General features: G+C 51.1%; 8 protein-coding genes and 1 long non-coding RNA gene across 16 annotated transcripts; 5 read left to right on the top strand and 4 right to left on the bottom strand.

The window, feature by feature from the left end:
• Window positions 1–9,556: 9,556 nt before the first annotated feature.
• LOC149302241 (ras GTPase-activating-like protein IQGAP3) lies at window positions 9,557–26,191 on the bottom strand. Of its 3 annotated transcripts, none has more exons than XM_089483780.1 (35): window positions 26,114–26,191; window positions 25,923–25,999; window positions 25,581–25,648; window positions 25,043–25,156; window positions 24,362–24,544; window positions 24,112–24,192; window positions 23,572–23,735; window positions 23,122–23,206; window positions 22,664–22,827; window positions 22,332–22,492; window positions 21,733–21,857; window positions 21,156–21,319; window positions 20,637–20,727; window positions 20,303–20,470; window positions 20,056–20,198; window positions 19,745–19,915; window positions 19,472–19,555; window positions 19,263–19,334; window positions 18,934–19,003; window positions 18,107–18,315; window positions 17,718–17,870; window positions 16,983–17,146; window positions 16,117–16,341; window positions 15,730–15,870; window positions 15,399–15,483; window positions 14,744–14,976; window positions 14,290–14,422; window positions 13,605–13,707; window positions 13,282–13,432; window positions 13,068–13,155; window positions 12,358–12,570; window positions 11,868–12,068; window positions 11,503–11,585; window positions 11,007–11,115; window positions 9,557–10,884 (listed from the first exon to the last, which is right to left on the bottom strand). In XM_089483780.1, the coding sequence occupies exons 1-35, from the start codon at window positions 26,135–26,137 to the stop codon at window positions 10,771–10,773; spliced, it is 4,614 nt and encodes a 1,537-aa protein (XP_089339906.1). In that variant the 5' UTR covers window positions 26,138–26,191; the 3' UTR covers window positions 9,557–10,770. The 3 variants fall into 3 exon arrangements, with proteins under 3 accessions (XP_089339906.1, XP_089339907.1, XP_089339905.1); XM_089483781.1 differs by having other exon boundaries at window positions 11,503–11,589; window positions 11,887–12,068; window positions 22,332–22,486; window positions 23,122–23,209; window positions 24,112–24,186; XM_089483779.1 differs by having other exon boundaries at window positions 11,503–11,595; window positions 11,902–12,068; window positions 23,122–23,209; window positions 24,112–24,202; window positions 24,366–24,544.
• An 8,425-nt stretch (window positions 26,192–34,616) lies between these two features.
• LOC149302240 (uncharacterized) lies at window positions 34,617–35,374 on the top strand. The gene is made up of 3 exons (XR_016272179.1): window positions 34,617–34,715; window positions 34,981–35,113; window positions 35,326–35,374. It is a non-coding gene; the product is annotated as an uncharacterized LOC149302240 (long non-coding RNA).
• Window positions 35,375–36,663: 1,289 nt separating this feature from the next.
• Window positions 36,664–39,856, top strand: LOC149302239 (NAD(P)H-hydrate epimerase-like). The gene is made up of 6 exons (XM_089482998.1): window positions 36,664–36,922; window positions 37,523–37,631; window positions 38,139–38,249; window positions 38,452–38,565; window positions 38,798–38,945; window positions 39,207–39,856. The coding sequence occupies exons 1-6, from the start codon at window positions 36,711–36,713 to the stop codon at window positions 39,407–39,409; spliced, it is 897 nt and encodes a 298-aa protein (XP_089339124.1). The 5' UTR covers window positions 36,664–36,710; the 3' UTR covers window positions 39,410–39,856.
• A 235-nt stretch (window positions 39,857–40,091) lies between these two features.
• On the bottom strand, window positions 40,092–43,210 carry LOC149302238 (G patch domain-containing protein 4-like). The gene is made up of 8 exons (XM_089482999.1): window positions 43,092–43,210; window positions 42,549–42,656; window positions 42,281–42,354; window positions 42,075–42,167; window positions 41,810–41,917; window positions 41,353–41,453; window positions 41,201–41,251; window positions 40,092–40,652 (listed from the first exon to the last, which is right to left on the bottom strand). Exons 2-8 carry the CDS (start codon window positions 42,628–42,630, stop codon window positions 40,301–40,303), a joined length of 861 nt encoding a protein of 286 aa, XP_089339125.1. The 5' UTR covers window positions 42,631–42,656; window positions 43,092–43,210; the 3' UTR covers window positions 40,092–40,300.
• A 931-nt stretch (window positions 43,211–44,141) lies between these two features.
• Window positions 44,142–51,013, bottom strand: LOC149302237 (ubiquilin-4-like). Its single transcript, XM_089483151.1, has 11 exons — window positions 50,704–51,013; window positions 50,024–50,175; window positions 49,618–49,862; window positions 49,064–49,326; window positions 48,534–48,692; window positions 47,847–48,069; window positions 47,349–47,488; window positions 46,667–46,750; window positions 46,221–46,336; window positions 45,861–46,032; window positions 44,142–45,534 (listed from the first exon to the last, which is right to left on the bottom strand). The coding sequence occupies exons 1-11, from the start codon at window positions 50,926–50,928 to the stop codon at window positions 45,382–45,384; spliced, it is 1,932 nt and encodes a 643-aa protein (XP_089339277.1). The 5' UTR covers window positions 50,929–51,013; the 3' UTR covers window positions 44,142–45,381.
• A 199-nt stretch (window positions 51,014–51,212) lies between these two features.
• On the top strand, window positions 51,213–52,609 carry LOC149302236 (ragulator complex protein LAMTOR2). The gene is made up of 4 exons (XM_089483156.1): window positions 51,213–51,398; window positions 51,735–51,897; window positions 52,223–52,312; window positions 52,410–52,609. The coding sequence occupies exons 1-4, from the start codon at window positions 51,331–51,333 to the stop codon at window positions 52,464–52,466; spliced, it is 378 nt and encodes a 125-aa protein (XP_089339282.1). The 5' UTR covers window positions 51,213–51,330; the 3' UTR covers window positions 52,467–52,609.
• A 43-nt stretch (window positions 52,610–52,652) lies between these two features.
• Window positions 52,653–61,706, top strand: LOC149302235 (ras-related protein Rab-25-like). 3 transcript variants are annotated; one of them, XM_089483153.1, is made up of 7 exons: window positions 52,653–52,740; window positions 54,164–54,248; window positions 55,100–55,222; window positions 58,093–58,288; window positions 58,724–58,917; window positions 59,620–59,700; window positions 59,952–61,706. In XM_089483153.1, the coding sequence occupies exons 2-7, from the start codon at window positions 54,215–54,217 to the stop codon at window positions 60,086–60,088; spliced, it is 765 nt and encodes a 254-aa protein (XP_089339279.1). In that variant the 5' UTR covers window positions 52,653–52,740; window positions 54,164–54,214; the 3' UTR covers window positions 60,089–61,706. The 3 variants fall into 3 exon arrangements, with proteins under 3 accessions (XP_089339279.1, XP_089339278.1, XP_089339281.1); XM_089483152.1 differs by lacking the exon at window positions 52,653–52,740 and adding an exon at window positions 53,281–53,411; XM_089483155.1 differs by lacking the exon at window positions 52,653–52,740 and having other exon boundaries at window positions 53,281–54,248; window positions 55,093–55,222.
• Window positions 61,707–62,462: 756 nt separating this feature from the next.
• Window positions 62,463–103,083, top strand: LOC149302233 (ras-related protein Rab-11A-like). Of its 3 annotated transcripts, XR_016272110.1 has the most exons (10): window positions 63,166–63,510; window positions 65,889–66,084; window positions 66,604–66,797; window positions 67,954–68,034; window positions 82,725–82,824; window positions 83,335–83,468; window positions 88,769–88,834; window positions 94,655–94,793; window positions 101,856–101,920; window positions 102,812–103,083. XR_016272110.1 is itself a non-coding variant. In XM_089482937.1 (5 exons), exons 1-5 carry the CDS (start codon window positions 62,834–62,836, stop codon window positions 68,639–68,641), a joined length of 705 nt encoding a protein of 234 aa, XP_089339063.1. In that variant the 5' UTR covers window positions 62,463–62,833; the 3' UTR covers window positions 68,642–69,327. The 3 variants fall into 3 exon arrangements, 2 of the variants coding, with proteins under 2 accessions (XP_089339063.1, XP_089339062.1); XM_089482937.1 differs by lacking the exons at window positions 63,166–63,510; window positions 82,725–82,824; window positions 83,335–83,468; ... (2 more) ...; window positions 101,856–101,920; window positions 102,812–103,083 and adding exons at window positions 62,463–62,918; window positions 68,493–69,327; XM_089482936.1 differs by lacking the exons at window positions 82,725–82,824; window positions 83,335–83,468; window positions 88,769–88,834; ... (1 more) ...; window positions 101,856–101,920; window positions 102,812–103,083 and adding an exon at window positions 68,493–69,327.
• MEX3A (mex-3 RNA binding family member A) lies at window positions 86,795–99,013 on the bottom strand. 2 transcript variants are annotated; one of them, XM_089482935.1, is made up of 4 exons: window positions 98,936–99,013; window positions 98,774–98,863; window positions 98,350–98,614; window positions 86,795–88,039 (listed from the first exon to the last, which is right to left on the bottom strand). In XM_089482935.1, the coding sequence occupies exons 1-4, from the start codon at window positions 99,011–99,013 to the stop codon at window positions 86,934–86,936; spliced, it is 1,539 nt and encodes a 512-aa protein (XP_089339061.1). In that variant the 3' UTR covers window positions 86,795–86,933. The 2 variants fall into 2 exon arrangements, with proteins under 2 accessions (XP_089339061.1, XP_089339060.1); XM_089482934.1 differs by having other exon boundaries at window positions 98,699–99,013.
• Window positions 103,084–114,767: the final 11,684 nt, after the last annotated feature.

The raw sequence follows: 114,767 nt of genomic DNA, 5'->3' as shown, positions 1-114,767 counted from the left end.
CATCCGCCCCTAGTCAGTGTGGGATGCTGGGAGTTGCAATCCCTCCACTTTGCCCCATTCCCACACAAAAGCCCCCCCCACTGTCTGGTCCTGGGGAGGAGCTCCTCCGTGTCAGGACCCCCCGGTTCCTTCCCATGGCTGGCCCCATGGAGGGACCCCCAGTGGCTGCCTTGAACCCAGGCCAGGGTCTCCCTTTGGTGCCCTTTGGCCTCTCCTCCACCTCCCTGGCTTCTTCGCTCCCTCGTTCCCACACTTTTCCTCCGGAGAGGATGGTCCCAGAAGGGCCTCAGCTTATCAGAGGCTGCAAAGGAATGGCTTTATTTATTAATTTCTAAGAAGTCCTCTCTCACGGAGAAAGAATGCTCCTTCCCTCCGTCTCTCTCCCTCCGCCTCTGCAAGCTCTCCTTTTTTGGTGAGCATCACTCTCCTTCCTTCCCTCCTTTTTCTCATTCATTCTTCCACTTTTCCTGCATTGTCTTTGGAGAAATCCCAAGCTCTCTGAAAACTGAACCTCTCTTCAGATGAATAATAAAAATCATTTTTAAAAGGATAAAGAAAGAATCAAGAATTGCTTTTGGGTTTAAAATGATGGCCGGAGGGATCGGACCAATGTCCATCCTTCTCTGGACCTTCAAATTGTATGTTTTCAGTGGCCTTTGTTTCTTTTTCATCTGCAGATGGCATCTCAAATCCTAGTTTTTTCAGGGAGAAAGAGAGAAAGGAGGAGGAAGCTGTGAAAATGGAGGAAATGGAGACAACGCAGAGGTCCAGAGCTTGGCCTTTTCCAAAATGTAACTTTTTCTTAAAAGGAAGTTACTTTTTAGGAAGCTAACACATTCTCCATGAGTCGCTACAGGGTTCAGAAAAGCAGACTGTTGCCATTATTATTTTCTGCACTGTTAGGAAAGTAACACACTCCACTGTTTGATCATTACTTTTCAGTTGCTTTCCTTTTCTGGGAGGAAGTTCTTTGGGGCTAGAAAGACCGAGGCATGGCACTAGGAAACAGCCCCTGAAAACAGCCTTAAAATGTAACTTTGGAGCAGAACCCAAAAGAAAACTGTTGCAACTTTGCTCCTTTTGGAAATGAATTTCCTTGCAACCGGATGGAGTTTCCAAAGAGGACTCATCCGACCTTTGGGGCCTCATTGGTTTCATCCCAATCCACAAATGCAGCTTTGGCTTTCTGTGGCCTGAAATGGTTTTCGCTGGTTTGTGTTACCTTAGCAAATTGTTTAATCCTGGTTAAAATTTGTTCTAAATTGACTAAATGGAGAGAGCGCATAGAGCATAGTATCAATATTGTGTTTGACATTTGCATGGAGCAAGGAAGAGGTCGCTGTTGCCGTGCCTCGCACCCAGGTTCCCTCTCAGTGCACTTGCAGAATCCGCTTCCTCCTCTGAGCCCTTCCTTGTCCAGGCGCCCAGCCCCACCTTCAGACCAGCTGCCTCCCTTTTGCCAATGTGTGAGCATTGCACACTCACAATCCTTTGCACTCGGTTAATGCCAAAGGCTGGCTGGGAGCCATGCTTTCCTGGCCTGATTAACATCTCCCTGGTTATGTAATGTGGCCTCTAAGGGCTTTGCCTCAGGGGCTGCAGGGGGCAAGGGCAGGACCCCCAGATCCAGAAGTGGCAGAGGGGTCCCAGGCAGCAGGAAGGGGCTCCAAGGGCATCTGGGCAAACCAGGGCAGAGATCCAAGCAAATAGCAACTGAAAGAGGGCACCCGGGGGTCTAAGCACAGCCTACTGCAAGCATGGACAATGACAATAACGGTGACAACAAGTCTGGCTCCAGTGCTGAAAGGTGCTCTGGGACCATAGGTAGGACCACAAGAGCATTGTGTTAAAAAAGACACTGCTTGGAACAGACCATATTGTCACTACTCATGGTTTGGTGATGATCACAGGTTGAGGATCTATCCTCCTTCCAAAACCCAAAATCATCTTCATGGGTGGCTGAGATAGTGACACCTTTGCTTCAGCACACGCAAACTGTGTTTCATGCGCACCAGTCTGCAAAATGTTATCTATAAAATCACCTTCAATGCACATAGCTTGAAGGTGAATATTAAACCGATGAATTTTATGTATAGACTTGTGTTCCACCTCTGAGACATCTCCTTACAAATATATATATTACAAATGTGTGTGTGCGCGCGTGCAAATATTCCAAAATCTGAAACAATCCCAAATCCAAAACCCTTTTGATCCCAAGCATTTTGGATAATAAGTGGGACTCAGCCTGTGCTTTTGCAAATGTGTTACCAATTTACTTTTATATGGCCTCTCAGTCACCCATCTGCCAAACAATGTGCTGCCAACCTCAGAGGAGCCCAAGCTCCATGAGGAATTGGGTGGCAGAGGAGCAACTCATTGGAGGGGAGGCCACTTAGGGCCAGATGCTTGGGCCAGATGTGGGCCAGAGTGGCAGGGAGGGGTTGCCCATGTGGGCTGGGTATTTTAGGAAGCTGCCGCTGGCTGTGGTCTCCTTGCCCTGTAATATAGTGGGGAGGTTGGCATCCTTCTCTATGGGAGAGCCTGTTTTGAATGCAGATTGGAAAACAGGCGAAGACGCTGCCCTCCCCAGCCATAGAGAAAGAGGGAAGGAGGGCATCTTCTTCCCCTGAAATTTTCTCTCCGCATCCAGTGGCTCTCTGGGCTATTTTTGGGTCTCGGCCACCTAAATTATAGGGATGGACCTGGCCATCAGACTTTGCAAACTTTTATGTCCACCGCCAAAGAACGAGGCAACAAGAGCGGAAACCAAAGCTGGCCAGAGAAGCCAGAAGCAAGTGCCATTGGTGGAGCCGCCGTGACGCCATGGAAGCCCAACGGCAGCATTACGGTTATCGGCCATAAGCTCAGTTTAGGAAAAGCTGGGGACGCCTGGACTTGGCAAAGCGAGGCCTGGGAAACATTGGCTGAAAGTCAGTTATGGGAGCCAGGGTCTTTCTAAATGACATCATCTTGCAATGTCCAGGTTCACCCAGGGCTTTCTGGGATGTCACTCTTTATGGACACCTGTTTCACAATGGCGGAGCAACTGATGCTCCATGGGCACCAAAGTGCATTGAGGTGCTCCTCTGCCCACCTCCGGACACTGACCAGGAACACAACAGGAGTGCCTGGCATGCCTCAAAAATGCACAATGCACATCCGAAGAGTATAATGTCCATTGGAAGTGTCTGAGGTGCACCAGACGTTCCTGACACAGTCTTCCTCTTTTCTTCCACCTTAGCAAGCATTTTCGTGTTTTCTAATGGGTCTTGTTGTTTCATGGCACTGCCTGCCTTGCTCAGGCCTTGCAAAGTCAGGGCCGCTGCCCTCTCACAAGGGTTTCCTCTCTTTTTCCTCCTGCCTTCTTCCCTTTGCCCCCTTTGCATCATCCTCTTTCCCCATTGATCTCCAGCCCTAAATAGCACAGGAGCAGAGCCATTTGGAAGTCTTTGGCCATTTGGCGAAACTTTTGCTTGGAAGCATCTGGCGTTTTCCAGATTTCTCAGACAGACACCAGAAGCCGGTCACATCCCAAGTGCATGGCAAGGGCGCAGTTCTCTGGGTTGAAATATGGCTGCTTGGCCTCCCCCAGAGGAGTCAGGCTTGGCCAGCCAGGCTCAGCGGATGAGTCATCTTTTGGAGAGACGATGGCGACGACGACGACGACGGAGGAGCCCTGGGCACCGGAGCCAAGGCTGCGCTGGAGCTGACAAAATAAAACCCAATGCAAGGAGGAGGCAAAGAGAGGCCTCTGCACGCTTTCCACTTTGCCATTCCTCCAACAGACCCACTTTGGCAGAGAAGGCCTGGGTTAATCCTGGGCCATTCCACATCCCCAGCTGCTTTCAAAATGCCCAGGCTTCTCTTGGCAGTTTCCCCCTTTGTCCTCAGTTCCAAGTGCAAAAGTAACTTGTCCTCGGAAACCTCATTGAGGTGGGAGGCTGTTCCTTGGCCAGATGTGTCCCGGTTTTCATCTGGGAAATATCAGATGCAGATGGCGGGTTGAGTATTGGATTATGCCTCTGAAGACCAGGATTCAAATCCCTGCCAGACCATGAGTCGCACACTCTCAGCCCCAGAAGACCATGCAATAGGGACACTTTAGGGTCACCATGAGTTGGAAATGACTTGAAGGCACCCAATGCAACCATGGGCCTTAGCAGAGATGCCAGAGGAGAAGCAAACTCCCTGGCATCCCCATCCTCTTCCTCCACGTGGCACAGGAGGGTTGGGGAGGCCGCCGGGTGCCACTGAGGCTGCCATTTGCCCGTGGGCGGCATCGGCATCATCTCCACCATCATCCGCCATGTGCCTTCTCCCACCTTGGCTTTCTCTGCCGTGGGAGGGAGCATGTTCTCACTTCTCCCCTGTTTGCTTTAGCATGACCCTTCATTAAACTCTGCTGTCTCTGCATCCCTGCAGTTGCCAGGGCGACGCGTGGTCTCCGTGGCAACCATGGCCACCTTATGTTCATTAATTTTAAGAAGGTTTTGCCGCCTAACGAATGGCATTGTTGGCAGCACCGGGCATCAGGGCCCCAAAGGCAAAGGTGCCACCTCCATCCACAGAGGAAGAGTCTTGGATGGGCAAATCCCCCGCAAGCCCCTCTGAGAGCGGGGCGCCCCAGTCCTCCATCTCTGGACCAAGTTCAAAATCCAGGTTTCCTAAAACTTAGGAGGTTGCTTTTTATCCTCTGTTCCCTTCCACTTTTGTAGCGTTTGCCCCTCTGTGTGAGAAGTAACTCTGGCCAAAACATGCTCCTGTGTGGGGAACATCTTATTGCAACCTATGCTCCAGAAACATGCATCAATGGTAACATAAGGAAACAAAGCCAGAGCATTTCATATGTACATATATGCCCCCCCCCCCCCAGGAAGGGAATGGCTGCTCTCGGCAATGGAGTCAAACCTGCCCTGCAAAGGCCAGGGATGGCCAGGTCCCACCTGCAACTGGAGCGACTGGTCTTTCGGCTGCAAGGAACACCTGCGCATCGGCATCACATTGTCATTGAGGAGGCTGAGCAAAGCTCTTGAGAGAGCGGTCCTCAGGACCTCAGCTTCTCTCTTGAGCTGATTCCTCCTCTTCGCATGATTCCTCCTCTTCTTCCTTGCTGATGCTCAGTGGCCCATCACACCTGGTCTCCCTCCGCAAGTGGCTCCGGCATTCTCCCGGCTGCGCACCAGCGAGGAGGAGGAGGAGAGATGTGGCATGGATGCTCATGAGCAAAGAGCAGGAAGGTGCGCCAACTTAATCCCTATGGTAGTGCCAGAGAAGACAAGAATGGGGCTGAGGCTCAGGGTGCAAACCATCTCCCCTGAGAGCCATGCATCCCACTTGCTGCACCAAGGTGTCTTCAAGGGCAGCCCCACCCAGAATGCACTGCAGGGGTCTAATCAAGAAGTTACCAATCAATGACCCAGTCAGTCAATCACTCAGTTTCTCTCCCACTTCATGCTCTCAGCGCATGAAAAGCCACAGATGGTGGACCAGCAGAAGCCAGCTCCAAGTGCTGAGCCTTTGGAGCCACCCGCCCCTGGAATGTGGGCCCCAGGAAGGCCTCAGAAGTTAAACCCAGCCCCAGGGAGGTTGGAAGAGGGTCCCACCCTCGTGTCCAAGGCTTTGGCAGCTGGTGATTATGCTTGCAACAGGCTGGGAACAGCATTTTGGGGTGTGGGCTTTGGCTTTTGGTTCCCCTGCAAACGTTAATTATTTCTCCTTTGGGTTTTTGACTAGCCTTGGTTTGCTGGGAGGCCTTTTGGCAGCAAAGAAGACCCTCAGCCCCCAAGTCCATGACTGAAGGGCTTTCGACCCTTTCCCCCCAAACCGCTCTGTTGAAGCTGCCCAGTTTAACGTTAGTCTGGCTTCCGAGCTGCAAGGAGTGTGCTTCGAATCAGCTCATGCCCCAGTTGCAGAAGCCAAGGAAGGAGAGGCTGGAAGGAGGGGGAAACTAGGCCAAGCTTAGCTGTGCGGCTGCTGGAGGTTGAGGAAGGAGGGGAGGCAGCTGGGAATCTGCAGCCCAGGCTCCGGATGATCAAAGGACGCATCTCCTAGGACCGTGAAGGAGAAATGAAGGGCGGCCAGGAAAGAGGGAGGAAGGAAGGCAGGGAAAGGGAGCAGAGGGTGGGCAGACACCCCAGTCCCCTCCCCATTCAATCCCCTTGGAAAGAAATATACCCAGAATGTAGAGGGACCTCTAGAGATGCCCTCGTCCAGCCCTAGGTTGGTATAGGTTGGACTCTGTGCCCGCCAACACGTCTCTCCAAAACGCATGTGGCCACGCAAGGCCAGAATGTGTTCAAGAGTCCCACAGAGCCACAAAAGAGGGTTTGCTCTCTCTCCTGGGAGAAACAATTCCCTTTTAGAATAGGTTGAAGGCAGCCCCAGCGGTCTTCAACATCCCAAAACACCTTGTTTTAGAAACCAGAAGCGGACTTTGGGGGGGGAGGTATTGGGGGCCATCTGTGGCATCTTATGGTAGAAAATGGGGTCCCCAGACCCACAGAAGTTGCTCAGCTTCCCAACCAGCTAGACGGCTTTGATTTGCGATTTCGTACAGGCGAAGGAGGAGGACTCTAGTCTGGGCTGCTTAGACTGAACCAAACAAGCCCCAAAACTGGAAGGTAAGGCAAGCCAACCGGGTCTGTTTCCAGCGTTTCTCTCCCTTTCTAGCCATCACACCCCGGTCTCCCGTCTCCGTCAGGATTTCTATAGCAACAGCAGAAAACACTCACACGCAAGAGCAACAACACACAGCAGACAGTTGGCGAAACATTTGCTTCCCTTGCTCCGTGTGTCTTTGTGTGTGTGTGTGTGTGTGTGTGTATATATGTGAGTGTGAGAGAGAGACTATTCCCACTTTTCTCACCAGCTTCCAATGCTCTTCAGTCTGCCTCCATGGACAGCGCTGGGTTTTGCAAAAGCCTGCAAAGCGTTTCGCAAAAAGATGGAAAAGGGGGCCATTTCTAATCCTGGGACAACTTTAAAAAACCACCCCCTTGCTTCCTTCGCCTCCGGCACATTTCACCGTCGCCCTGTCCTTTCCGTACCCTACTTTTCCCACTTCCATCCCACCCCAATCTGTCAGCATGCTTAAAATGCTTTATGCGCACGCAGAAAGAACTGGGATGCATAAAAGGGGAGGGGAAAAGGCAAAGTGGAAGAGGAGCTATGTTGCTAAAGGGTGGCTGTTGTGTGGCAACTGGGGATGCTGCTCCCTTTTGCTTGGCATCAACACGCCGCCCCACGCGGCTGGCATGCACCCTCCAAGGGCCCACAAGGAGGAAGTGGGGCCCACCTGGCCAAGCGACACCAGAGCGTGCCCAAAATGGCCGCCCTGCTTACCTCTCCGGAGGACAGCCCCGCAGGGCAGTATACCAAGGAATAGTCCAAAGGTCACACAATTCCAGGCAGTCAGTCTGGACAGAGGCAAGAGCATAGTCACAAGGCAAGTCCAGGGGTCAGAGAACCAGAGTCAAGGAACCACAAGGCTGCTGCAACATTTCTTGTTGGCTGCAAAGCACCTCTGCAGCTGGAGGTCTTGGAAAAGGCCTCTGCTCCTCTCAGCCAAAATCTGTTAGCTCTCCTAACAGCAGACTCCTTGGCCTGCCTTTGCTCCAAAGGTCCTAGCACCTGCAGCCTAGAGTTGTCCACAGAGGTTGTTTCTCCCTCTGCAGCAGCTTCCTGCTCAGCCTCCTCTGGGACCCCAGATCCAAGCAGCCCCAGATTTGCCCCTGTCTCAGCCTCCTCCTCCTCCTCCTCCTCCTCCAGGCCTTCAGGCCTCTAAGTCAGGCCCAGGGCAGTCCAGGGCAGCGGCAAAAGGCATGAGCCAGGAAGGACAGACCAGCAGTTTGCCTTTGCCTGTGCTGGCTGGCTGGCAAGGACAGGACTCTGCCTCTTCTCCTCCTCCGTGGCAGAGAGACATGGACGTCTCCTGGGGCAGAGTTCGGGCTGTGTAGTGGGGCTGACCCCCACAACTTGGCTTCCCAGGGAACAAGGGCCTTGCTTCCCTCTTGGCTTCTATTTTGGCCAGGACAGGCAAAGTGGGAATCAGTGGGTCACCTGTGGCCCCGGACCCTCTCCAGATTCCCTCCTTCTCCCCCACATTGGAGAGAAATCTTGGTGGCCACTGCTCTGTTAAATTTCATGGCTGCTCCTTTCTACTCAATGGCCATCGGTTGCATTTAGGAATCCATCTCAGTTCATTCCCAATGAGAACTCAATGGCTCCTGGACCCTCAGGTGGCTCCCAACAACGTGATGCTTCTCAGATGGGTGCAAGGACCATCCTCCCTGTTTCTGCCTCCAAAATAAAGAGTTCTGTCCCCCCTCCCCAAAATGAATTTTTCCTCCAGCCCCCCAATTCCTGCCCTTGCCTGGTCTTTGCAAATCCACAGCAAATCCCTGTTTAGATGTAATTTGGTGAACCCACCAGACCCTCCTCCAACTGCCCTGATTCGCCATCTTGGCCACACTCAGATGCGGCTTGCGCACATGCGCCCTGGTTTCTGTGGGTGCAATATTAAGGTGCCAGTTATTTCCCTTCTTTCCCCAAAGAGTTGCTTACAGAGTAAATGGAAAGACAAGTAAAAGTACATATTATCATTATTATCTTGTAAACCGCCGTGATCGAAGGAATGGCGGTATATAAATAAAATCTCATTCATTCATTCATATAGCTAAAAAAAACATGCAAAAAGTTAGACTGAAATAATATTAAGCTCTCGGTTGAATTTAAAAGAGTCCCGAACATGGATTCAAAGGCATAGGTTTTGCAAGGTGATTGCCCTGCTGGGACTGGGATTTCTGTCCCTCTCTGTGGGCTCAGAGGGCACAGATGGGGCAGCCCCATTACCCCCTTTGAGGGGCAGAGGTGCCCCTTTGACCTCCAAAACCATCCCAGGAGGAAGGGAAAGAGGGCGGCTGAGAGACGCAGGAGCCTCTCGCTTCTGGTTCCTGGCCAGAGGATGCCACCTAATGGTCATCCAAGGCCTCCTCCGCCGGAGCATCTCTGCTCCATTTCTGACTGCACAGCCCTGTGGTGGGAAAACAGTTTCCAATCTTGTAGCTGCTTTTAATGTATTTTGGGGTGCTGAATTCAAAAACCACAATAAAAGTGCTGCATCATACCCACTTCTTTCTCCAATTCAATTGTTTTATCCATTCGGTCATTGCTCAGCTGTGATTCAGTGCAGACACTGATGTTCCAGCATGATTTCTTTTTGTCCTTTTGGATGGATGTTTTTGTGTTTCATATCAATGAATTGCAAGCATTCCCATATATATATATATATATATATGAGATACAGTTGGTATGCAGACCTGGTTATACTTCAAGGTTGTAGGACTGGGAGAAGTGCTTTGGTTGCCTATTCTTGCATGGCATTAGCGGGTTGGACATTGGACTGAGTGACCCCTGGAATGAAACCCAGCATAGATTCACCACATCTCTGGCAAGCAAAGCACCAGCTGACTTCGCTTCCTCTGTCTTTGGGGTCAAGTGAATTAAATCCTGACACAAACTGAATAAAATGACATTTTTATTTCTTAAATACCTTGAATACAATGAAAAAGAAAACCCGGAAGCCCTTCTCTCACCAGGCAAAGCAAGACTTTTGCTAGCCAAGCGATTCTAGTTATGGAAGCGAGGCTTTAAGAGAGCAGTAATAATAAGAACCAAGCATCCTTTGTGGCATCTCCCACCGGAGCATCGCCAGCCCCAAATATCTCCCCAAATATCCCCAGAGACCAAGAAAGCATCCTGAATTTTCAGCATTTTACAGCCATCTCTCCTCACCCAAACGAACGCATTTCACCAGCGAAAGAACAAGAGAGGGTTGGTTATTGGTGTCTCTACCTCTTATTGCTGACATTTAGGAAATGGGGTCCAGCTAGAATTTGGGAAACAGGGGAAGAAGGTGATAGGAATATATTCAGCTCTCCTTAAAATGAACAACCTCAGGTTTGGGAACGGCTTATATTTTTAAAAGCAACACACACAGAGAGTGATGAATACCAAATGAAAACCAAACGAAAGGGGAAAGGAATATTCTCCATGCATTAAAAACCTTTTAGCAAGCTCTGCATAAGGGAAATCCAGCATTATTGGGGAGCTTTGCAATCTCCTCCATTCCCTCAAGGTCCAAATCACTTGGAAAAGGCTCCAGAGTATACTAAGAGAAATCTGGGAGATCAGGGGAACCTAATCCTGACATTGGACCCTTTGTGTAACTCTCCATGCCCCACTTTGTGTAGCAAGGTTTCCTGGGAAAGGCCTGCATGGCTGGGCTTCTCAGAAACTGGCTGCTAGGACTGGGGTGAACGTAATGCTGCAATCTGGCAAAGGATGCAAACTGTTGTATACCTTAAAAGTTATTTTTCCTCCAACAGCTGGTCTGGGGGCTGTTGGAACCGGAGCGTAAGGGGGAAACCAGGCCCTCTTGCCCCCCAAGATGGCTGCAGATGGAGAACTGCTTCTCCGTACAATTCCTCCTTGTGCAGAAATCTAGTCTATGCAGCTCAGCCTCTGACAGGATAGTGTTTTGCATGCAAGGACAACATAATTTTAACACACACACACACAGACACGCACGCGCATCCTGCTCTGCCATCATTCAATATGGTACCTGAGGCATAAACCAGAGCCGTGTTGTGGGTTTCTCTGGAGTGTCAAGTGCGGCTGCTCCCTCTTTGGCCTCAACGCTCTGTGTCCATGTACTGGCAAAGCCCTTCCCTTCAGTCTCTCTCTGTCTCTCTCAAACACATGCCAGTCCCTCTACTTCTTGAAAAACTTCTTATTGAGGAGGAAGATGAGGAGGTTGACGTTGATCCTGGCCCTGTCGAACATCTTCATGACGGCAACGCCTTCGTACTGAGTCTGGAGCAGGTCCTGCAGGAGAAATAGAGATGGAGGCATGATGCCCCTGTCTCTCAAAAGCATCTCCCTGTCTTCTGACCCATCCATCGCAATGGACCGCAATGCGCTGCAACGTCTCCTGCCAGCCTCCTCACCTGGTAATGGAGCTCAAACTTCTCCATATCGACTCCCATAAACTTTGCTTTCACCTGGAATTTGCCGACTTCGCCAGAAGGAACGATCTCAAAAATGACGTTTCTGAGTCTGGAGGAGAAGCAAAAAAGGGGGGAAATTCTATGAGCAGAAAGAGGGAAATTTAATTAGATGGCAGAATAGTGTTTTGAGCAGGCAGATGGGTTTTAGAGTCCTTGCTGGCATTGTGACCAAGTGTTAACAGTTGTCTGGGGTTCAGTTATGTTACTAAACCTGTTGGAGGCTTTTTACCTTTGCTTTGCAGTTTGAGGATGGGAAAAGATAGGAAGGCTGGGAACCATCCAAGGGAGGAATGAAACTGCTTGGAACCATCCAAGGGAGGAATGAAACTGCTTGCACCATTCCCATATCTATGGGGGGACATGGCCCCCAGCCGCAGCGTCATCCCAATGGGCTCCGGAATATTTGGGGGTCCCAGGAGGGGTCCTTTCCACTCACTGGCTGTTCGGGAGGCCCTCGATCTCCAGCAAAACCCCCTTCTCAAGGAGCCGAGTCCCTGTGTAGTGCAGCGATGCCTGTTTCTTGCTGGACCTGAGAAGAAAAAGAGAAGGAAGGAAGGAGGGCAGAGAAGAAGAAGAGGAAAAAGAAGGGAAAGAAAGGAGGAAAGGCAAAAGAAGGAAAGGGAGAAGCAAGCAAGCAGCAAGAAAATGGAAATGTGCTAACTTTTACACAGTGGCTTTCCAAGTTCTGACCTGGAGGCCACTGTGGCTCCGGTGACATCCGCCATGACCAGCCAAAGGAGGCCCAACCATGAACCCAGGGCCGCCTAGGGCCTCCCCTTGTTGCTGCCTCCCAGGAACCACCGTTTGGCGCCCACCTGGCGTCCTGCCCACGCACCTGTTCTTGGCGGCCAGGTTGCCCAGACAGGTCCGGATGTACTGGTGGTAGTAGTCCACCTGCTCCTCATGGAACATCCTCTTGGCGTTCAGGCCGTGCAAAGTCTGCTGCAGCTTCACCAGCTCCGTCTTCCGACGCTGACGGTGTTGCCTCTGGTTGCAGATGTCCTGGGAAGGAAAAGCAAATCCAGAAAAGCCCTGGAAATCTCTGGATTGCATCCAGCTCAGGGCCAGGGGCTCTGAAGGACCCCTAAGGAGGCCCTGCTACTGCCGTTTGCATTGGGTTTAATGCTATTTTTTGTGGTTGTGTTTTCAATCACGGCAGTGGAAGAAAACGTCCCACTCAGGAACAGAAAGACAAGAGTTGCAATCGATTGCAAGGCGTTTTCTCTCTCTTCTGCCTCTGGGATTCTCCCATCACTGGGGCACTGAGAATAAAGTCCGGCTGCCCGAGTACCTTGGCCATTTCGTTGACGATGCCCTGGTAGCAGTTGGCAGAGTCTACCAGCCCCAGACCCTCCAGACGCCGAAGGTCCTTGAGGACGATCCTCTTCTTCTCCTCGAGGGAAAGGTAGACATTCCCAGCGGGACCCTGGGGACGCCTCAGCTTCTCTGGCTCTTGGGCGCTGAAAAGGGCCCTTCTCCTCATGAGTTGCTGGTGGAAAGCCTCCTGGAGAAATGGAGAAAGACAGGTCAAACACTGGGTACTAACATGCACCCTCCTGTGCCAGGGTCTCTGTAAAAACAAGCTGCAAGCAAGTGAGCTGTAGGGTATTTTTGGATCCTCATTGAGAACTCCAATGCATTAGTATTTAAGGCCAAGATTTCCAGGAGTCTTTTTACATCTTCCCGAACCCACACTTTTCTTCCTTGTTCTCTGTCTAGCTGGAAGGTTTCCAATGGGCAAAAGGAGGGACAAACACAGACTTTTAGTTTTGCAACAGGTGCCAAACTGCAATAAAGGCTGAGCTGGGAAAGGATGGGATTCTCCTCTGGACGATCCCACTGAAGCCATGTTTGCTTATGGACAACAGGCAAGAGAGACAGCAGCTGCCACCAGAATCCCTTTCTCCAGATGCATCGGGAGCAAAACAGGGAGGAAAGGGGAAAGCAGAGGCGCCCGCCTCACCAGCAAAAAGCTTCCCAAAGTGCTATGGTCTTACTGACCTGATCTGCTGTTGCTTTCCTCTGGAGGATTTCCACAAGGGAATCTCCCGGCTGGGACTGGATCACATCCACCAGCAACTGCTTTGTACTGCAAAAGCAACACAAGAAAGTGATCCAGAGACTGCACTCTTGTGATATAAATGCATTCAGAAGAAAACTTATGCCCAATGGCACCTTGCCCATTTGGGGTGCAATGGCACAGTCACCCACTCACCTCAGCAACAGGCTTTTGGCGTCATTCCCACCCTCGGTGCCTGCCTCTGCTACGTCAAATTTGCTGCCCAGCGTGAGAGAGATTTCCATTTTGGCAAGCTGAGCTGGGCTTTGCTCCGAACTCCCACCAGATCCGTGGCTCCCAGTTTCGCCTGCAGAAAAGGCGGGATGGATAAGCGAGCTGAATGTACATGTCACCCAGCATTTCACAGGTTAAAACCAGGACCAATGGCCAAGCAACATGCGAGTGTAGCCAAGATGGCAAAAGTTGTGACTAAGGAAGCACAACCTTGAATAAGAAAGAATAAGGAAGAAGAAGAGTACCGATTAAGGAGTGGATGGTGGGCAGCTCCCCAAGGTCCTCCAGAAGTTCATGCAGAGGGTCTTGCGCATCAGGAGCCACAATGCGCCGGTGCTCCAGGAGCAGCTAATAAGAATTAGGAAAGTGCGGTCAAAGAACACACTCACACAGATCAAAATATACAGTTATAGGTTTGGGTTGGCAGGATTATCTCTTTTCACAAAACTGGGAGATGTTGCTATGCTTTGTGAATCACCAAAAAGAAAATCCAAAGGTTGGTCCCTAAGACTCATGGGAAAAGTGTAGGCCATCCCTAAGAAATGACTGTGGACCCAACAGCCATTTAAATGAAAGCTTGCCATCCAATTATTTGAAATGCAAGCTACACCACAAGAAGGCGGCAACATACCCATTTTCCATGGAGATTTATGGAAAGGTTTGGGTAACTGGAAAATGTAATTTCCCCTGCAAACTGTTGCGGATAGAATCAAGGTTTGTTGGCTGCTAAAAAGATGTCTGGCATTTTGCTTTGGATGGGGATTGTTTCATACTCCGTGTGTGTGGGTCTTTCCAACTGTTGTGGTATTTTTCTAAAATGAATTGTTTTTAAAAGTACACTGAATGCAAAGCCATCTGACTGATAGCAAGGACTCTTTCATGTATGCATTTGGTGCATGGGAATGTGTGGCTAGCGCCCAGTGCTTTCACCTTGTGCGTGTTCACCAGCTCTTCCACCGTGATGTAGATCACCGGTTTGGCGATGGCCACCATCTCGGAGTATTGGTCCACGTGGAATCTCTCCTCTGGTTCAGGAACGGAACAGGCTTCGCTGAGGAACCGTCTACACAGGTCCAGGAAGAAAAGGGGATACTATCATGGCACCTAAGAGTTGGAAGGGACCCCAAGGCCCACCTAGTCCAACCCTGGTCTGCCATGCAGGAACATAAAACATCCTTGGGGCCACATATGGCCTTGTTTTAGGATAACTTCACACTTACAAAACCTTGCTTTTTGACTAATAAATACCACAAAGTCCCACAAAATGAGGGTGTGTGGAGGGGGGACCATTTCCTTGTGACCCCCTTCCTCTCACACTGCATATGCCATCATCCACTATAAAGGAAAACCAAAATCCAGATCCTCTCTCTGCTTCCCAGCTCACTTGAACCTCCAGTGGGTTTCCTCCAGGTACCGGTTGACCACCCGCAAGTGACCATTCTCCCCGTCAAAGAGCTGGTTGGCAGCCGCATGCTGCAGGATCTTGGCCACGGAGCCCAGGTTGCGCCGGTGGTCCGGGTGCAAGGCGACTCCGGCCGAGAGGTCGACGATGTCGAAGCCATCGGGGGCCACCACTGCCGGGTTCATGAAGCGGTAGTAGAGGAGGTTGCCCACAATCTAGGAGAAAGCCAGAGAATGGTCAGCACTGGACGGGAGCTCAAGGGTCATCTTGTCCAAACCCTGCCAGGGAATCCACCACAACCAAAGCAAAGAGACTTATTTTTGACAACTGTTCATGACCAGCACTAATAATGCAATTGCTTTTTTCTGCATCCAGTTTTGCAGTCTTCTCCTCTTTTCCCCAACTATGTACTCTCTCTGTGTGTTTATCTGCCAGGACACAAAATGGCTGCCAAGTGGAAGCCATTTTCCATTGCTTCTTGAAGTACCTGCTGCTAATGGTTGACCTCCCAGGACACAAATGGCTGCCAAGTGGAGGCCATTTTCCATTGCACCTGTGGCTAAGGGCTGGCCTCACAGAACACAAAATGGATGCCAGGCGGAAGCCATTTTAGGTTGCTCTCCCAGGCCATACGCACCTTGTAGATGTCATCCTCAGCCGCCTGCGGAAATCTCTCAGTTAAGGATGTCTTCAAGACTTTGGCGATGTATCGCATCCCATAACTAGCGGGGAAGTCAGGGGAGCATTACCAAAATTGGCAAAAAACCACTGTCATTTATTACCATTTTTAAATCTACGTATTGGGTGTCCCCACCAGCCGACAAGGGCTGCCAAGGCAAAGTACTGTGCAGTAAATCAAATTTTAAAAGCTAATTTAGAAACCAAAGGGCCATAGGGAATAATAGAAATGTCGACTAGGATTTCAGAAAGGGAGATTGGTTAAAGGAAAGGGAGCCACCGGTCCGTACGGGATTTGGTCCACGGAGGACGTAATGGCCAAGACGAACTTGTCCGTCACCGAGAGGAGATTGCGGATGGAGATGTCCAGTCTTCGCTGGACCTCAGGGTGGCCGAGGGCTTGTTCGGGGGTCACTTCGTATGGAAGATGGCTGTGGAGGGAAGAGAAGTGTGTTGGACAAAAGACAAAGAAAAGTGGAGCCCAAAGAGGTCCTTCTTTCCCCACCACCCATTTCCCCACTGCTTTGCTAGATATTTGAGGACTGCGGCTTCCATCACTCCTCAAGCACAAAGGCGGTCCGTGACCACACTTTCCCCACTCCTGCTCTAACCCCTCCACCACACTGCCTCTCTCTGTTTAAAGAAGGTGGTTGGAATAAAGCATTCCCATTTCTGACCTCTTCTGCCCACTCTGTGACTCCATTTGGTTGATCCATCCCCGGTAGATCTCCGCAGGGTCGGTGCGGATGCTCAGCGTCTTGTTCTGGAGCACCTCCCGGACGGGACCCCCCAGGATCTGGCGCAAGGCGTTCTGCCCACGGCCGTTGCGGTAGAAGCTGACCACCAGCCGGATGACCGTGGGGTTCCCCGTCAGGACGTCACGCGGCTGAGACACTCTGGACCTGGAAGGCAAAACCAAGAAGTCCATCCATGAGGTCAAGACAAGATCCTCATGCACTTCAGGACTGAGTCGCGTGGATTGGGAGCATCAAAGGCCACCTTTGTTGCTCCTTTTCCAAGAAAGAGCACAAAAGCCCTGCAAAACTGAGGAGCATAAATACTCTCTCTCTATATATATATATGCTGGCTTGATAGGGATTTGGCATTCTAAATCCAAAAATGACCTCAAATTTACTCCACTGCGTACAGGCTTTTCTCTCTGCAACTTGCTTTGGCGTTCCTGTGTTGTACTATCTGACCAAATAAAATGAATTGTTGTGCAAAGAGTAAGAAAGTGGTTAAAGTCTTCTAATAGACTTTCAGTTTAATTTGCTGACATGAAACACAAAAATCTGTTCAGCGAAAAGAAATTGCCCTGGGACATCAGGGCCCACATTTAATCAAAGCTGAATAACAACTGAATGGATAAAGAAATATTGAATTCGTAAGAACTCATCCCCAGAGCAATTGCAGGTGGGTTGACCATTGGACTACTTTGTGGTCTGGCCATCTCCCCAAACCCTCCAGCCCAAGCTCTGGGTTCGACCTGGAAATAAGGCGGATCCCAAAACCAGAAGGTGTGGATGATGGGGACAATACTCACCGGATCTCCTCTTGGAGGGCCTTCTGGAAGAGCTGGAGGAGGAGGTAGGCCTCCCGGGAGTTGGAGGCATAATTGTAGAGGGCAAAGACCATCGACTCCATGAACCGGGTGGATTTGTTTTGGGGCATCTGTAGGATCAGCCGGGCCAAGTAGATGGGGTGGGTCTGGGGGGCAGAGACAGAGAAGTATTGGGGTCAGGTTATTCCAGATCAAAGAACACTTTATTCCCATTTTCTCCCTTTGTGTAAGATGAGTTGAGTACCAATCGGGGAGAAAGGCGGGATACAAATAATGGGATTGATGGATGGGTATGGTCACCCTCACCTCCTTCTTTGTTAATACCCCACCTTTTACCCAAAACTGGGAGACTCATGGGGAGAAAAAAGTATGGAGAATCATGGCAGCTGGCGGTTTGCAAGTCGGGGTAGTAGTGAATTTGCTCTGAGTTTTAGTCCAAATTCTGAAGATGCAATCCAAGATGCTGAACCTTTTCTTTGGAAGGATGGGGTTATCATGACTTGCATGGATGTCACTGGCATCAGAGAAGCTTCTCTGAACTAGGTACTATCCAAAGGGAAGGGAATGGATTACAAACCACTTCCAGGGTTTATGTTCTTTGTAGCCTTTTTTTGCTTAGCGTTTATTTGGCAGCTCCCCCCCCCCCGAGGGTCCCAGGTCAGACAACTGGACCCTCCAAGCCCCTCTGGTTGCCCCCCCTGACCCCAGTCGTCTGACCTGGAGCTGGTAGAAGAGATGCTGGTAGGACTCCAGTGCCTGCCGCTTCTCCTTGCTGAGGGCCTTGAGCCCCTTCTCCTTGCTCTGACCCATCAGCTCCGAGAGATGCTCCTTGTTCTTCTTGGTCAGCTTCTTGCAGTGAGAGACCACCTCCTGCCATGGAAACATCAAGAAAGACCACACAATTCCCAATCAAAGGAGCCCAGCAAATGTATTCCTATCTGACTTTGGCTGAGAGGTGGCTTGCAGAGCATTTGCATGATGCTGACAAAGACTCTAGAACCCATCTGCCTAGTGACAGGGAGCCAGACTCATGAGCAGCCATGGTCAGCAGCCCATCACACGTTGGCTTCCATTCTCTATGGAGGAATCTGCCCTCCCGCTCTGACCTGGAGCGTTATCCGGTTCTTGACCAGCAGTCCGATTTTGATGTCCATGAGGTCGAGGTCGCTCTCCAGCTGTCGGTTGGAGCGGATCCCTCTCACCATGCTCTCCTGGAGATCCAGTAGCTCCCGTTCCTCCCAGTAGTCGCGCTGGCTCCGTTCCAGCAGGTGGGCAAAACGCCGGACGACGGTCAAAGGAGGGTTCCTGCTACGCACTAGCAATGGGCAGAGAACAGAAGAACATTTATGCATCTCCAAGGCAGGTCCCAGGATGGGCCAAGAACTCATCCTATGGAGGTTCAGCGCTTACCTCCATTGGCTTGAGCATTGACAATGGCTTTTTATCCCATTACATGTGCAATTACACGATGCAACATCTCTGTCCCTCCTCAACTCCCGTCCCAAAAACTGCCCCTGTTTTAGGTACAGGATGAGTGTCTCTCATCCAGAAATCCAAATCCGAACTACTCCAAAATCAAAAAATTTCCACATGGAGGGCTAAAATAGTGACATCTTTGCATTCTGACAATTCAACGTATATAAAGTTTGTTCCATGCATGGAATGATTAAACACTGTGTACAAAATTATTGTCAGGTGATGGATATAAGATGCACATGAAACATAAATGAATGTTGTGTTTCTGTTTGGGACCCATCTCCAAGGTATCTCATTACTTATATGCATGTATTCTGAAATCCAAAACATTTCTACTCCCAAGCATTTCGGGATAAGAGACACTCAACCTGTCTTTTACCACTCTTTGTACCCTTGCGTTTCTGCCCACTGACCACAACTGGACGTCGGAGCAGGTGAGGCCCATGGATCTGCTTACCCAGCGTCCGGTAGTCGCCCCGCGCCTTGTTAGCTCTCACAAAGGCCTGGATTTTAATTATGGCCCAAACCTGCAAAGACAAGGAAAAATGTCTGAACAAGCAGACATGGCAGTGGTAAACCAAGATACAAGGAAGGAATACTAATTCTTACAACACAACAACCAATTTGCGTTGGGGCCACATTTGGCACATGGATGTGCTTCTGTCTCATTTATCTCTTTCTTGGAAGTCTACCTCTTGGTGCCATTTTGGCAGCCAAAGGAGCCATTTTGCAATACTAGAAACAAAGCAAGCTAATTTTATCGTGTCTGGATGCAAAGACACTCACGTTTCTCCGGAAGTAACGCAGTCGCTGGAGGTAGCGCTTGCGAGCGAGACACATCCGCACCCAGGCTTGGATCTGAACGCAACGGGAGAAGGACAGATTAACAGCAAGGTTTCTGGATAAAGCAGCACAGAAACCCCCAAACTGAATGAATTCCTCTACCCACCCCCAAAAAACATCCACACCCCCCCAAGTGTCCGAGAGGCTCCCACCTTGATCACGGCATCCATGTTCCTCTTCAAATACCTCAGCCTTCGCAGGTAACGTCTCCGTTGCCGGTGTCCACGCCAGCAGGCCTGTGTGAACACAGCAGTCGTCGGGGCAAAATGGGTTAAACGTCCTGGGTTCAAATCCTGCCTCAACTTTGCTCGGGGTGCCCTTCTCTCAGCCTCTGAAAGACTGCACCCTGTTTACTTTGGACGTCTCCATTAAAGAGCAGAATAAAACCCATTGTGGAGTTGATGGATGTGTGGCTTCAGACCTACCTGGATTTTAATAGCAGCCGGAACCTGTGTTGACCACACATGTCTCCGTGCGGCAAAGGCCTGCCGGACAAGGAAGCCCCTCATCTGGGCTTGGAGCTGGGTGACCAAATGGGCATTCGATGCCCAGAGGCGCCTTCGATCGTGGGCAGCAGTTACTTTGCAAATGGTGGCCTGAAGGACAAGAGATGCCCAATGGTCAATGAAGGAGGAAAGTTGGGGAATAGGAAAAATCTAGAGAGGTAAAGGTCCCCCCTGTACATGGAAGCATATGGAAACACCACATTCCCACACTCAGAGAGACAGACGCTGACCTGGATCTCCTCCCGGCTGAGGTGGGCTGCATTGAAGGCGCATGGCCGTGGCTGCTCCCAGGACCCTTCAAAGGTCTGCAGGCTGAAATAATACACCGTTCCATCCTTCAGCTTGTGCTGCACCCAGGATGCTTTTGGGTTCCCTGCAGGTCAAGGAAAAGTTTGGGTTTTGGATATGGCTTTCAAAACCTTGAGTTTTAAGAGAGCAGCCCCTCCAAGTGGGGTGGCAATACCCCGCATCATTTACCTGGGTTTTTCCTAGCGGCCATGAGGGTCCCCAGCTGGGCCTGGTAAGCCCCTGCGCACTCCGCCAGGATGCCACAGAGATGCACATCTGGGTTGCACAGGACCCTGACTGTTTGCGCCGCATTCCCTTCCTTGATGGCTTGGTTGATGGCAGCCATGCCCAGAGCCACTGCGGGGAAGGAAAAGCAAAGGAAAGCCTCAAGCCAAGAACAATCTGATCCCTGCACTGGTAATTTCCTTAAACTCAGGGGTCTTGCAAGCAGGCAAACAACAGCAGCGAACACTTTGCACCCTCCAGTTACACAACCCCTTAGCTAGGGACAAAGTGGCCATACTTTTCCTTGCAGCTTTGGTGTCCTGGTTGGCCATGGAGACCCCTTCCAAGATCTCCTCCCACCACAGCATGGCTCCAGGGTCCTCGGTCGCCTGAAATAAGAGAGAAGACCAAGAAGGCAGTTTGGGGTGACGCCTTGCACCCCATCCCTGAAGGATCCCCTTTCTCCTTGGCTGCCTACGTTGCCCTATAGCAAAGCCTCATGCCTTGCTTCCGGTTATTATAACTGGCTTAGATTTTGGATCCAACCCTTGCTTCTCTCGTTTTAAGTTAATGAAAGAATTGAGAAGGGAAACCCTTGTGGTACCATTTGTTCTACAACACCCAAATATGAGGAATGGGCCAGGAAAAGAGCAAAGCTTGGACCAGTTGCTTTTGGGGGCTATAGCTCCAGGGCTCTGCAGTGCAGAAAAGGCAACTTCTCCCAAGCTCTGGAAGAGGACAGAGCCCATTCTCCAGACTCGGTTGTGTGAATTCCCACAACGCGCCCCTTGTCTCCAGCCTCCTCCCAGCCCCTGACCTGGGCTTTTTGCCTCAACATCCGGATCAAGACTTCGTGGTAACGCTTGGCCACAGAGAGGGTCACGTCGCGGAGGCCGGCAGAAGGCAGCAAGAGCGCCGTGAGGGTTTTCTCCGGATTGCTTTGCCCCAGCGCCTCATTGATCAGTCGGACGGCAACCACTTCTAGAAACAGACATGTAAAAAGGAGGAGGGAATTGGAGATATGGCCAAAACAGAGTAGCCAAAACCCTGGAGAACTTGTAGATCCAACATTCACTGACATTTGCTGAAATTTTATGCACTTAGTTCCAAAGTAGGTTTTAATCTGAAGAAGAGGAGTGTCAGTCTTTGATAATCTGCACAAAAGCACCATGTGCAAATAAGTCCTGTACTGTCAAATTCACAGATATCCAAGGTTCGTCTTGGTGGCGTTTCTTGGCACTCAAGAAACACATTTTGTCACCATTGGTTGAGTCTTTCCAAATACCCTGTCCATGCCTGCTGTTTTTAATTTTCCAGCCCACCTGAAAACTGAGGCTGTGGTTAACCCCAATGACGGGAGACCCTTGAATCTAGGAGCAGACGAAGGGACTCACTCTCATTTTCTTCTTGGACCAAGAGGTTGGTGCTGCTGACGGAGGCCTGGATCTCGTTCCAGCTCAGGAAGCCTCTCTTCCCACCTTCAGTCTGTAGCTTCTCTTTCGACAATTCATCAAAGTAACTGAAAAACCAAAAGGACAAACTAGGATGTTGGCTGGAAGTCCAGGTTTTGGGGGAAAGGCCCACTTGAGCCATGAGTCTGCTCCAAGGAGGGCTAAGTCTGGATCCAGCCCATCGTTCTGCAGTTGCTATTGCTGGGGGATTGTTACTGTTGTTATTTGGAAACATGCAGCTGTATTGGCCATTTAGCAAATTCAAACAAAAATCCACCAAACAGGGATACCTTTAATGACTAACCAAAATGCACAATATACTTGTTGCAAGCTTTCCAAGCTCCACATCCTTCTTCATCATGTTACAAACCAAACAGCAAAAAAATTGCAGATGTTAGTAAGATGCCTGCTTAATGTTTTGATTTTTGTTTGAATTTACTGTTGTTATTTGCACTTGTCTTGAAGCCTTTCCAAGGGAATCTGCATGGGCTCCATTCTGGACACCCTAAAATCGTGTCAATTGGAGGACAAGGCAAACTAACCACTGGGCATTGCTCTCCTCCAGGCCAGAGAGGCCCAAGGCAGGGCTGGCCAGGCTCCTCCAGAAGCTGCGGGCGTCTCCGTCCTCCAGGGCTTGGTTGACCAGGGCCACTGCGGACAACATCTCCACGGCCACAAAGAGGTCCTCTTGCGTGAGCTCTCCCTGCCGGAGGAGGAAGAAGAAGACGCCCAGTTTATCTATTTCCTTTGCTTCCAAACTCTGCACCCAAAGGACCTCAAAGGATGGCATTTGGGAGCAGCCAAGGAGGGACGAGACGCCAGGAGAGGAGAGGCCGCAGTCCGGCTGAAAGAAGGAGCCCTGCCTGCCCCTCACCTGCGGCTGCTGCCTCTGGAGGGAGGACAGCTCCTGTTGGTAGAGTCCAGCGGCAAAAGGGAAGACGTCCGGCAGCTGCGCCTCGGGGGCGGCCAGGGTCTGCAACGTCTCTTCTGCCAAACCTCTCCGCAGGGCAGCATTGATGCGCCTCACGGCCTCCGCCGCTGCAAAAATGGGCCATTTTACCAAAAGCCAGATTTTAACTTGGTGCTAATGCCAACCATGCCTATACCGGTAGGGCATTCCACAACAGTGGTGCTACAGCAGAAAAGGCCCTGCTGCCATGTCCTGCTCCCTTGACGTGCAGCTTCCCCAGGAGAGCTGTGAAAGTCTGTGGCAAACCAGGAGCCCTGTGTGAGCAAGAAAACCCCACTCGCTGCATTGATCAGCCTTTGCGCATGCCAGCGTGGATCTTTTGAGGGCAGAATAGAGTCCCCCCAGGACGCGTCTCCACTCACCGTCCCGTTCCCAATCGCCCCTTTCGTTGGCCGCATAGAGACCAGCTTGGATCTCCTCTTGCTCAAGCAAATCAACGTAGCCCAGCTCCTGAAAGAACGGATAGAGAGAGAAGGAAGACAAGTGGGGAGGTTGCTTTTCATAGAGGAACCAAAGACTGGCCAGCAGAACTCAATGAGACTGGAATGCGAAGTGTTTCAGCTGACACATGCAGAACCTGTCATCTAGCCCGTGTTTTATCAGCTTGCCTTGAAAAACTTTTGGGGGGATTTACTGAAATCGAGATATTCTCCATCAGAACCATTGCCCTGGCCTACCAAGCTTATAACCCTATCCTAAAAAGGAGATCAGGTTGGTGCAGCATGAGTTCTTTTGGAGACACTGCATGCTTCCTTCTCGTTTCTCCTTGTGTTTTAATGGGTTCCAGCTGCCCTGGTTTCCTTATGGCTCACCAGCGCTTTCTGCTCCCGGTCTGAGCTCAGTTGATCCAAATACCAATCCGCATTCTCTCTGCGCAGGTTCCTCAAGGCCAGGGCTGGATCCTGCAAAGCGCCATACAAGCCCTGCGGATCCTGCTCTTCGAGGGCATCGTCCACCATTTCCAGAGCACTTTTCGCTGTATTAAAAGGAAGAAAAGGCGCGCATGCAACCGTGAAAAAGGTCTACAAAAGACACTCTCTCTGGCTGCTTGGTCCCTCTTTCTCAAAATGGACAATGCGCAGAGTCAGAACATGGGCTCAACGCAGCCCAGATCAACACTATGGAATCCTGGGATCTGTCGTTCCGTGAGATATTTAGCCTTCTCTGCCAGAGAGCTCTGGTGTCGCAACAAATCCCAGGATTCCACATGGCAGTTAAAGCAATGCCAAACTACATTAATTCCACAGTGCAGATGCAGCCCATTGCTGTAAATGTATTTCAGTTTGACTTGTATTGTGGGTCACACATTGGAAGGGGAGATTGTTTTTCCCCAAGACGTCCGTCCTCCTTACCGTTCACACGGTTGATGCTGGCTTGGATCTCAGCCTGGGTCAGGCATCGGTCGTAAATATCTTCTCCTCCGTCAGCTGCTTCTTGCAGACACTGAAGGGAGGATATAATTGCAGAGAGACAACCAGAAAGGCACCTTTGGGCTTCCAAAATGCCCCATTTCTCACTGCAGGAAAAATGGCTTAAAGCAAGGATGCAGCTCATGAGGCCATGGGGTTGCAACGCCCAGCATCCATCCCAGCAAATCCCCGCTTACCCGGTTCTTGGCGTTCTGGGCTTTCTGCTCCTTGGCCCGGAAGAGGACCTCCTGGTAGACGGCAGGCAGGTTCTCCCGCAGGTTGCCCAGCATGGCGTTGGGGTTGCGCAGGGCGGCCATGGTTTGGGCCACGACCCTGGCCTCCACCGCTTTGTTGATGGCAAGGACGGCCGCATGGACTGTGGGAAAGAGAGTGCGCAAAGAGAAGGCTCAGGAAGGGCTGGAGAGGCGCAAGGCTTTGCAATCCACCTCCACCTCCTGGATCATATGTTAATAATAATAATAATAATAATAATAATAATAATAATAATAATAAGTGGTCCAGGGGCCACGTTCAGCCCTGGGAGCCACTTCCATGGCCCACCGAGCTCTTCCCAAAGCATTTCAGGGTTTTATTTTGCACCTGGATTCCTCAAAGGAGTGTTGGGAAAGCAATCCCACCGTGGCATTTTGTTTTGCTTTTGCAGAGAGAGACTGTTTTTGGCCTCAGAGGTCTAAAGTGGCATGAAAGTGAGATAAATGCAACACTAAATGTTGGTCAGGAGGAAAGACCTCTCTGGGGCCTTAAACACAGTGAAACTGTGCAGTTTGGGAAGTCTAGTGCTAATTATATTCATTGAGAGGAGAGGTTGGCCTAGGTAGGTCCAATGGCTCCCTGCAACTGACTCAATGCCTACCTGCCGCTTCGTCAACTGAGAGTTCATTCGCCAGGATCCCCCCAATCTTGCTGAACGATGGGAGCTGCAGTCCATATTTCTCCAGCTCGCATCTCATGTGGTTTATTTCCTCATCTAGGATCATAAGAAGGAAAAGGCTCCAGAGGTCACTCCAGCAAGAATCATAAAGCTGGAAAAGACCTCAAGGAAGAGCCTCAAGTCCAACCCCATTCTGACATGCAGAAATACACAATCAAAGCACCCCTGAAAGATGGCCACCAGCCTCTGCCAATGGCTGCATTGACCTCTGGATGGGGATCCATTCTGCATTCTAGTCTGAACTTTAAGAGGCTTCATCCAAGGTTCTGAACCTACTTTGTGGATACGGTTTGGATCACGATGGCCAACACCTTTTAAAATCCTTCTGATTTAAAGCCCTAAAGAACTCAGGATCTTGATGCTTAAGAGAGTAACTCTCATATAGATCTGCCTGAAGATGGAAGCCAGCTGAATCTCTTAATGAAGCAAAGACGCAACGCTCCTTTGGGGTAGGCCTTACCTGTGAAGTTGACTTTCCCATACAAATCTTGGATCGGAGGAGCCAGCCCAAGTCTGAACAAGTATAAGCTACAAGGAAAGGCATTCATTTTAAAAAGTGTGTTGGGTTTGTTTGCATGCACACTTGCACACACTTTATATACACACATAAACACACACAGACAGCTCTGCCTGCAAAGAGCTACTCATTCACAGCAAAGGAGGTCTAGCTTGTGGGAGAGCAAGCAGCAAAACTTGGGTGGTGGGTTCCTTCTTTCCCTGCCCCAAAACAAGAGCCAATGTGCCCAAAATGAGCCACACTGGTATTGTGCACCCCACCATTCCAGGGGACTGTTCCTCTCACCTGAGCGCATGGATGCAATACACAACACGGGGCATGTTCTTCTTGTCATAGATGTCTGTTGTCTCGGGATGAAAGATCTGTCCAGAAACAGGGGAATAATTGTCAAAAGCATTTAAACAAAGTGGGGGGGGGGGAAGCTTTTCTGGATAAACAGGTACAAAGCTGGATGGTGGGATGCGGAGGCGCGTTACCGTCGGCAATCCAACGCGGCTCATGGCATCCCTCCAGCGGTTGATGTTGTCTGTGTGTCGGAAGTGGAGCCCACAGGCCTGAAAATAAGAGAGAGGTGTAAGAGAAAGGCTTCAGCAAAGTCAGAATTCGAATCCAAGCCAGGGTTCCACATTGGAGAGAAAGTGGATCAGATCTAGAGACCCCAAATCTGAAGCCTGGAAGGGGGATTCAGGAAGGGGGAAAGGATCCCCCTCCATCCTTCTCCCAACCTCAGTCTTAGGAGATGATGCAAAGAATTGCCCCCTTCAAGAAAAGGCAGATCTCCACTGGGGCATCTTTCCCAACTCTGCTTCTGGAGATCCTAATAACCAAATCTCAGGGTACCCAAACCAACCAACCCAGAAGCCACAAGATGTGGACCTTTCCTGCCCCAGAGCAGAAACACCAGGACGGCCAAGGGGACCCTCCAACCCAACATCTGCCCCCTCCTTGCAGCCCTTGCCTTGAAACGGGACTCATCGCGGTCGTAGATCTTCCCCAGCGGACACACATCCGGCGCAAAGAAGTGCCCCAGCTTGGCCAGGACGACGCCATTGCGCAGACTCTCCTCCAGCTCCGTTGGTGGCGCCAGGCTCTCCTTCAGGCAGGTCTCCATCCAGCTGGGACCCCCAGAGAGAGAAAGACCCCACACTCATTCCCATTACATAGAGATTAAAAATATCCTTCAAAGGGTGATGTTTTCTTTTGCAAAATCTCCTTACCCCGGCACAGTCACCCTCTGCCCATCTGGACTTCGTGGGCACTAATTCTGATCTGTTGGCATGAGCCTGGGACAAAGTGCCCCCCAACTCAGGAGCTCCCCATATACTCTGAGTAGGAATCATTTGGGGGCCTATGAAGGGATGATGGAGCCCAAGAGCCAGAGGATGAGGGTGCTTTCCTCTGCTGCAGATCCCCTTTTCTGGACGTCTCCAAAGCTGCTGGGGATACTTTGGCTGGAAGTCCTGCATGGAGCAGGGGACTCAATTTGATGTCTTCTGGAGGACCTTCTGAGTCTATGACTCTGTGGCCTGTGGCATCATTGACCACCAATAAAGCCCACCTTGTAGCTGTAAACTGTGTCCTTACTATCCAGCACCCAAAGGACCCTTGGGAAGGCCCAGGAGGACACTTCGTTCCAGAAATGAATGAGGATTTGACAGGGCAGGTAAGTGCCGTTCCTCACTTATGACTACAACCATCAGCCATGGCAGCAAAGCATCCCTCCAGCCAGAACTTAACTGCATGTCCCAGCATCTGGCATGATAGGGATTCTGGGAACTGCCATCTTTCCAAAATCACCTTTCCAAAGCTCTGGCTACAAGGACCTGAGAGTAAATCACAAAGCAAAAAGTGATGGATTTTGAAAAGGCGGTTGAGGAATAGCTGGCCTCAGTTTCTGCCAACACAGAGAGCAGATGCATGTGGCCATTTGGGCCTTATCGGACTAGAACTCCCATGATCCCTGACCGGGGCTGTGGTCTCCAGGCCCTCCATCCCTCACCGTTTGGCTTCCTCAAGATGGCAGAGGTATTGGTAGGCGACATTCTGCCTCCGCTTCTCATCCATTTCGTCCGCCGTGAGACGCTCATCTGGGAAAGGAATCAACAATGTGCTGTTTAGACAAAAGAGTTTTGCTAAATTCTACAGACCATATATATATATGCATGCATGCACTGCATAGTTATTATATATAGTAATATAGGGTGCACTTCTTCACTAAGTTTCTTCCTGAAGGAAACAATGAGTCATTTTAACCATTTTCTTCCTGCTGGACGTATTCTGCGCAAAATTCACATAATGTTGTTTTGCACCGAAAGCAGTGTTTTCTGCACAGAAACCATTTCTTCTCATACATTCAGACCTGGCCCCACGTTGCAACCGCAGACATTAGCATTGCCAGCACACAGAGCTCGGGTCCAGCATGCCAGGGCTCTGGGAGGCCAGGGTTCGAATCCTGCTCTGCCATGGCTGCTTGGGCAAGTCAGAAGTAACTTGAAGACCCACAACAACAACAACAACACCGAAGGAAGCAGAGTCTTGGAGCAAAGGCAGGACTGAGGGAGCAGCCACAACAAGAGGCCCTTGGCGGAAAAGGGCGCTTGCTGCCCAGAAGTGGATGGTGACTCACTGATGCCAGGCGCACTCAGTCTCTGTGCAAAGGAGGCCAGATCTGGCCCGGCGCCTCCTTTGCCTCCGCCTTTCCAACGTCTTTCTTAAGGGAGGTACACAGATCTCTCTCTTTCTCTCTCCTTCCCTACTTTTCTCAAACAGGAAAAAGGAAAGGTTCACAAAAAGCCCATTCATGGCCAACTGGGAAAGAGAGGAGTCCGGCTGCGGCAGAAGCATGGCAGTTTTAACAGACTTCAAACTGTCCCTTTGTCCTTGTCAGTGTCTATTCCAGTTCCCAAGTGTTAACAAAAACAGGAATTGACTTTGTCCAGAGCCAAGATATTGACCCGTCATGGTGAGCACCCGGTCATTGAGCCTCGGCTAAGGAAAAGCCATGCTTCAAGCAACACTGAAGCCAACCCTGGGGGCTGAAGGGGCCTCCTCCAATGGGGCACTCCTTTAGAGAGGGAGCTGGTGCCTCTGCAAAGGAGAGCTAAGGCAGAGGAATGGCCCTCCAGGTGAGAAAGGGAGGCTCAACACCTGTGCAAAGCCCTCTGGCTCCAGGGCCATCCTCTGGCTGGGGCCAGACAAAAGGAAAGGAAGCAAGGAAGGGACTTGTTGGACCCCTTCCCCAGAGACTCACAGGTGGGCCGGGACCCTCCGCCGCTGGGAGGCTCCATTGCTTCTCCTTGCTTGCCTGCCCCAAACCCTCTTTTGCAGCTGCAGCCTGGGATTTTTGAATCTCCCGCCTCCTCCTCCTGCCCCTCCTTCCTCTGACAGCTGGGCAGCGCAGAGGCTCCTGGGAATTGTAGTTTCCTCAGGGAGCTCAGCCAAGACAAGTTTGCACGCTTTGTGTTTTGGGTGCATGCAAGGCAAAGGCAAAAGCAAAGACAGCAGAAGGGAAGGAGACTCTCTGGAGTGAAGGAAGAAATGAGGGTCTCTGTGTGGGGGGCATAGACACACATACACTTTTGGGGCTGTTGGTGTTGTGTGCCTTCACAAGGAAAACCTTTCCTGGGGTTTTCTTGGCAAGATTTGATCAAAGGTTTTGCCATTGCCAACTTCTGAGGCTGAGAAAGTGTGGGTTTCATGGCTGAGCTGGGATTCGAACCCAGATCTCCGAAGTCATAGTCCAATGTCGAAACCACAGCGCCACTGACAACACTCCCCAGATCCACTAAGTGGCTGTTTGTAGTTCTTCATCCCTTTCTTTCTTTCTTTCTTATACAGGTTGATTCTCCCTTATTATCCAAAATGCTTGGGGCCAGAAGTGTTTTGGATTTTGGACCTTTCCCTGCCCAGATTTTGGAATATTTGCAACTCCACCATGAAAGATCTTGGAGATGCTTTCTTTGCTTTCCGAAGGCGCATTGTACGCAAGCTTTCTTCCGTGCACCAAATTATGGGGCACATAAATTGACCTTCAGGCTTTGCATAGAAAGTGCATGTGAAGCATAAATGAATCCTGAAGGTGATAATAGGAATAAGCAAGGCTAGGAGAGTAAAGCATCTTTGGTTCTCACTGGGTATTCTGTTTCCCCTCGCATGCCATGCGCAGACGTCTGCCTTTGAGAAAGCAACCTGAGCCCACCTGGGCCTGAAATCCATCACAGGTAAAGCCAGCCGAGGGAGGGAGGCCGGCGGATCCATTGTTAGACCCAGTTGCCAGGAGAGATCCAGCCGGTCTCAAAGCAGGTTGTGAGGAAACTGGATCCCTCCAAGACATCCTGCTTCCGAAGGCCAGGCGGAGGCACCAGCCTTCCAAAAGAGTGGACCTTTGGGCAGGATCTCTTCCGCTTCCTTCCAAAGGCCTCCATCGGAGCCCACATTTTGCAAGCAGACGTCACCTGTATGCCACTATCTTGAAATAAAAGGGGAACGAAGGCATGGAGGACGAGGCACTCTGCCCTTCCCAGAAGCACAGCGAGGGTTAAAAGGAGGTTTTACGGAGCCCTGGGAAACCTCAGACTGTTTGGGCCATGCAAGCATTACCTGCAAAAGGAAAGGTGCAAACTTTGGATATTACCTGCAAAACGTCTTGCAATTTCTCTAGTCCAACTTGAGAGCTTTGGGGGTCATTAGAGAAATATTGTAGAATCTTGTCTTGGTGAGTCTTCTGTTGTTATGGATTTACTGTTGTTGTTGTTGTTGTTGTTGACATGCATCTAAACTAGATGCTGCTTCATTATAATGCTAGGCCTGCCTTTAACTGACTTACCGCTTGCCAACTTTGCTTCTGAGTGGATGAAGCCAATCCTATTATGGGGTTTTCTTGGCAAGTTTTGTTCAGAGGGGGCTTGCATGTGCTTTCCTCCGACGGAACCGATGGTGGCTTTTAAATGCACCGTGTGTCGCATTTTAGGAATATAGCGCCACAATGGTTTCCCTAACCCTCTGCTGGTTTCCTCTCAGGCACATGGACTCCCTTCTCTCCAATGGCGCTGGAAGAGTCGTCCGTCCTGGAAGCGGAGCTGGCCAGACAGAGTGACCCAGGAAGGCCTGAGGCCTCAGGCGGCCAGAAAAGGAAGCAGCGGAAAGCCCCCAGAGACCCTCCTTCTGAGAGGAGACCAGTGGAGGAAGCCCAGGAGGACCCCTTGAGAAGGCAAGCGGAGATCGAAGGCCTGACAGCGGCTGGGCACCAAGCCTTGGTGCATGGGCATAAGAAGGAGGCCCTTTCCAGCTTCAGGAAAGCCTTTGCCCTCTCCTCAGAGACCCCCAGGCATGGCGCCCGGAGGGTCTGCGCCTTCAACCTGGGGGCTGCCTATGTGGAAGCTGGGAGGCCAGAGAAAGGCCTAGCGCTGCTCCTCAAAGCCCAGCCGGAGGAGGAAGGCGAAGCCGCCGGGGAATGTCTGGGGGACCTTTTCTTCAACATTGGGGTTGCCCACGAGGGTCTGGGGGATTTCGGCCAGGCTTTGGAGGCCTTCCGGAAAGCCCAGGGCCACTACTGCACCGTCCGGACGGAGAGCGAGGCTGGCACGCGGATGAGGATGGGCGACTGCTACCTGGGCATGGGAGACCCTTGGCGGGCTTCCCGGTGCTTCTTGGAGGCCGGCCGGTCGTACGCGGGAGCAGGACGCCTGGAGTCAGCTGCCGCGGCCCTCAGTGAAGCCGCCCGCCTGATGCTGCACAGCCAGGAGCATGAGGACGGCGAAGTGGTCAAGGTGCTGAACGAATGCCGGGAGTTGTGCGAACAGATCCCAGACAGAGCCCTGCTGGGTAGGTGGCAACGAATAAGGGAGGATGGGAGTTGCAGTCCAGCAATGCTTGGAGGGCCATACTTTGCTTAGATGTATAAGAAGCCCAGTCGCTGGTCCCATTTGGTGACATCCGTTTCTGGAAATGATGAATCTGCTCTGAGTTTTAGTCTGATCTCTGGAGGAGATATCCCAGTTGTGGAGCCTCTCCTGGGCAGTTAAGGTTCAGCACCATGGGCAATGCAGTCGAGTTCAGGCTAGAACTGGGACATGATTTGTCCAAATGGCTTGGAATTATTTTGCTCCAAGCAAATTCGGGGGGATCCTTTTTCCACATGATGCCCAACATTGTGTTGTTCTCTCTGTGTTCACAGGGAAACTCTACAACGACATCGGGCTCAGCTTCTCTGAACTCAAAATCTTCTCCTTGGCGGCTGAGAGCTTCGCAAAAGCACTGTCCTTCTGCAAAATGGAGGACGGTGAGGAGGACCGGCCCACGGACGAAGACGCTGCCGCCGCCGCCGCCATCCTCCAGAACCTGGGAGCCGCGCACAATGCTCTTGGGAGCTTTAGCACCGCTGTGGGCTTCCACCAGAGAGCGGCTTCCTTGCACAGTTAGTGTCTCCTGGATGTCTAACATCAACGCAGAAATTTGGAAGCTGTCCTTCTGTTTTTGGACTACAGCTCCCAGCATGTCTGGCCATCATGGCAGAGATCCTGGGAGTTGTAGTCCAAAAACAAAATAAAAGAAATAAAAGAAAGAAACCTATCCAAGCTCTGGACAGGAAAAAAATGCTTAAAATTCATATTGAAGTCTCTCCAAGGCTTTGCTGTTTTGTGGCATTAAGGCTGAATCTTTAGATGCATGAAAAGTTATCCTCAGTAGCTCTGTTTCTTTGCAAGGCTGGGAAAGATAAGACCATCTGGAAGCTGTTGGACTGCACTTCCCAGCATTCATTACTGTCCTTGCTTGGGAGATGCTGGGTGTTGCAGTCCAAGAACAACAGAAGACCTGCCTGGCTCCTGTTCTTTAGACACTGGCTCTAGCCCTCTGTGTTGGTATAAATGAACACAGTAGGATAGAAATGGGAAATAACCATCAGCAAAACAGAGTTTAAAAACAGTCAGAGCCAAGTGTCTAGGCTTGAATTTAGAACTCAAAGCACCAAAGCAGAGCCGCTGGTGCAACGGTTTGTGTGTCTTTTATGTGCAGGCAGCCTGGGCAACCGGAGGGCCCAGGGGCAATGCTTTGGGAATCTGGCCTATGCGCTCAGCCAGATGGGCGACCATGAAGCCGCTGTGGAAAACTACCTCCATGCCCTGCAGGCCTTCAAGGACTCTGGTAAGGCAAAGGAAAAGGGGGAACAACGGGGATGTGTGTCGTCCACACAAGTTAATGGGACTTCCACCTCCGCTGCGTGCTTGACCCCAACCTTCTCCTCTTTTTGGCCTCTGCAGGTGACCTTCGGGGCCAATGGCAATCCTGCGAAGGACTCGCAGGGTCGCGCTTCCATCTTGGGGACCCCGAAAAGGCCGTCGCGTCTTACAAGGAGGCGCTGACGCTGATCTCGAAATGCCAGGTGAGGATCATGGTAAAAATATCATAAAATATCCCTATATTGAGATTATTATTCTGTTCCCAAACTTATTAATTATTAAGAAGAACTATTTTGTGGGTTTTGGGGGCTCTGTGGCCATGTTCTAGAAGAGTTTATTCCTGATGTTTCAGATTCTATGATTCTATGATCTCTTCAGAGAAATTATTATTATTGTTATTATTATTATTATTATTTCAAGGATGTGGATGGTCTGCCCTACTGGATGTTTTTGGACTTCAGCTCCTAGCATTCACCATCAGCTATGCTGGATGGGGTTGCTGGGAGTTGCAGTCCAGTGGCTTTTAGAAGGTTGCCTATTTTGCACCCTTGGTCCAGTTCAATGGACTGGCACGGTTGTAACTCACACCGCCTGAGGAAACGTCCAGTGTTTCTGCAACTAGGAGTCTAGGAATTGAGACTAATCTGGAATTTGGAGTAACCAAATCCAACCGGAAAGTCTGCCATTGCAGGATGCGCCAGAGACGGCGGCGCAGGAGCGGATCGTGAACAAACTGGCGGAGGCCTTGCAGTCCAAGCTCTCGGTCTCCAGCCGCGTTCTCCAGGGAAGTGGGATCCTGACTTCTGGACCTGCAGTGAGTTCCCAGTCTGTTGCATCAGACCCTCCTCTTCCTAAGCCAGCAAGAAGTATGCCACATTGTACAGTTACAGTGCTTCGATCCCACTTTAACTTCCATCTTGCAGAATCCTGGGATTTGTATTTTGGGGACCCTCCAGAATTCTGTGCCTGGGGTTTGGTCCTCCAGGTGTTTTGGACCTCAACCCCCAGATGTCTCACACCTAACCATTGCCCAATGGTTGGGTATTTGGGGAGCTGAAGTCCAAAACCCCTGAAGGAGGAAAGGCTGGGAACCATGGGTTTTAGGAGAGGATTCTAAGTCACAAACGAAAGATCCCCTGATTCTATGGGATGGAACCAAGGAAGTTAAAGTGGCACCCGACTGTTATAATTCTGCAGTGCAGATACACACTGCAAGTTGTGAGGGCCACAGATAACATCTGGCAGGAAAGGCAGTGTAACCCTAAACACCAGTTGCTGGAAAAGCAAGAGGATGGGGCTGGTGGGCTTCCCAGTGTGGGCAATGGGTTGGCCAGTTTGGGAACAGAAATCCGTACTGGTTTGATCTAGCTTGAGGTCCTTTCTTGCCTCCCGCTGATTCTTTGGGTTGGATTCCCTTGCGCAATTCAGGGGTCCTAATGTGGCCCCTCCGCCTCTGTGCCTTTCTCCTCTTCCACAGCGCCATTTCCCAACGTCCCAAACCTTTGCTGCGTCTTCGCTCCATCGCAAGAAGGAGACCTTCCCTCCGGCGGCGTGCAACGCAAGTGAGTTGTAAGTACTGCTGCAGAGGGCTTTTCGAACCCTGCTCTCCCAGTTCAACATCCAAACTAGCTGGCTCTAAGTGAATAAAACAGATAAATACAGTTCTGCGTCAGCGTCCAAGATAAGGAGTTCAGTGCGGTCCAGATGTCGTACCTCCCAAGCCCTGACTCCCGTGTCGCTCTTTCTAGGTCTGCCGGACAACGGTGCCACCGGACGCAGGCCATGGAGAAGCAGCCTCATGCGCTGGCCACATGGAGCCATGGGCCACTTCAATGGGGGAGAGCTGTGGTTGCTCAGACCACTGGCTTGAAACCAAAAGAAGGTGGATGTGGAGAGTTAGGTGAGACAAGATTGGGGAACCCATGCACCCCCCCCCCCAAAAAAAAAAAGACGGATTAAAATTCAGAGATGTTCTTGAGGAGGAAACCTTATGGGGCCTTTGGGGATGGGCATGATTCAGGGGCAAGGGAAATAGGAATGTACTGGAGGTCCCATGGTGCTCCCTATCACAGAATGACAGAGTTGGAAGAGACTCCAAGGGCCACGCAGTCTGACCCCATTCTGCCATGCAGGAACTCTCAATCAAAGCACCTCTCTCCCTTCAGCTTATGGGGCGCCCTGTGCAAATGCGACCTCCGCTCTTGGCGTTCCCAACGGACATGCCATCCTGGCCAGCGATGGCACCGAGGGAGACACAAACCGGGCCACCAGGTTCCCTGACCAGATCCAGGGGGACAGGTAAGCGCAGACATTGTGGGAGCACCTCTTGGCAATATTCCGGCAAAGCCCATTATTTACTTATTTTAGTTAATTTTTTTTAAATTAAGCACTAGAAGACTTTTCACTTATAGTTGAAAATAACGGTTTTAGAGAAGCCGCTGCAAATCCATCCGAAGCTTGGAGCCCCTTGTCTTCCAGATCCTTCCACTCCTTCCCTCCCTTTTCTGCAGGGCTGCCCTTTCCTCCGTGGGACGCTTCTCCCGCCGCCGTCCGGACGCCTCCCAGCAAAGATGGAGGGACAGGTTCAAGTCCATCCTTTGCTCCCTGATGTGACTGTTACTCCGGGTGCGGCTGAAGAGGTGCAGATTTTGTGCCAGATCCCATAGGGCTCCTGGGATCTGTTGGTAGGATCTGTGCAGACCTTTTGGTGGAATCTACAGATGCCAAGGAGCAGCTCATTGATCAGGAGAGACATAAAGGCCCCATCGGTGGCCCTGATGCTGTCCGATGGCCACAAATTCCCTCCCAATGGAGACCTTGCGCTCAGATCAGGCGCAATAAAGGCGACACTGAGTGCTGCAAGACCGTTGTCTGGAAACAAAAGGGACAAAGTGAATGTTAGCAATTCCTTCCTGACCCCAAACCTGGATGCATTTCACCTGCAGGGCTGGCGGCACAGACATGTTGGCATTTCCTGTTGCGCCTGCAATGGCAAAATGCTCCAAAACCTGGCGCCACAAATGGGACGTTCCAGCTCTGACCGCATGCGACGGAAGGATGCGCCAAACAGCAAGATATTGTTTTTAAAATGCTGCATAAAATTATGTATTTCTTATATTAATTTGTCCCAAAATTGGGGCCCAAAGCAGCTTCAGGCTATGTGCATAAAATTAGCTTTGGGCTAGGATAAGAAAGATGCACATGAAACATCACTTTGGTCCTAGACTTGGGTCCCATCTCCAACAGGAGGCAGCGTGGCACAGTGGTCTGAGCAATGGACTGTGACTCTGCAGGGCAGGGTTCAAATCTCAGCTCAGCCACAGAAGTCAGAAATGACTTGAAGGCACACAACAACAACAACAACAACACACAAAAATAAACATCATTTCCCACCAGACTGCGGGCGTGGGTTCCTTTGTAAAAATAAAACGTGATGATGGTATGGTTTAGTATTTTATTATCATTATCATTATTCATATCCTGCCTTCCTCCATATCTTTTTAATTTCTCTCATTAAAGGAAGGGAGAGAGAGAGAGAGAGAGAGAGAGAGGGAATGGGATGAAAGAAGGAGAGAGATAGAAATCTGGAATTCCTTCTGGGCAGAAGGTTGAAAAGCAGGAAATATAAACAAACCATTATTGTTATTGTTATTTCCTGGAAAAGGAGGACCTGGGCTCCTCCTTCTGGGCTGATGGAGGGAAAGGAAGGGAGGGAGGGAAGAGGAGAAGAGAAGGAAGAAGGAAGGAAGGGAAGAGAGGAGGAGAGCAAGAGAGGAGGAGGCTGTCTCTGCAGCCTGTGCTCCGCCTCTTTCTCTCTCTCTCTCTCTCTCTTCCAGAGAAAAGAAGGAAGGAAGGGAGGAGGGAGGGAGGTGGAGCTGCCTGGTGTGGTGTCCCTATGCAGAGGGCCTGTTCTTCTGCCTTGCTGGGCCTGGGGCTGCTCCTGGGCCAAAGGAGCTGGGCCTCCTGCAGCTGGGGCTGGGGCTGGGGCTGGAGCAGGCAGTGTCCCCTGGAAGGAGGCAGGCACCGCTGGGCAAGAGGACCCTCTGCTGCTGCCATTGCTGCCGCTGGCATGGCCACCCAGCCGGGAAAAGGGATCAAGCTCCTCGGGTGAGTGACGAGGAAGGAGGACTGCTCCTGACGCTGGAGGCTCCACCAGGGAAGCAAGGAAGGAGGGAGGGAAAGTGGAGGAGGGCTCTTCCTTTCTCAGGAAGGAGGGGCAGACTGCAGGGCACCCCTCCCCAAAATGGCACACACACACACATTGGACCAAGCCTGGCACAAATGCCCATGAAGGCTGTAGCAACCTGAAAGTTTGGAGAGAGGGGGAGAGGAAGCACCCACACTGCAGGATCAATGCACTTTGGGCCCCCTTTAACTGCCCATGGCTCCCTGCTGTGGAGTTCTGGGATTCGTAGTCCGGCAGGGCCTCCAGAGCAGCCCTCTGAGAGAGAGAGAGAAGGCTCAGCATCTCACCAAACCACAGATCCCAGAGTTCCACAGCAAGCAGCAAAGCAATGTCCGAACCGCATTAATTCCGGAGTGTAGACGCAGCCTTAGTGATAAGGGCAAGATAAGAACCTTGCGGAACTTAAAACGTGGCTGTGTTTTTGGACCACTGAATGAGGCCTGCCCTCAGGTGGGCCGATGCCTTTAAAAGTGACCACTGTCCTAAGAGACTTTGGCCATTTCTCTCCTCTCTCCTTGCAGCCAGAAGGAAGCCCAGGCCATTGACCAGGAGCTCTTTGAGGAATACAAGTTCAGCGTTGACCAGTTGATGGAGCTGGCCGGACTCAGCTGCGCCACGGCCATCGCCAAGGTAAGGGCCGATGGCAAGGCCACCGCTGGCGCCGGACGGCAGGACTCTGCCAACGGAGGGAAAGAGGGTCAGGCAGGGCTCAGCACTGAAGAACAGACTGAACTGCACCACAACAGTCCTTGGCACCAAAGAGGGTCCACTTCTCCCCAAACTGAAGCAGAATTGCTTTTTCCAAATGCACCAGGAAAGGCAGGACTGCAGTGCCTCGGACTCTACCTCCCATCTTCCCCTGTGCTCCACTTGGCATTTGGGTTAGCATTTCTGTTTGCCAGTAGTTTGTGTTTTGCGATTTTGTGCTTTTACTTGTAGACGGTCAGCCGGCCTAACCTCCTTTGCAAAAGGGCAGCTGACCATCCAAAAGTAAAAGCACAGAATTGCAAAACAATTTTGTAACAAATAAATACGAATCAGCAAATAACCCAGAGCTGCAAAGTATGAAATAAATAATTGCTAAACATGAAATAAATAGCCCTGGTTGCAATGTGCGATGTGGTCTTTCTCCGCCAGGCCTATCCAGTCAGCTCCTTCACGGTCAGCCCTCCGGCCGTTCTGGTCATCTGTGGCCCCGGGAACAACGGTGGGGACGGCCTGGTGTGCGCCCGGCACCTGAAGATGTTTGTGAGTCTTCCCTTCCTTTGCTGTCTGCAAATTCACCGCAAGAGGCAGCTTGGTGCAATGGTTTGGGTAATGGAATGCAACTCTAGAGATCAGGGTTCGAATCCTCATTTGCCCATGGAAACCCTTGAGTCACATTCTCAGCCCTAGAAAACCCCACGAAAGGCAAAAAGCCGATCTAGAAACCCAATTCTTCTCTCTGCAGGGCTATGAACCGACGCTGCATTACCCCAAACGCCCCAGCAAGCCCCTCTTTGAAGGCTTAACCACCCAATGCAAGAAGATGGACATCCCTTTTCTCTCGGAGTTCCCTTCAGAGGTAAGACTTGCCCCCTTTCCAGAAATAGGTTGCATTTGGTATTTAGACCAACCGCACACCCAGATCTGTGCAAGATCATTTTTTTACCCGTTTGGATGGAGTCAGAGATTTTTGGTGGTCTCTGAGAGACTCTGTCCTTCAGAAATGCAATCCTTTCTGGATAAAAAGGAATGGGATTGAATTGCTAAGTAAGGTCACCCAGTTACTAGAAAACCCTTGGTTCATTTGCCAGGCTGCGCTGATAGACGAAATCTATGGCCTGGTGGTGGACGCCATTTTCGGGTTCAGCTTCCAGGGCGCCGTGCGGGAGCCATTTGGGGCGATCCTCAGCACTTTGGAGAAGGTCACCGTCCCCATCGCCAGCATCGACATCCCGTCAGGTAACGCTTGCCTCAGGATGGCAGGCCTGGATCGTGGTGTGAATGTGTGCCTAGCCAAATCAAACATGGGACATAGCTTGCTCATGGGCCTCCAAAGCCTCCGTAACCCAGATTTATGATCAAAGGAGGCAGGACTGTACTGGATTGCAGTCAGCTTCATCTCTATTTAATATAACTATTTTAAAGTGGGGAGTCACTCCATCAACTAAGTCATTATTTTCTTCTCCCTCGGTGGCACCTCTTTTGCTCTTTAAATCCCAGGTTGGGACGTGGAGAAAGGAAACCCGGACGGTCTGCAGCCAGACATGCTCATCTCCCTCACAGCGCCCAAGATGGCGGCAAAGCAGTTCAGCGGCCGATACCATTTCCTCGGCGGCCGGTTCGTGCCGGAGGCCTTGCAGAAGAAATATGCGCTCAACCTGCCCCCGTATCCGGAGACAGATTGCGTCCTGCGCCTCTCGTAACGGCCAGCCGGTCTCTTGGCTTACTTCAGAAAGAGTTTAACTGGGGCTGAAGGGTTTGGTATTCAGAGCCTTTTGGGAATCATGCCGGTCCCCAAAGGCTCCATGAAGCCGGTGGGAAAAGAGCATTCGACTCTCCTTCCTTCTGCAAAAAGCAAAATAAATAGAATTGTGGAAGTGGACTGTGGGCCTTCCAAGTGTTTTGGACTTCATCTCCCAGAATCCCATGCCAGCTTGGGCTTTTGGAAACTGTAGTCCAAAACATCGCAGAGCCCAAGTTGGAGAACAGTTGCTCTTAACAAGGGAAGGCAGAGAACATTTTCTTCCTAGTTTGTTCTTTGAAACCTGTGGAAGGGATTGGGGACGGGATAAAGAGCTAAAGCCGGCTTCTGAGATCACTACAGGTCTTCTGTGTCCCCCAATAAAACAGGTGTTGCAGTTGTTGTAAAAGGGTATTTCTTTTTAACATTGTGTAAGAGAGAGCATCCCTGTATGTGTTATCATAGAGGCATGCACCTTGTTAGAGAATTGCAATGTTGCACAACTGAACACACACTGGAATTCCCCGGCGGTCCCCCACCCAAAGACTGACAAAGGTTAGTCCTGCTTAGTTTCCAAGGCCAGGCAAGATCAAGTCCGTTTTGGGTGCAGAACCTTGGAAGAAAATCTGCCCTCAGACCCAGCCTTTGGTTTCACGATCCGTTTATTATTTGAGAGCCCCTTCCATCTTGCTGCTCCTGCCTTCCCTGACCCAAACCCTGTGAGCCATTTGTCCAAAGACAAACACCAGCCAGTCCTTAAGTCCCAGAGTGGCCAAAACCTTGGACAGCCATGAAGACAGGCTCCGGACGGACCTGGATTCCTCCCCAAGGAAACTGACCACAGGCCCAGATTTCATTTCTTCTTCCGCTTGGCCTTCTTCTGAGCCTTCAGCTCCACGGTTTGCATCCAGGGTTCCTCACCCACGTTTTCATCCTCTTCCCTCTTCCTTTTCTTTCCCTTCTTCTTTTTCTTGGGTCTTTCCTCTTCTCCCATTGCTTCCAGGCCCTCGCTGGACACAGCTTCCTCAGTGTCTCCATCTTCGGCTCTCCTGGACTTTTTCTTCTTCTTCCGTTTCGAACCCTCCAACGCTGACTCCGTTTCCTTCTGGGCCGCCTTTCGCTGGAGATGGCTGGCCAAGAATGCCTTCTCTTGCTCTTCCAGCCGGGCCAGTTTGGCACTCATGGTCAAGCCATGCCTGGCTCCCCTGGAAGGGAAAAGAGGGTACAAGAGAGGCATTTGAGCCACAGCGGTCAAGGGAGCAGCCCAAAGGCCATCTCTTTCAACCGGCAGGACTTCTTGCACAGTGACTTACCAGAATTTGTTATTCTAAACAACGACATTCAAGTCACCAAACACTCTGGTCTTTAAAAAGGTCAGCAGTTGCAGAGTTTTATCCATGCTTCACTTTGACCTCACCTTTCAGTGGCTCCATCCCATGGATACCTGAGATTCGTAGTTTGGTGCTGAACTGCAGCACTATAAAGCTTTAGAAGATGCTGTGCACCTCACAAAATGACAAATCCAGGGTTTCTGTAAGCTGCAGCCCAATATTGGGTTGGGGGCCAATACTGTCTGGAAATCATACTGAAAAATTTGGAGAGGAAGGGCATTGTGGGATGCGAAGCCACAAAAGTGCATCCCAGGAGCCATACCCCTCGCAGGACAATTCAAATGGATGCTAGTTCTCCAGCACCCATCATCCCCAGAACAAGGGGAGGGGGAAGGATGTGCCAGTCCGAATCCCAGACTCACTTGTGCGCCGTCCGTCCTCCGCACGCCTGGACCAGTTCTTCGTCCGTCAGCCTGGTGGAAGGAAAGCAGCAAAGACTCAAAGAAGAGTAAAAAACATCCAAAGAGAAACAGAAAAGGAAGAGAGAAAGCCATTGTTATGAGGCCAAACTTACCTCCGAGCCGTGGACAAGTCCAGCTTCTCGTCCTCGTCGCTGCTGTCGGAGGAAGGCACTGGGTTCGAGGGCTCCTCTCCGCCGGACGTCAATGTGGCTGCCTGGGAAGGAGCCACAGAGGAGCCCAAGAAAAGAGGAAACTCAGAATGCAAAGAGCTAGCTTTGTAATTGATCATTTATAACTAGATTTTCTTCCACTGAGCAAAAGGCAGCCAGTGTGGCTCTCTCCTCTCAAAACAACCCTGCGAAGGAGGCCAGGTTTGGGGAGGGAAATTGCCACTGGCCCAAAAGCAACCCCACAAGTTTCATATCCGACTCCAGCCTCACAACCTCCCTGCCAGGCAGGCCAGGGACAGTTAGATGTAGTTTAAATCAGCCTCTGCTGCTCCAGAGTCAGCCCAAGGCTTCTGGTTCTCCACCATTTCCACACATTTGGACCGTTTCGTGGCATCCTCACCTTGACAAAGCGGCCATAGAGCATGTCCCTCTCCCCATGCGCTTTGCGGGGCTTTTTGTTTGTGACGGATCCGTTGCGCTCTGAGACCTTTTGCACTTTGACTCCATCCTAGAGGAACAAGCAACAGATAGTAACTGGATTTTCAACAACCACACAAGTCTCAAAATCTGACATGTTCCAAACTCTGCAGCCTTTTGGGCGCAGGGGCGTTTCAGGGACCCCTCTCCAGCCCCAGGGTCCCCATCTGGCCAGGAGCGGCCTTTACCTGCCCAGCCTCGACGGAGATGTTGGCGGCCGAGGAGTTGAAGAGGTGGTCCCACCAGTGGAAGGAGAACTGCTCGGCCGAGTTGTGGCCCACCTGCAGGGAAGGAAGGGGATGGGGAACGTCACACATTCTGGGCCACAAAAGCCCAAATCAGGGGGACCAAGGTGACCTCCCCGTCCCCCAAAATCCAAGGCAGAGTGGCTCACCCCGGCCGTGTCGCATTTCACTTTGACCCTGATGGCTTCCGAAATCCCGTTTTCTCGTTTCCCGAGTCCTTTACCTGAAAGAAAGAGTGAAAGAAAGGAAGGAAAAAAAAGAAGGAAAGGAAGGAAGGAAGGAAGGAAGGAAGGAAGGAAGGAAGGAAGGAATCTCTGCTCAGCGTGCCATGCTCTCTCAGACTCGAAGGAGTAAAAACAACACTGACAGGATTCTGGGAGCTGTAGTCCAAACCCTCCCGCTGCAACCCACGCACACCTTTTTTCCAGCCGTGCCGCCTGAGCTGCTTCTCTGCAAAGGCCAAGGCGCCGCTCCTCTCCTCCGTCTCTTCCTCCTCCATGGCAGAACTCGCACTCAGATCCAATCCTGAGTGCAAAGAGAGAGAGAGAGAGAGAGGAGAGAAAAATTACAGAGAGGGTTCAACAATGCAACCTGACATCGCTTTAGCTGCCCTGGCCCAATGCTGGGGGATGCTGGGATCTGTAGTTTTCTGATATAAAGGGTATGCTTTGCAATATAACAGGAGCACAGCAGCCATTTGCAGCAGCAGCAGCATAATCAATCGTCATAACAACAGTATTATTTATACACACACACACACACATATATATATATATAGTAGCAGAATAACCATTAATTCAGCCCCCAAATGTTCGCAAACTCTACAAAACAATCCAGCCAAAAAGGGAAAGGGATGAAAACTGGGAAGGGGGTCCTAGACTACAACTCCCAGAATCCCCCACAAGGATGGCTACAGGAGGGATTCTGGGACCTGTAGTCCCCCCCCCCAACTTGACTCACTGGTCCTGAAGCAAAAGAGAGACGCAAAGTGGTGCTAATGAGTGTCTTCTCCTGCCGTCCGCACTGGATGCCACGCGATTGGACAGGAAGCGGCCATTTTGGTTTTGGGGGCGGGGAAAGGAAAGCCCCGCCCCTTTCCAGGGAAGGAGGGGGCGAGGAGGAGTGTCTCATTCTGCATTAATTCACCACTCCACCTCCCATCATCCCCTGGTAGTGACTGCAAGGCCCAGCAGCTCAGGCCTTGGCTCCCTCTGCCTTGCCAAAGGCTTTGATGGAGGCAGCGCAGGCCTTGCAAAGCCACCGAAGGTCCCCGAAAGCAAAGCAGCAGCAGCACTGCATCCCCTTAAAACAAAGCAGCCAATATCCTCTGGATGCTGGGGGCCTTGAAGGGAACTCCTTCCAGCCCTCCAAGGGGTCTCTTGGGTTTAATGTTGGCCTTGCCTTCTTCCTCTGAGGCCGAGAGCCTGCCACTCGCCCAGGGCTGAACGGAAAGGATTCGAACCAGTGTCTCGGAGTCTGCCAAAGGAAGGCCACAGTGCAACGGAGAAATTGGGATCCTTCCTGGGATGCTGCACTGCAGGTCCCAGCAGCCCCAAGGAAACCTGGCTGATGGCGAGGAAGGCTTGGAGAGCTGCAGTCCAACATCCGGAAGACAGCAGGACCCTGCATCTGGATTTAGGCCCTACAGATAGTGTGTGACTACAACTCCTAGCAGTCTGCAGAGCCAACACCGAACCAGTGAGGAATGCTGGGAGCTGCAGTCCAACAAGATCCACAGACACCCCCCCCCCCCGGACTGAACTAGTCTGAGATAGCAGAGAACTTCACAAAACACAACTGTACGCTTTCCCCTATTTATAAGGGTCACGGAGGCAAAAGATCCTGGGCCCTGGGAGCCTATTTAGGGCAAAAACTAGGCAACTGAGACCCTGTGATACCCCCCTCCCAAAAGGAGCCCTTGCTATATTCGCTCCCCCCCTCAAACCCCCCACAAAGCCAGAGGTTGTGAGTCAGAGACGGAGCAGAACAAAACAGCCAGAGAGAGGGAAAAGAGATGATTTGTGCCTTTTATTCCTGGGAAAGAGCAAAAGGGAAAGGAAACCCACTTGTGGCTTCGCTTGCAAATTTTGCTGCCGGAGGTTCTTGGGGGCCGCCTTCGGACAGCCGGCTGATTTCGGACATCCTGAACTGAACGCCAGGGAGGACAAGCCAAAAGAGGGAGGACAAGCCATCAACAGCATCCCCCCAAAACATGAAAAGGGATCCCCCCCCCAATTCTTCAATTATTTTGCATTCTTCCGTTTTCTAAAAGCCTGGTGCATCAAAGAGGCAGCCATGCCATGGACTGGATGCTGGGGAGGAATTAGGGGGATACAGTAAGGGATGAAGTTACATTCAAAAGGCGGCTTTGGAGGCAAGGGGGAAACCTTAGTTTTCAGCCACCCCTTTGCCCCTCTGGACAACACCGCAGGGGTGGTTGGTGTCTAACCTGGTGGCAAGCCATCTTGTGGCTATTCACCAGGAAGCCAAGCAGAAAAAACCCTGGAGAATGATTTCAGGGATGGGGAGTCATGATAATCTGTGCCACGCCTTGAAGACCACCCTTTTTTATTCAGCATTTCACAGAGCAAAAGCTCAGTCGGCTGGCATTTTTACACATGTTAATTCAAATACCTGCTCATTGTGGTTATGCCCACCCAGAAAAGATGCCAAATAAAAATACTGGTGGCCTTTCAAAGACTCTTCCTGGGCTTTGTATGAAACAAGATGGTCCTCCACATCCTCCAGGATTTTGAGACCTTGTTCCATCTGAGCAAAACCTTCAGTGGTGAAGTGGGGAGATGCTATTAGGTTTTTGGCTGCAGATGGGATGATGCTATTAGGCAAGGAAAGGAAGAGAGACTTCTTCTCATTTTTCAAAAATAGCAAGCTAATCCAAGACAGTGGCTTGGGTTCCCTAGAAGTTACCCTTCTACGAACTAGAGCCTAATTGGGGGGAAAGGAGGGGAGAGGAGGGGGGGAAGGCATGTGTCCAAAAGAGCCACAGGAACCAGAATCCATGAACAATGCTGTCTGTAAAGACTCAGGGAAGAAAAACAGAGAACAGGCTGCACTTCATTCCAGGCCTTTCCTCTTCCAGTTTTTCAGTTCCAAATCTGAACCACCTGTCCAGGTGAGGGTTGTGGGCATGAGGTGGCACAGTCTTCTTGGTGGCGGCCCCCTCCCCTTGCTTCTGTGCGCATGCGGACCCCGCAATGCAGACTGGAGGGCGCCTGTGGCAACTGCGGCGTTAGGACGGCTGAGAGCCCAACAGTCTCTCGATGGCGGCGTTGACGTCCCCACCAGTGGCAATGAGGGCCTGGAGGTTGGCCTCGCGGTTGATGAAGCCCATGGCGTTGAGCTGCTCCAGTTGCTGCTGGAACCGGACCTCCGGGCTCTGCACCTGGCAGAAATGGGGAAAAGAGAGACAGATTGAGGGAGGGAGGATAGAGAGAGAGCAGGCAAGGACTCTAGGGCACTACTCCAAATGTACAGTGATAGTTTGCCAAGGTCAGTCCTTCGACAGGAGACTACCAATGAATCCCAGGGTGCTGGAGGAGGCTCTGAGGAACCACCTCTGAGGAAAACCCTGTGACATTCATGGGGTCAACATAAATCAACAGGTGACAACTTGAAGGCACAGACACACACCACAAGAATGAAATTTACCCTGAAATCCTGCAGGAAAGTGGAGAGAAGGCAGAAGTGGGATTCAGAGAAAGAACTTACTTGTGAGTTTGCGCCAGCCAGGATCTGCATCATGTGCTGCATGAGCTGCTGCTGAGGATGGGCATCCCTGGTGGGAGAGGCACTGGCGGGTGTCGAGGCGGAGGGCGTTTCGGGGACTGTGCTGCCTCCAGAAGAGGCCGGGGGGACTCGGGGGGCACCAAAGGACCCCAGGCTGTATTGAGGGGCAGGGGGAGGAAGAGGAGAAACAAGAGTGAAACAATGCAAAGGCAAGAATGCAAAGGTTACCGGGGACGGGGGGAGCTCAATTTGAGACATTTCCACACTACATGGCACACTGCAGTTCCGCGTTCCCAACCCTGTGCCAATCCCCACTCCAACTGCATCTCCACCTCCCACTACCTGGGCACCAGCCCCGGGGCCTCTGTCTGCAGCGTCTGAAGCCCCTGCTGGATCTGGAGGAGGGCCTGCAGGGCGCGTGGGTTGGTCAGGACTGAGAAAGAGTCAGGATTCTGCATCTGAGGGTAACCAAAAAGGCAAGGAGTGAAGCACGAAGCAACACGAGAACTAGGTATATACATAAACTGTACACAAAGAAAGGAAGTGAATGGTTCCAAGTAGATCACAAGCCCGAGACAACAGTATGATACAGCAGCCAAAAAACCCAATGCAATTCTAGAGCGCATTAGCAGGAGCATAGTGTCCAGATCGTGGACAGCAGTACAGTCCTTTGGTCAAACCTCCCCTGGAGAAATCCAGTTCAACTGTGACCCTGACCCTGGGGGTGTCGGTTCTACTCAGCCAGGGCAACCCCCTCCAGCCTCCCTTCCAGGGGCACTGAGCCTCACCTGTTGCAGGAAGGCAGGGAGCTGAAGCCGCATCTGCTCCTGAAGCGAAGGGTTGCCGGCAAAGAGGGGAACATTCACCATCATCTGAAAGGGAAGCAAGAGGAAAGCTGGTGATGGGAAAACTGTCCTCCCTAGTACATCCCTGACACAGCAAAGCAATATCAACTGATGGGCTGGAATCTTTTAAACTGCTTTTAACTTACTACTGCAGTTTAATATTTTTTTAAGTTTATTTCATTCATTGTTTCAAATTCTGTAACTTGTTATAACATTTTTTGTAAACTGCCACGAGATGTTTGATACAAGATCAAGTGTAAATATTTTGCTCAAAACAAAACAAATAAACTTAGTAATAACAGGGTGATACACTTTTGCAGCCAGTGACCAAGGTTCTATTAGCGCTCTCCCCAATTAGCAACCGAGGAGAGGGAACATCACTCAACGTAACTCCTTACTGGGTGCTTCCATTCCTAGTTTCAACACTGGAAGCGTCAAAAAAGGACTGTGGCCCATAGGTACTGCCACTTGCCAAAACGTGCAAGTGTAAAGAGATTGAACTGTAGCTTTGTCAGGGATGTGAGAGCATTTTGCTACCCGTGAAACTAAAGGGGTGACTCCCCAGTCTCAGTTGGCCTGTCGCTCTCCCGCTGCACCCTCTGAGCCAGGAGTGGGCCATACTTACTTGGGCTGCCAGGTCAGGGTTTTCGGAAAGCACCTGCAACATAGTGCGCATGTAAGGGGCTGAGACGACAGTGTGCATGAGCTGTGGGTTCTCAGAGATCTGCTGCAGAAGGCCTTGCATCTCACTGCTGCTGAACACCCCTAGAAGGAAGGGAGACAAGAGGCAAAGGAAGAAACAGGCAGCGGTGAACACACACATGCACACAGCTCTTTTGTCACAGCAAGCTAAGACTCCTCAACTGCAAAAATATCCTGCCAGTAAAAAGGGGCAAACCTCCTTAACGCTCAACCTTTTCTTTGCCAGAACCATCTGAGATGGCTCCATCTTCTCCAGGACATATATATAAAGATGGGTACCATGTTGTCTTCTCTTCTCCATGTTCCCATGGCAGTTAAAGCAGGACCAAAGTGCTCCCACTGTGAAGCATGAAAGGCACCCTGGGAAAGCCCCAAACAACCATCATGGAGACCCCGCTAGTTACCCAGCTGCACCACATACCTGTACCCAGATTGGCCGCATTGATCCCCAGTGGGTTGGAGACTGTGGGCGTGCTTTGGCTCGGGGTGGAACCCGTGCTTCCATCACCACTAGATGTCTGGCCCTGAGAAGCGGGAGAGGGACTCCAAGGGTTGGGCAAGGGCTCTCGGTTTTCCGTCCGCAGTGGCTGAGAGTTCGGAGCCTCCGCATTCCCGCCCAGGGCTGAGAAGGGGTTATTGCCAAACTGGGCAGAAGAGAAGATGTTGACTCAGACACATTCTCGGCAACAGGCTTATTGGGTCAGTAAAAACAGGATATGCAAGGACAGGGAATGTGGCCCTTCCACTGAGCGTGGGGAAAGCGTGGCCCTTGGGCCACCTGGGCCTTCAACCTCTCCATATTCCCTGGGCCATCCCTCCTGTGGCCAAGAATAAAGGGCACACTGCCTCTTCCAGAAGCCTCCAGGAGCGGCGATTTACCTTTCAAAGAGGCTGCAGGGCTCCAGACAATGGCTGGGGTTTTTTTAAATAGAAGGGCAGTTCCAGCCATTGGTTTAAGTGTTTCTGGTGTTTTCTGGCACTCCCAGAAGACTGAACCCTTGACTGCCCACAGTTGCATATGGTGATTGGTGGCTGCTCTTAAGAAGCAATCTTCATCCATCTGTCCAGCAGTGTGAAGAAACAGCTGGCCAAATCCCGCCTGACATACCTGTTCCCGGGCTGCACTGAACATGGGCTCCTGGATGTCTGTGTACATCCGGCGCAAGGCATTGTACCCTCCTGGAATGCTCTCCAAGTTGCTCAGTGCCCGGTCTTGGTTGCGCATCATCTCCTGCATCATGGCGGGGTTCCGGGCCAGCTCCATTGTCTGGAGGAGGAGAGAAGCAAGAGGACACTCTGAGCGACTGCAAAGCTCTGAGTCCGAGAGAAGAAAAACCCTCAGTTCTGCCACTGGAAGGGAAGTCATAAGCATGGCTGATTTCACTTCACGTCAGGCCTCCCACCCACTTATATTCATTCCAAATACAGAGCTTTTCCCCCTAAAAGACTGCAAGAAATCTATAAAATTATCAGGGTCAACCTGAAGGGACAGAACAATGGAGAGTTTTGAGGCCTCAAATAGGACTCTGTTCACATCTTGGCTCAAGATCCATGGAAACCTTGAGAGGTCTCAGCCCGAGGAAGGCAAAGTCAACCCCCCCCCAATAAAGCTGTGGGGCAGGGGGCTGGCTGCCCCACCTGGCGCATGAGCTCTGGGTTGTTCAACATGTGGCTGATCTCTGGGTTGCGCTCCATCAGCTGCTGCATCTGGGGGTTGGCCATGATCATCTGCCGCATGAAGTCTGGGTTGGACATCATGTTCTGCACCAGTGGGTTCTCCATGATCTGGGAAAGCATCTCTGGGTTGGACATCAGCTGCCGCTGCATCTGCTGCTGGAGCTCCATGAAGTTGGCCGAGCCCATCCCCAGCTGGCCAAGCCCTGGGATGCCACCGAAGCCCGCTGGGAAAGGAAGGGAGACAGAGAGAGATCTGGAGAAGGCTGAAAGAGGCAAGGCCTGGCCTGGGCCCTAAACTAGCTGCCATGACCTCTTCTGCAAAGATTTTTGTTTTTAAAGAATCCCTGGTGTGTTACGTCTTTGTAAGAGACAGAGCAGATTTCCCTCGGCTAAACCTACCTGCTTCTAGGGGGAGCCAAAGGGCAGCACACCCACCCCACACCAAAGAGAGCATCTGGACTGTGAAGAGGAGGACCGTCCCTGGAAAGCCACTCGCCAAGCTAAGGCTTACTCACACAAGATGGAGGTGGCCCCACTGGGCGTCCCTTCCGCCGCTGGGCCCGGAGTGGGCCCTAACCCGCTGCTTCTCCGGCTGCTGTTTGCAGCGTCTGAGAGCGTGTTGCTGGAGGTGGACGGCTGAGAGGGGGCCGCGGGAGACGCAGGGGCTGCGGAGGGGGCAGCCGGTGTGGCAGCAGGAGCAGCGCTGGCAGCAGGAGAGGCAGCGGCGGCAGCAGCCATCAGGGAGGAAGGATCCTGGGACCTGGGAGGGAAGGCAGGCAGGCAAAGAGCTGAAGGAACCCTGGCCCTACTGGCACAGCCCTGCGGGCCCAGCACTGGCTTAAAAACGCCAAGGCAGCTGCAGATGGCTGGACCTGGAGGACATGCGCATGGCCCTGAGGGCGTCCCAGCGAGGGCTCTTACTTCTGGGGCGTCTTGATGACCAGGTGGACGGTCAGCCCGTCTTTGATGCCGTGCTGGTGGAGCGTGTCCCCGTCCTTCAGGATCTTCCCGGCAAAGATCAGAACCAGCTGATCCTGCTTGGCCTTGAAGCGCCTGGAGATCTCCTCTTTGAACTGCAGGGAGAGGAGGCAGGGTTGGGGGCTTTGGCGGGAGAGCCCCCGCCTGGCTTGCCTCTCCCCCATCCCTTACCCCCCTCCAGCCCCAGGAGCCCCTTCCTCCTGCCCCAAGTGGCTTTTGTCTCCCAGGCTGCTCCATCCGCCCCCAGTCTAAGCCTTTCTTCTTAAGAGGCCTGTCTGCTGGGCCACCATTTCCCTGCCCCCCCTGCCTTAGGGTCCCCTCCCCAGAACTAGCCCTCAGCCCTTCCTCCCTCCTCCTCCTGGCTCCGAAGTGGACGGAGGGAGGGAGGGAGGGAGAGCCTCCCTTCTTCTGGACCCCAGCTCCCCCTCCTTGCCCCAAATGCCAAGTGGCTTTTTAAAGGCGTTACCAATTGGGGGGGGGGGAAGGGGCGGGGACTACAACTCCCAGAATGCCTTGTCCACTTCCCTCTCCCGCCAAAAGCAAAGCCTCCTCTTCCTCCAAAGACAGACAGAGCCCCAAAAGGCGCGGCTCCGGAGAGGAAGGAAGGGAGAAGAGGGGCAGACCTCCCTGACGGAGGCTCTTTCCGCGGTCAGGATCTCCTCCTTGTCTTTGGGGGTCTTGACGGTGACGCGGATCAGGAGCGGGTCTCCCCCGGAGGAGGAGGAGGAGGAGCAGGAGGAGGAAGGGGCCGCCGCCGCCGCGGGCCCCGGGTCCCTCTCCTTCTCCTTCTCCCCCTCAGCGCCGCCGCCGCCGCCGCCTGCGCCGCCTCCCGCCTCGGGCTCCGTCATCCCTCCCTCTTCCTCCGCTCAGAGGCCGAGGGGCCGCCAAAGCGCCTCCGACCCGAAAGAGAGCACTTCCGGTCAGCGGCACTTCCGGCGGAGGAGAGGCCTCCTCCCCCTCCCTCCCTCCCTGGACCCGGCGGGGAGCCTCCCTCCCCGGCGAAAGGGAAGCGGGGGGACAAACAGCCTCGTTTACCCGGCGGCGGCGGCGGCGGCGCGGAGGGAGGGAGGGAGGGAGGGAGGGAGAGGCAGGCGGCGGAGGCGGAGGCGCTCTAGGCCTCGGCGTCTCCATGGCGACGGCGAGTGGCCGCTCTAGCCTTCCGCCTTGTCTGCTCCGGCAGCGAGGCGGGCCTTCCTTCCTAGAGCGGCCCCTTCGCTTCCGGAGCGGCTGCAGGCCGAGTCTCCTCCGCGATGCTGCGCCCCAAGGCCCTCACCCAGGTCCTGAGCCAGGCCAACACCGGCGGCGTCCAGAGCACCCTGTGAGTCCGGCAGAACGGAAGCCAGCCCTCCCTCCCTCCCTCCCTCCCTCCCTCCCTTCGGGGGAACCTTTGGGTGGTGTGTTCAAGGCTGGGAGCCGGGGTTAAGAGAGGCGACGTCTCTGAGTCCCAAGGCTAGACGAAGCCTAGCTGCAGGACCCGCTCATTCGACGCCGTCGGAAGAGCGGGACAGGCGCCCAGGAGCCAGGTATTGGCTGCCAGGCCCACTCTTCCGACGGGCGCCGAAGGGAGCGGCTGCTGGGTCCCTTGCCTCCCCTCTTTGGGGGATGCGCAGCCGTCTCACCCTCCTCCTCCTCCCTCTTTGCTGCTCCCGCAAAGGCTGCTGAACAACGAGGGCTCCCTGCTGGCCTACTCCGGCTACGGAGACACCGACGCCAGGGTCACGGCTGCCATCGCCAGCAACATCTGGGTGGCCTACGACAAGAACGGGCACCAGGCCTTCAACGAGGACAACCTCAAGTTCATCCTCATGGACTGCATGGTAGGCGGCAGCCCTGGTGGGCTCAGCCCTCCGGAGGAAGGAGGCCTTTGGGGGATGCTGCAGGAGGGCCCTCCCCAGGAGGAGCCAGGGTCAAAGACCTCTGGAGCAGAGCTTCTCATTGGCAATGGTGCTGGCTAGGCTGGCCATTGATGGTGATGATTCACTGACTCCAGTGGCCAAGGCATCTCCTCCCCTTATGCTTCCCTGAAAGGACATGGAGGTCCATCCCGGCTGAGGAAGGCATTCTGTGGGGTATGTCGAGGGGCTGCTGTTTTGTACATCGCTTGTCACAATCTTCTCGCTTCTCTCTTCTCCTCAACCCAAGGAGGGCCGTGTCGCCATCACCAGGGTGGCCAACCTGCTGCTCTGTATGTACGCCAAGGAGACGGTGGGCTTCGGCATGTTGAAAGCAAAGGTGAGGCCCCTCTTGGCTTCTTTGGGTCCCTTTTGGGGAGGAGTGTTGGCTTCTGGTCAACTGTCCTGCTCCCTATGCACCCTTTCCCCCTTTCCAGGCTCAAGCCTTGGTCCAGTACCTGGAAGAACCGCTGACCCAGGTGGCTGCATCCTGAGCGACTCCCGGAACCTGCCTCCTTTCCTCCAGACCTGCTTTGGTTACCTATGGACTCTGCCACTCGGCAAGCCATGCTGTTGGGATTGTGTGTGTGTTGAAAATGAAAACGGTGCTGTGAAGAGAATAAAGAGATGCTCTTAATGGCTTGAGTTTGGTCTCAGGATGGTTGGAGGGGTTTATGGGAGGGAAATGGGGTCCAAAACCTGCGCAGGATGAGTCCTGGTCTGTGGCAATTCTTGTCAGTCCAGCGTTATTCTCACCAGGGTTTCTAGGTACTCAAAACAAAACACGTTTTCTGTGTTCCAATATTCCTTCCATCACTAGCTGTTAACCGTTTCTGTTGCTAACCTGGAGATCAGGATCCGTGGCCGCATGAGGGCAGCAAAGAACCACAGAAGGGTCTCCATCATAAGTGTTGAATCCTCACCCTCCAAAGCTCTGCAAAACCTAGATAGGTTAGCCATGGTTTGTTGCTGATTGTAGGTGGCAAACTGCAGGTTGGGTGGCCGCCTCTCAGGAATGCTTGAGCTTCTGCAATGTCAGGGGGCTGGAGTAGATGACCCTTGTCCACTTCTGTGACTCCAAGACATTGGTGGGAGAACAAGCCGGAAGAACCCAACACGTTTCTGACATCGGACAATCCATGGGTGTGAAGGGAGGCTTGGTAGACGCCTAGGGATCTCTGACGATTAGAACCAGTTTGGCTCTGGTGTACATTTACAATACAAACACACCCAAAGTCTGTGTGCCCAGCAGTTGGTTTTTAAGTGTGTTTATTTTCTCCATGGCTCACGCCTCAAGTACTTCACAACAGGCCACTTCAGGGAAACCATTGCGGAGGATAAGAAAGCCCTTTGAAAACAGGGTTGGGTTTCTCACTCCAAGCAAAACCGTGTGGGACTCCTTGAGCTTTGAAAGTATCTGGAGAAGAGAAGGTTAAAAGGTGATACGATAGCCTGGTTTAAAGATTAGAAAGGATCTCGTCTTGAGGTTGGAGCAAGCGGAGCTCCTTGAGCTTTGAAAGTACCTTTAGAAGAAGCATAGCCTCCAAGGTTTCAGAGAGAAAGTCCATGGATGGCTGGGCAACTTCAGAGGATGGTCAAGATGGCAAAATTGCTAAGGAGGGAGGACACACAAACCAGGAAAGGCTGCAGCAGTTTGCTTTGGCCTGAGCGGACTGGGAAGGGCACGATTCTGCCCTGCTTCTGAATTAATTGAGCATGAACTCCTTTAAAGCCAGTTTGCAGCAACGGAAATAAACCCAGTTTGTAGCAACTGAGATATGCTGAGGACAAAGGGGAGAAGTAGAGAGAAATGCATCTTCAATGCAGCTGAGAAAGTGGGATGGCAGAGGATTGCTCCCTTCCTGTAGTGAATACTATTGCTGCTATAAATGCAGTTGACTTTTGAGCTGCAAGACATGCAGCCTGAAACATTAGGACCGTCCAAACCGTTTTCTAAGAAGTTTCCTAAAGTTCCCTGCCGTGTTTTGCCTTTTCTGTTGCTCAGCCACCCCTGCTCCCCGGGGTTTGCATTTCCAACCCCCCCCCCCCCCCCGGTCTTCCTCCTCCTCTTTCCACATCCCACCCTTCCGGTCTAACTGGATTAGTAATTCAGGTTTATGACAAGGAGGCAAGGCACTAAAACACCTCTGTGACTGCAAAGCTGAGAGTCTACTGTTACCTGCCTTTTCAGTTTAGAAGCCAGTGGCGGCAGGATCCATCCGAACAATTGCAGTTTCCAGTGATGAAAGAGAAGGAAGCAAGTTTGGAGCTCTCAGGTTGGTCAGGAAGAAAGGCCTGGGATAGGGCTGCCTTGCTGTTGCTGTTGTTGTGTGCCTTCAAACCATTTCTGACTTATGGCAACCCTAAGGTGAACCTATTGTGGGGTTTTCTTGGAAAGGTTTGTTCAGAGGAGGCTTGCCCCTGAGGCTGAGAGAATGTGACTTGCCAGTGGCTTTTATCACCAAGCTTGAAATCGGACCCTGGTCTCCAGAGTTGTAGTCCAACTCTTAAACCACTGCACCACACTGGCTCTCCTTAGGGTCCCCATAAGTCAGAAAGGACTTGAAGGCACACAACAAACACACAACATGGATGCCTTCTTGCACACAAACCCCTCCCGGTCCCAAAGGTCTAAATCAACGAAAAGCCCAAGGGTAGGGAGAGGCAGTGGCAACCCACCCACCTGGCAAAGCACCTCCAGGTGTGTGTTCTCCACAACGGGTGCCCTTTCCTCCCCTGGCCCACTTCCCTGACCTGAAGGGGCCACCTGGCCAGCCAGAGGGAGCCCAGTGGCCCCCATCCCTCCCCGCCACCAGCCTCTCCAGCTCCCACGCCCAGGTGAGGTGCCCAGGTGAGGCTCAGGGAGGGGCTGAGCCTTACCTGTTCAACCGGCACAACAGCAGCCAGTTCCGCCCCATTGACTCAGGCAGGAGAAGTCCACCTTTCACCCAGGGTGGGTCCTCTCCGTCCACCATCCCTCCTTCTCCCCCTCTGAGCCTCTGCTCCAAAGGCCTCCTTCCAGGAGTTGCCTCCCTTTGGCCAGGTAAACCCAGGTGTGTTTTCTTTGTCACTCCTTCCTCCTCTCTCTCTCTCTCTCTCTCTCTCTCTCTCTCTGCCAAGGAAACAGCTGATCCTCTTTGCACCTTCCTGGGTCACTGGCTCGGAGGATTGGCCCCAGGAGGAGCCACCGAATCGGGGCAGCAAGGGGCCATGGGCGCCTCCGAGGAGGATTACAACTTTGTCTTCAAAGGTGAGTCCAGGCTTCAGCTCTTTGGAAAGGGGGGAATGAAGGACATAACAGAATTCCTTGATCCTCTGTTCCTTCTTGGCAAATGGAGTTGCCAAGCTCAGCTTTGGAGACCGTTTCTTCCCCATCGCGGGGGTCTTTGGAGCCAGGATCTTGGAGGGACCACAGCTCAGGGTGGGATGGGCGCCCAAACACACCAACATATATATCCCACACCTTGTTTGCAAACACCGTTTGGGACAGTTAGCAGCAAAGATTTATGCCATGCACAACGAAACCAGTTCTAAAAGATGTCCACTCAACCTCTGCCTCCAAAAAGGTTGAGTCCACCACCCTCCAAGCTTTTGTATGTTTTTAACTGCATTCTCTGCTTTTTTGTAAACTGCCCTGAGTCCCAACCTGGGAGAAAGGCAGGATAGAAAGTGATCAGTGGAAATAGATCCCGACTGACTTTGGCACCTTGGGCAGCTATTGAGGCCACCGGCGGCAGGCAAAATGTCTTCCAGAGGCCAGATGTGGCCCACCTGAGCTTGCTTCGGAGATCTCCCACCTGCCCAGGCTTTTTCTTTCTCCGGCTAAAACAGCAAATGACATTCTTTGGGAGCTGGCAGCAGGTGGCAAATTCTTTTTTTTAGAAATGCATTGAACAGCCTATTTTTTTACAAACGAAAAGCAGACTCCCATCTGCTTCTGTTTTATTACTGTTGTTAACCTTGCAAGATATTCCACCTGCGCATTAGGAAGGACTTCCTGGGGTCAGAGCTGTGGAACAGTGAAAGTGCAGCATTGGAGATTGTGGCGGAGTCTCCCTCTTTGGAGGCTGTTTTCAAACAGAGGCTGGAGGGACATCTTTTGCAAATGCTTTGACTGTCTATTCCCTATATAGCAGGGGGTTGAGCTGGATGGCCCAGTATGTGTCTCCCGAAGGCCTCTGTGGCCCCCAGGCCCCCTGCAATTGCTTCCCGCTGGGCTAGGATGTCAACAGGGCTATTGGCCTGGAAGGAGGCAGCTCCTCACCTCAAAAACAGGTTTCGCCATGGCTGGGTTTTCCCCTTGTGCTCCACCTAAGAGCTCTTGCCTTGCAACTGAGTTGATTGATCTCATCCGGTAGATCAGAGGAGCCCTCTGCAATGCTCACGTTGGCAACCCAGGAAGGGCAGGACCTTTCTTTGGCCAGCAGGGAGGAACCGGGAAAGGCAAACAAAGCAGAAGGTGGTGAGGGAGAGTTCTTTAGCAAGGGAACCCGTTGGGTTTGTCTTTGTGAGCATTGACCGTGGGCAGAGCCTGAACTCAAGAAGCCAAGGGCAAGGGTTGCAAAGGCCTCATCCAAGAAGGAGAATTTTCTGCAGCAGGAATTTGAGCAGAATCCCTGCATGTCATAAATAAATGGACATTCAGGACAGTTTCACGACCCAAACCAAAGGTGGACTATGTCTCCCGCTGGACTTTAGAAGGGGGCAACGGTGGGGGTTCATCTTTTTGAGAGGTTGCACCCCATTCACACTGTTTAATATCAATTTCGTCAAAGCCAGAAATGAAGTTTTGGTTCTGGTTGTGTGCCTCCAAGTCATTTTTGGTTGACAGTGATGACCCTATCCTGGGGTTTTCTTGGCAAGTTACTTCAGAGAGGGTTAGCCATGGCCATCCTCTGAGGCTGAGAGACTTGCCCAAATTTCACGGCTCAGCATGCATTTAAACCCTGGTCTCCAGAGTCATAGTCCAGTACTCAGACCACTACACCATACTGGCTTTGAAAGTTTTGGCTCCTTCAGGGCTTTTGGCTGTTATATTTTGGTGTTCTTGGACCCCACATGGGCAAGGATTCAAGGCACAGGGAGACTGGCCCCTGGACCTGGCATGGTTGCCCATCTTCGGCCCTTTGCCAGCCTCATGGCCTCCCTGGCCAGGTATTTCTTGGGCTTTGCACCTTCAGGTGCGTGAATTGCAGTGTGCCATGTTAATTGTGGCAAAGTCTTCTGGGCATGAAATGACAGCCATAAATAAAGGGAGGGAGCAGGACTTGGCTCCTGGAGGGAGAACAGGCTGCTTTTTTGGGTTGCCTGCCAAAGATTGCAAAGGGAAGGGGGATAATATAATGCGGCCAGAGTCCAAAACGAAATAGAGCTTGGGAATTTTACTTTTGGGAACTGCAGCTCCAGCATCCGATTCCCAGTTTGTGGCTGGGAGGCTTTGGGAGAAGTATTATCCAGAGGTAACTTTCCTGAAAGTATCCTTTGCAAATATACTTTTGTGGGTGGAAGGGGATTGTCAGAGAGAAGAGAAAGAGGACCAACCTGCTCTCCTGTCTATTTGCCAAGTGACAAAAGAGCCAGGGTTGGGGTGTGGATGAGACTGCAGTGCTGTTTAGGGCGTGTGGTTAAACTTAGCACTGTTTCTCATTTCTCTTATGGAAATCAACCAAAGATATACTGTTTCCTGGTCCTATTTCCCTATTGATGATAATAGTAACAGTAGGACAGGGAACATTCGTTGCCGGTTGAGCCCTGAGAGCTCCCTTGTTTTCTTCTCACAATTGTTCTCACCAAAACTCACAAGGGCCATGCCATGGATTTCAGAGGGTTTTCTTTGCAAGGGATCCTCAGAGGTAGTTTTGCCAGTTCCTTCCTCTCAAACAGAACCTCCAGCACCTGGGATTCGCTGACAGTCTCCCATCCATATCCTAACCAGGACTGACCCTACTTGACTTCCAAGACAGGGATCTGGTGCCTTTGGGGTTTGGTTTAGGCCCTGGGCGTGTGTTTATACCCACCCATCCCTGCCCCACTTCATTGCTTTGTGGCTTATTTATGCATGGGCCTTGTATCCTGGATGGGAAAGGCACAGCCCTCTCTTCTCCTTCCTTTCCACTTCAGTGGTCTTGATCGGGGAGTCCGGCGTCGGGAAGACCAACCTTCTCTCCCGCTTCACCCGCAACGAGTTCAGCCACGACAGCCGGACCACCATCGGGGTGGAGTTCTCCACCAGGACCATCCTGGTGGGAGATGCCCTGGTCAAGGCCCAGATCTGGGACACGGCGGGGCTGGAGCGCTACCGGGCCATCACCTCCGCGTGAGTAGAGGGAGGCGCCAAGGACGGCCGCTGACCAGGGAGTGGACAACCCCTCGGCAGTTAGGGGACCCTGGGGGTCTCAGAAATGGCCCTAAAGGGGAGACATACAGCCATGGTCCATTGTTTGTTGGAAGGGATGCTTCCTATGATGGTATGCCCAGTTTGGGTCAGTTTTGGTTAGTCTCCAGGGAGGGCAAGAGAGGATCCTGCTATGAATCCCAGAGACAACTACGTCTCAGCCAACAACACTGGTCTAGATGGACAGTTGTTGTTGTTGTTGTTTGTATCCTGCTCTTTCCCAGAACTAGGACTCAGAGCAGCTCAACAATATTAAAAGTACAATGCATAGAAGTGTACAGTTGTGTATTGTTCTCCTCTACCACCACCCCCTGATTTTTCCTTCTCTCTTTCTTTGGGGTGGGTTTGGGACCCCAGTTATTACAGGGGAGCAGTGGGGGCCCTCTTGGTTTTTGACATCACCAAGCACCAGACGTATGACGTGGTCGAGCGGTGGCTGAAGGAGCTCTATGACCACGCAGAGGCCACCATTGTGGTGATGCTGGTGGGCAACAAGACGGACCTGGCCCATGCCCGGGAAGTGCCCACCGAGGAGGCCAAGATGTACGCAGGTAAGGATGGGGCTTGGCTTGGAAAGCAATGGGGAAGGCGCAAAGGATTTGCGTGCGGAGCTGCAAAATCAACATTAGCGTTGTAGTTGTGTGTCTACAAGTCACGATGACTCTCAAACACCTCTATCCAGGGATTTACTTGGCAAACTTCTTCAGAGGAGGTTTGCCATTCATTGCCTTCCTTTGAGGCTGAGAGTATGTGACTTGCCCAAAGTCACCCAGTGAGTTTACATGGCCGAGCCAGGGTTCAAACCCTGGTCTCCAAAGTTCAATGCTCAAACCAGTATGGCTCATATTGTTATTATTATTATTATTATTATTATTATTATTATTATTATTAAAATCATTCTAAGCAGCTTAAAAATGAATCCAGATAGAAATGGAAGCTGAGCACCATTCAAAGCTAAAACAGAATTAAACTAGCAATAGAATTATAGGCAACTCTAAGGAATATCCATTTTAAAAGATTAGGACTGGGAAGCAGGAAAGGACTGGGATAGCCTCCTCCTCCTCCTTATCATTATTGCCATTATTATTATTATTATTATTACTATTACTATCATCCCAGGAGCCGTAGGCTATATATTTCAGAGGGCAGAGCTGGCAGATCCATCCTGGGTCTCGGGTTTTGGCCTCGGGGCCTGGGATGGTCCAGACTTGGAGGCCAGAGGTCCATGACCCTCTCTGTCCATCTTCTTGCAGAGAACAACGGGCTGCTCTTTGTGGAAACGTCTGCCCTGGACTCCACCAACGTCGAACTGGCCTTTGAGACCATTTTGAGAGGTACGTGGTTGGTAGACGCAATGGGCAAGTGAAGGGGGGATATGGTTTAGCTTGGGCTCTTTCATTCACCCGCGTGGCCTCCGAATCTTTCCTGGGAATGGCTGCAAAGAGCCGTCCCGCTTTGCAGGGGTGGTGTTCCCATCCGCAGCAAACATGAGTACATCATGCAACTGAATACGGAGCAGTTATAGACCCGTAACTGAGTCCCTCGATGCCAAATGTCCTCTTCATTATCTGTGTCTCTTCCTTAGATATTTTCAACAAAGTGCAAAAGCAGAAGCAGAGGAGCCCTCTGGACAAGACTGTCGCTCTCTCGGCCGAAAGCCCCAACGCCGAGTCCGGCTCTTCGGCCACGGAAGGGAAGCGGGTGTGTTGCCTGAACCTCTGAATTTGGGGGCAGGAGGAAAGACGGATTGCGGTGCGCGCATGGGCCCTGCCTCGGCAATGGGGCTGTGGACGCCTCTGGCTTCCTTCTCTGTGTGTCTATCATAGAATCATAGAACTGAAGAGTTGGAAGAGACCACAAGGGCCCTGATCCAGTCCAACCCCATTCTGCCATGCAGGAACTCTCCATCAAAGCATCCCCATTGACAGATGGCCATCTCTCCCACCCTCCGCTGCACCTGCCCTCCAGACAAGATCGGATGGTCTAAAATGGGGACAATGTGTGCCATATACAGAGATGGGTTGGACTGCAGCTCCCATCAGTGAAGAGTGCTGGGAGTTGCAGTCCACGTGATACGCACCCTCAGCCTACCCCAAACCTCTGCTCCAAGGGGCCTATGGAAACGTTTGTATATATGAGATACAGATATATAGATCTATACACATACACCATTGTCTTGCTGATAGATAGATGTATATGAATGACATGTTGTTTTTGTGACCCTATAGCAATCTCAGGGTCTCCTGGGGCTGAAAATGTGTGGCTGAGTGGGTTCCCATGGCCAACGGGGGATTCGAACCCTAGTCCAGCACTCAGACCAGTGGTTCTCAACCCATCTATAAATCCCAGGATTCCACAGTTGGATCCCTCTCTTAAATGCCCTGGCCCCAGTTTGGTACTTAGAAATCATTCCCAAAGTGTTGTGATTTAATGCTCAGTCCCTCCTCCTAGTGAGAATTACAAGAGAAGCTCTCTTGTGGGCAGCTCTCATTAGGCCCTTCTTCTCCAAAATACCAATGATAGGGTTTTATCAGAGGCTCCAGACATAGCATTTAAAGTGGGACCAAACTGGTTCAGCCAAGGCTCATGACTCCTTTTGCGCAAATGCACAAAAGGTCTCCTGTAAACAAAACTCAAACACCTCTCCTCAGATTCCTTTCATGCGTCAGACACATACGTTCCTTTATTGTTTTAATAGAGGCAACAGAAAAGCGGGGTATAAGTAAAGCTTTTATTGTTTATTATTATATTGGTGAGCAAAAGCAGCGGGCCTTTTTCCTCTTTGGCCTTGCTGCCCTTAATCAAAATGGCTGCCACACCTTTGGTTCCAGCTTTGCCTCTTGTTTTAAAAATAGGCAAGCTCAATAAACAAATGCTTTGGCCAAATTTAGGGAGTGACTGAAAACCCTCAAATTAGGGGATGATGGGGCAAATGGAGAAGACTAAATCCCTTTCCTGACCCTCTCTGGTCCCTTTGGTCTGAGAGGATCATGGAGGAAGGAGAGGGGAAAGTGGCAGTTGGTTTTGGCGGGAAACTCTCCACTCACAATTCTGAGGTAAAACTGAGGTAAGACTTGCTTCAAAACTGACAATGCAAGCCAAATACAAACTTCTGAGGTAAAACTTCCTTCAAAACTGGCAATTTAAGCCAAATACAAACTTCTGAGGTAAAACTTAACCCACAAACACAGGATTAAGAATTTGGTCAAGGACAGAGGAAGGACAATGTATTGCATGGTGTACATTTTATATTTATAAATGTATTTGTGTGTGTATGTGTGTGTGTATACACACACACAAACAGAGGGAATATTTTGTAAATACATTGCTCTGGATTGTGTGTGTCTTTGTGTGTGTGTGTTTCTTATTGTGTATACTCATATATAAGAGTATATATATGAGTGTTTTTTTAGTCAAAAAAAATGACCCCCAAAACCTGAGTCGACTTCTCCACAGGTCAATGTAAGTATTGTACTTTAATCTGTCCTGGAAGCACCGACCCCATTAATTCTCTCATTTCTCCAGCTTTTAATACGCGCACAAACAGTTATGCCTTCCGGAATGTTCTGCGTTCTTTGGCGTTGCTTTCCTTGGCCATAGGCCCCTAAATTCCCCCTCGACTTATGCTCAGGCCTTATCAAAACCCATAATTTTGGCCCCGAAACCTGCCCTCAATTTATACATGAGTTCGACTTGTTTGATGGCTTTATTTATGGTTTTCCTTGCTGAGGTGATCTTGTCCAAAGAGGGTGAAATTTCCCCCCAAAAGACAGGCTTTTCTCAAGTGTCTCAAAATGGCCTTTAAACAGTGTTATTAAAGAACCTTACACAGAATCTGTGTAAGGAAGGCTCCATCTGCGCTGCAGAGATGCATCGGCACCCCTTTCGCCGCGGCCTCGGTTCTATCCATCCCATGGGATCCTGGGATTTGTAGTTTGTAGAGAGCCCTGACAGAGAGAGCTAACTATCTCACCAAATTACAATCCTAGGATGTCATTGCATTGAGCCCTGGCGGTTAAAACTGTCTCAAACTGCATTTGTTCTTTAGTGCAGATGCGGCTGAAGTCTCTGGCAGAGAGTCCATTAGCCGCACTGCCCTTGTCCGCCATTGACATTGGCTTATGGTTCAGTCAATGTATTTATGCACATATGTACATCCTGCCCAATAACTGAGGAGATCAGGGCAGCCTATGACAAAATCTGTTTAGGACGATAAATTGCAAAAGCCAGACTCTTCCTCCGCCGCAGACAGTGTGCATTGCACAACTGTTTGCCTACTTAGCGATGCAGACAGGCCCTAAGAAACCCTATTAGTGAATTGCAATAGGATCCCAGCAAGAGGGTCCCAAGGCACATCAGGCTCTACCAGTGCACCTCGGCACACCAAGACCAGTGTCGTGACACATTGTGGGGGGACTGGTGTGCAATGGGACGGATTCACATGGGTCCCTTTGCCAGCAAAGTAACATGAGAGCAGCTCTGCTAGATGCAGATGCAACAGAACGGCCTAATTCTCATTTCTGCAGAGACGGAAGTCCACTTGCAAAGACGGGTTTGTAGCGCACCAGACTGGGCTGAATACGACCCCAAACTACGAATCCCAGGATTTGGCAGCATAGAGTCATGGCAGTTAAAGCAGTGTCAAACTGTTTTCATTCTGCAGTGTGGACGCACTCGCACCCAACCCCCTTAATTTGGGGGGTCAGGCAGGAAAGCAGGCAACCATTTGTATCTTGAGCCTGCCTTCTTGCCTTGCTGCCCCAGCTAGCTTTTCAACTCTGGTCCTTTAAAAAGGGAGAAGAAAGGGAGGGAGGAGAAGCAAGGGGCCCCGCCCCCTTACCTGGCCCAGGTGAGGCCTTGGAGAGCCAGTCTGCAGCCAGCAAAGTCCCAGGGGCCAATCAGAGCCAAGGAAGAAGGCCGCAACATGGCCAATGGCAGGGAAGGATGGGCGCCAAAGCCCACCTCTCAGGTGCTGCACCTGAAGCCGGGGAAAGCCAGGCCAGCCCTCCATCCCTGGCAGAGAGGGACAGGTGTGCCCTTACCTGGGACAGAGGAGAGGGCCTTTGGGGGAGCTAGAGGGAGAACAAGGCACCTCCAGGGCACCATGCGGGGCAAAGAGGACGAGTACGATTACCTCTTCAAAAGTAAGTGGGCTTTTCCATTCTAAACCCGTCTCTTTCCCAACGCTTGCAGACTTTTCGTCTTTAATCTCCCCCAAGGCAGACATGACTTGAAGGTTGAACTTGTCAAAATGTGCCCCAAAGCTCTTTCGGAAGTGCTCCACCTGGCCTTCCCTTCATGGGAGCTTGGCTTTGGAAGAACTTGGGGAAGGCCCCATGGATTGTCCCCTGGGTTGGAAGGGACCACCAGGGTCACCCGATCCGACCCACCGCCAGCTGACACCTCCCCACCCTTTGTGACCTGGAGAGGTTTTGGTGGTGTTGACATGAGATGAACAACACACACACAAACACAATGGAGTTTGCATTTGAGAGGGCATTATTGCTGGAATAGGCCTCTCCTGTTTCCTTGCTTTGAGCACCTTCTCCTGTGGCCAGGTGACTTTCCAGCTCTGGGCGTTTCATAGAGATGGAGGTGGGGAAATACCTGTCCCTCTCTTGCCAGCCCACCTGGGAAAGCACTCAGCCTGCTCTCTTGCCCTGGCCTTGTGGGATTTGCACGGCTGCAACCCAAAGAAACGACTCTCAGCCTTTGAGACTCCAAATATTGTGGGATATCAAGGGCCAGGGATTCTGGGGATATGAAGTCCCAAACACCTGGAAGGCCAACGTTGGGGGATCAGAAGGGATCATAGCCTCCAACAGTCTCAGTCAGGCAGGACATCCCAACCAATCTTCTGCCTTCCCACTTTTCCAGATGCTTTAAAAAAGTCCCAGTTTTCCTACAAATAAAATCCGGCGTATAAAGAGAGTCAATAAACTTCCTCCTTTGCTCTGATAAAACCCCTGTTTTTTTGGAAAGGAGGCCGTTTTTCCTGCTGGAGACCCGGCCCCTTTGCCAGGTGAGTCACACCGGATGAGTCACGGCTGGCTCTCTGGATGAAATCACCCAGTTCTGGCTGCTTCCAATGATGCCTCTCCTCCTCCTCCTCCTCCTCCTCCTCTCTCTCACCCACTTCTTTTCTTTTGGAGAAAGAGAGCAGGAAGGAGAACCGGTGCAACAAGGACACACCTGCGCCAAACCTCCCCTCAGCCACCTTTGCCCAGTCTCTGGTTCGCCAGAGGACCAGTCGCAGGGCCAAATGCACCCAGGCTGTTTTGATTGTTGAGATCTGCATATGTTTTGTTTATCCCAGAATAGCTTCCATCAGCCCCTTATTTGACCCCAACATCCTAAATCCCCTAAAGGCACCAGAGCTGATTGGATCTTGGAGGCCAAGCAGGGTCAGCCCTGGTGAGCACTTGGATGGGAGACCGCCAGGGAACGCCAGATCGTGTAGGCTGTTTTTCAGAGAAAGGAAGTGGCAAAACCACCTCTGAGGATCCTTAAGAAACTCCTATAGAAATTCATGGGGTCACCATAAATGGAGAAGTGACTAGAGGGTACACACACACACACACACACAATCTGGGCCTTTTCAGTCTCTCTGGATGCACCAAAGTCATTGCAGGCTGGAGTCTCTGGCTGTGTGTGGAGCACCTCTGATTCTTTGACTCACTGACTGCCTGGCTTTGATTCTGGCTTGCCAAGTTTTGCGTCGGAGATGGAGGAATGCAGCCTTTCCGGTCCAGTGGCATTTTGCGCAGAGGAGGACGAGGTGCAGGGACAGGCCTTGGGTTTGGGCAGGTGTGTCCCAGGCTGCACCAGCGCTCACCCAACTCTCCTCCTTCACTTGAACCCAGACCTGGGTCCCTTCCACACTCCACAGTTAGAGCACTATGCTTCTTTTTGAACTGCCATGGCTATGGGATCCTGGGTCCTGTACTTTGAAGAGATGTTATAGAGCAGCTCTCTGGCTGAGAAGAGGCAAGAGATCCCCAGGGAACATCCAATATGCCCCATTGCTAATGCAGGAATCATTGCACTGAGGCTTATCATCCTACAGCGTTTGAGTTGCAAGCGGCCTCTTAATGTTCAAGCGCAATCTCCTTGTCATTTGAACCCATCACTTTCATCCGCTAAAGCAAGCTGATTGGGGCTAGAAACAAACAGGCAGCTGGGGATGTTCTGCTCTGGGTTTCAGTCCAAACTTGAAAGGAGTGGCCCAAGGCATTGAACCACAAATCCATTCATCATCTTGGATAGCTGCTTTAAAGTAAAACCCCGAGTGGGTCTGCCAGCCCTTCTAAAATGGGAGCCTCCAAGTGCGTAAGAGTTTGTCCATTCCCAACTTGTGCAGATAGAAATCCTTCTATATGGCAAAGGAAGTCTTGCCTTTAAGGAACAGAGCAGGTCGAAACAAAAGGCAGGTAGGAAGCCAACAGGTTGGCAGGAGCTTCTTCCCTGAACCTCCTCCCTGTTTAGTATTCATGCTGGTGATGGTGATTTTGCTCTTTTGCAGTTGTCCTCATTGGGGACTCTGGCGTCGGGAAGAGCAACCTCCTTTCTCGCTTCACCCGAAACGAGTTCAACCTGGAGAGCAAGAGCACCATCGGAGTGGAGTTTGCAACGCGGAGCATCCAAGTGGACAACAAGACCGTCAAGGCCCAGATTTGGGACACGGCCGGGCAGGAGCGCTACCGCGCCATTACGTCTGCGTAAGGGGCTTTGTCTTCTCGATCTCACACCTGCGCAAGTTCTATGCACACAATTATTTTAGATATTTCAATGTTATTGCTATTACTACAGGTTGAGCATCCCAAATCTGAAAGTCTGAAATGCTCCAAAAGCCAAAGCTTTTTTCATGGGTGGCTGATTGGCTTTCTGGTAGTTCAGTGTATGCAGACTTTGTTCCATGCACAGCATTATTAAAGATACTGTGTACTGTACATTTACCTTCAGGTTATGTGCATAAGGCGCATACTTTAATTTCATGTGTAGAATTGGGTTCCACCTCCAAAGTATCTCATTATATGTTTGCAAAGTCCCAAACCCATCTGGTCCCAATACCTGCAAAGCTGGATAAGGGAGACCGAAACTGTACTAATTTAGCTGTGCCCTCCCTGCCAAGGAAGAAGAGTGGGTTGAGGAGAGGGCAGGTTCGTTCTTGGTGGTGGTGATGACGATGATGATGATGATGATGCTGTTTCCTCTGTCCTTTCTCGCCCCTGCCACAGCTACTACCGAGGAGCAGTTGGCGCTCTTCTTGTCTATGATATCGCCAAGTACCTGACCTACGAAAACGCAGAGCGCTGGCTTAAGGAGCTGCAGGACCACGCGGACGCCAACATCGTCATCATGCTGGTGGGCAACAAGAGCGACCTGCGTCACCTGCGGGCAGTGCCCACCGATGAGGCCAAGAGCTTTGCAGGTATTGTGCCCACTCACTTTCTCTCTCAGCCTCAGTATCCCACTCAGGAGATAATATGTCTCTTCTCCAATGCTATTATAACAAATTATCCTATAATGGGCCCTTGGTATTCACTGGTGTTTTGTTCCAGGACCCCCCAGATCCAAAATCTGTAGATGCTCAAGCCCCATTACATACAGTGGGGTAGTATAATGGTGTCCTTTATATAAGATGGCACATTCATGGGCTTTCCATGAGTCGACAGGAGACTTGAAGGCCCCCACCCCCACTCATGGCCTAAATACCCTATTTACGTTTTCTTTCTTTTTTGTCAATATTTATTTATATCATTAATACTGTACATGCAATATAAATTTTAAAAACCTTAACGTTGAATTATTGCAAGCATTGTTGGTTCCCCCCCATAAACAGTATCATATATCTTCACTTTATTTCCTTACAGTCCTAATCCTTCCACCTGAATTTGACCTTATATTGATTGATTGATTGATTGATTGATTGATTGATTTAGGTATTGATACCCCTCTCTTCAGCCCTAATGGCTCTCAGGGCGGCTTACAATATTGTTTTTAATCCGACAGTTCCCTGTCCTCAGGCTGACAATCTAAAAGACACGACACAAAAGGAGAAGGGAATGGTGGGGGGAAAGGGGATGAGGTCCAGTGGTTCTTCTCTCCCTCGGAGGCCTGGACCAAGGCAGATGGACTGGAGGGAGGGCTCTTCCTTCTTCCAGGCTGGCCCTGATGGAACTATTATATTGCATTTTACCTATAGTCAACATCTATGTGTCATACTATTAAAAACAATATTAAAATATCAGATATTGCAAGGTATGCTGCGTCTGGAGCGCTGCTCTGATCTACCATGTTCCTAACTCTTTCCTTAGTTTGGCTTGACATGTTTTTGGAGAAGCCCATGCTGGCTTTTAGCAGCCAAATGCTTCATAGATGTAGGTTCCAGAGACTCCTATGTCAGTGGGGCAGTCCATCCATTCCAGGTTTTATGCTCTTTGAAAGGAATATGTTATGGTGCCAAACCCATTCAGAACTAGCTTTCAGTACCCCAGATAGCTCTATTAAAACTTGGATCAAGGCTTGGAGTGGCTAAAGTGTGGCTAAACCTTGACTGTCCATCTTTCTGTCCCTTCCGGCCCCAGAAAAGAACGGCCTGGCCTTCATTGAGACGTCTGCCCTGGATTCCACCAACGTGGAGACCGCCTTCCACAACATCCTAACAGGTCAGTGGCCATTATTGCTTCTGTTTTGTCGTTGTCATTTATGCCCCACTTTTCTTCTGGTACGGAACCCACAATGGCTCATAATAATTTAAAGCAAGATTCAGCATATATATACAAAGCAGTTAGTACTATTAAAAAGCAATGGTTAAAACCAGTTTAAAGCACAGTTAAGACAGTGAAGGAGTTGGAAGATTAAGAAAAGCAACAAACCTTTGATTTAGGAATCAAGAGCCGGCCATTGTCATCATCACCATCACTGCCACCATCAGCATTGACTCCGCAGCTTACCCCTGGTTTAATGGGTCTACTCTGCTTAGAGGACTAGATTTAGCCTAGCGATGGAATGTCATGGGTCCCTCTAGATCTCCTTGAGCTGCATCTCCCCTGACTCTTGGCTGTGCTGGATGATGGGACTTGCAGTCCAACGTTTCACCTGTCATTACTCTCGTTTCCTCCAGAGATCTACCGAATTGTATCCCAGAGGCAAATAGCCAGTGGGCAGCCCGAGACGGACTTCAACCCCAGCGGGAGCACCACCATTGAGCCCATCAAGGTCCTTCCCACCCACCAGGAAGGGAGACAAATGCCTTGCTGCCAGAACATCTGAGGAGGGATGGAGGGGAGCCTGGTGGGACCCCAAGGAAGCCTAGATGACCTCAATTGTCTTTTCACAGTGGAGCCCTTTCCCCACACAGAAGGGTGCAAGTCCTTGGATCGGGGTGCAAATGCAGAGGGCCTGGGGGAGCATTCCTCACCCGCCCCTCGGCCCTTAAGGGCTGGACCAACCCTTTCCAGTGCAACTGGACACTTGCATCCAATTGTCCAAAAGCGATTCTCTCTTTTTAAAACCAAATCCAACTTCTTTTATGGGAAGGCTGCACCCTCTGGAGGTTGCTTTGCAGCATGTTCCTCCACTCTTTGGCCCCTCAAGCACTGTTTTTGGAAATGGCTCCAGGAGGGCCGGATGTGGCCTCTTCCCCGCCTTTGCTTTGAATGCAGGGAAACGTGTTTTGCCTTGGCAACAGGGCAGGTGACTTGGGGCTGCTGCCTCTGTTTCCTCTCCAGATCTTTTCCCCCTCGTTGTTTGTTTCCCCAAAAGTAGCTGATAGTTGTTGGTGTGAGATCTACTCCAAGGAGGGTGGCGGATTTTTAGGGAGGGGAGGAGGAGACGGTGGCTGCGAAATGGACATTTTCAGATGTCTTGCTGGACATTTTCCTGATGCTGGTCTGTCTGCTTGGTTTATGTACAGCTTTGGCTGTGTTTTGTGGTATAGACACAAATAAATTGATTATAGGAACGAACGTGTGTATGTGCCAAAACCCATAGATCTCTGGAAGGTGGAGAAGTTGAGAAGAGTGGCAGCCCACCTCCCTCCGTGGGTCACTTGGAAATGCAAAGTATTTGCTTATAATGTAGAGGAGAGTCTAGTTTCACCCCAAATTGCCTGTACTAGCCTCCCAATGCCTCCCTTTGCCCCTACAGCCCCTCTCAAAGTGATGGGATGCCACCATTTTGGGATGGCAAGCATGTTTACTGGGAGTTGGTTGTGGAAGTTGTACCCGCAAAAACCGAATGCATCCTAGCAATGGCAAGTGGTGGGTTCTGGGAATCGCAGCCCAAAAAACCAACTTCCCCAAGTACTGTAAGCTGGTTCTGGGAGCTGTAGTGCAGAAAGTACCTTTCCCAAGCACTCCTCAATGTTTGTTTGTCTGCGCCAAAGGCTGGCACATCTGGGCTGTGATGCATGACTGTGCCCATTGGGTGGAGCCATTGTCTAACACTTCCAGAAGCCAGATTCAGGGTTGCGTTCAACGGAAGGCACACAGCGACAACCATAAGCCCCAGCCGAGGTTGTGGACCATGGGCAAGGCTCCTCCAGATTGCCATCGACATTTGCAAGTCCACCCCTCTTTGGCCCCCTTTGTCCCATTCCACAAAACCTGGACCCTAAATCTGGGGACACTTTAACCTTCTTCAAGATTGCAGACCCTTGATGCTGGGGTCGTCTATTGGAATTGGGACCAAAGAGTAAGACCTGGCCCTCCTTAGGCCTCTCAGATCGAGTGTCTTCCTATGGACTGACCTGGCATTAAGTGGCCCTATCTCAGGCTCAGATCTGCTTCTCTGAGTCAAGTCCTGGAGTGGGTTGCGGCACCAGCTCCAAAATTCCTTGAACAAATATGATGGCGATAGCGGTGGGCAGAGGCTTCCAAGCAAAGAAGTTCAGTGACGGCAGCCTGGTAAAAGAGATCAGCTTCCCTCTTTCTGCAACCGCTTGCATTTCCCCCTGCCCTCCCTTTTTAAGGTTTCATTATTCAGCTTCTCTTTGGGTTTTAACAAGCCCTTCAAGCCCTGGCTTTCCTGCAAAGGCCCTTGCTTTGAGTCAGCCTTTCCCGATCGTCACCAGCATCATCCCTCTATATTTACAAGGTGAGATCAGACAGAGAGGAACCAGGGAAGGCAAGGAAGGTTTGCCTTTGGAGAAGCTCATCCCATTTCTGAGCTCCGCAGAGAGGGAAGGCCAGATTGGCCGCAGTTCAAACGCTGCAGCGGCGGCTCAGGAACCAGATGCCCTCATAACCACCAAGGTGGACATGGCACCCCAAAACGCAGGACGTCCAAGAAAGATGTAGAACATGGCCAGACAAAAGCTAAATGTACTCGTATACATTCACGCTTCTCAGTCATGCTCCCAACGGGGGACACTTTGAAATTCCTCCTGGAGAGAAGACTGAAATGTAGGGCATGTCTTGGAAAAGGAGGGTGAAGTGGGACCATCCCTGGCAAACTGGGGAAGTCGGAGGGTATGCAATGGAAGCAAGAGGAGGACGAAGCGGGAAAGTGGAAGGGAAACTATTACATTAGGAAACCAGCTGAGAAAGTGGGAGGCTGAACTGGAACGGTTGCTGCCAAACTGGGAGAACTGGAGGGATGAGGACCCCCCTCGATTCTGGGGGGGAAGGGGAAGAACTGTGTTTAATTCCATGCGGAAGCCTCCGGTTTCCCCAAGAACCAGCCAAAGCCAAGAGGCCACGTTTCTTAAGTAATAATACTTTAATAAAATTAAGTTCTTAATGTAATTTAGCACATTTAATACAATAACCCTTTCCCTTCTTTGTTTTCCTACAAGTTGTGCAACATCATTATTCTCTTAACTTTAACTTTAACTTTTTAAAAAATCTTCTTCTTCTTCTTGTTCTTCTTCTTGTTAACTCTATGCCTCCAAACTCAGACACCGAGTCTAACTAGTTGTCTTCCTCCTCTTCTCCTTCTCTGTCGTCTTTCTTCTTCTCCTTCTCCTTCTTTTTATTCTTATTCTTATTATTCTTATTATTATCATTCTACGCATGGGTTAAACTTCCTGGGCTTCTCTCTCCTTCCATTCCTCTTGTCCCTCTTGGGCTTCTCTGCCCCCAGATTCATAGAAAGAGAAAGAAGAACAACAAGACAGAAAATGGCAAAGCAGAGCCCAAGTCCTGGCAGGAATGCTTCCAAGGACCGATCACAGCTTTCCTATGAGAAAGGAAGTCCCAACACGGAGGCAAGGCATGGGCTGCCAAGGAGAGTAACACATGTCTTTCAAAAACAGGATTGGCAGCCACAGTATAAACTCCATTGAAAACTGAAAAAAGGTTTCAGCACCATGTTTCAAAGAGGAGGGGGTTTAAGACCACAAAAGCCCTTATGGACTTGGCCCAAAGGTTTAGGCCGCGGGTGGGCAAAGGGCAGAGCCAAGGCAGCGGGGGGCACTTCCAAGGAGGCTTTGGGGGCACCTCCAGACTCCCTAAACTGGCTCTTTCTTGGCCAAAAAAGGAGGATGGACTCTTTTTGGAAGACTGGATGCAAACATTTGCCCTTTCAATAGGTTTCAGGGCCTCCTTCTATACAGTTTGAACACCAAAACAAACCCAGTTTTTGACAACCAAAGCTCTGGCCACTTTGGGCCCCGTTTTGCTTGATCTTTTTGGTATTCTTTGTAAGCTGTTAGAGAGTCCTTGGGTGCAAAAGCTGCCCCTGGCGATGCCAGCATTGCCCACCCCTACCTTTAGGAGCTCAAATAGGATGGAATACAAACAGCAGAACCCTGCCAAGGGAAAATAAAAAAAGCTTTGAGATTGACCCCCTTCCTAATTCCGACCAATGAATTCAAGGTGAGAGATTTGGGAAGTCCTGCACCCCACATCGAGAGAGGAAAAGTTCCTGACAGACCTACACCAGATTATGGATCAACTTGCTCCCTCGACCCTCCAGAAAGTCCAAGGATGAGGACGCTGGGCATTGCTCCAATTCCCATCACTCCCAGGAAGGAATGGTGAAACCAACTGGTTTGACCCTTTCTCCCTTGGGAACGTTTGGGATTTGTAGTCATAAAAGACGTTTCACCAGGGAGAAAGAGAGAGGAGGCTGCTCCTGCAGTTTCTTCCCAAGTGTTGGGGGTTCAAGATGGATTGTTTTTTCCAAGGCAGCTTTGTAAGCTGAGAAATGGCCAAACCATTCCATCATAGCTTCATAGAGTTGGAAGAGACCACAAGGGCCACCCGGTCCAATATAAAAAGACAGCAAGGAATCCAGCTGTACCTTTGAAACAACTTGGGAGGAAGGCATTTCTGGCAAGAGCTTATTGCATGAAACCTCACACCAGGATTTTCCTCTTTGCATTCAGAGAGGCTCATGGATTCCTTTTTCAGCGCTCCAACAGAATAACACAGCTATCTCCTTGAATAAATTATACATCGGCCTTCTTTGGGAGCTATGAAAACAGAAGAGCCTGGACCAGGATTATTCTTATCTGGCCAAATGGTTGGGCCTTTGCAGCTGATAAGGTCCATTCTTTTTGCAATATGAAGCTCGTTCTCTCTTTCTCCCAATGGTTTCCGTTTCCATCGGCGGTTTGGTTTGAAATATTTGCCTGTACCCTATGGCAGTAAAACGAAATGCAACTGACTTTGGAGGGAGAGACTGACTCACAGAAATGGTGTCGAAATGCAACCGAGACGCCGGATGGATGGACGGACGGACGGACGGAGCGAAATGGGAAAGCTCTCCAACCATTCAACCAGGGGACAAATGCAGCCCTGTTCAATAAACATCATACAGAAAAGGTTGTTGTAGCACCAAGATACAGATAAGAAGTGCAAATCTGCTCGACCAGAAGACAAAAGTAACCGCCAGATGTTCCCTTGGTCCAGATTGCATCTACATGGAAGAACTTTAAAACAGGTCAGTACAACCTTCTACAAACCTATTCCCAACTCAAGGATTCCAGGATACGTCTTAGTACCAGAAAGTGGTGCATTTCTCTCCCTAAACACAACCAGAAGGACTCCATCGACTGTCTTCTCTGCTGGAAACACTCTAACTCTCTTCCAACTGAATCAATGAATTATAAACTGAAAAAGGAAGAGCGGTTTCTCCTAAATCTCAGTTCCTTAAATCTTGCTGAAACTTGTAGCAATTCCAAGTTTTCCTACGTCAAATCCTTGAACGCCGCAAGTTAAACACAGATCCAGTTTGGTTCAATACAGTTCTGATCGCTCTCTGAGTGACTTGGCATCTGAGCTATGCTCTAAATCGGGACTGAATTTGCTTGCGCCAAAGAGATTTCAACAGAGAACCAATCTGGATTCGCCTCCGCACCCCAGAAAGTGACACCCAGGATCCAGATTTAGTACCCGAATTCCCTTTTACTTCTAGAGCAACTATTTTGGAGTCCAGATCCTACATGTCAAAAGCGAGCGCCATTCGCACCAAGGAGGTGTCTTTATATTTCAATGTAAACTCTAGCAAAAGTAGGTCCTGGTTGTTGCTTTTGTAAAAGTTCTGACAGTAATTGTTTTACAAACTTAAAAAACGTTGTACAGAAATCAAAGCTCAAGTCTTTCCCAAGGACTGTGAAAAGTTTCCTTGACAGCCGACCGGCCGCTAGATCCGCTCCAGAAATCGCCAAAGAGAAAACATTATGTTGCCATCCCAAAATGCACTCCTTGCTGTCCAGGCTGAAGGTGAGAAAAGGCCTCCTCCAGAAATGTAAACCAGTTTGTTGGATCATGGCTCCAACATGGCATTTGGGGGACTGGGATCCAGAAAAGGGCCGACAGATCTTGAATGGTCAGCGTCTTTGGCAAAAATAAGAATGAAACAGAGCACTGGAGTGAAAATGCAGCCGTGGGTCTTGTGACAGTGCAGTCTGAGATTGTGTGTAATCTATCTCTCTATCTATATCAGAGCTTGGTGGTAACACCTTGAAACTTAACGTTCTTATTGCTACTCATTCATTTCCCAGGAAACGTAAGGTAGCAACAAAAATGACTTTGGACTCTTTGCTGGGGAAGGAAGAGAGCGATGCTGGCACCCCTTTTCCAAGTCAGGAGCACTGCAGGCCCACTGTCTGTCCTCCTTAAGCGACTAAAAAAGCAAATTGCTATGGGAACTGGCCTTGCACCGAAGAGGCAAGATGCTCCTCCCGAAGCCCAGGTGATGGCAGAGAGAATGGCTGGCTTTTGGGAAGCAACCCAAAGGGATTGCAAAGGGATCTTGCAAAGGGATCCTGTGGCACCCTTGAGAGTAACTTGGCAAAAGACGTTGTAGCTAAGTGTCCGTAGGTCTACTTCCTCAGATGCATGGAGGGAACTGGCACCCAGGAAGGACCAAACGTCTCCAGAAGGAGACCAAGCCTAGGAAAGCTTTTATGCCCAGTTCCCTTTCTGCATCTGAGGAAGGCTGCATCTACACTGTAGAAATAATGCCGTTTGGCACCACTTCAACTGCCTTGGCTCCATTCTACAGGATCCTGGAATGCGTAGTTTTGTGAGGCACCAGCACTCTCTGGCAGCGCATGCTAAAGACCTTGTGAAACAAAGATGCTCCTTTTGCATTCTGATATTCCAGAGCAATGTGGCTAAGGCTCTGGATTCTACCTCCAAGCTCTGATACAGATGCCATCTATAAAGTGCATTCTGAGTTTCAGTCCAGGGCATTACTGTCTAATCGTTCAAGTATCTCACCAAAAGAAGGAGGGGGGGCAAACGAGGTAAAATGAACCAAAGGAAGCCAAAATGAATAGAAACCAAACCATTCAAGGAAAAGCAAAGCCCAATGAAATGGTCAGAATCTTACTTTTCCTCGATGGGAAAAAGCACCAACTGGCTGCAGAAGCCAAAGGCGATCCAAGACTTCCTTTCTGATCCAAGAAGAAACCCAGAATGGCTCTAAAGGAATACTGGCCTCACTCAGAAATGAGAGCTGCAGTAAAAGAGGAGTGGAACTGGCTTCCTGTCAAGGAAAGAGCAGGGGCAAGTTTGGGACCAAGACGGGGTCACTCCAGATTTGTACCAAATGTAAAGGACTCTGGTGCTTCCTGGCTCCAGGGGTCCATGGACCCTGCAAAGGGAGCCTTTTCCTATTTCTCTTGGGACGTCTTGCCTCTCCAGAAGCCAAGCCAAGCCAAGGAACTCTCAAAAGCTAAGAACAACACCAGCAAAAGGATGGTTGGGATCTTGGGATCGGCTGCACCAAGCTCTGCATTCTCTGACCAAGTCCCAGCAGAGTTAGAAAAGGACACTCCGCCTGAGGGAGGCTCAGTTCAAAACTGCTCTAATAAGAGTACCTACATACTTCAAACCTATCTCATCATTTATAACAACAACGACAACAACAACAACAACAACAACGTCCTATGTTTATCAAAAGGCTTTTCAGTGTAGCAAGAGCTGCTTTCCCTGGATAGTCTGGGATACTGAAGTTCAGTGCTAGCTGTTTTCCGGGGAAGAAGACTCTGGATGATTGGAGAGAATGGCGGAAAATAGGTGACCCACTGGCCCCCTTTTTAATGTTTCCTTCAGGGGGAGATCGCATATGCCCTCCAAGGCTAGGAGATGGCAGACTGACCACTGCACCAAATATTGCCCAGTCTGCTCCGTGTCCCTTCAAGGAGACTTGAAGGTGGTCAAAGCAAGGAGGAATCCTCCTCCTCCTCCTTGAAAAAGCACCCAAACCATGCTCCAATTTTGCAGGCTATCCTTACTGACAATGGTGACACTAGGAGTGTGCAAGGAACATTGACCGCACAAGTTGACACCATCGAAGGGTGACGCCAGGCACCAGCAAAAGGCTCCAAGGCCCCTTGGCTCGAAGGGCTCTCCTTGATATGGATGGGGGCTCTCCATTTCTGCTATCTCAGCTGGGGATGGAAGGATGCTGGGTGCCCTGGGTTTCTACCACCGAGACCCTCTTCTTCCCCTGCACCCGCATCCCAGGAAGTCCATGAGAAACTGCATTGGGTGACACCAACCGAAGTGACACCCCTGCTGTCTGGGCCAGACTCCATGGCTCCTTGAAGGAGCAAAGCCCACATGTGCAAGAGGCCAGAAGTGGAGCTGGGTCTGGGATGGAGAAGGAGGCAAACCTTATACAGAACAGGGCTTGGAGCTGGTGGCCCTTGAGGTCTCCTCCAAGTTCTCTCTTATGGTCCTATGATCCTGCTCTGCTGGGAAATGTCCCAAGGCTGAAGGAAGACCTCTGGGCAAACTGGTTTTCCATTTGTCTGTCTGTCTATTACCAGGGCTCCATGCTAGGGAAGTCTAGGGTTCCTAGTTGTGTGGGAGATTTAATCTTCTCCGTCAGAGAGCTCTGGTTCCCCACCAAACTACTCATCCCAGTTAGGAGTCGTGTCCAACTGCATGGATTCTGCAGCGTGGCAGCAACCTTTGGAGATGTATAGAGAGGATAAGACCATTTTTTAACAAATTTGAGATTGTCCTCTTAAAAGCCACAAGGTTATCTGCCTGGAAAATGGAAATGGACCGCAGCAGACGGGTGTCTTACACCAGGCAAGCATTTCTGTTTGCATGGGTTGCGTTCCGGTATCAAGTGTGGTCCAACATGGATACTTCTCTGATTTATCTGTAATAGCAAATTCCTTCCGCAAGTCCGTTGCAAAAAAACGTCCTCAACTCTTTTGGTCTGTTTTGAGAACTTTCCTTCCTTCCTTTCTTTTGGTTTCCTCTGAAGGAAAACAGCAACTCGTCTCCAAAGGAAAGAAAACAAGAGCAATTAAAATTATGTCGTTCTCTAAAACGATTCCCCGCTTTCTCTCTCAAAAGTAAACCAAGACCAGGCTTTTCCTCCTTTGGGAAGCAGGGACTGAAGCGCATGAAAAGGCTCGCCTCCTCTTTCTTTCCCTTTCTCAGGCCTTTGACAGATATCCTTCAGAAGATCAACGTAAACGAAACGAAACCTTAATTCTTTTTTCTTAAAAAATAGACTACTATTAGACCCCGCAATTTCCCCGTCTATAAAAAAATAACGTTACCGCTTTGACCGACAGAAAGGTACTAAAACCGTGGTTCAAATGTCAGCCGGGATTCCCACAAACAGCCAAACAAAAGCTAAATCCTCGCCTTGGTTCAGTTCATCTTTACATTCTGCTCAGTCTGGGATTATCGAGCCTCTTATATTTTAATATGGATAGCATCATCTACTCCTATTTTTTCTTTTAATTCTTCTTCTTAATTCTCTATAGGATTATAAGAAATACATTAGAAAGTGTTATACTTTAAAAAGACTTCCTTTCCTTTAAATATACTTAGTGATTTCTTTTCTATTCTCTTTCTTTATCTCTCTCTCTCTCTCTCTCCTCTTGAAAACTGTGAATCGATTCCTTCGGCAAAAGCAGAAGACTCGGATCTCTCTTTAAGAAAGAGGGGCTTTGGCTGCCTAAACATTCTCCAAAACCTTTATATGGGTCTACATTTTAAGACTTTTTGTTGAGGAAAAGAAACCGGCCCGATTCAGCCTGAATTTGAGACGCGATCCCGTCCTCCGCAATTAAATGGCCGCCTGCGCATGCAATCCTCACATCGCATTAAACAACCTGAACCTCCTTTCTTTCCAGAAGCGTCGGTTAGGATTGCTTTGAGACTGGAGCCAAATATCTGCAGATGTTTCAAAAGCGGCATCCGTTTTGGCCAATTCGAAACGCTCACCGCTTTGAAAACTCTTACTTTTACGGCTTTGTTTTTTGCGAATACAACTTTGCGATAGCATTTTTCTTTCTGGGAAGGGCTATTCTTACCATCACTATCCACTTGTACACACACACACACACACACACACACACACACACAAGAGGAAGGAAAGAAAGCGAAACATATATTAAAAACACTTTTTAAGCAATACTCTGGATACAAACGTATTTTTAACCTACATATATTCTAAACATTCTAATCTTTTTAAGGATCACTTTATCATAAAATAAAATATCCTTCTTCTTCTTTTCTTCCTTATAATAAATTACCTAATAAAAAGTACTTTTTATTTAGCCCAGTTCCTTAATACATTTACATGTGTAATAAATGCATTTATTAAAATAGAATATTAAATTATAAAGAAACGTTCTAATTTTTGTTTTCCGTTTCCCCCCCTTTTGATGTGTTTTTAAAAATCCCAAACAACCCGGCGTGAAAATGGACATCGGAAAGGCAAATAATAACAGTAATAGTAATAGTAATAGTAATAATAATATTAAGAGAAATGTTTTAAAAAGAGCAAAAAGGTTTGCAAAGTGTGTTGTTGTCGATTGGGTCCAAGAGGGTTAACAGTCATAGCCTTTGCATTGCTGGAGATCTTTTGTTGTTGTTCAAGTGTGTATGTGAGAGAAAGGAAAGGAAAGGAAAGAAAGAGGTAAAGAAGAGAGAAAGGAAAAATGCAAGAGAGTCCTCCCACAAACTACACAATGTTTCTGAACAAGACTCAGGCCAAGAGTGCCATTTTGGTCATGGACCTATATCCAGTGGGCCCTCCACATTCGAAGCGGTTCAGGGCACAGGGCACAGGGCCCCCGCGAAAGCGGGGAAACCACAAATTACACAACCAATCATATCTCTTACCCAAGGGAACACTTCTCTGGGGATCTCTCCAGGGCAAATCTGTGGTCAATATTGGTTGGAGGTTGACCACAGAATCATTCTGGAGGACCTACAGATGCCCAGAAAAGTGTTTTCTCTAGTGCTCTCTAGGTCCTTCAGCACAACTCTATGGAGGACCTAGAGATGCTCAGAGAGAACGCATTGATCAAATCTGCAAATCATTAAATCTGCAGAAGGGGAGCTCTGACTATACATCCAAATTGGCAGCTCCGTTTTAAAAACTTTGTTACAATAATACTATCCTTTGCCTCAATGATGCCAATGAGGCTGTTATCAGTTTGCGATAACCAGATATCCCTCCCTCCGTCCCCAAATACATTTTGCTTCGTCCCTTGGCCCCAACGCACTCGAGCGCAAGGGCTTTCTGTGCCCCACGGCCACCATTTTGTTCCAATTAATGCAGACGTTAAAGGCTGAGTAAACCCATCCTGGATCTCCCTTGTTTCTTGCCACCCAAAGCTGGCCCTCCCTTTTAAAATCCTAGACAGACAAACAAACCAAAATGGCTGTAGATTGACAAGGAAAGGCTAGTCTACACCATTCAAATAAATGCCTCATTCAAGTTGCACAGAATGCCATCTGGCCACATGCAACTCACAGGATTTCAAGCTCAATTCTGCAGAGAGAGAAATGGTCCACGGTTTTCATTGGAGTATACGCGAAAATCCGCGCAAGTGCCTATTATCATCATGCCTCAACCGTTTGTCTGCTTCACATGGGTTTGGATAGCTGCACACTTTTGGCAGAGGAATGGTGAACAGATGCAAATAGATGCAGTGAAGACAATTAACCATCGACGCAAATGAAAACCCACTGCAACGCGCGATGCAATACATGTAGACTAGCCAAAAGTATAATGCATCATGCCAAACATTTAGGGCTGCCGCCTTTTGTCAATTAATCGATCCATCGGTAGAAAACAAACACACATTTGAACAACTGAAAGGGTTGCTCAAACTGTCCATGTCACCTAATTCTTTTTTAATATCGTGTTTTAATATCGTGTTTGATGCAAGAATGTATAAACACCGGCACAAGAAAACCCATGTTTGCTTGGCGAAACACATGCCTGAAGGTTATGCACGCAACAAAAGATGTGCACAGAAGCTCAAAAAGAAATTACATGGTTTTTTCCCTTTAGTGATGGTGAGTTTGAATGTTCTCACCGTTCATCCATTAAAACCCGTCAGGCGACAGCTCTAAACACAAGTTTAACAAAGATTTCCAAGTTCGAGTTGTATTCCAAAGTTACCTTTCGTTGCTGATAAAGCCTTGAGAGGCTCCAAGCTGAACTTCGGGGGATTAAGCTCTAAATCTGCCTTCCGAGATCCAGACTTTGACATTTGGCTCTCCAAACCACAGCGCTACAATTCTAGAATTGCAAATTCTCTGTTTCAGAATAAGACAAAATTAAAAAGAAGTCTCCAGGTCGACAAAACGTCAGCTATGCTTTGAAAAGTCAGGGGTCCCAACCCTGCGCTTTGCGCCCATGCATTTCCCTTCCGCCTGCCTCTGCTCCCAAATCCTCTCCCTTTTTGGCCCCAAAGGGCTGAGGACTCCTTCTAGGGACCCAAATTCTCCACCTCTTTCTTATTTTCCCAGCCCTGTGCAAAGAGGTCAGGAGTAACCCTCCCAAACTGCTCCAGCTTCAACTACCAGTTAGGCCATAACTTCCCAGTCCAACTAGGCTATGCTACCAGTTCTAGCCTCTCGCCAAGGAATTTTTGGCTGGGAGGATCAACTCTGCATTTAATGATCTTACAACATTTTGCTTGCTGGCTTTGCAAAGTCTGAACATCTCATCTTTTACTGAGCAAAGTTTCCTTCCCGATGGCCAGGTTTCATGAGGTACGAATGGCAGACCAAAGGGCCATCGCAGGCTGGAAAGAGGTGGATTTTGGCTCTTTTGGAGAATGAGGTATTACTTTGTCTGCATTCTTGCAACAAAGGGCCCTGATGCAGAAGATGTCGGTCTGCCCTGCTCTGAGCTAGCTTTTCTCAGGATAGACCTGGGTTGCCAATTGACGCTAGCACAACACCAGTTTCGAGGTCTCTGTTGTTCCAATCCTTACCCAGCCAAAATTCTGAAAACTCCAGTCTGCTATGACCCAGCACTGGAGGGGGTTGCCAACAAGCTGCGATGGCACAAGGGTGGCACCCTAGTGAGGGTCGTGGAAGAATCACATCCGTTGTGCAAGGAGCGAGTGAGCAGCATTGCCTCCTGGGGCTCCATCCGGCACAACTCTGGCACAACGCAACTCTGGCATCAATTTATGCCAGTGTGCAACCACCGAACAGGATCTGGTGCCCGACCTCTGTTCGGCTAGGAAGAGACCAGATTTTGCTCCGCTCTCCCCATTTGGTAAGAGCAAAGCGGAGAAGGAGATCACCATGGCGCCACTTGCCCCAACTTTGGGCACGGCAGCAGCACAGATCCTTCCCCGCACCACAAGGCAGTGGTGGTGATGACGGTAAGAGTAAGGCCTAGGAAAATGTAAGCTGCATATAAAATCCACAGGGCCCTCATCTTACAAGGAACGGCCTCCTGAAGAGCCAGGGCACAAGAAGCTCCTTCTCGCCCGGTGGCCTGAGATCCAAAGAGGAGTAGCCGCTGGCCACGGGTGGCTTGCATGTCGGCGGAGGGGTCAGTGAGTTCTGGTCTGAGCGCCCAGAGAAGTATCCAAGCTCTTCTGATTGCATTTGGGGACAGAAGGAGTTCAGTCCCCTTGGATAACATGCTTTGGGCGTTTGGACTGAAACTCCGAGGGCTCCACCACAAGCCACAAGCCTCCGTGGCCTTTGGCATGGGAAGAAGTCCCACCCGCATTTTAACCAGGCAGCACCCACGGGTGGGCAGTGGACGGTCGGAGGGAGAGCCTGTTTCGCCCTGAGGAGGCCGTTGGGAGTGTGCGACAGGTTCAGTGCAGAGTCAGAGGTTGGCACAGATTGCATTTGCAAAGCCCCCGGAGCACCAAGAGCAAATCTGATTGTAGCGCAGGGGCTGCTTTCTTCAAAATAATAACAACAACAACAAAAATGGTGATCACCCTTATTTTTGTCCTCTTTACTGCTGGTGAGTCTGACCAACAAGTCATCTCTTAGTAGCAATCAGGGCGGCGGCGGCAGGCAGTGGGCTCCCCAGTCTCTGGGTGGCTCCAGGTTTAACTCTAAAGGAGGGACCCAAAAAGCAGTAGCAAGCACATTTCTATACCGCTTTCTCAGTGCGCTTAAGCACTCCCTGGAGGATCAGAGAAGATGGGCATCAGAGCAAAAGGTTAAGGTCTTGGGCATTTTTTTTCCTTTTTCAGATTTATATATATACATATATTTAAAAAAAAGTATTTATGCAAATTTATTCCCATCCCCTGCCGGACCCCCCCTCCCTTTTCCGGCCCGACGGCGCCAACCGAGCGCAGCCCCTTCCTCTGACCAGAGGTAGCTCTTGGTTTTCCGCGCGAGGTTCTGCAACTTCAGTCATTTCCTTTGTTTAAAACATTTCTTCTTCTTGCTACATTAAAAAATAACGGCGGGGGGAGGGGGGGTCATGGCCAAGCTGACGGAAATATATATATATATATATGTATTTATATTTATATATATTTTTTAAAAGATGGGACTTAAAATACTGCTATTAAACTAGAGTTGCTACATCAGGCTTTCTTTTAATATATATGTATATGTATATATAGATTAGATAGATAGATAAAAGGTTATTGGAACGTAAAAAAACCAACCCACTTTCTCGTTTCCCGTTTTTCTTAAAGGAAAAAAGAAAAGCCAATGGCAAATTCGGGAGGGCACCAGCCTCCGAGTCGCTCTGGGACGGGATGATGGCACCACTTCCGTTCCTAATTAGCAAATCTGGTTTGGGTTTTATACTCTTATCCATATTATTTTTAAAAGGGGGGGATATTCTAATATTTTCATCATGCGTGTATATGGGGTGGGGGGGAAGGATGCTTCAGTTTTTCATCTGAATAAGAAGGCGATGGGGGAAAACAGAGAAAAGGAGCTGGTCTACGCAGAGGCGCGTCCCCTGCAATCCTTTCGTGCATTCGCCCCGAAAGGTAGGAGCGACAATCTGCCCTCCTCCTCCTTTTCTCCTCCATCGCCTGGCATAAAATAATAAAACATAGACCGAAAACTTTCTCACGTCAACAACAAAACAGACGTCACTCCGCCAAGAACAACTAAATCCAAAGAAATGCACCCGCCTCCCGCCTCCCCAATTGCAGGGGGCAAGGTGGCGGTCGGAGAGACGGGGCGCCACCATTCGGGTCCCGCTTTGCCCACATGATTCGAGTGCCCCCTTTCCCCCCTCCTCTTCCACCAGCTCCCCATTTTATCTACAAGAGACCCTCTCCTGCCATTTAGGAACACTGGACATCAGACGGGTCTCTGCCAAGTTTCCTCTTTCTGACTTCCACCGTATAAAAAAAGAAAGGAAGGAAGGAAGGAAGGAAGGAAGGAAGGAAGGAAGGAAGGAAAATTAAAACAAGAAAGAAAAGGTAAGCGCTCTCTCTCTCTCTCTCCTGCCCGTCTTTCCTTTCCCCCATTTTCCTCTACTGGGATAACTATGGTCCTATTTGGTTAAAAAAACAAGCAATTTTATATTTATATATATATATATAGATAGATAGACATAGATATATATCTCCTTTTTCACAAGAACATTTTTAAAAAGGGGAGACTGTCAGAATGAGTGGCTTCCGAAAGCGGAGGCCAGTTGCCAAGATGCCAAAAGCATCTTTGCGGGCGTCCGAAAGGAATGCATAGAAAGTTGTTTTGCTGGCGTCTCGAAGAAGCGGGGACCTGCCAAGATGGCAGCTCCCGGCCAAATTTGGACCGCAAAGACGCTTTGCCCGGTGGGGAAGCTGAAGCCAAAGGCTGCCCGGTTCTGCCCCATGGGTTTCCTTCTGGCCTCAGCCAGGGCTTGTTCTCTTGGAGAGGATCGTTTTGTGGCAAAAAGAAAGGGACCATGGTGGCTGGGTCGGGGGCTCGCTCGGGGGGATCCAAAACGGGAGGCCAACCATCCGCTCAGCAACAGACTGCCATATTGCTAAGCTCACTTGAGCATTGGTTTTTAAAAAAGGAATTTAACAAAAGAGTAAAGCAACAACCAATTCAAGGAAAGGTGATTTTAAACGTTGGGGCTTTGTTTTTACTTCTGGTTGCTGCTGGCATGGAGCTGCTTTTGCTTTCTAAGGTGGGCGACTAGGCCCAAGGCCAGGCTGACAGTGTCCCCTTTAGCAAAAAAGAGCATTGTCATCTGAATGCAAACCTAAAGGGCATGGCTACCATCCTTCATCTCAGAAACTTGTTCTTTCAGCTTCTGGGTAATATGTGCATTGTGTCATCACTTCTAAACAGAAAAGCAGGGAAGAACAACGCCCGGCCTCCCCCGGCTCCCTCCTTTCGAACGCGGACTGCAGTCGGCCATCGCGTTTGGCAAATACGCCATTCTTGGGTGTTTTGCTGAACTTGGGGGTGGTAGGCGGGCAGAGCTGGGTGTACCCTTTGAGAAACGGTGGCCATGAATCTGGCATTGCGGGTGACCGCCTGGGAGATCTGAGATGGTCTGTAAGACCTTTTGAGGAACGCAAAGTCCCACACTTCTTCCCAAGGCAAGGAGAAGCACGTTCCCAGGTGCAGAGCCATGCTTTACCCACAGCCTTGCAGCCTCTGAATTTGGAGGCTCTCTTTAGCGCAAAGGTATACCCAGCCCTGCCTTCCCTTGGGGAGAAAATAAAAGAAGTCAAGGGATGGTACATCAAGGTGGAGGGAAAGGAGGTGCCATTTTGGGGGAGGATGCTGCGTCGCAATGAAGGACTCCCCAGAAATTATGCAAGGACACACACCCCGTCCCATAAAAAGCTCTTCTCTAGCCCTAGCTTGCTTCCAAAGTCTCCTTCTTAAATAAAGGTCCATGAATTCTAAGCAAAGGTAAAAATGGGGGGGGGGGGGGAATTGGAGAGAGAATGCGTATGTGTGTGTGTGTGGGGGGCGTATCTACCTATCTTTCTCCATCCACAGAAACAAACATGCAGGGATCATGACTTGGCTGTTTTAAATCTACCCAAATCTTGGCAATTTGGCACCCAGGTGGGAAGCTGGACAAACCTGGCTGCCATTTTGCGCGTGCGTGCGTGCGTGCGTGCATGTGTCGCCAGGGTGTGATCTGGCGGGAAGGAGATCTGGGATCCCGCAATCGCTCGCTCTCTCCGCTTCCCAAACAGTCTAAAAGGTTCTGGCGTTAACCAAAGCAGGAGTCAAATGTCTTGAAATGATTAAGGATGTTTGACAAGGCAATTCAATAGTATTGTTATTAATAATAATAATTAATATTATCTTTCTTTCTTTCTTTCTTTCTTTTTCTGAGCATGTGTCTGTTTGCTTCGATCTGAAAAAAATAGACTATATAAAAGTAGTAGGCAACCTCAGGGAGATCCGTGTCTGTCAGCGGCAAGAGGTTTTGGTCCATAAGGAAATACTCTTCTCTCTTTACTTGAATTTGAGTAACAAAAGTTTTGGTCCAGTTTAAAAAGACGACAAAATTATATATAAACATGTTATTTCATATATATTTATAGATATAGATATATATTATTCTTATCTTATTCTTATTTTTTTTTGCGTTCCGTCGGGTTGTGGGTTGGTTTTAGGTGAGCTTGTAGCCAGTATTGCATTATTGTCTTTCTTAGGTTTTGGTGTGGAATTATTATTACTGTTGTTGTTGTTGTTGTTAAAACCAAAAGAGAAAGGAAGGAAGAAAAGATGTTTCTCTTGGTTGTCGTCGTTTTGTTTTCTGTGTGTGTGAATTGTGTGTTTGAGCTTGCATTGCCTGGCAAGGATCAGAAGCCAAAATGCCAACAAGCGGATTTCCCCCTCGAGGCAGGGATCGATTGGGAAGGGTCCGTTTGCGATGGGGAGCTTTGTCCTTCTGTTTTGGAAATACCCTGTAAGTGACTCCGGATCCTCAGTGGACGAATCCCTGCTCAAATAGGAAAATAAAAAGGGGGAGGAAAGGAAAACCAGAAGCGAAAAAGGAAAACCAAAAAATACCCCCCAAAAAGCTTTGCGGTGGCTCAGAAGACTCAGAATGAGAAACGTAAAGGCGGAGGGGAAGGCTTCCCGAGGGCTTCTCCCACCCTCTTTCCTTCCTGCCCCCAGTTTCACTGGCTCTAATAGTGTTCCTTTCGTTTTGCGTTTTTGTTTCTTTTTCTTAGGAAAAAAATAGAGGAAAAAGAATATAAAGGTCTTTAGCTGCTTCTTTTGTTTCGCTTTAAATGTTTGAGGTAATACAGTTGTGCCCTCGTTTGATTAGGTTCCCAGAGGATGATGGTTTCTCTCCTTCTTTTTCAAAGCCTTTCTCCTCTTTACCTTCCTGGGTCAGTTCCTTTCTTTCTGCTGGTCAGTTGGGAGGACCGGCAGCGTCTGCATCGTGTTCGGACCAAGACCGCAGCCGAAACCCTGATCCGTCCCATAATGACTTTTCTCTCTCCGTCGTGGGCAGGAGCCGCAGACCCTGCCGGACCTCGCCGCAAAACCTCCTGCGTTCCTTAAGAATCGTTTCCACGTGATAAAAGAGTTCTCCGTCCGAAAACGGCGTCCGAGGCTCTTGCGTGGCAATCGCCTCTCATAATATTTCTGTCCCTTTCCGCCTCCTTTTCTTCTCCGCCACCATCATCATCGCCTTTATCATTGTTTTCTTTAAAAATAACATACATCACTGCTAAAATAATTCCTTTCTCCTCTTCTTTAAATTAATTTCCTTTTCTCTCTCTCTCTCTTTCTCTCTTCGGATTGGTTTGTCGTCCTTCAGACGTGTCTCATTCTGTGTTTTGTTTTCCCTCTTCCTCTCACTCCTCCCTCCCATCCTGTTGCCCATTTCAATCGTCCCCCCAAATGCTGTCTGTCTCTCTTGGTTGTGTTTTGTTCGGTTGTTGGTTTGTATGTGTGTTTTCTGTCCCAGCTTAAGAAAATATTCTTATGGCCTGAGTGGCTGCTGCATGGCACACCGGACATTCGGGGTCGGTCCGCTCGCAGATCCGGACAGCGCACTCCATGCAGAAGAGGTTGTGGCCACACGGCACGAGAGCGGCGGTCACCTCGCTTTCAAAGCAGACCATGCATTCCCGGCTGCTGGAGAGGGAGGTCCGGGTGGCGGCGGAAGCACCCAGTTTGGAAAAGCCTTGCAGGGACTCCCCCTGTGACCGTCTCGGAAGCCCGGAGAGGGGAGGCTGCTGGATGGAGGAGGACGGGGAGCGATGGGAGTTGGCGTGGAGGGTCCCGGCGTTGCTGGACCGCTGCTGCTTGGAGAAGAGGACTGACACGGGGTTGGTGTTCTCCTGCCCGGCCCACAGAGGAGTCCCCGATTCCGGAACCCCGTAATACAGATCTTGCTTGTTGACGCTGTAGTTCGGGAAGAGGTAACTGTAATTGAAGTCGTTTTGGTCATTCAGGCGGGGCGTCTCGTACGCGGGGTCGACGGAGCAGTCGCCGATGCACCCAAGGCTGTTTTGGCGGAAGGTGGAGAGGGGCTTGCAGCCGGGGGCCGGAGTGTGGACGCGCCAGGCTTCCGAGTAGCGGTTCTCCATCCCCGAGTCGGGGCTGCTGGACAGGAAGTCGTTCTCATTGTTGTACTCCAGGATCTTGCCCGTCCGGACGGCGATGTGGGTCTCGATCTCCTCCCGGGCGCGCTCCACGTTTCCCGGGGCCCCTGTGATCTCAAAGACGGGGTCCCGGTCCCGGCTGGGCGTGATGATGTAGGTGTTGGTCTGCTGCTGAATCCGCTTGATGGTGGCTCCTTTGGGCCCCACCACTAAGCCCACCACACGGTACGGGACCCGGACCCGGATGGTGACCTGCCCCGGCAGGGTCGGGGCGCTGCCGAAGGTGCTGCCGGCCTTGTTGCGAGAAGCCCGGATCATGGAGAAGTGCTCCGCGGCCGAAATGATCTCCCTCCTGGCCATGGCGACGTCCTCCCGCCTGCCGGTCACCATGAAGACCGGCTCTTCGCCACGCACAGGGGTCTTGATGTAGGTGTTGGTCTTGGCCCTCAAGGCTTTGATTTTGCAACCTTCCAAGACAAAAGAGGGACAAACACACAGGAAAAGGGTTAGCAGTTACCATGCAGCAATGAATCCAGAGCTTTCCACCATTCAGTGATGGGAGAAGCATGCACTGGGTCTAGGTTCAGAAGTGTTCAGAAACAGGAGGAAAGAAATCCTTGACCAATTTGGAAATGAAGAGGCAGCTCTAGGACAAGTAAGGCTCTGAACTGATATTTGGGACTAAATGCTGCTTCTGCTGCTGCTGTTGTTTTTGAAAGGACACTACCAGAGCTGTACATATTGGACAGCGGATGCAGACCTTGTTTTGACACCCGCCCCATTATTTCCAGTAGTACTAACCCTGAACACTACTGCCCTCCGCAAATGCCCTAAAACCAAGATACTAAGGCAGCATGCTCTAAACTAGAAGCATAAGGTCATCCATTAAAATGTTTGCTGGTCCCCAACAACTTGCCCAAAGCTGCCTCTTCACTGGAAGCGCATGGCCTCTTTCTCTCTTCAGCCCACATTTCCCATTATGCTTGGGAAAGCCTGCATAATCCACAACTTCTTTGTTTCCGCTGGAAATTTCCATTGGCAATCCAGCTTAAATTTAGTGGCTGAGTGGCAGTTAAGGCGGGTGGGAGAGCGGATGGAGGGATGGATGGAGGGATGTTGTTCTTTTTCAAAAATGGGCTTTGAAAGACAGAACGCCCCAGAAACAAAACTGATTGACTTTCTCCCCTCATTTCAAGGAACTGGGATAAATTATTCATCCCCGAGAACGGAGGCGCGCCTGTAGAGAAATCCCAGTCTAGAAGGTAAGGAGCGCCTGCAAAAACATGGTGCTGCTTTGGAGGATAGAAAGGCAGTCTATTGCCAGGGAAAACCCTCCTGGGCTGGTTTCTCTCTTTCTCTTTCTCTCTCTTTCTCTCTCTCTGCTTTGAGGCCCGGGATCTGCATTGCAAAAATAATTAAATCTATCCAAAACCTGCCCATTGTCCAAGGCCTGGCTCCACGACCGAGGCAAAACAATGCTGCATCTCCTCCGCCCAAGAAGACCACACCATGGGAGTGGTCTTCTTCCAGGTTGGCATTGGGCTCCGAGGGACGGGTTGGTTGGGCGGGCGGGCGGTGGTCCATGGCGGATGGGGAGGGAGGAAGGTGAAACAAAGGGGTCACGGTGATGGAGAGACAAAGGGAGTGGGGGATGGAGGGAGGGATGAATGGATGGATGGGAGGCCAGGCAAGGAGCAGATGGAGGCAGAGGCAGGCAAGCTGGGGGGGCAGAATGGGGCTGAAGGAGGGCAGTGAGGGAGAGAGGGGAAGAAAGGAGGCAGGAGGAGAGAAAGGAGGAGGTAAGGGGGAGGGGGCCACAGGGAAGACAAAAGGAGGAGAGGGAAGGAGAGGGTCTGGCCCAGAAAGAGGAGGACAAAGGGGGAGCCGCAGAGAGGGAGGCTCAGGGGAAGGCAGCAGCCAGGGACCCTGGCCTTCATGCCCCAGCAGAAGTGGGTCTCCTGGAGGAAGGAGCTGGGTTCCTAGCTGCCTCCTTGCACAAAAAGGGTCCACAAATGGCACCGCTGTTGTGATGGGCTGGACGCTTTTGTCTTGGGTCTGGAGAAGGCTCACAATGCGCAATGTGATGACTTCCCTCCTCCAGGGAATAGAAAATGTTGACCAGAAAACCAGGGAAGGCATTTGGGTCTTTACTCCTAAGTCCCAGATTCCTCCAGCTGGAAGGAGGCAGAGATACTGGAAGCTGCGGTCCCAAAGAGTAGCCTTTATCCCCTGCCCTCCTTCTGACAATAGCAGGACGTTTGCCAGGAGAAGGCGGCAGTGCCAGCGTTCCTGGAAAGCAGCGCTGGGTTTCAAGGAGACTTTGAGAAGAGGGTCCCAGTGGCTACCAACTGGACCTAACGAAGTTGCCCATCCTTGACTCTGGCGGCATCTATGTTGTAGGAATAATGCAGTTTGGCCCCATTTTAACTGCCATGGCTGCATCCTACAGAATCCTGAGATGTTTAGTTTGGTGGGGCACCAGACCCTCTTTGGCAAAGAAGGCTAAATGCCTTGCAAAACTACAAACCCCAGGGATCCACAGGATGGAGCTACGGCACTTAAAGTGGCGTCAAACTGGCTTATTTCTACAGTGTAGATGCACGCTTAAAGTACTATACACCTGGGATGTATTTTCTGGCACAAATGCAGCCAGGTTTGGGCCATTTTAAGAGATTGCATGCTTGCTGGTGTCTCTCTCTGCAATCCCCACTTTTATGGGAGCAAGAGCCATTTCCACACTGGGAGGAACTGGGAACCGGAGGAAAGATCATGGGAAAGAAGGGGGGATTTTGCAGGTCTTTCACTAGACTACCATCCCTCCGAATTCTCCTGGCAAAGTCGCAAGGCTGGTATAAAATAAACCCACATGAGTAGGCTTCCGTTTCCAAGCAGAGTCCAAGGCTATGCCTCACTTCTAGACAGGAACACCTTAATTAAGGGCTTCGTTTTATCTCTAACTGCAATTAAAGAGAACAACAACAACACACCCAAGCATACAAAGGAAGAGAACAACAACAACACAGAATTACAAAGTCAAGCAGTAGGGAAGCGTATGAAGGGATGTGTGTGGATTTGCATGTCTGGTCTCTGGATAGGCTAACCGTTGCTTGGAGAAGTTACTTATTCCGGTCAACCTGCAAAGGGATCATGCCTTCCCCGGAAGGGTCTGTGTCACTCTGGCCCTTACTTTCCCCTCCAGCAAAAGCACAGCTTGGACAAACTACTTTTTTCTGCAGCGTGTAGACCTTGGGCAGCTCTTATGGCTTATTTCATTCAAAGCTATAGAAGGGAAGACTTCCATAGTTGATGTCAGCGGGGCACAAAAGGCCCAGTCAATGCAACGCTTTGTCTGCAGAGCTGCCAAGAAGCCATCATTCCCGGCGCAAAACCCATGACCAGGAGGACCTCCCATCCCACCATCCCCAGGAAAGGGGCACAGTTCTTGCTTGCCTTCGTCCCCCTGGACCTCCTGCAGCATTAATGCTGATTTGGTTTTAAAAGGGGATCTGGGGGGGGGAGGGGGTGGCAAGACCCGTGGCTCCCTGCGTTGCCAATGGGAAGCGTGTTGCTACGTTAAGAACAGCCTGCTCCGAGTGCGGGTCTCGGCGCAAGAGCGACTGGCGGCCGTTCGGCGCGGAGTGGGTGTGTCTCCGCTGTGGCGATGGCTGCCTCCGACACGCGTTTCCTGAGCGTTCGCAGGGAGGCAGAAGGAGAGCCGTGGGTGGGCCTGGCAGGTGCAGACAAAGGCACCGGGTTCAAGGGAGGAGGACGCTGAATGAAGTGGCACCCGGAGACATAATTTCCTACTGCCCTAGATTCCCAGACAGCTGCGCTGGATGGAGGGTGCTAGTTTCCTAGAAAGGTCCCACGCTTGCTCTGTGGTTCCCTCCATACTCCCTTGCCTCCATTCTTCCTTGCTTTGGGGTTTTGCTCACATTGCTAAGACCCACAGCAATACCTACTGGCTTTATGGGCAAAGCCTGGCCCCCAAAAACAGAGTTTTGGGGCCCTCCGTCCCTCTTTGAGTTTCACCAGAATACGCCTTTTTTCCCCTACAGTTGAATTCCTGGAAGTTTGTCTTTCAAAACTGGTTGCAGAAGCCTTTTTATTGCAATTATTATTGTTATTGCTGTTATTCCCACAATGTGTAATCGGTTTTGTTGTTATTGTACACACAGAGTCCTGGCCGTGCTGGCAAGGGGATTGTGGGAAACGTAGTCCCTGAAAGTAACTTTCTGTTGGACGTGGGGATTAGTTTTTGGATTACAATGTGGGTTATAATGGCACCATTTTGCACCACAATTGGCACCTGAGGGAGCCACTAATGGCGCCTCAGGAGACATGTCCCACAACTGTGGCCCCCAAATATTATTATTATTATTATTATTATTAACCTTTATTTATAAAGCGCTGTAAATTTACACAGCGCTGTACATACAATCTTTGCCACTTTTAATAACTGGCCCAAAATAACAAAAAGGTGTGACAAAGGGACTGGGCTTCTTCTGCCTGCCTGAAGATGGACAGCCCAGGGAGCGAATCACAGAGCAAAGCCTCTGATCTTCTAGGAGACAGACAGCCCAGGCAGCCAATCAGGGCTCCCCACCTTCTGAGGGGAATTTTCTGAGGTAAAATTCAGCTCCTTTGGAAGCTTCCAGAAGCAGACATTTGAGAACCTGCTTCTGAGGTGTAAATAACAACAACAACATAGAAAGGACTCTTGTTTAGAAAACACTTCCAAGACAATAACAACTTAATAGAGAATGGGAAGAGTTTTTAATAGTGACAAAAACTGAGGAGTGGGCTTCAAAGGGCAGAAACTGAGGCAAAATAGGCTCCAGAAAATGAAGTTAACAGGACTAAATATATAATAATGCCATTAAGTTCCAACTTTTCCTCAGGGTCCCTTTCACACACCGGCTGCATCTACATTGCAGAATGAACGCAGTTTGGCACCACTTTAACAGCCATGGCTCCATCCTATGGGTTCCTGGGATTTGTAGTTTACAACAACAATTCTTGTTGCTATTGTTATTATCTTGTTGTTGTTGGGAGACAGGGGGGTTTATTAGACCAGGATGCTGCATTTTAGGTGGTTTTTAAAGCATTTTTTTTTTTGTCCTGAATTTTGAGGAAAGGGTCTGGGGTTTTTTTAAGGGGTTCCCTTTACATATTTATTTGGGGCCTCTGTGCTGCAAAAAAGGGGGGATATTGGGTAACATGCCCCCCATTTTGGCCAGGACTTTCTTTATGGATGGTGTGAAGCAAAAAGAGGTTTGTGGATGTGGCATGCGCTGGCCCAGACCTCCATTTTGCCACTTCTGTGCATGGCCACCATGCAACAAACATTGAGCAAAGATGGGAAGCAGGTGGAATGGTTCTCTGTTAAACATATATTGGGGGGGGGGGTATTTTGCTTCATTGCATGAAAAGGACCCCAGAATCCTCCTCAGGATGTGGAGGACAGTCCTCAGAGAGTCCTCCTCTCCAGGGACCTCAGGAAAACTAGGTTTCTGGGTCTTTTGTCCCTCAAAGAGGGTTGTACTTATTGGTGTGACCCATAAGGAAAGGGGGGAAAGAGCAATACAGTGGACCCTTGTTATACGCTGGGGTTTGGTTCCAAGATCCCCCGTGTATAACAAAATCCGTGTATGCTCAAGTCCCATTAAATATGGTGTCCCTAATAAAAAATGGAACATCAAGGTAAATTTATACTTTTTTGGAACATTTTCATACCGTGTATGCTTGAATCCGTGTATAAGAAGGGCCGACTGTACAACCATAGCATATGTGGTGCAAGGCCTAAAGACCCAGAAGGCGCCATCTAATCTTGGAAGCTAAGCAGGGTCAGCCCTGGTTTGTACTTGTATGGGAAACCGCCCGGGAATCCCAGGTGCTGTAGGTTCTTATTCGAAGGAAGTAAGTGGCAAAACCGTCTCTGAGGATTCCTTAGAAAACCCTACAAAATCAATAGGGTCACCATAAGTCGGCAGGCAACTTCAAGGCACATAGGCAGCCATCTCTTGGGGATGCTTTGACTGAGAGTTCCTGCATGGCAATGGGTCTATTTCCCACTCCAAACCAGACCACTGAAAACACTTTGGGTTACAACAGAGTTGCTGGGGAAATCCATTTCCATTTCAGCTGTTAGAAGGGAAAGGGGAGTCTGGGGTTAGGGCTGGCAGACGGGTTCACCACCCTTGATACCAAAAAGTCCATACCCTCCAGCATTTCACAGATGAAAACTGGAACATGTGTGGCCAAGCAAGATCAGAGCATTGTTAAGATGGCCAAAGGTACCAATGATGGAGGAATACACAAGCCGGGGGAGGATACAACGGTTTGCTTTTTCCTGACCCAGCTGGGAAGGAGAAGATTCATCTACCGCTTCTCCTCTCCTCCCTATTGAGTCAACTAAGTACAAACTACTTTGGCACTTTGGACTCAGGCTGCATCATTCCACACTGTAGAAATGATGCAGTTCGATACCACTTTAACTGCCATATCTCCATCCTGGGATTTGTAATTTTATGAGGCGCTGGCACCCTTTGCAAAACTACAAATCCCAGGATTACATAAGAGGGAGTTGCAGCAGTTAAAGTGGTATGAAACTGGGTTATTTCTAGATGCACCCTCAAGTCGCAGCAGCAAAAGTAACTGGAAGAGAAAGGTGAGAACCTGGGACATTCTGGAAGCAGATGCAAAAGCGGGACGGGGAGGAGGATCACCCAGGACGGTCCCTGCCAAACCAGAGCAGTCGGAGTCTAGGGAAAACCCCAGACCCCAGGTGAAGAGTGGCCATCTTGAGTGATGCCTGGGCCCCTGTAATATATGCAAAGAGCCCGCCTGCCAATTTGGATGGCTTTCAAAGGGGATTATTGGTTGCCAGGGAGCAGGAGACGAGGGAGAAGCCCCCCTTCCTGCCAGTGGGCTTAATCCCATTGGGGCAACTGCTCAGCCACTGTGGGAACCCAGCGCTGGACCAGTTAGGCCTCTGGTCTGATCCCACAGGGCTCAACCCACATTCTTAATGCCCAGGGGGATTTGCTAAACCTTTTCTCATCACAGCCTTTGATTTCTAGGGCTCACACCTGCCGGGAAACACAACGCTCTGGTTTGGAGACCCTTTGCAGTGATGGATAAAAGCACTCTGCGCATGGGCAGGAGCACTTTCATCAAGGCTGGCTGCCATTCCTTGGCACTGGAAAGGAGACACTCCAGGTACAGACTTCACTGTTTGCAAAGTGGCATCACCGTGTCCTCAGTTCAAATCTTACCCCACCCACCCCAGGGAATCCACGACTTCCTTTGCCCACGGCTTGGTCCCACAACTGCAATGGAGGGCTCAGCCTGACACTGAGGGAGAGCCAAGCTCTTTCCGATCCCTGCCCAGACTGGCCACTTGGCATTAAACCTCAGACCGTCTGCATCCGCAGTGGGCAACCGGAAGGGCAGATGCCCCTGGGAGACCTGAGAGGGCCACAGCCTCCCACGGCACCTGCCCCACTCAATAGCAGGAATTCTTCTTTGCCCCCAAATGCTCTCATGAAGGGCATTCTCACCAGGTTTGGGGACCTTCCTGGGTCATTGCATGCTCAGGAGAGGACTATTTCAAACAATAGGAAGTGGGCAAGAGTCATTTCCTGCTCCAAAAGAAGCCTCCCGCTGGGCACAAGTTGGTCAAAGGGGCAGAATGATCCCTAGAGAGCATTTGGAAAAAGATTTGCTTGAGGAAAATGCAGAATGTTGCCTTTGTTGATGTCTGAAGGGGATCCTTACAATTGGTGAAAATGTGCTCCGCTCCCCTAGAAGTAACTTGGAGCCATTCTGAGCCCAAGGAAGATTGCATTTTTGAGCCCCTGGGGCCATGCTTTGAGCTCTCCCTCTTTTACAGTTCAGTCCTGGCTCCCTTGCCATGCTCAAAAAGGGGGTGCAGGAAGGGTGCCTCTATGAGGACAACAAAGCCAGAGGAGTGGGCAAGTCCCTGGCCTCCTCCTGGCTAGAAAGAAGCCTCCTGGCCTGTGGGCGACAAGCAGGTCCATGGAGGAGGCAAGGGCAGGGTCTAATGCCCTTTGACAACACTTTCCCTGCCATGCTATGGGGCCCTGGGATCTGCAGCTTTGTGGTGGCCTCTGTTGCGAAGGCCAAAGGTCTCACAACTCTCACCCATCCCAGGATTGCACAGCCTTGAGCCAGGGCAGTGAAAGCAGTCTCAGGCTGCATTAATTCTGCAGTGTAGATGCAGCTGGATTGAACAGATGGAGGCAACATTGGCAAAACATGGTGGGAAAGATGACACCAGGAAGGAAACAACAGCCTGGCACAACGGACCTTCTCCCAAAAGGACGCGATGATGGCGATCCTCAGCCTTTCCCCCCAAACATCACTTTTTGCTGCTGCGCTTAGTCCGCCAGCCTGGTTTCCATGCGCTGCCTTTGCTCTGTGGCTAGCTGGGCCTGCAGTCCCTCTCTTATTCTTCCCTGGGACGGAGCAAGGTGGGACCAAGGGGCATCATGGAGGAAGTAATCATGACATAAAGCAGACTTGGCAGATCGGAACTTGTCCAGCAGCCCTTTAACAAGGCCATCACTCGAAGGGCCAGGTTGTGCCCCTCCACAGCATGAAGCCAAGACTAGGCAAGCAACTCCTTTTCAAAACAGGGTTTCAACCCGTTCCCCCGAAAACGCCCACTTTGTTTCTGGGGACATCTTTGACCCAGACTGGGTTGTGTCTTGCACCCTTCTCCCCAAAACCCAGAGTCAGTGGAGAGAGACCCACTTCTCCAGGGAGGGAGGCGGCACTGCCTTCCTTTCAGGGCCAGTCTGAGAGCCCTTGAGCCCAGGGCTGGGGGTTTCTGGGAAGGGTAGTTTAGCCAGACCTTTAGCCTTCCCTGCCCAGAAGAGTTGCCCAGCATGGAGGAGCCAGGGCAGCTCAAGTGGCCTCAGGCCTTGGCTGGCTCTGGACCCTGGCTGCTTTGTGGGGCTGCTTAGGAGGGGAGCCAGTTGCCTTGAAAGGAGGGTTGGGGCTCAGGTGAAGCAAGGCCCAGCGGGGCACTTCTGGCCAGAAAGTTTCCCCTTCTGTTAAGATGCTCTGCCTCCCCACAGAAGACAGACAGACAGACAGAGAGAGAGAGGGATGCTCCCAAGAGAGAGTGGCCCCATTGGCTTCCATGGGCCACCAAGGGCTGGGGTTGCAGGTGGGGGCCTGGCCTGTGTGCCCCTTTCTCTCCTTTGGCTGCTGGAAAGGGCCATCAATCCCTAGGGAGCTGACAGACAGCCCCCTTCTCTCTCGCCTTCCTTGCCTTCTCCTTGGGATCCCCCCCCCCCGGAGCCCAATTCATGGTTGCCCTGAAGCCCAGAGCCAGAGATGCAAAGCCAGGGAGAGGGAGCCCCACGGAGGAGAACAATGGGGCGGGGAGCCCTTTCTTTCTTTCTTTCTTTCTTTCTTTCTTTCTTTCTTTCCTTTGTTGCGGTGATGGCGGAGGGAGCCTTCCTCCTCCTCCTCCTCCTCCTCCTCCTCCTCCTCCTGGCCCAACCTTTCTCCATTGACCCCTCAACCACTGCCTTCCAGATTGTTTTATTTGGGGGGGGGGGCTGTAGTGCTCCCCTTAAAAAGGCAAAGCATCCCAAGAGCCCCTGAAGCCACTTTGGGGGGGGGCAGTGGTTGGGAAAGGCAGAGAATGGGTCCCAACCAAGGGAGGGGGAGTTGTGGGTCTGGGGGAGATCCGGAGAAGGGGCTTCCTTTGAGGGGCAACGAGGAGACCCCCCCCCAATTGCCAGGGAGCCCAGGAAACAAAGACAAGAAGGACCCCCCTCTCTCTCTCTCTCTTTCTCTGCAATGCACCTCGACAGCGAGAGAGAGAGAGAGAGGGAGAGAGGGAGAAAGGGGCCGGGAGAAGGCAGGGCCCCCGGTCCTGGGGGCTGAGAAGGGGCAGGAGAGGGCCTTAGGACCCCCCCCCCCAGACTCCCCTTTCTCTCTCCCTCTCCGGGGCTTTGCGGGGGCCAGGCGTGAACTCGAGGTGACTTTGGGAAGAGGGGGGGTCTCCATTGTTCTCCCGGCCGGACCCACTGGAGTTGCTTGGGACTCCTTTAGGGAGACCCCCCCCCCATCTCTCGCTCCCTCCCTCCCTCCCTCCTACACCACAAACGCCAGCCCCCCCCCCCCCGGCTCCTTTCTTCTTCCTCCTCCTCCCGCCCGGTCTCGGGGGGGGGGACCCGGCGGCCTTTGCTTTGGGGGGGGCCTTTGCAGGGACGCTTCCTTCCTCTCTTGCAAGGCCCCCACCCACCCACCCAGCCCAGGGAAAGTCCTGCCAGGGCCACTCCGGTCCGACTCCGGGGGGGGGGGTCTCGTTGCGCGGGCCAAGGCTGCCTGCCTGCCTGCCTGCCACACCCCCCTGGCAACAAAAGGAGGAGGAGGAGGAGGAGGAAGAAGAAGAGGGCCTTCCTCCCATGGGTCCCCCCCCCCCTTAGACACAGAGAGAGAGACAAAGAGCCCCTTCTTGGCCCGGCTTGTGTTCCCGGCGAGGCCCCCTTCCTCCTTCCCTTTCTTCGCCCGAAGACAAAGAAAGGCATCCTCGGGCCCGGCCGGCACGCCCCCCTCGCCGCTCCAGCGCCCTTGCTTCCCCTCCCGGAGCCCCGCCAGGGATCGGGGCCGGGGGAGCCCCTCTCCCCCAGTGGCCCCTCGGGGCAGGAGGGGCCCCTCTGGCCCTCCTTTCTTTCTGCCCCGGGGAGGAGGGGCCTGGGGGGTGTGTGTGTGTGTTTTGGGGGGGTCTGCTCACCTTGCCTTCCGACGATCTCGGCCACGTGTTCGGAGCTGGGCACCGGGACGCACTCGGTGGTGTTGGAGCTGCTCTTCAGCCGGAGCTCGGCTTCCTTGTAGAGCACGCACAGCTTCCCGGCCTCCGAGGCGGCAGCGGCCGAGCCAAGGCCGGGGGTCCCGGCCGAGGAGGAGGAGGAGGAGGAGGGCGGCGGCAGCGGAGGAGGCGGCGGCGGAGGAGGAGGCGGAGGGGGCGGCGGCGGGGGCGGAGGGGGCCCCGGGAGGCCCTTGGGGGCGGCGGGCGGCGGCGGCGGCGGCGGCGGCAGCGGCAGCGGAGGGGCCTGCGGGGGCAGGGCGCCCTCCTCTCCGGCTCCGGCCGAGGAAGAGGAGGAGGAGGAGGAGGAAGAGGCCGAGGAAGAAGAGGGGGGTCCCCCGGCTCCAGGCGCGGCCCCCGGGTCCCCGGCCAGCCCCAGGAGGCAGAGCTGGTCCAGGGCCATCTGCAGCGCCCGCTCGTCCTCCAGCAGCCCCCGCGGCTCCTTGGGGCCCCCGCCCCCGACGCCCCCTCCTCCTCCTCCTCCGGCGCTGCTGCCTCCTCCGCCTCCGCCGGCGCTGCCCCCCGGGAAGCAGCCCAGGTCCCCGAAGCCCCCGTTCCGTTCCATGATCCCGGAGACGACCAGGCTCGGCATGGCGAGAGAGGGGCCCCGGGACGCGGAGGAGGAGGAGGGCGGCCCCCCGGGAGGAGGAGGAGGACCTCGAGGGCCGGGCAGGGCCAGCGGCAGACGGGCACCGGGCGAGGAGGCTGCTCCCAGGCTCAGGCTGAGGATCCCGGGGATGGAGAGGGAGGGAGGATGGAGCAGGAGGAACAAAGAGCCCGGGAGAGAAAGGGGGGAGGCACAAAGAGACCGGCAACAGGGACCCCCGCCCACCGCCGCCGCCGCCGCCCGGGAGCCCCGCTCCTCGCCTCTGGCCCGACCAGGCAACCCCAGCCTCGGCCCCCAAGCCCTCCCTCCTTCCCTTCCTTCTTTCCTTCCTTCCTTCCTTTCTTCCCTGGCTGCTGGCGAAGGGGGTGTGGAGCTCGCGAGGAGGAGGGAGGGAGAGAGGGGGGCGCGCCCGGACCAGCAGCCCCCTCCCCCGGATCGCCTCTCTCCTCCTCCTCCTCCTCCTCCTTCTCTTTCTTTCTCCTTCCTTTCTTCCCTGTCCGTTGCGGAGGCAAAGGGGGCGGAGGAGGAGCAGGCAGGCAGGGAAGGGGTCTGCTGCTCGGGCGCCTCTTTTGTCTCCAAGCCCCCTGGCTGCGGACTAGAGACCCTCCGCCTGGGCCCCCAGGAGGAGGAGGATGCTGGGGGATGTAGTCCCGCGGGGAAACGCCCCCTTCGCCGCTCGGAGAGAGAGAGAGAGAGGGGGGGGGGGAAGCCCCCTCCCCAGAAACAAGAGGAGGAGGAGGAGGAGGAGGAGGAGGCCGAGGGGAAGGGAACAAAGGAGCGCAGGAGCCAGGGAGGAAGGAAGGAAGGAAGGAAGGGGAGCCGCTCCCGCGGGGGAAGAGGCCAAAGGCACAGGGACACCCCTGGCAAAGGAGGCCCCCAAGAACCTGGCTCCTCCCGGCTGGCCCCTCGCCTGGCCTGCTGGTCTCTCCTGGGCAGGTGGGCCCTGGAGAGGCCCAGAAGGGCCACGAGGACAAGGAAGGGCCAGGTCTAAGGGTCCCCTTCCCATCAGGGCCTCCTCCTCCTCTTCCTCTGGTTCAGAAGAGGCTGGACAGCTCCCGGCTGGGGCTGCTCTGCCTGCATTTGCAGGCAGCCCAGGGGAGGACTGCAAGGCCCATCGGGCTGCTGCCCACTTTAGGACCCCCAAGTGTGCCCTGTGTCCCAGTGGCTTCATCACCTGTGACACTCTTGCCACAAAGACACCTCCTCCTCCTCCTCCGCCCAGCGAGGGGGGAAGGGGTCCGTCCCAAAGGACTCTTCTCTCAGTCCAGGAGGAGCCCTGGGTCTTCTCTGGGGCTTGGTTCCAGCAGCCCAACATCCCCTGATAGACTGCGGGGGAGTAAAAAGCAAGGTTTGCTTTGGGGAATCTTTTGGGGAGGGAGAATCCCTCAACTCAACTAAGCAGCTGATACAGGGATTCAGGCGGTGCCTTCGCATTTTAAAGGACACTCAGAAACATAACAGTGAAGTTTAAAAATCCAGCCAAACCACCTCAAAAAGGAGATGCCAAGGGTACTTGCCCCTCTCCCCCCCCCCCGCCATTAAAAAGAGAAGGGCCTCCTCTTCAGCCAGGATCCACCAGCAAGGCCCAGTTTCTGTGCCTGGGTCCAGCACACGAGGCCTACTGGCAACTGGGTTGCCCAAGCCCTCTGGCACAGCAACCCCAGTTGGCATGATGGGACCCTTTTCTAACGGGCCAAAGGTACTAAAGAGGGACAGAGAGCCCAGAAGTGTGGTGTGTTTGGGGAGGGTACCCAGGGACCCCAGGCTGGGAGAGAGAAAAGGAGGAACAGCCAAGGCAATGGGAGGCATCTATCCAGAGATGGGCACCAAAATGGCTGACAAGCAGGTCTCCCAAGGCTCAGGAAACACAGAGGGGGAGATTCCTGGACTGACAGCAATAGACACACTTTATTGGCATTATTATTATTATTATTATTATTATTATTCTGTGAATATTGTGCAGAATAAGTTTGGGACTTATTCTCCGTAAAATTGTGCCAAAAAGAGCCCTTCCTGAGCAGGAGGCAGCCTTTCCTTTGCAAAGAAAGGATCATTCCTCTGCAGAAATGTATTTCCCTGCACAGAAAAGGCAGAGAAAACCAATGCAGTTTCTGATGCAAAAGTGCCCCCGTGAGCCTTGCAGGGCCACTTGGCTTTGCAGGCTCCTTTGCAGCCTTTCCCCCAGCAGCAGGATCAAAAGCCCTGCAAAGAAGTGGCCCCTTGTTGAGACCCCCCCCCCCAAACGGCCAATTCAGGCCCAGTCTTTCCCAGCTCCACCAGCTTGGCCCATTCAAGCAGAAAGCCTGAAAGAGGGTCAGGAGCCAAGAGGGCTAAATCCTCTGCTTTCCTTCTGTCCTGGGAATCACCCATTCAAGAAGGGCCTCGTTGGGGAGGGGAGGGAACTGGGAGGGGGTGACTTAGGGGGAGAAGGAACCCCCTTTTGTTTTAGCTGGAAGCTTCTCCCCCTTTCCCTCTCTCCCCCAATCCCACCCCCCTTTGAGTCAAAACAGATGTCTCTCCCATGAAATGAGATTGCATGAGCTCATGGGGGGGGGGGGGAGGGAAGGCAGAAGGGGATGAGGGACAAAGGCAGAGGTGGGGGGAAGGGAGGGGAGGCCTGGGGACCCCCGCTGGGCTCCTGGGTGCAAGGAGGAGGCATGCTCTGGGGCTGGCCAAGGCAGAAACCCTCCTGGCAAGCAGGCAGGGATGGAGCAGCCTCCATTTCCCCTGAACTGCAAGGTCAGTTCCCCTCCATTCCTCTGCCTTGGCTTTCAGGAGAGAGAGAGAGAGAGAGAGACCCTGCCTCACCTGCCTCCTCTCTTTGCAGATGCTGCAGCCGCAGGCAATCAGACTGGGCCCAGGGCTCAAGACCAAACCCCTCCAGTCACCCAGGTAAGGCAGCCTTGCAAGCTTGGCTCTTTCCCCCCTTCTCTTTCTGGGTGCAACTTTTGGCCTGAGGAGGGAGGTGGAGGGAGAAAGGCCTCCATATCCTTAACACAGAGGTGCAGCAGCTCTGCTGGACTTGTTGGGGGGTTTGCTTTGCTTTGTTTGCAAAGGGAAAGCCTTGCCCCGCTTAATAAGAATTCTGTCCCACCAATGATTTTTCCCCCTCTTCAGGAAGGCAAGTACGTACAGCAAATCATCCTCAGCGCGATCCTGAATTGTAGTATCACACTCTCTCCAATGCTAGAAATTTGGGGGCTGGAGGAAAATTGCATTGGAAAATTCCCTTTTCCCCTTTGTTCTCAGCTGGCTTCAAATGCCGCAACGTTAGTTCAAAGGGAGAAAGTTGTTTGCATTCATTTAACACAATGTGCAGCCACACTGCGGAAATAAAGCCATTTAACTGTCACAACTCCATCCGATAAAATCCTGGGATTTATAATTTGGGGAGGTATTCAGCCTGGTCTGTCAGAAAGCTCTGGCGCCTCATATGATGGTTGTGTGCCTTCGAGTCATTTTTGACTCATGGTGACCCTAAGGCAAAGCTGTCATGGGGTTTTCTTGGCAACATTGGTTCAAAGGAGGTTTGCCATGGCCTCCCCCTGAGGCTGAGAGAGTGTGACTTGCCCAGGGTCACCCAGGGGGTTTCAAAGCCAAGCAGGGAATCAAACCCCGGTCTCTATGGTCATAGTCCAACACTCAAACCACCATGCCATGCAAATGACTCTGTGGGAGAGAGTTATGGCAGTTAAAGTGGTGCCAAGGTGCTTTACTTCTGCAGTATGAAGAGTACACATTTGTTCATCTTTTTCTTCTTCTCCTCCTCTTCTAAAAAAGCAGGACCCAACTGGGAAGACGGGAGACCCATTTGGAGACTTCCTCTACTTTTGAAAGTGGCACAGAAAAGGAACTTCTTTCTACGGACTGAGGGGAGACCATCTGCCAGGAGAGGCAGGAACAATGCCATGGGGCTGCGAGGTGGCAACCGACCAGACACCCGGCAGCTGCCTTGACCACAAGAGAGAGAGGAGAGCCGGGGGTGGCGTTGGCGTCAAAACAACAACGCTGGTGATGGAGATGGGTGCCAACTCCTCCATGCCCTCCCCTTAGCATCACAGGTGAGCTCACATTTCAGGCTCACATCACTCGGGCTCTTTGTTGTGTGTGTGCCTTCTTCAGATAAGGAGGTTCTAGGAATGGACCTGCTGGCCACACATAACACAGTCACACACCAGGTGTGTATATACCTGCTGGCCCCCACAAGGCACAAGGTATGGGCACACCTGGTGTGAGCCTGTGTATCTGGCCAAGGGGTGTGCACTTAAACAAGGCAGGTTTGTTACTTCTCTGGATTCCGTGTTGCATCACATGCGTGACTTTGTGTGTGTCAATATATTGGAGGGAGATAATGGGACTGGGCCAGATCCCTCCCTGCTACAGTAATAATAATAATAATAATAATAATAATAATAATAATAATAATAATGACCAGACTCTTTTTAGGGACTTGAGTCTTCATCAGGGGTTTTACAGGGCTAGCATGGTGTGGTCTGAGCATTGGACTAGGACTCAGCTATGGAAGACCATTGGGTCACTTTGGGCAAGCCTCAGGGGAAGGCAAGGGCCAAGCCCTCTGAACAAATATTACCAAGGAAAGTCCAGGATAGGTTTGCCTTAGAATTGCTCTAAATCAGACACAGCTTGAAGGCACACAACAACAACAACAACAACAACAACAACAACAACAACACCCAAGCAAATTAAAACAACAGCAGCAGCAAAGAGTCTGAACACAAAGTCATCCTCAGGTGACTGAAGAATGACTTTCACAGAACACTGAGTTAAGGGAAGTCATACTTCAGCTCTCTCGGTGTCTGTGGCCATTTTCAATGAGAACAGAGAAAGACCCAAGTCAGATGTGTATTGCATGGATGAAGGGATTGTGGTGGGTGTTGTTGGCTGGACTTGCCAGTTCTTAGAGGAGGAGGAGGAGGAGGAGGAGGAGAGGTGGAAGGACAGAGCTATGGGCGACTCAAGGAAAGGAAGCGGTGCAAAGGAAGGGAAGGTGGGCAAAGCGAGGGGGGTCCCTGGCACTGCTGGTTTGGAGCCTGGAAACAGTGGCCTATTCACAGGTTGCGTAGGGTAGGATTACACAAAGGAGCTCTGCAGTGGAATAGTAGGGCTGGCTAAGGTAGTCCTTCCCAGGCTCTCAAGTGGGGGGGACTGGCCATTATTTCCTCTGTTGTGCCAGGGATTGTGCCCCCTTGGCTGCAGTTGTTTCTTTCCTCCCCCCCAAAATTGCCCCAGGACTGGCAGCCAATGGGTCAGGAACCTGCCCTGGTCCACAGACCACCACTTTGACTAGTATTGGGTGGGGGGATTCTGGGAATTAGCATCCAGGAAACCCTCTTACTTAGCCCTGGATCCAGTTACGTTTTAAAGGGAGTTTTGAGAGGAGTTCTGGCAAAGATTTATTTGTCAAGCTTTCTGCCCTTCGGTTGCCGACTTTTTGGAGTCAGAAAAATCACAAAAAGGCAATGAGCAGAAAAATGACCAAAGTAACAAGGAAATCTCTTTCTGCTGCGTTCTTTTTGTCAACCCAAGAGCACACTGTATACCCATCACCAACGGGTGACTTTTTCAACACTGTCTTTGGTAACTGCAGTGGGTGCATCCTAACGCAAGTCACGGCAGGGGATTACTTTTACAAGAGTAACTTTCCAAGTTTGGGGGAGGAGGGGCCCAGAGGCAAGGTGCCCATGTTGTGCAGGGGCTGCAGGTGCAGGGAAGACCATCCTCAGCCCTTCCTTTGGGCTGTGGGGATTTCAGCTGTTCTTCACAATAGTTTGCAGATTAGCTAGGAGTAAGTTGGCCGATTCCCTCGTGGCGCAGTCATCCCATGGCCCTCACGAGGCCTGGAGGGTCTCTCCGGAGCGCCTTGCATCCTGGCAGATGGAGTTTGCCCTTCTGGGAGTCTGGACCAGAGATGGCGCGCCAAAGGCATGGCACCAGAGAAGACCCAGAGGGGTTGCCTTGGTGCCAGGGGTGGAACAGGAGCAGAGAAAACAAGTGCCTGGCACCAACTTTCTGCAAAACGACCCTCCCTCTAGCTCCTGTTTTTCTTCCTCCTGGTGCCTGTTTGCATCTCACTGGAGCTGCAAACAGACAGAAGGGGGGATGACGGGATCTTTCTGGAAAGGGTGGGTGGGTGACTGAGACCCTAGCCCAAATGCAGGCAACTTTATCTGGTCCTGGGGCCACATTTCTGCTCCTGGGACACTGCTCAGCAATCAGATAGATTGGTGAAAAATAGAAAGGTCACCCCTGAATGCAAAGGCACCGTGCAGCGTGGGTACACAGCCTGCCATTTTACACACTCCTACACAGCCTTACCCTTAGGATGTCCCTAATCGCAGGTCCAGAAGGCTAGTTCCTCATAGGGTTGGCCAGTGTCCCTTGTTGATGGCAACCCTAAGGCAGCAAGCCTATCCTGGGGTTTTCCTGGCAGGATTTGTCCAGAGGAGTCTTCCTTTGAGGCTGAGAGAGTGGCACTTGCCTAAGGCAAACTTCCTCATCCTCTCCTTGCTGGTGTGTTCTTCCTCATTCATACCTTTTGCCATCTTGACCACACTCTGGTGTTGCTTGGCTACACATGCCCCAGTTTTCAAGTATGAAATGCTGAAGGGTATGCAGTGCCACTCCAGTGCCACTCAGGCATGGTAGAAACGTTGACTGGAAGATAGATACAGAGGAGGAGTCCAAGGTTTGTAAAGTCAGGAGCAGAGGATGCATGTGTGAATGTAACCATGGAGCGATGCATGTGTGTTTGGTTTGGGGGGGGGGTAACAGGTCTCTGGGTCCAGCGAATGCCAGTGTCCACCTGGTTCATGGCAGCTCTTGTGAGGAAGTAAGATGGGAGGACAGGGAGAGAAGGAAAACGCAAGGCTCTTTTACAAGGCCTCCGCACTTGGCACCCGCTATAAATCACACCCACCTGGCTTTATTGATTTATAAATGGTGGGTGAGAATTGCTCTGTCATCTCTCCCTGCCTCCCCTTCCTGGTGCAAGGAGTGATGGGCCTTGCTGTGCCCCTTGCCATGGACTTGGGTTGGCAAGGTCCACCTTTAGCAAAGAGGTGGAGAAAAATCAGACCCTGTGCACAGACAGTATTGAGGACTGCAACTCCCATAACTGTAGTTGCCATAACTAACATTTCCAAACTGCTCTGATTTATATGTGTGCGTCCCCTCGGCAGAGACAAAGATTTCCCCTCCCCTGCCAAACAGATCAATAGGTCGATTGATTTGTCTGTTGGTGTGTGTGCCTCCAAGTTGCTCATCAATGTATGGCGACCTCATTATTTCCATAGGTTTTTCTTAGGCTCAGAGGTGGTTTTGCCAGTTCCTTCAGCGCCTGGGATTCACTGGCAGTCTCCCATCCAAGTCCTAACCAGGGCTGACCCCCCTTAGCTTCCCAGATCAGATGGGATTCGGTGCCTTTAGGGTATTGGTAGCTAAACCCTGCAATTGTTTGTTTCCCATCCCCTGCTGGGAACACAACCTTGCATCCCTTTCCCCAACAGTGAGGTGGCCTTTAAAGCAAAGGAAGGAAAACAGGGGACCCTGCTGCTTCATGAGATGTCAGCCACCCGTCTGGTAGGGTTGCAGCCGTGCACGATGGGACCTGCTTGCACACCTCCCCTCCCCATATTCCACAGGCAAGGGGGGGTTCCTCCCCCCATCCTCCTTTGGAAAGAAGGCAGACCATCTGGCAACCGGCTTAGGTGAGCTCAGCTGGCCCAGGGGAAGGGACGCCGACACCAACGCCGCTGGAGCAAAATGGCTCCCTGCCCAGCTCTCCTCCTCCTCCTCCGTCAGCTTGGGGTGACATTGAAAACCAGAGCCGGTGGCTTCTTCCCTCCCCAGTTCCCTCCCTCTTGGCCGAGGCTATTGGGGCTTCCTTGGCTGCAACCTGGGCTCCCTGGGGTGGGGTTTGGTGCCACCTGCCAGTTGGTAGCCCACCTGGCCAATGTGCCCCCACCCCATATTAAAAATGGCAGCACCCAAAAACCAGTTGCAGAACATTTCAGCCTTTCTGGAGATATAGTTCAGGATTTAAAGGTTGCAGTCTTTGAACAAAGGAAGACAAGAAAGAGAAAGGGCAGAACTGAAAGATGTCCAGAGATTCCTTAGCAGAGGTATGAACAAGGGCAATGGCTTCATGGCACACTACATATATGAATTCAAGAGTCTTCAGTACGACAGACATGCAAAACAAATCTTCTCAGAGAGAGTTTGGAACCCCGAGAAACTTGACCTTTTGGTAAGCAGATCCATTGCTTCCTCACATCAACACTAAATGACCACTGAAAAGATCTGAAAGGCACCTTAGGGCAAGGAACACCGTAGGGCACACCTTTCCGGATCCTATTTACCCTCCATCCCATTCCCACAACGGTGTAAATATGCTTTGTGCCTGAGCTTTTGTTCTCACTTTGTACTGCATCCAAACATGTGGGTTTATATCTTTCCCAACCTACTCTTGCCTTTGCTCTGTCCCCAAAACCTCCCTCCTCTCTGCTTTTAGCCTTTTAGGGTCCAGCATGGAGAAGAGTCCTGTGTGGCTTGAAAGCTTGCCTGCTGCTTTGTGCTTCCTTGGCTTTGTTTTACTGTGTGGCTGTAGTGTTTCGCTTCCTTCCCCATCCTTGGTCTCCAGGAGATGGCAGCCTTGTCCTCTGCTTTTCCTGGCAGCTGGAGGGCGGTCTCTCCAGGCCTTGCCAGCCAAATGGAGACTAGACAAAGGAGGGCATGGGTTGTTGCCACCAGCAGCAGCCTTCCCAGCCAGGGCTGAGTTAGAGGGAGGGCTGCCGGAATGGAAACAGAAGAAAGAGCCTGCATTTCACCACTGGGAATCAAAGAGAGAGCGAAGGGCCAACGGGACCTTCTTCGACTTCTTTACCCTTCGTTCCTTTGCAGACTTATGTTATTAATCTGCAAAATGATCAAGAGTCCTAGTAGCAAGATATGCCCAGACTTCTCCTAGCCAAATTTTTCAGTGTGTATGTGTGTTTACAAGTTGCCTGTCGACTTATGGCAACCCCATGGATTTAATAGGGTTTGTTTTTGGTGGTTTTGCCAGTTCTTTCCTCTGAAATAGAGCCTCCAGCACCTGGTCTTCATTGGTGGCCTCCCAACCAAGGACTCACCTGCTTGGCTTTCAGCATCAGACAGGAATCTGGTGCCTTGAGTGTATTTAGGCCCTGTGCTATAATGAGGGTGTATGTGCCGTCAAATCGCCAGTTGATACATAGCAACCCCATGAATTTCCTTTGGTTTTCTTGGGCAAGGAAGACTCAGAGCTGGTTTTCCCAGTTCTTTCTTCTGGCGGATTCCTTGGTGGTGTCAAGGTGCATTACTTCTACAGTGTAGATGCACCTGTATACAGCTTTATACTTTGAATTGTGCCCAGAAACAAACTGGCATCCGTGGAGCTTTTGCAGCAAAAAGAGTTGTGGGCTTGCTGTCACCAGTTTAGCTTGTGAAGGAAAGGGAAGCACCTCCCTGACCTGCGTAAGTTGCCCATCTTGCTCTGCTTGTACTTGGGGTGAAGTGGGGTGGAAGGTCCATTGGACCAGGCCCTGCTCGGCCCATGTTCTGGCCTGTGGGGAAAGCCACACTTTTTAGAGTCGGCTCAGCAGGGAATGGAAATCAGCAGAACCGCCTTTGTTTCTGGAGATAAGGAGGGCAATCTGTTGCAGAAATCAGCAAGAAGGGGAGGGATGGAGAGGCTGAAGGGCTTGTGAGTCGCACACGCTGCTGCTTCCTGGAGGGTTTGGACAAAGGCAACTAGCAGGAGGGCTTGGTTTCCAGGAACTGGTTGGCAGAAGGTACCATCTGGGACAGAGAGAGGAGGTGATGGGGGTACAGAGGCCCACAAAACATAGTAAGGATGCCCCCATGTTCCCTAAAAGGTGTCTGGTTGGGAGACTCTCTCTTCTCCTTTGCAAAGGCAGGTATAGTGGGGTGCAGCCCTCCTGGTCTCTGGTGGCGGGGGTCTAATGCATCCGCCTTGCCCTCCACTATTGCCCACCCTTGTGGTTGGCCATCCTTGAGAGGCAGGCCCTTGACTTTCCCTTTGTGTGGGGCAAGTTCTGCTGTTTGCCTGGGCCCCAGTTGTTTCCCCCTTGGTTCTGCCAACCTTTTCAATGGCGCATGACGGTGCCAGGGAGGCATGTGAGGCGGCCTACTGAAAACCAGATGCTTTGGGGTTTCCCTGTTTCCGTTGCCACGGAAACCACCACAAAGAGAGCCTGCGGACCACAAAACCATCCTCTGACTCACCCCCAGCGAAAACATTAGGCCCGGCTCACTTAGGGCTGGGTCTGGTTTATTTTTAAGCTCAATGCTGATTTCCAAGCAGAAGGAACCAAAGAAGAGGAAACGCAGCCAGGAAGGTGGCTTCTAAAGTCCCCCCTGGTCCCAGGGCAACTTTTCCAGAGTCCATCTTTTGGATTGCAAGAGGAGCAGAGTATCTGGAACCCAGCTCTGCTCCTTGTTTGGCATGATCCCAGTTTGTTCCTTTAGCAACTGTGGAGTGAGTCCAAAGCTTGGATCTCCTTCTCTAGCTAAGGACTAGGCTACATCAGTAATTTAAAATACTCCTTGTTCCAGTCAAACAGAATAAGATCCGGCTGCACATGGTTTGCAGGAGTTTGGCTTTTTGTGGTGATGGGGAACTTCTGAAAGGTTTTGTGGGTTTTAGTGGAATATCTGCGGAAATCTGCAGCGTTGTGCATTGTCTCAAGTGTGGCTGTCTGGACTGAGATGGCGGTGCTTTTTCAGCAGAGGGAAGGGGAATCGATGTGAATTTGCACCGGAAATGGAGGACAACTAACCAGCAATGCAAATGTCTGAAAATCTGCAACACTTTGCATAATGCACTTAACATGTCGACTAGCCCCAGGAAAGACCAATGGAGTGAGTGCGGAAGTGCAAAAGGGGGTGAGGTGTCATCTTGAAAACCAGAGGGTTTGGGGGTTTCCTTGTTGTTGTTGTTGTTGTTGTTGTTGTTGTTGTTGTTGCAATGTCAGGAAAGAAAGAAAACATGCATTTGCACCCAGACACGTCCCTGGCCAGCCGTGGAAACCAACCCAATGACTGACTTTGGACAGGTATCCTCAGAGGAAGGCCACCTTGACAAGAAAACCCCAAGACACACAACAACAAGAAATGAGATGCTTAGAATTCTGTCTGAGAGAAAAACCAGGGTGCATTTTGTGGAGATGGTCCTATAGTTTGACAAGGAAATGTTGTCCCCTCTGGATTTCTTCCAGTTTCTCCACCTTATAATGTACTGCTAGGAGAGCAGGAGGAGGAGGAAAGAGAGAAAGCAGGGCATTTGAAAAGCATCTGACAAGATGGGGTACCAGGACAGTCCCTGCCAAACCAGGACAGTTGCAGCCTATGCTCATTTGTTTCCAGCATTGCCACTTTTGCTATTTTGCCTTCTATGTGCAAAGAGTGTTATTTCTGCTCAACCTCTTGAGGGCTGAATGCCAGGACCTTCTCCTCCTTTTGCCTTCCTCTCATCTCTTTCAATGGGAGAAACTTGCCATTGAAGCAGCAGCCGTAGCAAGCGTCTGCAGAGAGCCCTGCAGGGCTTGGTTCCTCTGCTAGGAGAGGCTTAATCCCTCTTCCAGCTTCTCCCCACCTTCGCCCTCCAGAATTTGGCAAGAAAGAAGAGAGCATTTGGGGGTTTTATCCCTCTCTAGCCACCAGCAAAACCGTTTGGCACACCTGCCGGATCACCTCTCGGAAGCACCCTGCTTTCTACCGGGAAGAAAGCTGGCCAGGGTTAGGAGAATGGAGGAAGACAGAAGAGGGAAGGAAGGATGCCATTAATTCAATCCTGGACCCCATGCAAAGTGTGGGGCCACGGGTTGAGGGTGCATAGGAGAGGGGAAATGCAGCCCTTTCAAGGCCAGGAACTGGCCACTTCTGGCATGGCATGAAGGGATATGATTCTTTGCTCACTTTCTCCTTGAAGGATGTAGTTTTGGCCCTTTTCTTTCCTGGGGAGAAAGTCTTTTAGAACTGGGCAGCTTTCAAATACTATCCCCAGTCCTGCAAAAAGCAACCGTCTGTGAATTTGACATGGCTGAACTGTGGAGATTTTCATCACCATTCAGCTCAGCGGTCAAGAAGCATGGATTTTGGACCATTTCTCAACTGTTTGCAAATCTTTTTTCCTGCCCCTCCTTTTGCCCCGGGTGCAGATTTGATCAGCGGATGGATCCTTTCAGCTGCTGTTGGAAATCCAAAGGGGGGAAACCCATGGCATTTTGCGCTTACAAGGCAGCAAAGGCAGGTTTGAACACGCAAGAGCGGAGCATGGCGAATGTCGAAAGGGAAGGAAAACTGCTGAGCAAAGCAGTACCAGCATCACCACACCTGGACTTCCAGCAACCTCCACGACACCCTTTTGTGGCTTATGGGAAATTAAACAAACCTATGCACAGTGTGTCCAGGTTGCGCAGAAACCCACGTTGTTTAGCCACGTCACCATGAACTCTCATTGCACAAATCTGCCTTCCACAATTGTAGGATGGTTACATCTTCTGCATAGCCAAGAAAGACTTTCAAGAAACGAAGCTGAGGAAAAATAGGAGGAGAGAAATGTCTGCAGCCTGGTCTTGTTTGTCTCTCCTTTGGCTTGGCATTTTTGGGGAGGAATGAGTCACATCCCTTGACTTTGTGCTTCGGCACCAGATCCTCCGCCTGGGTCTCTGCAGCTGAAGTTAACCGTTCCTTGGAGAGGGCCTGGAGGTGGACGATGGGTGTGCGCATGCAAGAATGGCAAGGATGTGGGCAAAGAGAGGACCCCTGCCACCCATTGCCCTAGAAGTCTGGAAAGGGGGCATCTGAGAGCCTGGCCAACGTTTGTTCTTGTGTGTCCTGTGAGCCCTGCCTACGTTCATGGAAACTGAGGGAGCGAAGGCCAGGGATGAAGCCTGTTTCCCGTTAGCGGCCTGGAAGAGTTTTGGTGCCTGTGGGTTTGGCAGCAGCCTCGCCACCGCTCTCTCCCCCTGCTCTTTCTTTCTTTCTTTCTTTCCTCCCTCCTTGCTCTTTGCAATCCTTTTTAATAACAAGCCTTCTGCATGGAAAGCTATGATTCGCTCATGTGCTAACAGTCATGCTTTCTCTCTCTTTTGCAAAGATCTGTCCCAGTCCTACCCCAGCTCCAGCCTGGCTTGCCTTTTGGGTCATTTGTGGATGGCGCATCATGAAATACCAAAGTATTTCCCAATTACATTTCCCAATGTAAAGCTGCAAAAAGGATGGGAATAATCTCCTTTGAAATGTGGCACCAGAGGAGAGATCTACGGACATCTGGGATTACCAAAAATACAAATGAATGGGTCCTAGCTGTAAGCCCTATTTCAGAGGATGGAGATGTGATTTCTTGGAAAAGGTAGGAGGACATAGGAAATGAGGAAGAGCAGACGCCGTCCAGGAAGCCAGACTTGTGCGCCTGCAAGGTCTCTCGTTCCTAGGGTCGCTGTACCTTTTCTCCATACCCTTTCCTTTTTCCGTCCTTTGGCTCAGTCACTCATCAGACTGGAGACTGCAGTCAAGAAATGGGAAGAGGAGGACTTGGAACAGCAGCTGCGAAGATCCCAAAGCGTAAGGAAATATAACTAAATACTCAAGTCAGGATGGTCCATTCCATCATGCTTCCCATTTCTGTGTGTGGCTGTGGAAGCTGGACAGCGAGGAAGGCTGAGAGGAAGGAAATGAACTGGAGGAGAGTTCCATGGATACCAGTGGATGGCGGGAGAGGAGAGGACTAAGGCTGTCACACTTTGGACACATCGACATACTTAGCAGAACAGCCATCCCCCCCCCCCCCCCGGCAAGGAGCCAAATGCAGGCAGAGCTTGAGAGCTAAGCAGAGCCGGCTGCTCCTCTTTTCCGCCTGCAGCCAAGCTCTGGTTCATTTCAGCCCCTCTAATTTGCTTTAATTGCTTCGTCTTGCTTCCTGCCTGAACCGATTACTCAAGGCTTCTTTGGCCCTTGCAGCAAAACATGGCCAACCAAGGTGGCGGCGGCAATGGCGGCCCTTCCTCCAAACAGGCCTTTTTACCTGCTTTAAGGGTCCCTTTGCCACAGGACCTTTCTTTTCCGTTTTCCTTGCATTTGTGCAAGGCCTTTATTGCCGTTTTAAAAAGTGGAATCCTTTTTCTGGAGCACGGAGCCCCTCCCCGGCACAGTTATCCCAGTTTCAGATGGGAATGGTCACACCTGTGTCCTGTTTCTAGTGTTTTCAGGCACTGCAGGAAGAATTCTAAGCACACCACCAAACTACAGATCCCAGGATTTAATAGGATGGCGGTTGGACCTGTATAGTGGCAATGAAAGTGGTCTGAATCTGCATTGTGTGCCTTCAAGTCGTTTCTGACTTCTGGAGACCCTAAGGCGGCCCAAATGGGCGTTTGCTTCCTCCAGAGGCTTCCAGTCCAGATTTGCCAGGAGGAGGCAGGAAGCACCAAAGGATCTGCTGCTACCTGAAAGAAGGCGAGGCAGAAAGGTTTTCCGGGGCCAGGTTTTCCATTCCATGTTAGGAATTTCTTCTGACAGGAACAGGCCAAACCCAGGCAGTTCTTGTGGAATCAGTGCTCTCTCTCTTGGCATGATTTGTTCAGAGGGGGTTTGCCTTTGCCGTCCTCTGAGGCTGAGAGAGTGTGACTTGCCCAAGGCCAGCCAGTGGGCTTCGTGGCCTGGCCAGGAATCGAACCCTGATCTCCAGAGTCATAGTCCAACACTGGCACTGCTTTCCTTCTGCTCCAACGCATTCCCCAGAACTGGGAGGCAAGGCTTGGACTCTGTTTCCGTATCAAGATCCGGGGCTTGAGCTGGCTTTTGACCCCTCTGTCCTCTCAGTTTCCATACAGAGCCATGCAGAATGCAGCTTGGCCCATGGAGGATCCCTCTTTCATGGGGGCTGTGAAGGCAGGGCAGGGCTCTTGGAGCTGAGGGCATTTCGAAAGAGGGAGGACTGCCCTCTTTCCATCCAGCAGGTTGGGCAGCTTTTCCCTATTGATCTGTCTAAGCAACAACGGGGCAGAACAAAAGGCTCTCTTTGCCTGGGACAAGGCCTCCTGAAGCGCCAGCCTGCCTCCGGACTTCCTGGCATGTCCTCCAAGGTCCCAGTTTGGCCCCATTCTGCTTAGTCCTCTGCCAGGCCACTTTCTCCGCTGCTTTTTAAATGTCTGGTGTCTCTGTCCTCCTCCCACTTTCTGCCGCAAAACCTGCCCTTGACTTATAACAGAGCATATAGGGCTGGGGTATCTCTGTGTAGATGACCAAAGCTGTAGTCCAGCCCTTCTCCTTGATGCCCTCCGCCATTCGGAATTGCCGGTTATAAAGGGTTGTCACCTGGAGCTGCAGACAAGAAACTTGCTCCCTCCTCAATATGGCACCCGTTCAAATACTGAAACAGGGCTAGCATATCACCTCTTTTCTCCAGACTCAACGTATCCCTGGGCTTCATGGTTTCCAGGCCTTCCATCCTTTTGGTTGCTGTCCTCTGGACACAGTTCCAGCTTCTCAACATCCTTCTTGAATCGTGGATACAGGATTATTACTCCAGGTGAGGCCTAGCCAAAGTAGAATAGAGCGGCACCATGACTTCCCTTGATTTAGACACTACACTTCTATTGATGCAGCCTGGGATCACATTGGCCTTTTTAGCTGCCGCATCACACTGTTGGCTCAGCTAAAAGACACATTGGCGAAT

This window comes from Sceloporus occidentalis, unplaced genomic scaffold, assembly GCF_023333645.1.
Source record: "Sceloporus occidentalis isolate IW3139 unplaced genomic scaffold, rSceOcc1.0.p SCAF_20, whole genome shotgun sequence".
In the NCBI taxonomy this organism is placed as follows: Eukaryota; Metazoa; Chordata; class Lepidosauria; order Squamata; family Phrynosomatidae; genus Sceloporus; species Sceloporus occidentalis.
The sequence above is the reverse complement of the archived record's forward strand: the minus strand, read 5'-3'. Positions and strand labels throughout refer to the sequence as shown.

What these genes read in the sequence shown, in the direction of transcription:
- LOC149302233 (XM_089482936.1), top strand. Translation starts at nt 63,291, where the DNA reads ATGGCCAATGGCAGGGAAGGATGGGCGCCAAAGCCCACCTCTCAGGTG. An exon ending in TACCGCGCCATTACGTCTGC is followed by an intron (nt 66,085 to 66,603) that starts GTAAGGGGCTTT and finishes CCCCTGCCACAG; the next exon opens with CTACTACCGAGGAGCAGTTG. An exon ending in CTTCCACAACATCCTAACAG is followed by an intron (nt 68,035 to 68,492) that starts GTCAGTGGCCAT and finishes CGTTTCCTCCAG; the next exon opens with AGATCTACCGAATTGTATCC.
- LOC149302235 (XM_089483153.1), top strand. Translation starts at nt 54,215, where the DNA reads ATGAAAGAGAAGGAAGCAAGTTTGGAGCTCTCAG. An exon ending in TTACAACTTTGTCTTCAAAG is followed by an intron (nt 55,223 to 58,092) that starts GTGAGTCCAGGC and finishes TTTCCACTTCAG; the next exon opens with TGGTCTTGATCGGGGAGTCC. An exon ending in TACCGGGCCATCACCTCCGC is followed by an intron (nt 58,289 to 58,723) that starts GTGAGTAGAGGG and finishes TTGGGACCCCAG; the next exon opens with TTATTACAGGGGAGCAGTGG.
- LOC149302241 (XM_089483780.1), bottom strand. Translation starts at nt 26,137, where the DNA reads ATGAGCCGCGTTGGATTGCCGACG. An exon ending in CTCAGTTGACGAAGCGGCAG is followed by an intron (nt 24,545 to 25,042) that starts GTAGGCATTGAG and finishes TCTTTCCCACAG; the next exon opens with TCCATGCGGCCGTCCTTGCC. An exon ending in GGAAAGCAACAGCAGATCAG is followed by an intron (nt 12,571 to 13,067) that starts GTCAGTAAGACC and finishes CCATTTCTCCAG; the next exon opens with GAGGCTTTCCACCAGCAACT.
- LOC149302239 (XM_089482998.1), top strand. Translation starts at nt 36,711, where the DNA reads ATGCAGAGGGCCTGTTCTTCTGCCTTGCTGGGCCTGGGGCTGCTCCTG. An exon ending in TCTCGGAGTTCCCTTCAGAG is followed by an intron (nt 38,566 to 38,797) that starts GTAAGACTTGCC and finishes TTCATTTGCCAG; the next exon opens with GCTGCGCTGATAGACGAAAT. An exon ending in CAGCATCGACATCCCGTCAG is followed by an intron (nt 38,946 to 39,206) that starts GTAACGCTTGCC and finishes TTTAAATCCCAG; the next exon opens with GTTGGGACGTGGAGAAAGGA.
- MEX3A (XM_089482934.1), bottom strand. Translation starts at nt 99,013, where the DNA reads ATGCCGAGCCTGGTCGTCTCCGGGATCATGGAACGGAACGGGGGCTTC. An exon ending in CCTCCTCTTCCTCGGCCGGA is followed by an intron (nt 98,615 to 98,698) that starts GCCGGAGAGGAG and finishes GCCGCCCCCAAG; the next exon opens with GGCCTCCCGGGGCCCCCTCC. An exon ending in CGAGATCGTCGGAAGGCAAG is followed by an intron (nt 88,040 to 98,349) that starts GTGAGCAGACCC and finishes TTGTCTTGGAAG; the next exon opens with GTTGCAAAATCAAAGCCTTG.
- LOC149302236 (XM_089483156.1), top strand. Translation starts at nt 51,331, where the DNA reads ATGCTGCGCCCCAAGGCCCTCACCCAGGTCCTGAGCCAGGCCAACACC. An exon ending in TCATCCTCATGGACTGCATG is followed by an intron (nt 51,898 to 52,222) that starts GTAGGCGGCAGC and finishes CCTCAACCCAAG; the next exon opens with GAGGGCCGTGTCGCCATCAC. An exon ending in TCGGCATGTTGAAAGCAAAG is followed by an intron (nt 52,313 to 52,409) that starts GTGAGGCCCCTC and finishes CCCCCTTTCCAG; the next exon opens with GCTCAAGCCTTGGTCCAGTA.
- LOC149302238 (XM_089482999.1), bottom strand. Translation starts at nt 42,630, where the DNA reads ATGGAGGAGGAAGAGACGGAGGAGAGGAGCGGCGCCTTGGCCTTTGCA. An exon ending in TCTATGGCCGCTTTGTCAAG is followed by an intron (nt 41,454 to 41,809) that starts GTGAGGATGCCA and finishes GCTCCTTCCCAG; the next exon opens with GCAGCCACATTGACGTCCGG. An exon ending in GGAGGACGGACGGCGCACAA is followed by an intron (nt 40,653 to 41,200) that starts GTGAGTCTGGGA and finishes TTTCCCTTCCAG; the next exon opens with GGGAGCCAGGCATGGCTTGA.
- LOC149302237 (XM_089483151.1), bottom strand. Translation starts at nt 50,928, where the DNA reads ATGACGGAGCCCGAGGCGGGAGGCGGCGCAGGCGGCGGCGGCGGCGGC. An exon ending in TCAGTGCAGCCCGGGAACAG is followed by an intron (nt 48,070 to 48,533) that starts GTATGTCAGGCG and finishes TCTTCTGCCCAG; the next exon opens with TTTGGCAATAACCCCTTCTC. An exon ending in TCCCTGCCTTCCTGCAACAG is followed by an intron (nt 46,337 to 46,666) that starts GTGAGGCTCAGT and finishes GGTTACCCTCAG; the next exon opens with ATGCAGAATCCTGACTCTTT.